We start from the raw sequence: 144,179 nt of genomic DNA, 5'->3' as shown, positions 1-144,179 counted from the left end.
ACAAAGAAGAAACACCTCCCATCAGGCATTCAGCATTTAGTCCCCTTTTCTATTGCATTTTCTCTGTGCACCATAATAAAGTGTAGAAGACACCTTCTAAAAGTAACTCAGTGTTTGGTCCTCTATGGATCTGCATATCATTTATTCACCAAAGGTGGAACAAAAAGGTTGGTGGCTATCATGAATTCTGCCTTTGGTCCCCTTATAGGACTGCACATTCTCTGTGAACCACAAGAAGGCTCATAAGAGTCAGGTTTGAGTAGGCACTCAGTGTTTGGACCCCGTAAGGAGCTGCATGACCTCTGTGCACTACCAGAGGTTCCAGAGGAGACACTTCCCCTCAAGAATTCAGGCTTTAGTCTGCTCATGAGTGTGCACATTCTCTGTGTACCACAAGAAGACCTAGAATAAAGAACTTTGATCAGGAATTCAACCTTTAGTCTACACAATGGGGTGCATTTCCTTCGTCCATCACAGGAGGATGAATAGAGACAACTCAGGTCAGAAATTCCACCTTAGGTCTGCACATGGGTCTGCATGTCCTTAGTTCAGCATAAGAAAAAGCAGAAAACAGCTCCCATTAGTAATTCAACCTTCGGTCCCCACATGGGGATGCATGTTCTTTTTTTCACTACAATAGGGCACAGAAAGGAAAGGTTCCCTGAGGAATTGGGCATTTGATCCCCACATGGGGTTGCATGAACTTTGTATACCACAAGAAGACACAGAAGACACACATTCCACACAGGTAGTCATTGGTCCATACATGGGTATGAAGGTTCTTTGCGCAACAAAAGAGGGCAGAGAAAAGAGAGAGGTCTCAGCAAGAATTCATCCTTTGGTCCTCATTTTGGACTGCATGTTATTAGCTCAACACAGGGTAAAGAATAGACAACTCCCATTAGGAATTTAGCCTTTGCACATCTCATAGGCCTGCATGTTCTTTTGTGTGTCAGAAGAGGACTAAGAAGAGTCAGCTTTGATCAGGACTTCAGCCTTTGGTCCACTCATGTGGGTTCAAATACTTCTTTCCACACAGCAGGTGCAGAAATGTCAGCTCTCATCATGAATTCAGTTTTTAGTCCCCACATGGGGTCACGTGGCCTTGTTTCAGCACAAGAGGGTGCAGATGACGCAGCTTCCATGAGAAATTCAGTCTTTAGTCCCCACATTGGGATACATGTCCTTCGTTTACCACAATAGGGTACAGAAGAGGCAGTTCCCATCAGGCATTCATTCCTTTGTCCCTTTGATGGTTATATGGTCTCTATGTACTACAAGAGAGCAGAGCTCCCAACATGAATTCAGTCTTTGGTCCTCAAATGGGCCTGCATGTTCCTGGTGGAGCACAAGATTGTCTGGAAGAGAGAGCTCCAGAGAAATTTAGGTTTTGGTTCCAATGTGATGCTGCATATTATCTGGCACACAAGAGTACACAGAGGAGATAGCTCCCATCTGGAAATGGGCCTTTCATCCTCACATGGCATTGCATGATCTCCAAGGACCACAAGAGGGTGCAAAGGAGACAGCTCTCATCATGAGTGCAGATTTGGTACCTACATGGGCTGTATGTCCTAGAGCACCACAAGTGGGCACAGAAGAGAAACCTCCCATCAGGAATTGAGCCTTTGATCCCCACACAGGTACCTACGAATCGTTCATTACCTCACAAGAGGGTAAAGAAAAGACAGTTCCCATCAGGAATTTAACCTTTGGTCCTCACATATGAATGCATGGACTTTGTTCACCACAAGAGGGCACAGAAGAGAGAGGTGTCGAGTAAGACTCCCTCCATGTTCTGCATGGAGTAGGGTTCCGTATCTGAAAGAGGAGCTGCACAGCAAATGAGAGAAAAAGATGCGAGATAATTTTGCAATATTGGGGGACCAGGCGGCAAGTCCCGAAGGACTTCCTCGGTGTTCAGGCCTCACCAAGCTTTTATTGATCTGGGATGCACCCATAGCATAGCCCTTAGGCAGGCGACCCCCTAGTAACAAGCAGACTAGCCCATCAGCAAGGATTTACATAATAATAAATGGGGGAGTAGTTTCAGCTACCACTGTCTGGACAAACAGAGGTGGCACCTAGCTCCGGGCTTTGCTAGGGCTTCAAAGGCACCCAGCCTTCGGGGGGTTTCGGGGAGTTCTCTGTCAATGCTTAGCAGATAGAGAAGGCAATATACAGTTTCCCACATCTCCCTCTTATTTTTTCTTTAAAAAATAATCAAGTCCCAATTTCAATGTCCAAAAGTTCTGAGTCCATGTTTCAGTGTCCAAAAGTTCATGTGTACATACCAGCAATGAAATGTTGATTCTGGATGGTGGAAAATGCAGGTCCGGTCCATTCTGGTCCGGTCCTGGACACCCTGCAGCGACGCACAGCTGCTGACTGCTGGCATGGCAAGGCGTCTTCACCATCTCCATCTCTGAACTGTCTCTTCTGTCTTTGTGGCTGGCTTTCTGTGATCCGTTGTTACAGGAATCCACATCGTCTTGTAGCTGTTCTCTGAAAGTATACAAACATATTCTCAACCAAAGGTTAAAGGAAAAAAAATCTTACTTGGGGTCTTTTCTTTAACATGATCTTTCCCTGGCTTACCCTGGCATCATGTGTGTTTTTCCTGGGTGTCTCACTATTAGCATTATAAACAAAAAAAATTTCTTTTTTCTAAATATAATATAGTTACAGGATATTTTTCCTTACATGGTATTCTTCCAAATATCCCCCTTTTTTGATTAATTAGGAGGCTTATAGAAAATTTTTTTAAAGCAGTCTAGATAATTTTAAATTTTAATTTTTTGCACAAAAAAAATTGAACCTGAACATGCTTTAGGTTCAAAGCATGTTTACCATGAAATGAAAATTTTTGTTAATACTTTTTGAATAATTACTTATTTCAAGTTTAGCCAAATTTAATTAATTTGAAAACTTGAATTTAATTAATTTGAAAACTATTTTGCTGTCAAATTTAATATTTTAACAATAATCTTAATTTACATTGTTAATATTAATGAAAAGGATCACTTTACATCCTTGTGAAGGCTCTGAGCATTCCTGTTGTTAGGCTAGATTTAGACATAAGGTCTGTTAGCCAAGCCTCCGTTTTTCTGAATTCTGATTTCAGCTGGACCAAGTCTCTTCTGTTATTTGGTTCCTGATCTGTGCTGGGCATGGGAAGCAAGAAGCAGCCATAGGGACAGGAGACCTTCCTCAGAAGGGCCGAGTGTTCAAGCCTGTGCACCATTGGGGGGGTTGAGGATCTGTGCCCCACCTTTTTTGCACCCCAAGTTTTCTCCTACTGGCCCCCAGCTGTGCCTGTCTTAGGTCGCCCCACCCTGTGAGGTCTTACCCGTCATTGACTACCAGCTATCTCTGGGCCAAGTAGGGTGATGTGAGGTTCAGTTCTGTCTCCTTCATAGCCTATATCCCGCTGGCCTCCATGCCCAGCAACTGCTTTTGGATCCCCTCACTTGCTGGCAGGGCTCCTGCATTGATCATAGGGATCCCAGGTTTCTTCTCCAGAGAGGGCCCAGCTTACACCATTGGGCAAGAGACAGATCCATGGTACCAGCTTTTCATGATCCCAGCTTGAACAGAGAGCTCAGGTAACAGCTGTAGGCAATTGGATTCCTCTTGGCAAAAAAAGTCAAGAGAGGTCAATACAGAATGCTTAAGTGCCTTCCCCAGGAGGGAATAAATCCCTTCATGTAAAGCATTAAAATTCAATTGTAAATTTGTTTGGGATAAATGTACAATATACTGTTGTAAAGCATCAAAAATTATTAATAAAACTTTGTAGAATAATACCATGTAGGAATATTCTTTGCTCTAGGTCATGACAACTTAATTTTAAACTCAAGGTTTGGAATGAGGGACCTAGTTTTCAAAAAAAAAAAAAAGAAAGAAATTTACCGAAGCAGAGACAGTATGCTATCTTAATTACAGCTCTGGGTCTCCAGAGCACTGAGTTGACACGCTAACTGGATCCTTATGACTTGGGAATAGCTATGCTGTCCTTCCCAGGTAAAGGATAAATGTGCCTTCTAAGACCAGTATGAAGCTATAGTTTTTACCTGAATTAATTGTTACCATACTTCACTTTACCATGACCCAGGTGGTCTCTGGGCTGTTGGTTGTCTGGTTTGTCTTCCTCCTGTTCCTCTCTGTGGCTGAGGAAGTTGATTGTTTACAGCTACGTGTTATGGCTCCAGGCACAAGATCTTCAGTCTGGTAGATTCCTGATGCAGTTTAATATTTCTAGCAGGAATCCATACGGGTTTGAAAAAATTCTCTGGGAATATACAAGAGTACCCTCTGCCAAAGGTTAATAATGGGTCAGGTGCCTTCCATAAACCAGATTCGGGATCCTTCCATTTAACTAGACCATTTTATGTTGTTTTATTCGGACACCAATGTAGCTCCATAGGTGTCTTTCCATCAGCATCACAAGTGAAAAAATTTAGAGTAATTAAGGCTTGATGCAGCCTACCCGAAGGTGATTTCTCCATCATCCCCCCTTTTTGTTTTTCTAATTGAGATTTCAGTCTTTGATGTTGACGTTCAATAATGGCCTGTCCTTGGGAATTATATGGTATTCCCGTAATGTGCTGAATTTTCCACTTTTTACAAAATTCCTGGAATTGACAGCTTGTATAAGCAGGTCCATTATCAGTTTTAGTAATCTTTGGAATTCCCATGACAGCAAAAGCAGCTAGGCAATGATTAATAACCTGTTTTGCTGTCTCTCCTGTAGATACAGTGGCCCATAGGACCTTTGAAAAAGTATCTACAGAGACATGTAACGCTCCAAGACGTCCAAAAGGAGTATAATGTGTTACATCCATTTGCCAGATATGGTCCCTTAGCAAACCTCTAGGGTTGACTCCTGTGTTAGGCCCTTGAAGTAGATGTTACATGCAACTGGGACATTCCTTGATAATCTGTTTTGCTGTCTGTCGAGAGATTGAGAATTGTTTGGACAACATTTTAGCAGGCTGATGTAAAAGCTGATGACACGCTGAAGCCTCTTTTAATAAAGCAACCAATTGATCAGCATGTGCATTTCCTTTAGTTAATGGGCCAGGTAATACACTGTGAGCCCTGATGTGAGTGATATAAAAAGGGTATTTTCTCTGCTGCACAATCTCCTGAACCTGCCTAAATAGTAAGAATAAATTTTGGTCACTAAGCCATTTCAATCGGGCAGTTTCAAGTCTACTTACTAGGCCTGAAGCATAAGAGGAATCAGAAATTACGTTATAAGGCTGTTGGAAATCTTGCAATGCAGCCTTAATAGCTTCTAATTCAATTCTTTGCACAGAAGCATGACTGGTCAGTATGACTCGGTCAGAATTTATAGTATGATAGGCAGCTTTCCCATTTGATGACCCATCAGGAAAAACAGTTAAAGTTCCAGGAATTGGTTCCTGCCTAGTATTTTTTGGTATAATGATGGAGGTCTTATTTAAAAATTGTAAAAGTTTATGTTTTAATAGGTGACAACTAAGTTCCCCTGAATATCCACTTAACCCAATTTGCCAATTTACATCAGTGTGAAACAACATTTCTAATTGCTTTCCAGTGAGGGGAAGATAGATGCATTTAGGTTCTTCTCCTCTAAGCTGCCTGCAATGCTTCCTAAGCTGATATATTAATTGAGCCATCAGTTCTATATAAGTAATAGCAGTTTTAGAGGACTGATGGCCTAGGTGGACCCATTTAATAATAGCGGGAGAGTCTTTATTTTGGAAGATGACTCCAGTGGGACTATTAGCAGTATGGTTAATCTGTCCCAATAAAGGCAATTCAGGCTGTACCCATGCTACTTGAGCTGAGGATATCGCCTGTTCAATTCTTAGCAACTCCTTTCTGGCATCATCTGTTAGTGTTCTAGGTGAGGAAAGGTCAGAGTCACCCCTAAGTATATCAAATAAATTTGTCATTTCTCCCGTAGAGATTTTTAGGTAGGGTCTCAGCCAGTTAATGTCCCCTAATAATTTCTGAAAAATAATTTAAAGTTTTAAGACAATCTTTTCTTAGTTCCACCTTTTGTGGCCTAATGCATTGGTTTTCAATTATGGTTCCCAGATATTTAAAAGGTGTTTGTTTTTGTACCTTTTCCGGAGCAATTTTTAAGCCCCATTTAGGGAGCTCCTTCTCTAACTGGAAAAAATTTCTCAAGTCTGCTCTTCCCGTGGACTTGCTAAGAGCAAGTCATCCATGTAATGGATAATGTAACATCGGGAATATCTGTTCCTTAAAGGTTGAACAGCTTGAGCCACATATTTTTGGCACAAGGTAGGGCTATTGGCCATTCCTTGAGGCAAAACTTTCCACTGATATCTCCTCATGGGTTCTATATTATTAATAGATGGCACTGAAAAGGCAAATCTTTCTTTATCTTGAGGTGCCAAGGGAATGGTGAAAAAACAATCCTTAAGATCTACTACTATGAGAGACCAATTTAAAGGGATTTGTGAAGGGTCTGGGAGTCCAGGTTGCAAAGCTCCCAAGTATGCATAGTAGCATTGATTGCTCTGAGATCATGTATCAATCGCCATTTCCCTGCCACCTTCTTAGGTATAATAAATATAGGCATATTCCAAGGGCTATTGGAAGGCTCTATATGACGAGCTTCTATTTGTTCCTGTTGTAATCCATGAATATTACCAAATTTCTCCTTGGTAAATGGCCACTGATCCACCCAGATAGGTTTATCATCTTTCCATTGTATAGGATCAGCATGTGGGTGAGGAGACTGAGCAGTGACCACTCCTAAAAAGGTTGATATCCCCGCCTTCCTGGATTTTTTACACCTTGATCACTCTGATGTCCCATCTGAGTTCCGAGCTGCTGACCTTTTTTTCAAGTTCTAACTAACTTTTTTGGCAACCATTTAAGATCTAATGTACCTTCTTCAAGAAAAGCAAAGTTTATGTTCTATAATAACATGCAAAAACTGTAAAAGATTACCTTCTAAAATTTTAACACTTTAAACATGCAAATCAAAAGCACATAATACAGTTTCTTAGTTTTTAAAAGCCAAATATACCTTTTTTAAAGCTGAATTTACTTTTTTTAAAGCCAAATTCTGCCCCCTTTCTTAGCCTCGTTGAGAAAATGTTCCCAGTGTACTTACAGACCCGGGCTTCTGTAGTTGATCCTGGGCATTGCATGCAGTAGACTTCCCCTCAACTTTTTTTGGTGAGTTTTCCACACCATTTCGGTGTAAACTTCCTTTTCTCGTTCCAGCAAGACCTGCACTTCCAGATTACCTGTCGGGTGCCAGATGTTGAGTGTTTCCTTCACGACCCGCGTGGAGTAGGGTTCAGTACCTGAAAGAGGAGCCGCACAACAAGTGAGAGAAAAAGACACGAGATAATTTTGCAATATTGGAGGTCCAGGCGGGCAAGTCCAACTCAAGGAGAGGGACTTCCACCCATGCTCAGGCTGCTCCAATCTTTTATGTATCTGGAGTAGCCCTTAGGCACGTGACCCCCTAGTAACAAACAGACTAGCCCATCAGCAAGGATTTACATAATAATAAATGGGGGAGTAGTTTCAGCTACCACTTTCTGGACAAACAGATGTGGCGCCTTGCTCCGAGCTTTGTTAGGGCTTCAAAGGCACCCAGCCTTCGTGGGGTTTCGGGGAGTTCTCTGTCTATGCTTATCAGATAGTGAAGGCAATAAACAGTTTCCCACACCCTACCTCAATTTTACCTCTTTGCTAAAACCCTCTTCCCCACTTTTTCCCTTTTGTTCTCCTCTTTCTCTTACCCTATTCCTGCTTTAGATTTTCCTGATTCCTTCTTTTTTCCCCCTGTCAAAATTTCACCCTAATTATATATCCTATTTCCAATGCTCTAAATCCTTATACACCTATTCCTTATCATTCTTCACTGTCCAATAATTTTTCCCCTTCTTTTATCTTTCTATTGTTTTGTTGCTGTTTGCTTGATTGTTGAATATATATTTGTTTGTTTGTTATTTTGTTTGTGTGTGTGTGAGTGTTTTAAGACTGGTTGTGAAGTTGTTTTGCTTTTTCTTTTTTTTTTCTCTGCTGGATTTTCCTCTCCCTCTACCCTCATCCCCGCCAGTTATTTTTTTGCTTCTGTTTTCCCTTGCCTCTCTTGATATTATTGATTATTTGTACTTTGCATTCATCTCCACGTATCTGTTGCTGGAATTTGTTGGCGGTTCTATCAGAGATTTCTCCTCATATTAATAGTCTCTTCCCCTCTTCTACTTCATTCTCTCTTTTCACTCTTTTTTTCTTTTTTCTCTGTCCTTTTTCCCAATTTCATTTTTGAACTCCTTTTTTTCTTACTTCTCTTTTCTTTTTTCTCTTTTATCTTTTCCTCTTCTTTCTTCCTTATCCCCTAATCCTCTTAATTTGGGCAATCACCTTTATTTGGGGTTATTAATATTGTGAATATATTTGTGTTCATTGCCTGGTACGTTGTGCCTTGATGCATTGTATTATGTTCCCTTAAATCAATGCAGCAGATGCAAGCAACAGCAGCCTCCTGATCACCATACCCTCTGATGATCAGCAGCGGTATGTGAAGCCTCTCCCCACCAGCCAGAAGGGCCACCAAAGCTGAGAACAGCACCCATTAGAGGAGCTGCACCCTGAGGAAAAGCTGCTGCCACAACTGCCCAAGGAGCAACCACAACCCAAAGAGCGACTGCCACACAGGGAGAGGCTCATGAATGACTCAACGTCTAGATATGTCAGTGAGATCAAACATGGTTAGACAAAGAAACCCCCAAAGAAAAGAAAAGGAGGATTCACCAGAAAAGCAGCTAAGTGATACAGAGGCATGCAACATGACAGAAAAAGAATTCAGAAAAAGGGTCCTAGAGTGCATAAACAAGATGGAGGAATAAATCAACAACATATAAAAGAAGCAAGAAGAAACAGATGAAAAAATCAACTACTTATGCAAGAAGCAAGAACAAACAGATGAAAAATCAACAACTTAAGTAAGACCCAAGAAGAAATGAAGAGCGATATAGCTGCAATAAAAAAACACCATTGAGAGTATCAACAGTAGACAAGGAGAAGTGGAGGACCGAATTAGTGAATTAGAAGATAAGGAAGCAAAAACACCCAAATTGTACTGCAATTGGAGAAAAAAAGTAAAAGACAGGAGGAGAGCCTAAGGGAGCTTTGGGACAACATGAAATGAAACAACATATGGATAATAGGGGTGCCATAACAACAGAAAGAGGAACAAGGATTAGAAAACCTATTCAAAGAAATAATATAAGAGAAGTTCCCTGAGGTGGGGAAGAAAAAAGTCACACAGCACAGAGAGTCCCAAACAAGGTGAACCCGAAAAGACCCACACCAAGGCACATCATAATTATCATGGCAAATGTTCAGGACAAAGAGAGAAACTTACAAGCTGGAAAAGAGAGACGGAAAGTTACATACAAGGGATCTCCCATTAGGTCATCCAGTGATTTCTCAACAGAAACACATCAGGCCAGAAAAGAATGGACGGGAATTTACAAAGTGATGCAAAGCAAAGGACTGAATTCAAAAATATTCTATCCAGCCAGGCTATCATGCAAAATTGAAGGGGAAATATGAAGCTTCACAGACAAAAAAAGTCTACAAGAGTTTATCACCAACAAGCCAGCTATGCAAGAAATTATAAAGGGACTGGTGTAAAAAAAAGAACAAAAAGCTCAGAAAGAAAACAGCCACACACAAAAAAGAAATGGTACAAACTAGTACCTGTTAATAATAACTTTAAACTTAAATGGAATAAATGCTCCAACCAAAAGACATCGAGTGACTGAATGGATTAAAAAAAACATGACCTATACATTTGCTGTCTACAGGAGACCCTCCTCAGAAGAAGGGACTAACACAGACTGAAAGTGAAGGGATGGAAAAATATCTTTCAGGCAAATAGAAAGGAAAAGAAAGCCTGGGTAGCAATACATATATCAGACAAAATAGACCTCAAGGGAAGACTATAACAAGATCTACGGAAGGACACTTCATAATACTAAACGGATCAATACATCAAGAAGATATAACCCTGCTAAACATATATGCACCCAATGCAGGAGCACCCAAATACATAAGAAAACTCCTGGAAGATATCAAAGGAGAGAACAACAACAATACAATCATAGAGGGGGCCTTTAATAATCCACTGACATCACTAGATACATCCTCTAGACAAACACTAAGCAAAGAAATAGCAATTCTAAATTACTCACTAGATCAGATGGACTTAATTGACATCTTTAGAAGGCTTTACCCCAAAGCCACGGAATATAAATTCTACTCAAGTGTTCTTAAGACACATTCAAAAATAGACCACATATTGGGTCACAAACAAAGTCTCGCCCAGTTCAAGAAGATTGAAATCATACCAAGCATCTTCTCAGACCACGATGGCATAGTATTAGAAAGAAATTACAGGAAAAACAACCCAAATACTCAAACACTTGGAAGCTGAAGAGCATGTTATTAAATATTGATTGAGTTACCAATGAGATCAAAGAAGAAATGAAAAACATCTGGAAACTAATGACAATGAAAACACAACAATCCAAAACCTATGGGACCCAATGAAAGCAGTCCTGAGTGGGAAGTTTATAGCTCTACAGGCCTATCTCAAAAAACAAGAAAAAATAGTAGTAAATCATCTAACCCTACAACTCAAAGAACTAGAAAGAGAGCAACAAGAAAAGCCCTGAGCGAGCAGAAGGAAGGAGATAATAAAGATTAGAGCAGAAATTAATGACATAGAGATCAAAAAAACAATACTTAAAATCATGAATCCAAGAGCTGGTTCTTCGAAAGGATAAACAAGATTGACAAATCTGTAGGCAGGCTCACCAAGAAGCAAAGAGAGAAGACTCAATAAACAAAATTAGAAACGATAGAGGCTAAATAACAACAGACCCCACAGTAATAAAAATGATTCTTAAAAAATACTATGGACAACTGTACTCCAACAAACTAGACAACCTGGAGGAATGGAGAAATACCTGGAAAAATACAACATTCCAAAACTCAATCAAGAAGAATATAACAATCTCAATAGGCCAATAACTAGGGAAGAAATTGAAGCAGTCATCAAAAAGCTTCCAGCAAACAAAAGCCCAGGACCAGATGGCTTCACAGGGGAGTTTTACCAAACATTCAAGGAAGAACTAAAACCTATTCTCCTCAGAATACTACAAAAAAATTGAAGAGGAAGGAACACTTCCAAGATCATTTTATTAAGCCAGCATAACGCCAATACCAAAACAGGGTAAAGATAACACAATGAAAGAGAAATACAGGCCAGTATCCCTCATGAACATAGATGCCAAAACCCCCAACAAAATCTTAGCAAATCGGATACAGCAGTACATCAGAAAGATCATACACCATCACCAAGTAGGACTTATCCCAGGGATGCAAGGATGGTACAATATCCACAAATCAATAAACGTGATAAATCACATAAACAAATTGAAAGGAAAAAAAAAAAAACACATGGTCATATCAATTGATGCAGAAAAAGCATTTGACAAATCCAATACCCATTTTTGATAAAAATTCTCGGGAAGGTGGGAGTAGAAGGATTGTATCTCAACATAATATAAGCCATATATGACAAACCCACAGCCAAGACCATCTCAATGGACAAAAACTAACACCATTTCCCCTAAGGACAGGAAAAAGACAGGGATGCCCACTCTCACTACTCCTGTTCAACATAGTACTGGAAGTACTAGCCATTGCAATTAGACAAGAAGAAGAAAAAAAAATGCATCCAAATTGGAAAAGAGGAAGTAAAACTATTCTTATTTGCAGATGACATGAAATTATACATACAAAACTCTAGAGACTGCATCAGAAAACTACTAGACTTAATACACAAATTTGGCAATATAGCAGGATAGAACATTAACCACAAGAAATTTGAGGCATTTCTATACACCAATAGTGACCTTTCAGAAAGAGAGACTAAAAAAACAATCCCATTTACCACGCACCAAAAAAATTTAGCTACCTAGATATAAACTTAAGTAAAGAGGTAAAAGGCCTCTACTCACAAAACTACAGGACGTTGAAAAAACGTTGAAAAAAGAGATAGAGGAAAACATAAACTGATGGAAGAACATACCTTGTTCATGGATTGGAAGAAGCAACATCATTAAAATGTCCATACAACCCAAAGCCATCTATAAATTCAATGCTCTTCCCATTAAAATACCAACAGCACACTTCACAGATCTAGAATGAACTCTCCAAAAATTCATCTGGAATAAAAAATGACCCTGAATATCTGCAGCAATCCTGAGAAATAACAAAGTAGGTGGGATCTCAATACCAGCTATTAAGCTGTATTGCAAAGCATCTGTTCTCAAAACTGCCTGGTATGGGCACAAGAACAGATATATAGATCAATGGAATAGAATAGCGAGCCCAGAATTCGACCCGAACAAATATGCTCAATTACTATTTGACAAAGGAGGCAAAGACTTACAATGGAGTCAAGATATTCTCTTCAATAAATAGTGCTGGGCAAATTGGACTGAAATATGCAAGAAAATTAAACTAGACCACCAACTTACACCATACCCAAATATAAACTCAAAATGGATAAAGGACTTAAATGTAGGACGGGAAACCATAAAAATTCTAGAAGAATGCAAAGGCAATAAAATCTCATATATGCCGAAGTAATTTCTTCACTGATACAGCTCCTAGGGCACTTGAAACTAAAGAGAAAATGAACAAATGGGACTACATCAAAATAAAAAGCTTCTTCACAACAAAAGAAACCATCAATGAAACAACAAGAAAGCCCACTGCATGGGAAATCATATTTGCCAATGTCATATCAGATAAGGGCCTAATCTCCAAACTTTATAGGGAACTCATACAACTTAACAAAAGGAAGATAAACAATCCAATCAAAAAATGGGCAAAGAATCTAAATAGACATCTTTCACAAGAGGACATTCAGAAAGCCTAGAGACATATGAAAACATGCTCAAAGTCACTAATCATCCGAGAGATGCAAATCAAAACAACAATGAGGTACCATCTCACACCTGTCAGACTGGATATCATCAACAAATCAACAAACGTCAAGTGCTGGAGAGGAGGTGGAGAAAAATGAACAGTTGTGCACTGCTGGTGGGTTGCAGACTGGTGCAACCACAATGGAAGACAGTATGCAGTTTCCTTAAAAAACTACAAATGGAACTCCCATTTGATTCTGTGATCCCACTTCTAGGAATATATCCCAAGAAACCAGAAACACCAATCAGAAAAGATTTATGCACCCATATGTTCACAGCAGCACAATTCCCATCGCGAAGATCTGGATACAGCTTAAGTGCCCATCAGTAGATGAATGTATTAGAAAACCGTGGTATATCTACACGATGGAATACTATGCTGCTGTAAAAAAGAAGGAACTCTTACCATTTGCAATGGCATGGATAGAAGTGGAGAGCATTATGCTAAGTGAAATAAGCCAGTCAACGAAGGAAAAATACCACATGATCTCACTCATTCATGGATAATAAAGACCATTATAAACTTATGAACAATAGTAGATACAGAGGCAGAGCTGCCTCAAACAGATTGTCAAACTGCAGCGGGAAGACTGGGGAGGGTTGGAGGGCAGAAGGGAAAGGGGTAAGAGATCAACCAAAGGACTGGTATACATACATATAAACATAACCAATGGACATAAGACACTGGGGGGGGGGGGGCGGGTAAGGGAGGCCAGGGGATTGTCAAGGACGGGGAAATAAAGGACACATATGTAATACCCTTTGTAACACTTTAAGCAATAAAATTTAAAAAAAAGACAGTCTCTTCAATAAATAATGAAAATCAGACAGAAACATGCAAGAAAATGAAACTAGACCACCACCTTACACCATATACAAAAATAAACACAAAGTGGATAAAGGACTTGAACGTTAGTTGGGAATCTATATAAAAAAAATCTTAGAAGACTGCATAGGCAGCAAAATATCAGACATATTTCTTAGCATATTTTTACTGACACAGCTCTGAAGGCAATGCACACAAAGGGGAAAATAAACAAATGGTTTACATCAAAATAAAAATCTTCTGTACGGCAAACTAAATCCTGAACAAAACAAAAAGAAAGCCCTTTGCATAGGAGAACATATTTGCCAATGGTATCTCTGATAAGTGTTGAATTCCAAAGTTTACAGGGAACTCACACAAATTAACAATAGGAAGATAAACAATCCAGTCAAAACATGGGCAAAGGACTTAAATGGACACTTTTTGAAAGGGGTCCTACATAAGGCTAAGAGACATAGGAAAAAATGCTCAAAGGCAATAACAGTCCAAGAGATGTGAATCAAAAAGAGAGAAGTACCAATCCACACCAGTGAGAATAGCTGTCAGAAAAAAATAAAAAAAATAAAAGACCACAAGTGCTGGAGAGGATGCAGAGAAAAAGCAGCCAGGCAGCTGAAGCGAACAGGAGGCTATCTTGCTCCAGTGAAAGAGGAATCCAAGGTTCCTTGCCTGCCACTGCTGGGCTGTGAGCTTCCACTCTAAGCAACTATGATGCAATTATAGACACTAAACAAACCCAGTGCTTTCAGCCAGCCAGCAGAGCTGGAGTTGCAACAGAGTTTCAATAATAGAACCCAAACCCAGATACTACCTGCTTTCAGCATCCGAGGCCTCAGAGCTGGAGCTGAGCCTCAGAGCTAAAGCCAGCCCTCAGTTCCAGTGACAGCCATAGAAGATAAATAAATCCCAGAATAAAAAAAAATTAAAAAAAGGAGAGGTTGGGAGCTTCAGTCACCCATCAGCCTGAAAAGAGCCTTCAGCCCCTCACCCAGATTGGTCACGCACCCAAGTGGGGACCATTACCATAAAGGCGGTGTGACCAGCTGCAAACAGCTATCATCCCCTCATTCAGGCAAGCCAGGCACCCAAGCGGGAACCCCACCCTGATCCAGGACACCCTTCAGGGCAACAAGCCGGCCCCTACCTGTGCACCAGGCCTATATCCTACAGAGTAAGAGGGTAATATGCCTCCCAGCACCAGGATCAGCGGAGCGACGAGGCCTCTGGAAGCCGGGATCAGCGGAGCCACGAGGCCTCCTGGCACCAGGATCAGCGGAGCCTGCCAGCACCAGGATCAGCAGAGCAGCAAATGCTCACTGCCCCTGTGTCAAGCCTCGGGATTAGTGGAGCAGGGAGGCCTCACTACCCCTTTGTCAAGGGGAGCCTCGAGTCCTCCCAGCACCTGGATCAGTGGAGCAGTGAGGCCTCACTGGCCCTGTGTCAAGTGAAGCTGCAAGGCCTCCCAGCACTAGGATCAGTGGAACCTCTAGGCCTCCTGGCCCCTGGAGCAGCATGATAGGGGGCAGCGCTCAAACCCACTGATCACCCTGCAGCTCTGTGTGTGACAGGGTGCTGCGCCCCCACCCCCCCATGGGCTCTGCACTTTGTGTGATGGGTGGAGCCACAACCTCCTCCTTGGCCCTGCCCTGAGTGTGACAGAGGGCGGAGCCCCAACTCCCAGATGTGCCCTGCTCTGTGTGTGACAGGAGGCAGTGCCCCAACTCCCCTATCTGCCCTACTCTGTGCATGACAGCAGGGAGCTCCCCTACATCCTGATCCTCCCTGCTCTGTGTGTGACAGGGTACTGAGCCCCAACCCCCCTGATGGGCCCTGCTCTGTGCATGACAGCAGGTAGTGCCGCAAACTCCCCATCAACCCTGCCTTGAGTGTGACAAGGGGTGGCGCCCCAACCCCCCAATCGACCCTACCCTGAGCCTGACTAGGGATGGCATCCCAACCTCCAGATCCACCCTGCTCTCTGCATGACAAGGGGTGGCACCCAACACCCTATCAGCCCTACTCTAAGCCCAACCAGGGGCTGAACCTAAGAATTGGGCCTGCCGTCTGCCAGGCAGGAGCAAACCTAAGCCAGCAGGTCCTAATTGCCCGAGGGATCCCAGACTGTGAGAGGGGACAAGTGGGGCTGCGGGACAGCCCCCCAACCAGTGCACAAATATATATATACACACACGTATGTACACACACACACACACACACATATATATATATTAGAGGCCCGGTTCACAACAATTTGTGCACTCGGGGGGTAGGGGGGGGGGGTCTCTCAGTCCGGCCTGTGCCCTCTCGCACCTCTCGCAGTCTAGGACCCCTCAGGAGAAAACGACCTGCTGGCTTAGGCCTGCTCCCGGGTGGTAGAGGGCAGGCCTAATCCCTAGGTGCAGCCCCTGGTTGGGCTCAGAGCAGGACTGATTGGGGAGTTGGGGCGCCGTCCCCTGTCATGCACAGAGCAGGACAGATCGGGAAGTTGCGATGCCATCCTCAGTCACGCTGAGGGTAAGGCTGGTTGGGGGGTTGGGGCACCACCCCCTGTCACACTCAAGGCATGATCGAAGGGGAGGTTGCGGCACCACCCCTTGTCACGCACAGAGCAGGGTCCATCAGGGGGTTTGGGAGCTCCCCCCTGTCACACACAGAGCAGGGCCGATCAGGGGGTTGGGGCACCACCACTGTCACACTCAGGGCAGGGCTGATGGGGAGGTTATGGCTCTACCCCATCACACACAGAGCAGGGCCGGTGGGGGTCGGGGGGTTGGGGCGCTGCCCTCTATCACCCACAGAGCAGGGCCAATCAGGGGGTTAGGGCGCCGCCATTCTCACACTGAGGGCAGCGCCGATGGGGAGGCTATGGCTCTAACCCATCACACACAGAACAGGGCCCGTGGGGTGGGGGTGTTGGGGTGCCACACCCTGTCACACACAGAGTCGCAGGGCAATCAGGGGGGTTGGGGAACTCCCCCCTTTCAGGCACAGAGCAGGGCCAATCAGGGGGGTTGGAGCTCCATACCCTGTCACTCACAGAGCAGGGCCCATCAGGGGGTTGAGGTGCTCCCCTTTTCACTCACAGAGTAGGGCCAATAGGGGAGTTGGGGTACTGCCCCCTGTCACACACAGAGCCGCAGGGCAATCAGGGGGTTGGGGAGCTCCCCCCTATCAGGCACAGAGCAGGGCCGGTCAGGGGATTGGGGCACCTTCCCCTGTCAGGAACAGATCAGGGTGCACAGGGAGGTTGAAGCTCCGGCCCCTGTCACACACAGAGCCTCAGGGCGATCAGGGGGTTTGGGCGCTGCCCCCTCTCACACTAATCCTTCTTTCGGGAGGCCTCTCGGCTCTGCTGATCCCGGTGCTGGCAGGCATATTACTCTTTTAATATATAGAATAGAGTCCTGGTGCACAGGTGGGGAGTGCCTGGATTTCCCCAAAGGGTGTCCTGGATCATGGTGGGGTTCCTCACTGGGGTTCCAGGCCAGCCTGGATGAGGGGATGATGGATGTTTGCAGCTGGTCACACACCCTTCATGGTGGGGGTCCCCACTAAGGTGCCTGGCCAGTCTGGGTGAGGAGCTGAGGGCTGTTTTCACACTGGCCCTGAAGCTCCCAACTGCTCCTTTTTTTCTTTCTTTTTTTTTTTTTTTATTCTGGGCCACCTTTAGCTCTGTGGCTCCAGCTCTTAGGTCTCTGCTCCTGAAAGCAGGTATCTGGTTTGTTTCGGTTCTATAATCGAAAATCTGTATCAACTTCACCTCTGAGATCCGAGCCAGCTGAAAACTGGTATCTGGGGTTTTGTTTAGCTTCTATATGTTAAAATGTTTCTAAAAAAGCAAGAGGCCGGCAAGGCAGGCGGGGAACATTGCAGTCCTCCGTCACTGAAGCAAGCAAGCCTCATGTTCACTTTAAGCTGACTGGCTGACAGCCGCCATCTTGGCTGGCAGTTAATTTGCATATCACCCTGATTAGCAAATGGGAGGGGTAGAGGTTGTATGCCAATTAAAATGTTTCTCTTCTATTAGATAGGTTATGCACAAACACATATACATATGTATATGTATATGTATATGTATATGTATATGTATATGTATATGTATATGTATATATATGCATATGTATATGTATCTCTCATGGAGGGCTAATGAACTTTGATATTCAGCAGGGCTGAAATATCAGCATTATATTACCCTGCTGTTGGCAAAATGGCTGAAGGTAATCTCCTAATCTGATAACCCTTTTAATGTTTAGCAAACTTGACTGCTGATATACCTGTTTGCTTTGCTAAAGGACATATATGAGAAACCTAAAGCCAAGTCAACAAAAGCTGATGGGTGCTGCGTTTCAGAGAGATTCTCACTAGAAAGAAAGGTCTCTGCCTGGCTCCGCCATGTATTCTAAATTTATATTGTTGTCTAGTGTATTCATTTGTGTGCAGCTCCTTTTCCAGATCCTGAATCCTTGCTGCAAAAGGTTGCAGCATTCTGGCGCCCAATGTAGGGCATCTGGAGAAAAAATTTCACCAGAGTGAAAAAGGAAGACATTTCACCAGAAAGCTGAGAAGTGCACTGAAAAGGTGGGGAAAATTCTCTGTGCACAAAGCCCATGCCAGCTTTGGAGATTGTGAAACATAAAGTGGGCGGAAAGACTTTCATTTCTGCCAGGCTACAATGAGGAAAGTTTGAATATAAAGCAAAAAAAAAAAAAAAAAAAAAAAAATCGTTGTAAACATTTACTTCTATGCTCAAGAATAAAGAAATTAAAATATCAAAAGGTACTCTCTGAAATCAGGCTCAAGGAAAAAAAGTAACATTGCCATCTTGAACTATGTGGGCTCTTGTTCGCACTGCTTTATGCCTATTCGTATTGGGGATCAAAAGTCTGTAATACCTAAGCCCTGGGTCCTCCACCTCTAGTGTGGAAAGGCTCAGCAGCTAGAGAAATGGGGTTAACAGTTATTTTACAAAAGGACTCTTTAATGCTTTGTCTGAAAATTACCATATGACACCTTGGGACAGGCAGATTTTAGGTAAAATAACTTTAGAGGACAGCCAATGCCATGAAGAGCACAATAGGATAAGATCCATGAAAACTACTCTGATTCATTAAGCCTTGTCTATATGTTATGGGCGCTTGTCTGTTGATTATTATTTATCTGCTTTGGCGGTTTATTGTTAGTCTATTAAGCATGCCTTCAATTTAATTTAATAAGAAAAGAAACAGTAGATGACCAGGCCATTACTAAATATCTAAAACACCTCCCAACCCATTAATTACTCATCTTTTGGTGATCCTGTAAAATGTATGCCCACTCTCGAGAGTGTTATTAAAAGTCTCCTTTTATTTCCCAGACCGTCATTTGAAATTTGGATTTATGAGACATTCCTCACAATTTAAGGGATATCTCTGGGATTTCTGTACCCGTGAAGAGAAAAACACTAGCTTAAGGGTAGTCGCACCCCACCCGATTTTGGGTGGACTCTTGGACTGACCCCCATCTCCTCACAGATGCTATAGTACAAACCCAAGACTGTTTTTCTTTATAAGATGGTGAACACGACAAAAGGAAAATATACAGGCTGTGTTTAGGCAATAAGATTAGCGTTTCCATAAGAAAGGGCAGTTCTTAAATAATAATGGACCATATTCCAAGGTTAACATTAAAGCCAATGAAAGCCAGTAAGTTTTCTCTGCTGCAAAATTTGCCAAAGTGAAACACCCTTAGATGGTGATAACTGGCTTTTGGAATCTCAAAATTGTTAAAAGTTAAATAGATAGATATAACTAAAAGGACGGCTTTGTGACAAAGCTTTTCAGTAATAATCTAATCTAATAAAAGTGAAACATGGTAATTGGCGTATGACTGCTACTCTTTTCATTGTCTAATCAGGGCGATATGCAAATTTACTGCCAACTAAGATGGCAGTGAACCGCCATCAAAGATGGCGGTTAATTTGCATATGTAGGCACAATGCAGGGAGGCGTAAGGGAAAGCAGGAAGAAGCTCCCTGTCACTGACAGTGATCGGAAACCCAGGGGGGAGATAAGAGGCCTGCCCACCAGCCATGGTCAGAGAATTTGGCGCCTTTGCCACCCTGGCCAGTGATAGCGGGAAGTAGGGTTGGAGCCAGCGAAGGGAGGTGGGCACGGGCAAAGCTGGCAGTCCCAGGAGCTGGGGTCCCTTGCCTGGGCTAAAGCAGAGCCCGCGATCACGGGGCCCCTGCCACTGCGCGTCCCCGCTGCCCAGGCCGGACGCCTCGGCCAGAGGCGTTAGGCCTGGGCAGGGGCAGAGCCTGCAATCTTGGGGAGCTGGGGATCCCCTGCTCAGGCCTAATGCCTCAACCAGAGGTGTTAGGCCTGGGCAGGGGCAGAGCGGGAGATCGTGGGGAGCTCGGGGTCCCCTGCCCAGGCCTAATGCCTTGGCCAGAGGCGTTAGGCCTCGGCCAGGGCGGAGCCTGCAACCCTGGGGAGCTGGGGGTCCCCTCCCCAGTCCTAACACCTCGGCCAGAGGCGATAGGCGTGGGCAGGGGCAAATGGGAGAATCGTGGGGAGCTCGGGGTCCCATGAGGCATTAGGCATGGACAGGGGCATAGCGGGAAATCGTGGGGAGCTGGAAGTCCCCTGCCCATGCCTACTTCCTTGGGCCAGAGGCGTTAGGACTGGGCAGGGGCAGAACCACCTGCTACTGCGGGGAGCTGGGGGTCCCCTGCCCAGGCCTGACACCTCTACCAGAAGCCTCAGGCCTGGGCAAGGGGCTGATCTGGTGATTGGTGATCAGAGGGTGATGAGGGTCAACTCTTCTGGCAGAGGCATCAGGCCTGGCGGGGGGCGGAGCCAGCAATTGGAGGGCGCTAGGGGTCCCCTGCCCAGGCCTGATGCCTATGCCAGAGGCATCAGGCCTGGGTCAGGGGTGGAGCCGGTGATTGGGGGGATATGAGGGTCCCCTTGCCTAGGCCTGAAGCCTGGGTCAGAGGCATCAGGCTTGGGTGGGAGGTGGAGCAAGCAATCAGAGGGAGATGGGGGTCCCCTGCACAGGCATGATTCCTAGGCCAGAGGCATCAGGCATGGGCGGAGGTCAGAGCCAGTGATGGGGGGAGATGTGGGTCCCCTGTCCAAGCCTGACACCTCTGGCGGAGGTGTCAGGCCTGGGTAAGAGGCCGATCCTGCGATTGGAGGGTGATGGGGTCAACATCTGAGTGCTCCCAGTATGTGAGAGGGGGCAGGCTGGGCTGAGAGACACTATCTCCCCTCCCCCCAGTGAATGAATTTTGTGCACCGGGCTCATAGTTATAAATAAATATATTGATGGTGAGGGTGCAGTCCCTGAGGAGAGGGCGGACTGCACTCTCTGTTGGAGGAAAAGGGCCAGTGGATCTTTTCCCTGTAAAAGCAGAGAACCTGGAAAAGCACTCTTAGCTGTTATCTCTGAAGGAAAAATGTGGTGGTTTTAAAATTCCAATGTCTACAGGCCTTCTTTGTTTCTCCCCCTACTTCTTTGGCAACCTCATATGTCTAAACATACTTTTCCAAAGTCTTTGGTAACTTAAAAAATTGGAGTTGCTTACATTAAGCAATAAAACTTATTAAAACTCTAAATGTTTTGAAATAACAAAATTTTGCAATATTTATTTGAGTTTGACTCGAATGAAAAAATAAAGGACAGATTTGAATCTATTATTTAAATAAGTCTTTGTTAATTTTATTGTTAATATATCCATAAAAATGTGAAGGTATTACTAAACTAAGAAATGCTAAGTATTTAACTTACCACCTAAAATTTAAGGCTTCCAAGAATTAAAAGTTCAAATTAAATTGGGAGAAATTATATGCTCGTAATGATACAATGCATAAAGTTTAGAAATTCATTATCAAGAAAACTAATTCATGTGATTTCTCTGGAAAAACTTAGTAGTACAAAATATATTGTAGTCCTTATGTGTACTATGTGTGGTAAAATTTCAACCTAGGATATAGTATTTTATTGGACTGATTAAAAAAGAGGATTAATTCTATGGTCTGTACCAAATTTTTAATATAAAAACCAGTTTAAATATTATTGATCTATTTTAGAATAATTACAACAAATGTATAATGTAATGTTTGGGATACACATATTTGTGATAGTCTTTCCATGTTAAATTTCAAGACTTTAACCAAGAGATAGCTTTGAAACTTTTCAAGTGCCCGGGAATAATTCAAGGGTTTACTCTCTTCTTAAAGAAATATTTTTGGAAAAGAAATATTTTCAAACCAAATTACCCCGATCTAATATACTTGAAATCACTTGAAGCTTCATCAAATAAAAATTAATAACTGTGTTCTCTTTACATGCACATATTTTAAATGTTATAAAAGTTTCACCCTCTAAGGGAGGGCAGGACAAAGTTGCTGAATACTTCTTAAGCAACATCAGATTATTCAGCAGCAGAATTTTAAGATGGGAGCCCTGACAGCCTGATCTTTAGATAGGCCAGGGGGTAGTGCAACATCTGGAGTTCATAGGTCAAATGTATAAGTTTACTTACTTTGCTTTCTCAATAAAGATGTGTACTTTAGTCACTAAATAAATTAGCTTTTTACAATATAATCATGGTCTCATATAAACTCAGTTATACGAGAAGCAGATATTTTATTAGCAATTGGTTCTAACACAGTCCAGAGTAAAATTTCTTTACCTATGCAAATGAGCAATAGCCAAAAGAATGCTGTTTAAAAGTAAATTTTAAGCTTAATAAAAAGGAGAAATTTTAAAATCTCTCCTGCTACTATTTACAAGGAAAACAAAAAGTTATTATTGGAGCATTAAATCTCACCATTAATAAGACACCATAGAAAAAAGGGAGTTACTTTTACTTAATCTGTATGCATTGCACAATTGGCCAGCATACCTCTTATTGGTATTTCTTAAAAGGAACCAAGTTTGTAGCTCTATTTAACAGAAAGAAAAATGTTTTTAAAAGAAACTCCCTAAATGTGGCCTAGAAATTACTCTGGGAGAAAAAACAGGAGCAGATTCCCTTCAAAGATTTAGAAAACTGTAATTAAAAATAAATGTATTAGGCCTCATAAAGAAAAGTAAACAATTTGCATTTTGCCTCCATAAACAACGCTTATGTCAATATACTCAAAGACTGAAAGCAAAAACCCTATTAGTGTCATTTACTGTCCCCACCCAATGACAAAGAAGGAAATAAGCCTTGTTTTAGACTGATTTAAAATAGCAAATGAAAATAAAAGAAAGTTAGAAACCAAGATGGCGGCATAGATAAACACCGGGAAATAGTCGCCCCACACAACAATTGAAAATTATCCCAAAGGACGGAGCAAACATCCTCCAAAACAACAGGAAGGCTTGCTGAGTGTAATTTCTACAACTAGAAGAAATGAAAAGCACGCTGAGAGCCAGAGGAGATGCAGCGGCTGAGTGCAGAGGTATGGAGGTGGCGGCGGCAGCAGTGGCAGCGGCGGCTTGCGCTCGTGGAAAGGGGGTGGCACCTGAGGACGCGGCTGTCTTTTTGAATCACAAGCTCCCGACTGCTCTGAACTCTGGTTCCCGGAAGTCCCTGGGGACCCAGGTCTCATACGGGGAGAGGCGACTCTGTCAGGTGGCAGCTGGCGAACTTGATTGCGGATTTCCCTCAGAGGTGCTTGCAGCCGTTACCGGGACACTGAGACGCACGACTCCGGGTGCGGAGAATCAGCCATAGCTTCTTTCTCCACCCCTTTGACTCCCTGAGACTCCGCCCCACCCAGGCTGCGGCAGAGGCTTTTGCATGTGAATGTACCTAACGATAGCCCAGCCAAGCAGACCCAGAACTTCCAAGAGAAGGCCCAAGGCCCCGCAGCGGCTTGCATTGCTTCACAGCTGAGCCTCTTCGTGGTTCCTGCTCTGTGACCTCAGGCAGGGGCTGAATTAGCACCTCCTTAGAACCAGGAGCCACTGTACCCAGTGGTCAGAGGGGGTCCATTCTCCCACTTCAGACACAGCTGCTTCCCACAGCCATTTGGAATGGAGGTCAATTCCTCCCAGTGATCCTACAACAACCAAGGCACCAAGAGTGCACCAAGAATGTCCACCCCGGGTAACTGGGGAGGCTGAGCCACTGGGCCCTATAGGACACCTGGCGCGCAGGCCACTCTATCAACACAGGGAAGCAGCCAAAATGCGGAGACAAAGAAACAGGTCACAATTAGCAGAAACGGAGGAGGCCAGACGACTGGATATAGAGTTCAAGGCCACGTTTATAAGGTTTTTCAAGAATTTTATGGAAACCGCCGATAAATTTAATGAATCCCTCAAGGAGTATAGTGAGACCATGGAGGTCATGAAAAAGGACCAACTAGAAAGTAAGCATACACTGACTGAAATAAAGAATAATTTAGAGAGATCCAACAGCAGACAAGAGGATCCCAAGAATCAAGTCAAAGATTTGAAATGCAAAGAAACAAAAAATACCCAACCGAAAAAGAAAAAAGAAAAGAGATTCAAAAAATATGAAGATAGTGTAAGGAACCTCTGGGACAAATTCAAGCGTACCAACATCAGAATTATAGGGGTACCAGAAGGAGGGAGAGGGCAAGATATAGAAAACCTTTTCGAAGAAATAATGACAGAAAACTTCCCTCACCTGGTGAAAGAAATGGACTTACAAGTCCAGGAAGCGCAGAGAACCCCAAACAAAAGGAATCCAAAGAGGACCACACCAAGACACATCATAATTAAAATGCCAAGAGCAAAAGATAAAGAGAGAATCTTAAAAGCAGCAAGAGAAAGACAGTCAGTTACCTACAAGGGAGTACCCATCCAGCTGATTTCTCAACAGAAACTATGCAGGCCAGAAGAGAGTGGCAAGAAATATTCAAAGAGATGAATAGCAAGAACCTGCAACCAAGATTACTTTATCCAGCAAAGCTATCATTCAGAATGGAAGGTCAGATAAAGAGCTTCACGGATAAGAAAAAGCTAAAGGAGTTCATCACCACCAAACCAGCATTATATGAAATGCTGAAAGGTATTCTTTAAGAAGAGGAAGAAGAAAAAGGAACTCTTACCATTTGCCACAGCATGGATGGAACTGGAGAGCGGATAAATACCACAAGATCTCACTTATTTGTGGAATATAATGAACAACATAAACTGATGAACAAGGACTGATCCAGAGACGGAGAGGCTTTGATTGGACTGTAGGGCCTTGGAGGGAAGGTAGGGGAGGGTGGGGACAAGGGGGAAAGATCAACCAAAGGACTTATATGCAAGCATATAGGCCTATCCAATGGACATGGACAACGGGGAGGTGAGGGGATGAGCGGGGGGAGGGGGGGTAGAGGGTACACATATGTAATATCTTAATCAATAAAAAAATATTTAAAAAAAAGAAAATAAAAGAATATTCAGGGGAACATAGTTGGAATATGCAGAAACCTATTCCTGGAGCAGTCACTGTTTTTACTGATAGTTCATCTCATGAAAAAGCTGCTTATAATGCAAAGAATTCAGACCAGGTCATTCAGACCAGTCATACTTCTGTGCAAAGAATCGAATAAGAAACGATCAAGGCTGACTTGCAGGATTTCCAAAAGCCTCTTCATATTATTACTGATCTGCCTATGCTGCTGGCTTGGTAAACAGAACTGCAACTACTCATTTTAAATGGCTGTGACCGACGCCTATCTATACTATTTGAACAAGTCCTGGTCCTTTAACAAAAGGAAATGCATAGGCCTATCAATTAGTTATTTTATTAAACAGGCCACAGAATCTCATCAACTTTTACATCAGCCTGCCAAAATATTGTACAGCAGGCAAAACAGATTATCAAGAAATGTCCCCCTTGCATGTTATATCTGCTACAAGGGCCTCTAAATCCCAACTTGAAAAACAAAAGTGGGGGAATAGTGAAGAAATCTCCTGTAAGTAGACTACACCAAGCCTTAATTACTTTAAAATTTTCCCTTGTAATGCTGATGGCAAGACACCCATAGAATTACACTGGTGTCAGAATAAGCCAAACCAAAATGGTCTGGTTAAATGGAAAGATACCGAGTCTGGTTTATAGAAGGGTCCCTTTATTAACCTTTGGTCGAGGATATACTTGTGTGTTTCCATAAAACTCCTCCAAGCCTGGGTGGTTCCTGCAACATGAATCTGAGGGGGGAACTGGCCAGACTACTGCAACCACAGATAGCAGATGCCCCAAGCAAAACGCTGAGGAGTCAGAGGAGAAACATCCAGAGATGGGGGATGGTGAAGACGCCTTGCCATGCTAGCACTCATCATTGGTGCATTGGTGCAGGTTGCCCATGACAAAGCCAAAAAAATTCAGACCTACATTGTCATTTCTCACCATTTGTCCACCATCCAGAACTCGAACATCATTGCTGTCATGTCACAAGCTAACAGTGACTGGGAAAGGGATCCATAAAAAACTAATGGCCCCAAAAGAAGCCTGCTATGAATGAATTCCTTAAATACCTGACAATAATATGTAGAAGGACATGAAAGGACTCAATCCTTTTCGACGAATCTCCCTACATTTCCTTTTTAGAGTAACCGCTATTGTCTTTCTTTCTTGTTCTTCTATGTTTGCTTCCAGTGTTAAGATGCAGAATGCAAAGTCTTAAAAGGATCTGAGCCCAGCTAATGGCAGACACCTTTCTAAACTAATTAAGAAAGCAAAAAGGGGGAAATGTCGGCCCAGCAAAGACCAACAGTAGTGAACATATCAAAGCGAGAATCCTAAAGCAGGCGAATGGAATTTGATATTCAGCATGGCGGAAAATCAGCATTTTGCTACCCTGCTGTTGGCAAAATGGCTGTAAGAAACCTCCTACCATGATAATACTTTTACTGTTTACCAAACTTTACCATTGATATGCCTGTATGCTTTGCTAAAGGGCAAATGTGTATTAAAGTAAATAAAAGCTGATGGGTCCTGGGTTTCAGAGACCCTCTTTACTAGAGAGAAATGTCTTCACCTGGCCCCCCCACGCCTTCTAAATATGTAATTGTTGTCTAGTGTATTCATTTCAGTTCATACACTTTTCCAGTTCCTGAATCTTGGCTGCAAAAGGTTGCTGCAGGGAAGGTAGGGGAAGGTGGGGTTAGAGAGATCAACTAAAGGACTTGAGGCATACATATGAGCCTGACTAATGGACACTGACACCAGTGGGGGTGATGACATGAGGAGGAGGTAGGAGGGACAAATGGGGGATAAGGACACATATGTAATACCTTAATCAATACAGAAAAAATAGCCCTAACTGGTTAGGCACTGTGGATAGATTATTGGCCTCCAGACTGAAGGGTCCCAGATTCGATTCCGGCCAAAGACGCATGCTTGGGTTGTGGGCTTGGTCCCCAGTGTGAGGCATGCAGGTGGAAGAGAATCAATGATTCTCACGCATGATTGATGTTGCTATCTCTCTCCCTCTCCCTTTCTCACTGAAATCAATAAAAAATATTTCAAAAAATAAAATAAACAGATGAATAAAATAGAGCCAGAGTAAAAAATATATGTTTTAGAATATAATAAAAGGAATCCTATTATTTTCAGATATTTAATAATTCCTACAACTTTTGTGATAAAATAGGTTTGCACTGTTTTGGTAATATTATATTTAATATTTTTCCTAAACATATTAATGTTTATTGCATGTAACACTATATAATAGCAGACTAATATGCAAATTGTCCCTTCAAACAGGAGTTTGACCAGGAGATCCACCATGGGGTGGGACAGTCTGGCTAGCATCCAGGGCTGCACCCTGCAGGCAGCCCCACACTGTTCTGTCCACGACCCCCTTCCACCCCTGCAATGATCGAGGACGCGCCAGCCAGTAATCTGCCCACAGACCCTTCCCCTGGCCTTCATCTTCCCCCATCTGATCCCCCACTCGATCGGGGTGGGAACAGCCAGCCAAACACCTGTATCGCCTCCCCCTGGCCAACCCAGCGATTGGGGTGTGCAGGCCAGACACCACCCATGCATGAATTGTACACTGGGTCTCCAGTATTATTATATTTAAAATTGTTTTTCTTGGAATATTAATGCTTATTGCATGTAAAATTATTACATTTAAAATAGTTTTTCTGGAAATATTAACATTTATTGAATGTAACATTATGACACTAAAACCATTTTTCTTAAAATATTAAAAAAGTAAATATAAAAAAGGGGGACTCTGTATCAACATGGATTAAAAGGAATGCATTCTTCACTCTGGTGTTATCTACTTATTACCTCACTAATCAGAAGATGAAGAATTATTTCCTAACAATGAAACAATAAGATAGTGTTGAGTACTGATGCCCATCCACTTCTCACTTTCCACATGGCTTCCAGAAATTAAAGTGTAGCATTCCTTTTAAAACAGCTCATTACTCTAATCCATGAGAGACTGTACCATTTACCTTGCCTTCCCATCCCAGTAATGCTTTGCCTTGGATCAGAATGGGCAGGTCTTGTAGGTGGAGGATCCCAACTTCTTGAAGATGGAGTTCTTTTCAGTGGAAGGGAATCCACCCTGCAGCCACTTCTGTGAAGATTAATTGTATGTCCGCCATCCTCTGTGTCATAAATAACATCATTCTACTTGAGTAGGGTCAACATTTGTTAAATGGTAAAGTCTGGTTATTGTATATAAATATTTACTAAACAGGATAATGGTCATAAGCATGCTGGTTAGCACAAAATGATAAAATTCTATCTTCACATGTCTTCACTACAGTGCTCAGAGTTATTGAAAATCAGTTTGGATAACTGAGAAAGAACTGAAGCAGAATTATATATATATACATGCCAATAAAACAAAACAAACACACACACACACACACACACACACACACACACACACACACACACACACCGGAATATGAATGCAGAGAATCCAGATATACTAAGTGAAAGAAGTTATTTAAAAGATACAAGAAAACAGTCTCAACTAGTCTTCAAACTAATTTCATCTCAATAAAAGCTTTTAAAACATGTAATGTCATAGTTAAAAATTAAAATATAAAAAGTCAAAACATGATGAATTACAAAAAAGTGTTATTTCACGAATATTATCATATAATTCCTACAGTTCATTTATAAAATAACTCTTTGATCAGAATACTACACTCTATTTTAATAGTATTTAAAGAAAACATGTTGAATAATACATAATTAACAATCACTGTTTTCATTTTCAAATAGAAAAGAGGCTTATCTTCCAATTCTGTAATTCGTCATGGGAAAGAAGAACTATGAGCATCCTCATATGTGGCCAAATATGAACTGGCAAACTCTTCTCAGTATCACCCAGATTGTAAAAACAGGAACATTCACCTTCATCTTGCACAAACCCTGCAATAACACTTTAGGAAATTTCCCGTGAAATGTCACACACCTAATTATCACAAATGGACACGAAATCTTTGAAATTAGGAAAACTGGTTAATATGAAACCAACTTCTCCTGCTACAGATATATTGAAATGAATATACTTTCCTTTCATAGTCAGTCAAATAAGTAAATAGATAAATTAATTAAAAGACAGTTCCCTGAAAATAGCTCGTCAACATTTTTATTCATGTTTCATATTCCTCATATACAAGAAAGAAAGAAGGAAAGAAAGACCAATAAACTTGGTGAATCATTGGTTTTTAGCCTTTTCCTGAGTCAGAGACCCCTTTGTGAATCTATTTAATACCATAGACATTTCTCTTATGTAGTTTCCAAATGGAAAGTTTTCTACATCAAACGTAAGTACAAGATCATCTTATCAAATTAATAATAGAGATTATTATTTTACACAGTACAGGGTTGCATATTCCTATACTCAAAACTAGTATTTCAAATCCAATTCTTAATCATGAAGTGTCTGTCCTTGACGTTTATATAGTTAGACCAACTTTTATTTCAGTGGGAATTTTCCAAGGTGAACTGATGTCCTTTTTTGAGACGAAAGAAGGGTACTTTCAGAACAAATTCTTAGTAGTTCAATAAGTATGAATCTTCACTTTAAACCTACATGACTTCCTGTTCCCAAAGTGTAACATTCTAACATAAGATCAATAGAATTGAGTTCTTCAGAGAACAGTTGAAGTGAATAGAGGCAAACAGTAATGCTAAAATAGACTGAATTTAGCTTGAGGTTTAAATCCTATCCCTGTAAGGTCATTAGGAGTGTTTCACACATTACATATTGCATTCATTATTAGAAGTGCTATACCTCTTTAGCAATTACAAATCATCTTGATCATCAGTATACATTCTCAATCTAATGAACGGTATCATTTCTTTTGATTTGAATGATATGAATGAAATTGAGGTGTATCTCTTCATTCAATGTTACTGTTTTCACATAAATAATGGTTTCGTGCTCATATCTTTTTTTATTTTTTTAAAAACATTTGAGTTACTGACAGTAACTTTATGAATTTAAAGTTATTGAATTTATGGAAGTTAATATGATCACATAGGCACTCTTTATTGAATTTATGGAGTTAATATGATCACATAGGCTTCAGGTACACAAGTCTATGATACCTCATTTGCATATTGTATTATGTGTTTACCTACCTCAGATCTCCTACCATCCCTAGATTTTGAAACATTACCCAAGTGTTTTCCAACTGAAGGTCCTTTTGCTTCTCTTACTTCCTCCTCTTCCACTTCTCAGACTTCTCACATCACCTCTATTTCTTGATGGAAGTGGTGCCCCCTGCCCACCCCCACTTTGAAAAGATGGTTTCTTGGTGTAGTCTACTTCAGTTGTTTTTCCACCCACAGACTAAAATGAGTACACATAATATCAACACTACATAACATTTAACCTGAACAAATGAGCAACTGTTTGAAACCTACTTATTATTGCAACTAAAATCAAGATCTACCTCAAATTCTTCTCCCAAACCAAGGGTTTCCTTCAAAAATGACAGAGTCCTTTTTCCTGGTAAGTTTATGAAACACTTCATTATTAACAATATTCCATTGAAGTATTCAACACAGAACCATATATGTTGGTTAATAAAATTCCTCCAAAGACCCCTAGTAATAAGGACTAAAATGTATGTTGGTTAATAAAAGTCCTCCAAAGACCCCTAGTAATAAGGACTAAAATGTCTCACATTCCAGGGGAAAGCACATAAATTCCATTCTTGTTTTTTAGTAGGCTTATTCTTGGTTATCTGGAGAGAGGGATAGAGAGATGGAAACATAGATGAAAGAGAAATATTTTGATCAGCGGCTTCCTTAAATGGCTCCTACTGGCAAACCAGCCAGCACCCTGGAGATGTGTCCTGACCCGCTATAGATGATGAGACATCTTGGTTCACAATTCTATCCTCAACCATTGAGCAATACTGACTGGGCAATGTGGATTACTTTTTAGAATGTGTCTGTTACTTCAATTATGTTTTGACACATCTATTTCATGTTTTTCAGTGCACCCAGCTTACATAAACTATTTATTTTTTAAAACAAACAATCATTCATTCAAAATGATTAGGTACTTTATTCCTCCTCTACCGCTTCTCAGGTTTCTTACGTTTACTATTTCTTCAGCTAAAATTACAGAAAACAATGCCCAGTATGAATGCAACTCTGTATACATAGTTCTGATTTGTTTCTCCATTCTATTTTTAATCGGCTCCTTGCACAATCTTTAGTATTTTTATGTTACTGCACTGTTTGATGTTAAATATGGTTCTAAGAAAACAAACCATCTTGAAGTGGAGAGCTGCTATGACTAGGAACCCAGCCTCACCTCCATCCAGATGGGCCTCACACATCACCTGAGAGCCACTCTGGCCAAAGACCTTTTTACGGCAGCAGCAGACCCACGGACACCGGGACTCCAGCCCCCCACCACTGCCACTGCCTCCTGTGAGTCTTGGAGTGTACAATAGAATTGCGGATCCACTCTGTGGCCATTGGCCCATCGCACCCTGGCACCTTGGTTCTGAAATGATAGCTAAAATGGGGAGACAAACAAACAACGCCCAAAGGATAGAAAAGGAGGAATTGCCAGAAGAGGAACTCAATTAAATGGAGACATACAATATGTTCAAAAAGGAATTCAGAATAAGGGTCATAAAGTTCATACACCAGATGCATGGGAAATCCACAACTTACATAAGAATCAAGGACAAATGAAAAAAATTGATAATAGCTACAATAAAAAATACAATGGAAGGTTTCAATAGTAGACTAGAAGTAGCAAAGCATTGAATCAGCGATTTAGGAGACAGGGCAGAGTAACACACCCTGAACAACACAATCTGAACAGCAACTTGAGAGAAAAAATAGAAAGCAGGTGGATATCCTAAGGGAGATTGGGGATAACATGAAACAAATAACATGTGTATAATAAGGGTGTCAGAAGGACAAGATGAGGATCAAGGATTAGGAAACCTATTAGAAGAAATAATCGCAAAACCTTCTTGATCTTGGGAAGAAAAAGTCACACAAGCACAGACAGTCCCAAACAAGATGGAACCAATAAGACCTATACCAAGACACATTGTAATTGTAATGGCAAACAATAATGACACAAACAGAACCTTAAAGGCTGCAAGAGAGAGACAGAGAGTCACCTACAAAGGCTCTCCTGTTAGATTATCAAATGATTTTTAACAGAAACAGATCAGGCCAGAAGGGAATGAAAGGAAATATACAAAGTGATGCAAAACAAGGGACCAAAACCAGGAATACTCATCCAGCAAGGCAATCATTCAAGACTATAGGGGAATTCAGTGTCTTTACAGAAAAAAAAATCTAAGGGAGTGTTTCACTACTATACCATCAATGCAAGAAATGCTGAAGGGACTGTTGTAAAAAGAAGGAATAGAAGAGACAGAAGAAAAACAGGCATAAAGAAAAAAGTGGCAACATATCAGTACCTATCAAAATAACCTTAAACCTAAATGGACTAAACACTCCATTCAAAAGATATATAATGGCCAAAATTATAATAAAACAAGACCCATATATATGCTGTCTATGAGAGACCCACCTCAGAATAAGGGACTCACATGGACTGAAAGTGGAAGGAGAGAAATACTTTTCAGGCAAAGAAGGGGAAAAAACTAGGGGATCAATAATTATATTTGAAGAAATAATTCTCAAGAAGCCAAGATGGCGATGGAATAGGCATACACGTCCCAGGGCACGTCCTGGAGCAAATGGAGTGAGCAGCTGAAACTAATAACACCCACCCGGAATTGGCAACGTACACTCAGGTGGTGAGACAGTTTGCAGCCAGGAAGGGCAGAGTTCCTCTGGTAAGGTAAAAACTAGGGATCTGGGCAGGAAAGTTTGCCACACCTCTGAGCCCAGAAAGGATATAAGCACCCCTATGTTCATAGCAGCACAATTCACCATAGCTAAGACCTGGAAACAGCCTAAGTGCCCATCAGCAGATGAATGGATTAGAAAATGGTGGTACATCTACATGATGGAATACTATGCTGTTGTAAAAAAGAAGGAATTCTTGCCATTTGCAGCAGCATGGATGGAACTGGAGAGCATTATGCTAAGTGAAATAAGCCAGTCAATGAAGGAAAAATACCACATGATCTCACTCATTTATGGATGATAAAGACCATTATAAACTTATGAACAAAAATAGATACAGAGGCAGAGCAGCTTCAAACAGACTGTCAAACTACAGCGGGAAGGCCAGGGAGGGTTGGCGGGCAGGCGGGGAGAGTAAGAGTTCACCCGAAAGACTTGTATGCATGCATATAAGCATAACCAATGGACATAAGACACTGGGAGTTAGGGGAGGCCAGGGGATTGTCAGGGCGGGGAAGAAAAAGGAGACATATGTAATACCCTTTGTAAAACTTTAAGAAATAAAACAATTTAGAAAAGAGAGATAAAAGAAATCTCAAAGTAAAGGTCATAAAAAAGAGATAAGACCGATTGCTATGATGTGCTCTGACACCCAGGGAGTAGACTCTCAATGCAAGAGCTGCCCTTGGTGATCAGTGAGCTCGAACACGGCAGCACCATTCAGCTGGATCCTGTGCTGAAGACTGGCAAGTGGAGCAGCAGTGGCAGGAATCTCTCCCATCTCCACAGAGGCGCTAAGCATGTTTGGCAACTGGGATTAAGCCTAAGCCATCATTCAGACATCCCCTGAGGTCTCCCAGGCTGCCAGAGTGTGAGGGACTCCGCCAAGTGTACAAAGATCGTTCACTGGGCCTCTTATATTGCTAATAAACTACAATAAGATATAACAAAATTCAAATACTTGGAGGCTAAATAGTCTTTTATTAAATAAATGGAGGCCCAGGGTATGAATTCCTGTATGGAAGCAGTCTGGTTGGCAACCCCAGATGGGGGCACATGGGGCCAGGCCTGCAGCGGTTAGTGGCCATTGGCGGTTAACCAGAAGGCCATGCCTCCAATCTGGGCGTTAGCTCATATAGGGGGTGGGGCTGACCAGGGGAAAGGCTGTGAGTGGTTTGCTTATCAGTCCTGCCCCGAATGGGGGATTGGGGGCAGATGGGAAGCAAGCCTGGTCAGGGATATGGCCGATTGGGGCCCAGATAAGGCTGGTTGGCTGCTGCAATGCAAGTCATAGCCACCAGCTATTCTGGTCATTCTGCCATTCCGGTCACAGGGCTTTTATGTACAAAGATAGATAACTGGGTTACCGAAGAGATTAAAGAAGAAATTAAAATCATCCTGGAAGTAAATGAAAATTAAAAATAAAAGTCCAAAATCTATGGGACACACTGAAAGTAGTCCTTAGAGGGAACTTCATAGCATTACAGGCCTAACTCAAAGAACAAGAAAAACAGTTAACAAATTATCTAACCCCCACAACTTAAAAAGTTAGAGAGAGCAACAAGCTAAGCCCAAACTGAGCAGCAGGAAGGAAATAATGAACATCACAGCAGAAATAAATGACATAGAGACCAAAAACCGCACAAAAGATTAATAAAGACATGAGCTATTTCTTTGAAAGGATAAACCAGATTGACTAAGCTCTAGCTAGGCTCACCAACAGGACCCCAGTAAACAAAATCAGAAATGAAAGAGGCAAAATAGCAAAAGACCCCACAGATATAAAAAGGATTGTAAATAAATACTATGGACAACTCTACTCCAACAAACTGATCAACCCTGAAGAAATGGACATATTCCTAGAAAAATACAATCTTCCTAAACTCAGTTAGGAAGAATAAAACATAGGACCACGCCAATAACTACTCAGGAAATTCAAGCAGTCACAAAAATAACTTGCAGCAAACAAAAGCCTGGGCAAGACAGCTTCACAGGGACTTTTACCAAGTGTTCAAAGAAAAACTAAAACCTTCTTCCTCAGACTATTCCATAAAATTCAAAGGAAGTACCATTTCCCAACACTTCCTATGAAGCCAGCATTACTCTAATCCCAAAGCCAGATAGAGAAAACACAAAGAAAGAAAAATGCAGGCCAATATATCTCTGATGACCATAGATGTTACAATCCTCAACAGAACTCTAACAAATGCGATGCAACATTACATTGAAATGAGCATACACCATGCCAAAGCGGATATATTCTGGGGAAGTAGGATGAGTCAACATCCAGAAATCAATAATGTGATGCATCACATAAACAAATTGAGAGAGATTCATATCCATTGGTGCAGGAAAAGCATTTGACAAAATCCAACACCCAATTTTGATAAAAACTCTAAGCAAACTGGGCATAGAGGGATCATACCTCAACATTAAAAAAGCCTTATGTGACAAAACTACAGACAACATCATACTCAATGGGCAAAAACAATTACTCTAAGAAGAGGAACAAGACAGGGATGCCCACTCTCACCACTTCTGTTCGACAGAATACTGGTAGTGCTAGGCAATGCAGTCAGACAAGAAGAAGTCAAACAAGGCATGCTAAGTGGAAAAGAGGAAGTAAAACTGTCATAATTCGCAGATGGCATGGTATTGTCCATAGAAATACCTAAAGACTCCACCAAAAAAACTAGGAGATTTAATAAATGAATTTGGCAATGTAGCAGGGTACAAAATTAACACCCAGAATTCTATGGCTTTTTGATACACGGATAATGAGCTCAGAAATAGAAACAAACAAACAAAAATGCCATTTAGCAGTGCAACAAAAATTTAAGAAACCTAGGAATAAACTTATCTAAGGGGGTAAAAAGCTGTTCTTGGAAAACTACAGGAAATTGAAAAAAAGTGATAGAGGAAGACTAAAGCAAATAGAAGAACATACCATATTCATGGTTTGGTACAATCAACATCATTAAAATGTTCATAGTACCCAAAGCAATGTACAGTTTTAATGTATTAACCATTAAAATGTCAATGGCGTATCTCACAGACCTAGAAGAAAGTTTCCAAAAATTCCTATGAATTTAAGAAAAGACCCCAAATAGTTACAGCAATCTGGACAAAGAAGAACAAATTTGGAGGGATCACAATACCAGATATCAAGCTATACTACAAGCCACCATTCTCAGAACTGCCTCTTACTGGAACTAAAACAGACATAAAGACCAATGGGACAGAACAGAGAACATAGAAGTCGACCCTAACCATTATGCTCAATTAATATTTGACAAAGGGAGGCAAAAGCATAGAATGGAGTCATACAGTCTCTTCAATAATTGGTGTTGGAAATTGGATGGCAGTCAGGCCTAGGCAGGGCTGGGTAGGTGGGGCGGCGCGGGGCGGGGCGGGGCCCGGTGGGGCGGGGCGCGTCAGGGCGGCTGTGCACTGGGCTAGGACTCTGCACTGGAGACTCTTGCCCTTCCCGCGGGGTCTGGGGCCTCCCAGCAGGGCCCCATGGAGGACCTTAGCCTGGATAGCTGCAGAGAGGAGGACGCGGCGCCAGGCGCCAAGGGGTGGCCGGAACCCCAGGCGAGGGTGCACTTCCGCGTGAGAAGGTTCATCATGGAGGCAGGTGTCAAGCTAGGGATGCAGTCCATTCCCCTCGCCACCGCCTGTGCCATTTACCATAAGTTCTTCTGCGAGATCAACCTGGACGCCTATGACCCCTACTTGGTCGCCATGTCTGCCCTTTACTTGGCTGGCAAAGTGGAAGAACAGCCCCTGCGAACCCGTGACATCATCAACGTGTCCAACAGGTACTTCCACCCGGGCAGCGAGCCCTTGGAAATGGACTCCCTAGTCTGGGTGATCCGGGACAGCATTGTGCAGTGCGAGCTCCTTGTGCTGCGTGTACTGTGCTTCCAAGTCTCCTTTCAGCACCCACACAGGTACCTGCTCCACTACCTGATTTCTCTCAAGAACTGGCTGAATCCTTACAGCTGGCAACGGACCCCCATCTCCGTCACTGCCTGGGCCCTGCTGCGGGACAGCTACCGCGGGGGGCTGTGCTTCCGGTTCCAGGCTCAGCACATAGCGGTGGCGGTGCTCCACCTGGCCCTGCAGGTCTATGGGGTCCAGGTGCCCGCTGAGGCCATGGCCGAGAAGCCATGGTGGCAGGTGTTTAGTGCGACCTTACCAAGCCAATCATTGATAACATTGTGTCTGATCTCACTCGCATTTATACCATGGACTCAGAGATCCCCAAAGACAAGCCTGGGACACTCGGCTGCCAGGGGACAGCGCCACCACATCGCCCTGAGGGCCGGTCCCAAGAGCACTGGCAGGGAGGACTGGTTTTGTGCTGCTGGAGACAGGCCGGTGAAGGCGATGACATGCTGCCACTTTGATTCTCAGTCTTTGACTCTCCCTGGCAGCCAAGGTCCAGATGGGGATGGGCACCTCCCGCGGGCAGGAGGGTGCCGCGGGCATGAGGGTGCTGCGGGCAGCTCTGAGGCCTCCGGGTCTGCTTTTGTCCTTTGAAAGGACGCAGACTACAGCCGAGGTTTGGGATCAGTGGAAGGAAAATCAAAGAACGCATGGGACTCTGCCCCAGGGGATTTTTTTAAAGGCCAGATTTAGAGAAAGTATGACTCAATTAACATAGAGGAAATTTTATTTTGTTTCATTGAAGATATTACAAAGCCAAAATAAAAACATAATAATAATTGGTGTTGGACTTTTAGCACAGATACATGCAAAAAAAATTAGTCTAGACCACCAACTTACACCATACGCAAGTATAAATTGGGAATGAATAAAGGACTTAAAAGTAAGTGGGTAACCATGAAAATCTTAGAAGAAGCAAAATATCAGGCATCTGTCTCAGCAATACCTTTACTGATACAGCTCCTAGGGCAATGGAAACTGAGGAGAAAAGAAACAAATGGGACGACGTCAAATCAAAACACTTCTGCAGAGAAGAAGCGGCCAACAAATACAACAACAACAACAACAACAACAACAACAAAACAAGGAAGTCCACTGCCTGGGAGAAGATATTTGCCAATGTTATATCAGATAAGGACCTATTCTCCAAAATTCATACTGAACTCATCCACTAAACAAAAGGAAGATCAACATTCCAATAAAAAAGTGGGCACCCCCACCATGAAGACCCCTTCTGACTTATGGTGGCCCAGTTCCTGTGATGATTATTACAGCCACACAGGAGATGGGTATGATGGGGGCACTGCATTTACTGCAACAGCCGATGGGACACCCCTGTAAGAGGTCCTGAGTGTGGTGCTGGCGGCGATCATAGGATACACCATGTATGCAAGAGAGAGTGAATCATGCAGTACAGTAGCTCACCTGATTGGGCATTCGGGGAGTCAGAGGGGAAGCGCCTGTGACAGAAGAATTAGACACTGAAAATAAAAATGATAAGGTACAGACAATATTTTATTGTAAGGAATTTGGCTTCTGTTATTTAAAAATGAATAAAAGCAAATGGTAGGTTTGGGGGAAGCATCAAGAATTGTAGGTACCATTATGAAGTTTCAGGATTGGAGGCAAGGTTTGAATTGTACAAGGTTGCTTCCTAAGTGCTGATTTAAATTACAATATACTTAAATGTTTAAATTTTACATATTGTATTGTTAACATATTCAGAATATAAGCACAACCAAAGGACCAACAGAGGCAAGACACTGGGAGTGGGTGACAAGAACAAGAGACTAGAGATAGAGGAAGCCGGAGGGAAGGTCAGTAGAAAAAAAGAAAGAGACATATATATTACTTTTTGTAAAACCTTAAACACTAACATTACAAAAAATTTTCAGAAGAAAGTGTTCTGCAACATGGGATTTCTTGTCTGATTTTACTACAAACACAGAAAAGCAGTCTGTTTGGATGGTGAGTTATATTCATGGCCCTAAATTTCCCAGGGTGTCTATGACCATATGTGCATGAAGTCTTTGAAGTGAACTGCATACAAAATGAAGCAGTGTGTTATTTCATCATGGCATGCTGCCCTGTTTTCCAGTTAGGGAGGGTAAACAAATGAGGTATTCTCCTTGGAAAACCTAAATGGATAAAAGGATTGAAGAACCTCTGACAAGGCTGCAAAACAAGGATTCCTCCAGCTCTGTGGCCCACACTTTGCCCCCTAAGATACTGATAAGGAGCAGGCCGATCCCACTGGCCCCAGGAGGAAGAGGAGACCCTGGGGAAATAGGAGATGGTGGTGAGCAGCAACAGGGCAATGTGGCTTGGCAGCGCAGCAGCCTAGGCCTCAGCATGAGGAAGATTCACAGACACCTGTGGAAAGGAGTATAGGAAGAACATGTCATGGCAGCCCCTGTTGAGGGGCAGGTGGAAAGGCCTGAAGGTGCTGTGGGCGGCCTAGAGGGAGAGTTCAGAGGAGGGGCTGAGGTAATCTGCTTTGACTCTGAATGACAGTGGACATGCACACTCCCTCCTCCTGCCTAAGCCCCCCTGCCTGAGCTGGAATTGCACTGCCCTTGTTGTACTGGTAGTTCCTGTCTCAGGCACACACCCTGCGGCCCTGGTGTTACAGGCTGTTTCCCTCCCAGCATCCAGGTGTCCCTGTGAGAGAAAAATAATGGCCCAGGAACCTGGCAGCACACCAGGGGAGAGCCCAGGCAGCCCCTCCTCACCTGTCCTGTCCGCTCAATAGGGGCCATCATCCTCTCATAGTACTTCAGGGGATTGAGCCACAGGTCCTTGCTGATGATCTGGTAGGGCAAACAGACCTGGGTTAGGAGAGCACAGGGACCCGAATAGAATCCCAAGCAGCAGGCGGACACAGGAAGCTGTATGCTGGCATGGCCAGCGACATCCCACCTCAGCAATCCTGCCAGATGCTGTCACACTGTGGTCAGAGAACCAGTGGAAGAAGCTGGCGCTGCTGTCCTGGAGCCTGTGTCTGTAGATTTCTCCTTCACAATGCTGGTACCACTGAATGGGAGTGGCACGGGACAACCTGTATCCTGCAGGAGAGGGGTTTGTGAAGCTGGGTACATCGCCTTCCATCCCTGCCCACCACCAGCTGCAGCCCATGCAGGGAGCCTCCTCTTACCTGTGAGGGTGATGAGATACTCCTTCACAATCATGGTTGCGGAAGTAGGGGTTCCTGCGGAAGTACAGGCTAATGGTGCAGCAACCCCAGGGATGCCTGACTTCCCTCACCTGCAGAAGGAAAGTGGATCCAGGGAGTAAAATCGCAGCCCAGTGCTGCCGCCTGTAGCTGTTTTCAGGGACAGGCCATTTCCTCACCTGGCTCCACTACTCCTTGGAGCAGGTGCACTTACCTTCAAATCAATCACATGGCCGAGCATATTTTCATCTTGGACGCTGATCATGGCCGACAACTCTGGGTGGTTGACAAACTGCTTTGGGTCAAGGAGCCTGCAACCTGGGAGCTGGGCATGGACCAGCTAGAAAGAGCAGCCTGGCCTGGCCTCTCCTTCACTTAAGGCCACTCCTTCCACATAAATGGCAGAAAGGGGCACAGCACCACTCTGTTTCCTGACAGACCCTGATGCCCACCGGACTGTTTTGTGCTGAGGGCTTGACAGGCTGCACATCACACATTCCTGCTTCTGACTGAGGAATTGGACATAGAGACGGCCTGTAAGGCAGCGTTAGATAGTTCCAGAACAGCCCGTGCAACACAGCCCTGTCTGTGGGCATCAGCCCCTGGTGTATGCGTGCCTCTGCCTTGGAGCTCTGCCCCTGGACCCCCTGGTAATGCTTCTATGGTGCCTGTACAAGACAGAGGGTGTCTCCAGGGTCCTGGGCCAGACCGGGGCACACTGCCCCTAGCTTGTCCTCAATGTTCTTTTCTAGGGGAACCATCCCCGCTTACACCGTTCTCCTGCACTTTCCCATGCTCCTTGTGATCCTGCTCCTCCACCCTCAAGGATACAGCTGTGAGCCAGAACCAAGGGATGCGCCGGATATTGAGGCTTCTCCGTTTGAAATAGGGCTTGAGCCTCTGCCGAGTCCTGCACCTGAGCCGAGAGAAGGCCTGCTGACTTGCTCGTTCATGGGCTCCATCTCCAATTGAAGGGCCTGGAGCACCTCCAGAGGTGACCAGGTTAACTTGGCGCCGGGCCCTGACTGGGCCTGCTCCTGCTGCACTGGCTCCTCTTCTTCTGGCTTTGCTTTGGCCTTGGACTGAGGCTCCACCTCTCCCACCTGTTCCACTGCCTCCATGGTGCATCCCCACCCCCCCCTGCAGGACAAACTGCTCCCCTGCAATTAATTGCTCCTCCATCCACCCCTCCTCCTGGTGGTCACTCCCTTGCGGGTCACCTGGATCCTGTGCCTCCAGCCTCAGCTCTTCACTCACCACCTCCTCCTTCCTCCCCACCTGCAGATCTGGGAAAACCTCCTCACCTGCCCACTTGGCCTGCCATGGCACCACCTGCAGAAGGCCCTCTGTCCACAGGATAAACTGAGCCTGTTCCTGCAACTCCTCCCACAGGCCCTCCTTGCCTTCCCCTTGCTCCTCATTCTGGGTTCCCTGCTGCACCTCACTCTCCTCTCCCTGCACACACTGCTCTGCAGCCACCCAGTCCTCCCCTCTCCTGCACTCAAGATCAAGCCCAACATCCTGGCCTGTGTCCAACCTCAGCTCCAGGGTCTCAGTCTCCCCCACCTGCATGAAGTCCTCCCACTCCAGCCCCAAAGCTGCCCTCTGAACTTCCTTTGCCCTTGTGTCCTGGGTATCACCACTTCCCTGCACTGAGGTGAAGCTAAAAGCCTCCTGGATCATCCTGCTTGCCCTGTCCTTCCTGGTGCAATGGCCCTGGGGCCCCTGTGAATCCTCAGGCGCCCTGCAGCTGAAGGCCCCCTAGTGGAACTGAGAGGAAGCGCACTGCCCCCAAGAGCCCCTCAGTCTCCCAACACAGCCTGACTCTGGATGCCCCCTGGCTCTGAGACTGGTGCTGTGATGGAGCAGGTGGTGCAGAGCCTGCTGAGTCCAGGCAAGGTGCTTGCTCACTGGTGCATGCAACCAGGCCCTGGTGTGCTGACTGGGTGCACACTGGGCTCATGCCCAGGCGCTGGTCATGTGAACATGTGGTACAGAAGGCACCTGGCCAGGCCCAGCCTGCTGTTTCTGGTTGGGCTCCTCAAAAGCCTCCTCCAATCACGGACGCGGCAGTGGGTGTCACCCTGCGCAACCCCGCCCCTCACTCAAAGCTCTGGTGTAGGTAGATGGTAACTCGGAGGTATCCTCTTATCTCTTCATTAGCCAGAAAAAGGAGATTTTGAAAGCTTAGAATCTTGACCTGACTGAAAAGAAGGAAGAAATGGTGGAACTTGAAAATGACTTCAGGTTTTCTCACTGTGCTGAATGAAGTCAAACACTGCTGCAGTGAAATATTTTACCCGTTGTTCTCCCCGCATGAACTACAATAATAATGTGCTTTGTGTTGACATTTACTGCTGTGTTGCTGACAATTACCTGGAAGAGAAATTAAGGTGATTCAATGGGTTGGAAAAAGTTGAGCTAAATCAGAAAGCAGGTCTAATTAAGCAAGTTTATTCTCTATCTATCTAAAGACACACACACACACACACACACACACACACACACACACACATTTATATGGCTAAGGTGACTCGTGCATGTGCCATACGTTTGAAGCTCTTGCTGGCGCCAATTGCATGCATGTGTTTCAAATCGTCATTGTCAATCTGAATTTGGTTGACACTGCTATTATAGAGAAAGGGCAAATAGCAGTACTAAAATATTTCTTCTAATTAATCTCCTTTCAATGTGCCCAAATCCATGCACCTGGCCACTGGTATTCTAATAGTGGCAAGATATCATCCGTGAATACTAATATTCTATTGGGCCAGGACATGCCAAATTGGTCACACATATCTATATATATAAAAGCGTAAGCGACATTATGAGTGGTTGGTACGATGCACACCGACCACCAGGACTCAGACGCTCAACACAGGAGCTTCCCCCAGGTGGTCAAGGCTCTCCCACAGCGAGAGCATCACTCAGCCAGAAGGCGGGCTAATGGCTGGAAAGTGCAGCTGTGACAGCCTGAGCCTCTGCTGCCTATGTGACAAGGCTACGAAGCAGTGGTGGCAGGTGGAGTGGGGCTTGGATGAGTGGGAACAGAGCACCTGGCTCCAGCTTGGGCTCCTGCCCACCTGCCTGCCGTTTCGTGCACTGCTACATCCCTCAGGAGGTGTCAGACCTAACCTGGCAGTCCCACATCTCCCAAGGGGTCCCAGATTGCGTGAGGGCACAGACCAGGCTGTGGGATGACACCGGTGCTTGAATTTCATTCACCGGGCTTCTAGTCATTTTATTATTTATCACCGATTTAGCATGGTTCTCTTCTAATGATGAATAATTTAAAGGTATAAGCTGAATTTTGGTAATGATGGCCATTGAAATTTTACTGCTCTTTAGCGGTATTATTTAATGGCTTATATGAAGGGCACTAATCTCCCTCAAAATATGAGAACTATTACATGTCCCACAAACAGTACTATGCTTCAGTGCTAATTCTTTCCACTAATGCCCCTAAGTGAGCCTTTCACTAATTTTCTTTGCTCACTAGCTCATCCAAAATTGAAATGGGAAGGCTTCTTGTCTATATTCAAGTGCAGAGGCATATTCTTCTTAACTACACTGATGCTATCAATACTTTCAATTTTACAACATAATTTATAGTGAGGGTCTCTATGTTAGACTTTAAAACATCTCTTTACTAATATGAATAAGTCACTTTTACCTTATTTCTTCACAACTATGTGCACGCTCTGATTTAGCAACTTTCAGTGTCTGACTCTTTCAAGTGTCCCTTTCCACCCTTCTTTTCATTAAAAACAGGACATCTGAATCCACACTGATCACTTTTCAGCCTGCTGTGATAATGCAGACATTCCTTTGGTTACATTGGACTCGAAGTACATAAGTTTTGTGGTTACGTTGCCATTCCCCATGTATTTATTAAAAAAAAAAAAAGGTTGAACATTTCTACGTATGTACATATGTGCTTTATGTTTTCTTATTATTCATTTACCACAAGAAAGGTCAGCAATTGTTATCTTTCTTTTAATTTTTTTTAACTGTTGCACGCCATTACTGCTGTGTATGTGCGCTCCCTGTGTGTGACATACGTGCTTATGTAGGTGGGTTCTGACTTACGTGAATATTGCATTACATCACACTGCAGGAACGTGTCAACAATGTAACGCGAGGAACTACTGTACTTGTATCCTATTGATTAAGATGTAGTTATTTGGTCTCCATATTTCTTCAATACATATATGGTTGTTGGAAGTACAAATTATATCTTTATATATTAATGTGTTAATTAGAATTTTCACTCAATAAAAATAAATGCCTTGTCCTTACAAAAAGATCTGGCCTTATAATTTAATGGCCTAATACATATTAGAGTAGGGCACGACTACCAAAGTTTCTCAGAATAACATGGGTTGAAATGAAGAGTATATCCTGCCTACCCCTACTTGAAACAAGAGCCTTAGTTGAGCTCCATCATGATCCAAACAGAAACAGAAACAGTAAGATACATGGCAGGTTTCTGTTACTATATGCCTACTGAGCATGCCTCAGTGCACATTTCCTGACGGTGCTATTGATCAGAATGTGCACTCACAGGACATTAGAGCCTTCATGCACAACTCCATCCTGAAAAGGAGCTCCACATAAAAAGGAGCGTATTGGACAAGAATGTTAGCAGGGACTTTAAAATGCAGAGGGATTCTGAAGAAGATTGAAAAAGGGGGCAGAACCCTAGCCAGTTTGGAACAGTGGACAGATCACCGACCTTCAGACTGAAGGACCCCAGTTTTGATTCAGGTCAAGGGCACTTGCCTGAGTGTGGGCTCAATCTCCAGTCTGGGGCTTGCAGGAAAAGCTGATCAAAGAATCACTCTCATCACTGATGTTTCTAACTCTCACTTGCTCTCTGTATCTCTCTCTGAGATAAATAAAAATATATTTAAAAGAATGGTGGCAGAATCATGGATGCTGCAGGGACATGCTCCCAGGAACAAACTGATATTCCAACTAAAATACAGAACAACTTCCTGAATAATCAATGGAAAACTCACAGGAGAGAACCCTGACACCCGAGGACCGAAGGTGGAGGCCACTTAGACACTGGTAGGAGGAGAGGAGGCTTGAAGGGGCGGGCCTGACACCCACAGACAGCAACTGAAGTCTCGGAGAGATATCTCAGCTGTGGAGAACTGCCACTGAGAACTCTGGGTCTAATCCCCAAGCTGGGCCTCCTAGCAGAGAGCACCAGAACTGAGGAGGGTACCCATATACCCTGTGGATGTGAAAAGCACCAGGGCACTGTCTGCCAGGGAGAGACAGCTAGAAATTCAGGTATCCTCTTAAACGGTCAGCACACAAATTTCCCTGTGGAGCCACACACCTTGTGCCCTGGCAAAGGGAGGGTGAAGGGGACTGGAGCTGTGAGGGTAAAAGCCAGAACTGGGGAGTCAAGGATTCCAGCACAGAAGACAGACACTTCAGGTTTCCTGGGAGGAGTCATTTCCTCATGCAGCAGAGAAAATCTTTCCCATGCAGACATTTGCCTTTCCTGGAGGGGAGACAATTAACACACACTACTGGGAAACACCTTCCCCTGAGTACACTTAAGAGATCATAAATAATATTTAACCTCCACACAGAGGCAACTGCCCCACCCTGTTGAAACAAACTTTTGCTATAACCTGAGGACCATTGCCTTGGAAGCAAGTTAAGTTGGAATCCTATCAGTCTATAGACAGAGGAGGTCTCTGGAGGCTTTGAGTCTTTGTCTGACCTAATTAGTCAGAAACATCCTTTAACAATGTTCTGCACTAGAGACTGAGAGGATCTACCTAACTCGTCACCACAAACCCACACAGAAAGCCAGAAAGAGGAAATAAAGAAACAACCCCCAAATGAGAGAACTAGAGAATTCTCCAGATATAGAGGGAGATGAAGCACAGAGAAGACATTTATCTGAATCTGACTTCAGAGTTATAAAGGTAAAAGAGCTCAACAGCATGAAAAAAGATATAGTGACTATGAAAAGAAGAACAGTCCTAGATATAAAATGACATAATACAAACAGGAGGACCACTTACATAACAGTATTAGAATAGCGAGTGTGCCAAAAGAGGCAGGAGGGGAGAAAAGCGTAGAGACGGTCTTTGAAGAAACAATGGCAGAACACTTTCCTAACGTGGTAAAGAAAAATCCCACACAAGGTCAAGAGCCAAAGAGAACCCCAAAGAAGAAGTACCCAAACAAACCCGTGCCCAGACACATCATAATTAAAATGCCAAAAATTAAAGACAAGGAGAGAATCTTCAAGGCAGCAAGTAAAAAGAAAACTGTTAGCTACAAAGTCGTCCCCATAAGGATGAGTCCTGATATCTCATCTGAAACTCTACAGGCCAGAGGGATTGGCATGAAGTACTCAAGTTAATGGAAAGTAAGGATCTGAGACCAAGATTACTATATTCGGCAATTCTTTCCTTCAAAATAGACAGTCAAATACAGAGCTCCATAGACAGAAAAAGGCTAAAAGAGTAAATTGTCACCAAGCCAGCATTACAAGAAATGCAAAGGGATTGCTGTAATGAGAAGGAGAAACAGAGACAGAAACTTAGCCATACAGAAAGAAAATGGAAAGAAATAAATACCTATCAATAATAACTCTAAATATAAATAGGTAAATGCTCCAATCAAAAGGCATAGGGTATCAAAATGGATACAAAAATATGATCCAAGTATATGCTTTCTAAAGGAGTGTGATCTGAAAACAAAAGACACACAAAGGATTGGAGTGAAGGAATGGGAAAATATCCATGCAAGTGAAAAGAAAAAAAGGCTGGAGTACCAATATTCATATCAGAAAAAATAGACATTTTAATAAAGGCCATCACAAGAGACAGAAAGGTCACTGCATGATACCAAAGGAATCAACCAGCAGAAAATATTACTATAGGAAACAAATATTCATCCAACACAGGAATATATATATATGTCTCCTATCTAATAAAAGAGAAACATGGTAATTAGCATACGACCGGTACTCTTCCCTTTGGCTATCAGCGAGATATGCAAATTAGCTGCCTGCCAAGATGGCGGCCGGCAGCCAGGCAGCTTGAAACTAACCTGAGGCTTGCTTGCTTCAGTGACAGAGGACTCCAACATTCCCAGCCTGCCTTGCCGGCCTCTGAGCTTGCAGTTTAAGAAATTGTAACAAATATAGAAGCTAAACAAAGCCCCAGAAACGTGCTTTCATTGAGCCCGGGATCTCAGAGCTGGAGTTATATATTGTTTCGATTATAGAACCCAAACATCCAGATACCTTTTTTCAGCAGCAGAGGCCTCAGAGCTGTAGCCAGAGCTAAAGCTGGCCCAGAAAAAAAAAAAAAAAAAACAGAAAAAAAAAAGCAGTTGGGAGCTTCAGTCGGCCAGAAAACAGCCCTCAGCCCCTCACCCAGGCTGGCCAGGCACCACAGTGGGACCCCCACCCTGATCCAGGACACCATTCAGGGCAAACCAGCCAGCCCCACCCATGCATCAGGCCTCTATCCTATACAGTAAAAGGGTAATATGCCTCCCAGCACCGGGATCAGCGGAGCTGAGAGTGCTCCCAGCACACACGGGGATCAGCGTGACAGGGGGCAGCACCCAAACCCCCTGATCGCCCTGAGGCTCCGTGTGTAACAAGGGGTGGGACCTCAACCTCCCTATCCACTGTGCTCTTTTCATGACAGGGGAAGGCGCCCCAACCCCCTGGTCAACCCTGCTCCATGCCTGATGGGGGAGCTCCCCAACCCCTGATCGCCCTGCGGCTCTGTGTGTGAGAGGGTGCGGCGCCTCAAACCCCTGATAAGCCCTGCTCTGTGTTTGACAGGGTGCTGGGCTCCAACCCTCTCCTCCCCCTCGGGCCCTGCTCTGTGTGGTACGGGGTAGAGCCATAACCTCCCCACCAGCCCTGCCCTGAGTGTGACTGGGGGCGGTGTCCCAACCCCCCAATAGACCCTACCCTGAGCATAAGTGAGGGTGGCATCGCAACCTCCCAATCTGCCCTGCTTTGTGCATGACAGGGGAAGGCGCCCCAACTCCCCAATCAGCCCTGCTCTGAGCCCGACCAGGGGCTGCACCTAGGCATTGGACCTGCCCTCTGCCACCCAGGAGTAGGCCTAAGCCAGCAGGTCATTTTCTCCTAAGGGGTCCCAGACTGCGTGAGGGCACAGGCCGGGCTGATGGACCCCCCTTTCCCCCCCGAGTGCACAATTTTTGTGCACCGGGCCTCTAGTATATACATGCCAATTCAAAGCTATATGCCAAAATGTTGGACAATGTGGATGAAATAGATGAAGTCAGTAAAAAATGCCAACTACCAAAATTGATTCAGAAAGAATTACTTATACATCTGAAACAAACAAACAAAAATCAAACAAAGAGACTTCCAGGGAACTTTAATGGAGAGCCTGAAAACAGGACAGTCATAGTAGCAGACTTTTATCACTCCTATCACTTCACTGGATAGATCTTCCATGTGACAAGATAATGATTCAGAGACTCTAAAGGACACACTGCATCAGATGGATTTAATTGACATTTTAGAACGTTCACCCCAACAGAGCAGAATATACTTTCTTCTCAAGTGCACAGGGGTCATTCCCAAAGATAGACCACATGGTAGGACACATAACAAGTCCCTACAAGTTCAAGAAGATTTAAATCATATAAGGCATCTTCTTGGATCATAGTGGAATGAAATGACAAATCAACTAGCGTAAAAACACCCAAAAACATTTAACACTTAGAGGCTAAATGGCATGCTATTAAACAATGAATTTGTTACAATGAGATCAAGAAAATATCAAAGACTTTTTGGAAAAAAAGGACAATGAACAAATAACAACACAATATCTCTGGGAAACAGCAAAAGCAGTCCTGAGAGGGAAGTTCATAGCACTATAGACCTACCTCAGAAAATAACAAAAATCAGCAATAACCTATTTGTCCCTACAACTGAAGAATTAGAAAGAAACCAACAAGAAGAGCCTAGAGTAAGTAGAGGAAGGAAAAAATAAAGATTACAGCGGAAAAAATAACAGAGACAAAAAATTCAATGAAAACAAAAGCTGGTTCCATGAAAGGATAAGCAAATTTGATAAACCATTAGCAAGACTCATTAAGAAACAAACACACATGATTCCAATAAGTAAAATCAGAAACAAGAGTGGAGGAGTAAGCACTGGCACCACAGAAATTCAAAGGATTGTAAGAAAATACTGTGAACAACTATATGCCAAAATGCTGGACAATGTGGATGTAATAGATGAAGTCAGTAAAAAATGCAAACTACCAAAAGTGATTCAGAAAGAATTAAGAAACCTGAATAGGCTCATAACAACTGATGAAATAGAAGCAGTAATCAAAACACTTCCAACCAACAAAAGCTCAGGTCTGGACAGCTTCACATGGGAGTTCTACCAAACAGTCGGAAAACTACAGTCTATACTCCTCAAACTGTTTCAGAATATCAAAGAGGAAAGAATACTTCCAAACTCTTTGTATGAGGCCAGCATTATTCTAATTCCAAAAGAAGGTAAAGACACTACAAAGAAAGAGAATTCCTGGCCAATATAGCTGATGATGACAGACACTAAAATCCTCAAACAAGTATTAACAAATCGCATCCAGCATTATATTAAAGGACCAAATGACATGATCAAGTGGGATATAATCCAGGGATGCAAGGCTGGTATGATATTCACAAATCAATAAATGTGATACAACTCATAAACAAACTGAAGGTTAAAAATCACGTGATCATATCTATAGACACAGAAAAAGAATTGGAAAAAACCCAACCCCCAATTTTGATAAAAAGTCTCAGCAATGTGGTAATAGAGGGAGCATACTCAACATGATAAAGGCCATATATGAGAATCCCACAGGCAACATCATACTCAATAGGCAAAAACTAAAACCATTTCCCATGAAAGAACGGAACATGACAGTGATGCCAATTTTCACCATTCCTGTTGAATATAGCACAAGAAGTGCTACGATAGTGCTCAGACATGAAGAAATAAAAGTCATCCCAACCGGAAAAGCACATAATAAATCAATTTGGTCATGAATCAGGATACAAAATTAACACCCAAAAATATTTGTCTTTTTATACACCAAGAATGAACTCACAAAAAGATAAACTAAGAATCCCACTTACCATTGCAATAAAAGAATTAAGGAAAAAACTCAATTAAGGAAGTAAAAGAACTGCACTTGGAAAATGACAGAACATTGAAACGGAGATAAAGATATCAACCAGTGGACTAATATACTGTGTTGATGGGTTGGTAGAACTAACATCATTAACATGCCCATACTCCCCAAAGCAATTTATAGATTCAATGTAATCTCCATTAATATACCAACAGAATATTTCACAGACTAAGAACAAACTCTCCAAAAATTCATATGGAGTAAAAATAGCCTCAGCAATCCAGGGAACAAGAAAAAAATATGGAAGGCTCACAATACCAGATATTAAGCTATATTATAAAGCCACCATTCTCAAAACGGCCTGCTACTGGCACTAGAAAAGACATATACACCACTGAAACAGAACAGAGAACCCGGAAGTGGACCCAAGTCAATACACTGTATTATTAATTTACAAAGGAGGGGAGAGCATTCAATGGAGTCAAGACAGTCTCTTTGATTTCGACAAGATGGCGGCGATATAGGCAGACGCGTCCCAGGTCTTGTGCCAGAGCAGATGGAGTAAGCAGCTGAAACTAATAACACCGACCGCGAATTGGTGAAATTACTCAGCTGGTGAGACGGTTTGCAGTAGGGAAGGGCAGAGGTCCCCTGGAAAGGTAAAAGAACCACGGATCTGGGCAGGAAAGTTTGCCAGACCTCTGAACCCAGAGGGTCAGAGGGAGACCGCATGGCAGACAGCCATGTCTCCTGGGACAGGCACAGCCCCTGACTGGGGAAAAGAGATCCGCGGGATTCCTGGCACAGGGGGATTTGAGATCTGGGTTCTGTGATTACGGAGGACTGAGCCTAGAGGGGGCTGCCTCAACAGCTGAACAGACCATGCAGTGCTGGTAAGAGAGGAGCTTACAGAAATTCAGACTTCCCCATTTCTGTGGCCAGCGTTTGTTTATTTTCACTGAACCCTGTTCATAGGACATTTCAGATACAGACACTATCCTGTGCTGAAAAGAGGGAGAAGGTGCAGACGAGTGGAATCTGGGGAGAGGCTGGGGAGAAAGGGGGCGCCGGGAGAGGTGCCAGCAAATTTAGTGCTGAGACACCCCTGGGCCCAGGACTTGGGCAGCCATTCTTTCCAGAGTGTGGGACTCCTCCACCTAGCCCCCAGGCAAGGAGTACAGCCACACCCAGATTAGACCCCGAAGGAGATGAAGGATTAAAATAATCTGATCAGTCCCTGGGCGTTAAGAGAGTCTGGCCTATAGAGGAACTTTCAGTCCCAGCAATAACATAGAGCAGGGCAACGATTAAAGAACCAGTTCTGGGGAGTTGACCTCCCCAAACCAGTTTTAAGTGCAATAGAGAAAATAAACCCTTGCTACTGGATAGAGAAGCTGTATAGCCTCAGAGGCCAACCCAAAAATACTGCCACCCAGAGGCTGAGCCACAAACTTAATCTCAGCTAAATACAAATTATGGCAGCCTGGGACACAAATACGGCCTGCTTTAAAATCAGGACTATGGTTTACAACACTGAGGAATAGTGTATCCCAGGGAAATTCAACACTCTCCTGAATAACTGACAAGACCAAGGCGAGCCAGACTGAAGAGTGGAAGAACCGAATTACCTTCACTACTGGAAATTTTTTTTTCTTTTTTCACCTTTTAACTAAGAAAGCAAATTTTTCTTCTTTTTCCATCAGCTAATTTTATCCTTTTAATTACCACATTTTTATGTTTAACCAGTATTATTACTACTACCATTTTACCATTTTTATAAAGTGATGTTTTATTGTCTCTCTATTTTATTTTGGGATTAGTGTTCTCCATTCTATTTTCATCGTTCCTATAGCATCAATTTTCCCTACCTCAATTTTACCTCTATGCTAAAACCCTCTTCCCCACTTTCCCCTTTTTGTTGTCCTGTTTCTCTTACCCTATTCCTGCTTTAGATTTTCCTGATTCCTTCATATTTCCCCCTGTCAAAATTTCACCCTAATTATATATCCTATTTCCACTACACTGCTCTAAATCCTTATACACCTATCCCTTATCTTTCTTCACTATCCAAAATTTTTTCCCTTCTTTTATCTTTCTATGTTTTGTTGCTGTTTGCTTGATTGTTGAGTATTTTGTTTGTTTTTGTTTGTTTGTGTGTGTGTGTGTGTGTGTGTGTGTGTGTGTTTGTGTGGGTGTGGTTTAGGTTGTTTTGCTTTTTCCTTTTATTTTTCTTTTGCTGGCTTTTTCACTCTCTCCACCCCCGCTCCACGACAGTTATTTTTGTGCTTCTGTTTTCCCTTGCCTCTCTTGATATTATTGATTATTTGTTGATTGCATTCATCTCCAGCGATCTGTTGCTGGAATCTGTTGGGATTAGTGGTGGTTATATCAGAGTTTTCTCCTCAAATAAATAGTCTCTTTCCCTCTTCTGCTTCATTCTCTCTTTTCACTCTTTTTTTCTATTTTCCTCGTCCTTTTTCCCAATTTCATTTTTGAACTACTTCTTTTCTTACTTTTCTTTTCTTTTTTCTCTTTTATCTTTTTCTCTTCTTTGTTCCTTATCCCCTAATCCTTTTAATTTGGGCAGTCTCCTTTATTTGGGGTTACTAATATTGTGAATATATTTGTGTTCAGTGCCTGGTATGTTGTGCCTTGATTTGTTGCATTATGTGCCCTTAAATCAACGCAGCAGATCCAAGCCACAGCAGCCTCCTGATCACCATACCCTCTGAGGATCAGCAGCTGTATGTGAAGCCTCCCCCCACCAGCAAGAAGAGCCACCAAAGCTGTGAACAGCACACATAAGAGGAGCTACCAACTGAGGAAAAGCTGCTACCGAAACCGCCCGAGGAGAAACCGCAGCCCAAGGAGCCACTGCCACCCAGGGAGTAGCTCATGAATGACTCAACGTCTAGATATGTCAGTGAGATCAAACATGGGTAGACAAAGAAACCGCCAAAGGAAAGAGAAGGAGGATTCGCCAGAAAAGCAGCTAAGTGATACAGAGGCATGCAACATGACAGGAAAAGAATTAAGAATAAGGGTCCTAGAGTGCATAAACCAGATGGAGGAAAAAATGAAAAACATATAGAAGAACCAAGAAAACACAGATGAAAAAATCAACTACTTAAGCAAGAATCAAGAAGAAAGAGATGAAAAAATCAACAACTTAGTAAGACCCAAGAAGAAATGAAGAGTGATATAGCTGCAATAAAAAACACCATTGAAAGTATCAACAGTAGACTAGGAGAAGCGGAGGACCGAATTAGTGAATTAGAAGACAAGGAAGCAAACACACCCAAACTGTACTGGAATTGGAGAAAAAAATTAAAAGACAGGAGGAGAGCGTAAGTGAGCTTTGGGACAACATGAAACGAAACAACATGTAGATAATAGGGGTGCCAGAACAACAGAAAGAGGAACAAGGATTAGAAAACCTATTGGAAGAAATAATATCAGAAAACTTCCCTGTGGTGGAGAAGAAAAAAGTCACACAAGCCCAGAGAGTCCCAAACAAGGTGAACCCAAAAAGACCCACACAAGACACATCATAATTATCATGGCAACTGTTCAGGACAAAGAGAGAATCTTACAGACTGCAAGAGAGAGATGGAAAGTTACATACAAGGGATCTCCCATTAGATTATCCAATGATTTCTCAACAGAAACACATCAGGCCAGAAAAGAATGGACAGAAATTTACAAAGTGATGCAAAGCAAAGGACTGAATCCAAAAATACTCTATCCAGCCAGGCTATCATGCAAAATTGAAGGGGAAATAGGAAGCTTCACAGACAAAAAAAGGCTATAAGAGTTTCTCACCACAAAGCCGGCAATGCAAGAAATTCTAAAGGGACTGGTGTAAAAAAAGGAACAAAAAGCTCAGAAAGAAAACAGCCACACACAAAAAAAGAAATGGCTGCAAACAAGTACCTTTCAATAATAACTTTAAACTTAAATGGAATAAATGCTCCAACCAAAAGACATCGAGTGGCTGAATGGATAAAAAAAAAAACATGATGCATACATTTGTTGTCTACAAGAGACCCTCCTCAGAAGAAGGGACTCACACTGACTGAAAGTGAAGGGATGGAAAAATATCTTTCAGGCAAATGGAAAGGAAAAGAAAGCTGAGGTAGCAATGCTTATATCGTACAAAATAGACCTCAAAGTGACGGCCATAACAAGAGATAAGGAAGGCCACTTCGTAATACTAAACGGATCAATACATCAAGAAGATATAACCCTGGTAAACATATATGCACCCAATGCAGGAGCACCCAAATACATTAAAAAAAAAAAAAAAAAAAAACTCCTGGAAGATATCAAAGGAGAGATAGACAACAATACAATCATAGAGGGGGACTTTAATACACCACTGACATCACTGGATAAATCCTCTAGACAAACAATCAGCAAAGAATCAGCAATCCTAAATGACTCACTAAATCAGATGGACTTAATTGACATCTTCAGAACGTTTCACCCCACAGCCAAGGAATATACATTCTACTCAAGTGCTCTTAAGACACATTCAAAAATAGACCACATATTGGGTCACAAACAAAGTCTCCCCAATTTCAAGAAGATTGAAATCATACCAAGCATCTTCTCAGACCACGATGGCATAATATTAGAAATAAACGACAATGAAAACAACCCAAAATACTCAAACACTTGGAAGCTGAAGAGCATGTTATTAAATATTGATTGGGTTACCAATGAGATCAAAGAAGAAATTAAAAACATCCTGGAAACTAATGCCAAGAAAACACAACAATCCAAAACCTATGGGACACAATAAAAGCAATCCTGAGAGGGAAGTTTATAGCTCTACAGGCCTATCTCAAAAAACAAGAAAAAATGGTAGTAAATCATCTAACTCTACAACTCAAAGAATTAGAAATAGAGCAACAACAACAACAACAACAAAAAACCAGAGTGAGGAGAAGAAAGGAGATAATTAAGATTAGAGCAGAGAGAGATCTCAAAGATGGCGGCGATATAGGCAGACGCGTCCCAGGTCCTGTCCCGGAGCAAATGGAGAGAGCAGCTGAAACTAATAGCATCCACCCCGAATTGGCGAAATTGCTCAGCTGGTGAGACGGTTTGCAGCCGGGAAGAGAAGAACTCCCCTGGAAAGGTAAAAAAACCAGGGTTTTGGGCAGGAAAGTTTGCCAGACCTCTGAGCCCAGAGAGTCGGAGTGAGACCGCGTGGCAGACAGCCGCGTCCCTTGGGACAGGCACAGCCCCTGACAGGGGAAAGGAGATCCTCGGGATTCCCGGCGCCGCCGGGGGAATTGAGAGCTGGGTTCTGTGATCACGGAGGACTGAGCCTAAAGGGGGCAGCCTGAAGAGCTGACCAGACCATGCAGTCCCGGTAAGAGAAGAAGCTTACAGAAACCAAGCCTTCCCCGTTTCCGCGGCCGGCGTTTGTTTGATTGTTTTCACTGAATCCTGTTCATGGGACATTTCGGATACAGGCACTCACCTGTGCTGAAGAGAGGGAGAGTGTGCGGAGGAGTGGAATCTGGGGAGAGACTGAGGAGAGAGGGGGGCCGGGAGAGGTGGCAGCGAATTGAGTGCTGAGACACTCCAGAACCCAGGTCTGGGGCAGACATTCTCTCTGGAGGGTGAGACTCCTCCCCCCAGCCCCCAGGTAAGGAGCACAGCCACACCCAGATTCCACCCTGTAGGAGATCAAGGATTAAAATAATCTGATCAATCCCTGGGAGTTAACAGGGTCTGGCCTATAGAGGGATTTTCAATCCCAGCAACAACACAGCGCTGGTAACTAACTATTACGCAGCCAGCTCTGGGCAGTGAACTTCCACTGGACAGAGAGGCCCTATAGCCTCAGAGGCCAACCCCAGAACACTGCCACCCAGAGGCTGACCCACAAACTGACTCTTTGCTAAACACAAAATAAGGCAGTCTGGGATACAAATGCGGCTTGCTTTAAAATAAGGACTGTGGTTTACAACACAGAGGAACAGTGTATCGGAGGGAAACCCAACATTCTCCTGAATACCTGGCAGGTCTAAGGCGAGCCACACTGAAGAATAGAAGAACCAAAGGACCTTCACTACTGCAATTCTTTTTTTTTCTTTTTTCACCTTTTAACTAAGAAACCAATTTTTTTCTTCTTCTTTTTTTTTCTTCTTTTTCCATCACCTCATTTTACCCTTTTAACTACTACCTTCTTATTTTTAACCAGTATTATTACTGCTACCATTTTACCATTTTTTAAAGTGCCATTTTATTTTCTCTTTATTTTATTTTGGGATTAGTGTTCTCCATTCTATTTTCATTGTCATATTACTGGTTGTTTCTAGTTTGCATTCATCTCCAGGGAGCTGTTGCTGGAATCTGTTGGGATTAATGGCGGTTCTATAGGAGTATTCTCCTCATATTAAAAGTCTCTTCCCCTCTTCCACTTCATTCTCTCTTTTCGCTCTTTTATTTTCTTTTTTTTTTCTTTTTTCTCCTTTTTTTTTCTTGTCTTTTCTTTTCTCGCTTTTTTTCCCCCCTCCTTTTCCCCAATTTCATTTTTGCCCTCCTTTTTTTGGTCCCTACTTTTCTTTTCTTTTTTCTCTTTTATCTTTTTCCCTTCCATCCTCCTTATCCCCTAATTCTCTTAATTCGGGTGGTCACCTTTATTTGGGGTTATTAATATCGTGAATATATTTGTGTATACTGCCGGGTACGTGGTGCCTTGTTGTGTTGTATTTTGTGCCTTTAAATCAACGCAGCAGATCGAAGCTACAGCAACCTCCAGAGCTCCACACCCTCTGCTGAGGAACAGCAGCTGTATGTGAAGCCTTGCCCCACCAGCCAGAAGAGCCACCTCAGCTGTGAACAGCACACACCAGAGGAGCTGCTGCCAACTGAAGAGCAGCTGCTACCGCAACCGCCCGAAGAGCAACCACAGACCAAGGAGTCACTGCCACCAAGGGAGCAACCACTGAACGACTCAACGTCTAGATATGTCAGTGAGATCAAACATGGGTAGACAAAGAAACCCCCAAAGGAAAGAGAAGGAGGACTCTCCAGAAAAGCAGCTAAGTAATACAGAGGCATGCAACATGACAGACAAAGAATTCAGAATAAGGGTCCTAGAGTGCATAAACCGGATGGAGGAAAAAATCGACATCCTCTGCAAGAAGCAAGAAGAAACAGATGAAAAAATCGATAACATATGGAAGAAGCTAGAAGAAACAGATGAAAAAATCAACAACTTAAGTAAGACCCAAGAAGAAATGAAGAGTGATATAGCTGCAATGAAAAACTCCATTGAAAGTATCAACAGTAGACTAGGAGAAGCGGAGGACCGAATTAGTGAATTAGAAGACAAGGAAGCAAAACACACCCAAAATGTACTGCAATTGGAGAAAAAAATTAAAAGACAGGAGGAGAGCCTAAGGGAGCTTTGGGACAACATGAAACGAAACAACATACGAATAATAGGGGTACCAGAACAACAGAAGGATGAACAAGGATTAGAAAACCTATTAGAAGAAATAATATCAGAAAACTTCCCTGAGGTGGGGAAGAAAAAAGTCACACAAGCCCAGAGAGTCCCAAACAAGGTGAACCCGAAAAGACCCACACCAAGACACATCATAATTACCATGGCAAATGTTCAGGACAAAGAGAGAATCTTACAGGCTGCAAGAGAGAGACGGAAAGTTACATACAAGGGATCTCCCATTAGATTGTCAAATGATTTCTCAACAGAAACACATCAGGCCAGAAAAGAATGGACAGAAATTTACAAAGTGATGCAAAGCAAAGGACTGAATCCAAGAATACTCTATCCAGCAAGGCTATCATTCAAACTTGAAGGGGAAATAAGAAGCTTCACAGACAAAAAAAGGCTAAGGGAGTTTATCACCACCAAGCCAGCAATGCAAGGAATGCTAAAGGGACTGGTATAAAAATAATAAAAAGCTCAGAAAGAAAGCAGCCACACACACACAAAAAAGAAATGGCTACAAATAAGTACCTTTCAATAATAACTTTAAACGTAAACGGACTAAATGCTCCAAACAAAAGACATCGAGTGGCTGAATGGATAAAAAAACATGACCCATACATCTGCTGTCTACAAGAAACCCACCTCATTAGAAGGGACTCACACAGACTGAAAGTGAAAGGATGGAAAAATATCTTTCAGGCAAATGGAAAGGAAAAGAAAGCTGGGGTAGCAATACTTATATCGGACAAAATAGACCTCAAAGTGAAGGCCATAACAAGAGATAAGGAAGGCCACTTCATAATACTAAAGGGATCAATTCAACAAGAAGATATAACCCTGGTAAACATATATGCACCCAATGCAGGAGCATCCAAATTCATAAAAAAACTCCTGGAAGATATCAAAGGAGAGATCAACAACAATACAATCATAGTAGGGGACTTTAATACACCACTGACAGCACTGGATAAGTCCTCTAGACAAACAATCAGCAAAGATACAGCAATACTAAATGACTCACTAGATCAGATGGACTTAATAGACATCTTCAGAACACTTCACCCCAGTGCCACGGAATATACATTCTACTCAAGTGCTCATGACACATATTCAAAAATAGACCATATATTGGGTCACAAGCAAAGTATCCCCAAATTCAAGAAGATTGAAATCATAAAAAGCATCTTCTCAGACCACGATGGCATAATATTAGAAATAAACTACAATAAAAACAACCCAAAATACTCAAACACCTGGAAGCTGAATAGCATGCTATTAAATATTGATTGGATTACCAATGAAATCAAAGAAGAAATTCAAAACATCCTGGAAACTAATGACAATGAAAACACAACAATCCAAAACCTATGGGACACAATGAAAGCAGTCCTGAGAGGGAAGTTTATAGCTCTACAGGCCTATCTCAAAAAACAAGAAAAAATGGTAGTAAATCAGCTAACTCTACAACTCAAAGAATTAGAAAGAGAGCAACAAGAAAACCCCAGAGTGAGCAGAAGGAAGGAGATAATAAAGATTAAAGCAGAAATAAATGACATAGAGACCAAAAAAACAATACAGAAAATCAATGAAACCAAGAGCTGGTTCTTTGAAAGGATAAACAAGATTGACAAACCTCTAGCCAGACTCACCAAGAAGCAAAGAGAGAGGACCCAAATAAACAAAATCAGAAACGATAGAGGCGAAATAACAACAGACCCCACAGAAATACAAATGATTGTTAAAAAATACTATGGTCAGCTCTACTCCAACAAACTAGACAACCTGGAGGAAATGGACAAATTCCTAGAAAAATACAACATTCCAAAACTCAATCAGGAAGAATCTAAAAATCTCAACAGGCCAATAACTATGGTAGAAATTGAAGCAGTCATCAAAAAGCTTCCAGCAAACAAAAGCCCAGGACCAGACGGCTTCACAGGGGAGTTTTACCAAACATTCAAGGAAGAACTAAAACCTATCCTCCTCAGACTACTAAAGAAAATTCAAGAGGAAGGAACACTTCCAAGCTCATTCTATGAAGCCAGCATCACCCTAATACCAAAACCAGGTAAAGACAACACAATGAAAGAGAATTAAAGGCCAATATCCCTCATGAACATAGATGCCAAAATCCTCAACAAAATCTTAGCAAATCGGATCCAGCAGTACATCAGAAAGATCATACACCATGACCAAGTAGGATTTATTCCAGGGATGCAAGGATGGTACAATATCCGCAAATCAATAAACGTGATACATCACATAAACAAATTGAAAGAAAAAAACCACATGGTCATATCAATTGATGCAGAAAAAGCATTTGACAAAATTCAACACCCATTTTTGATAAAAACTCTCAGCAAGGTGGGAGTAGATGGATCATACCTCAACATAATAAAAGCCATATATGACAGGCCCACAGCCAACATCATACTCAATGGACAAAAACTAACACCATTTCCCCTAAGAACAGGAACAAGACAGGGATGCCCCCTCTCACCACTCCTGTTCAACATAGTACTGGAAGTGTTAGCCATTGCAATTCGGCAAGAAGAAGAAATAAAAGGCATCCAAATTGGGAAAGAGGAAGTAAAACTGTCCTTATTTGCAGATGACATGATATTATACATACAAAACCCTAGAGACTCCATCAAAAAGCTACTAGACTTAATACATGAATTTGGCAATGTAGCAGGATACAAAATTAACCCCAAGAAAACTGAGGCATTTCTATACACCAATAGTGAACTTTCAGAAAGAGAGATTATAAAAACAATCCCGTTTACCATCGCACCAAAAAAATTAAGCTACCTAGGAATAAACTTAACTAAAGAGGTAAAAGACCTCTACTCAGAAAACTACAGGACGTTGAAAAAAGATATAGAGGAAGACATAAACAGATGGAAGAACATACCGTCTTCGTGGATTGGTAGAATCAACATCATTAAAATGTCCATACTACCCAAAGCAATCTATAAATTCAACGCACTTCCCATTAAAATACCAACGGCATACTTCAGAGATCTAGAACGAACTCTCCAAAAATTCATCTGGAATAAAAAAAGACCCCGAATAGCTGCAGCAATCCTGAAAAAGAACAAAGTAGGTGGGATCTCAATACCAGATATCAAGTTGTATTACAAAGCCACTGTTCTCAAAACTGCCTGGTACTGGCACAAGAATAGGCATATAGATCAATGGAATAGAATAGAGAGCCCAGAAATCGGCCCGAACCAGTATGCTCAATTAATATTTGACAAAGGAGGCAAGAACATTCAATGGAGCCAAGATAGTCTCTTCAATAAATGGTGTTGGGAAAATTGGACAGATATATGCAAGAAAATGAAACTAGACCACCAACTTACACCATACACAAAAATAAACTCAAAATGGATAAAGGACTTAAATGTACGACAGGAAACCATAAAAATTCTAGAAGAATCCAAAGGCAACAAAATCTCAGACATATGCCGAAGCAATTTCTTCACTGATACAGCTCCTAGGGCACTTGAAACTAAAGAGAAAATGAACAAATGGGACTACATCAAAATAAAAAGCTTCTGCACAGCAAAAGAAACCATCAACAAAACAATGAGAAAACCCACTGTGTGGGAAAACATATTTGCCAATGTCATATCTGATAAGGGCCTAATCTCCAAAATTTATAGGGAACTCATACAACTTAACAAAAGGAAGATAAACAATCCAATCAAAAAATGGGCAAAGGACCTAAATAGACACCTTTCAAAAGAGGACATTCAGAAAGCCAAGAGACATATGAAAACATGCTCAAAGTCACTAATCATCCGAGAGATGCAAATCAAAACAACAATGAGGTACCATCTCACACCTGTCAGACTGGCTATCATCAACAAATCAACAAACGACAAGTGCTGGAGAGGATGTGGAGAAAAAGGAACACTTGTGCACTGCTGGTGGGAATGCAGACTGGTGCAGCCACTATGGAAGACAGTATGGCGTTTCCTTAAAAAACTGAAAATGGAACTCCCATTTGACCCTGTGATCCCACTTCTAGGAATATATCCCAAGAAACCAGAAACACCAATCAGAAAGGATATATGCACCCCTATGTTCATAGCAGCACAATTCACCATAGCTAAGATCTGGAAACAGCCTAAGTGCCCATCAGTAGATGAATGGATTAGAAAACTGTGGTACATCTACACGATGGAATACTATGCTTCTCTAAAAAGGAAGGAACTCTTACCATTTGCAACGTCATGGATGGAACTGGAGACCATTATGCTAAGTGAAATAAGCCAGTCAATGAAGGAAACATACCACATGATCTCACTCATTCATGGATAATAGAGACCATTATAAACTTTTGAACAATAATAGATACAGAGGCAGAGCTGCCTCAAACAGATTGTCAAACTGCAGCGGGAAGGCCGGGGAGGGTTGGGGGGCAGGAGGTAGGGGGGTAAGAGATCAACTAAAGGACTTGTATGCATGCATATAAGCATAACCAATGGACATAAGACACTGGGGCATAGGGGAGGCTGGGGGACTGTCTAGGGCGGGGTGATAAAATGGACACATATGTAATACCCTTTGTAATACTTTAAGCAATTAAAAAAAAAAATAAAAAAAAAAGATTAGAGCAGAAATTAATGACATAGAGACCAAAAGAATAATACAGAAAATCAATGAAACCAGGAGCTGGTTATTCGAAAGGATAAACAAGATTGACAAACCCCTAGCCAGGCTCACCAAGAAGCAAAGAGAGAGGACCCAAATAAACAAAATCAGAAACAATAGGGGCAAAATAACCACAAACCCCACAGAAATACAAATGATTGTTAAAAAATTCTGTGGACAGCTCTACTCCAAAAAACTGGACAACCTGGAGGAAATGGATAAATTCCTAGAAAAATACAACATTCCAAAACTCAATCAGGAAGAATCTAAATATCTCAACAGGCCAATAACTATGGAAGAAATAGAAGCAGTCATCAAAAAGCTACCAGCAAACAAAAGCCCAGGACCAGATAGCCTCACAGGGGAATTTTACCAAACATTCAAGGAAGAACTAAAACCTATCCTCCTCAGACTACTACAAAAAATTCAGGAGGAAGGAACACTTCCAAGCTCATTCTATGAAGCCAGCATCACCCTAATACCAAAACCAGGTAAAGACAACACAATGAAAGAGCATTAAAGGCCAATATCCGTCATGAACATAGACGCGAAAATCCTCAACACAATCTTAGCAAATCAGATCCAGCAGTACATCAGAAAGATCATACACCATGACCAAGTAAAATTTATCCCAGGGATGCAAGGATGGTACAATATCTGCAAGTCAATAAACGTGATACATCACATAAACAAATTGAAAGGAAAAAAAAAACACATGGTCCAATCAATTGATGCAGAAAAAGCATTTGACAAAACCCAAAACCCATTTTTGATAAAAACTCTCAGCAAGGTGGGAGTAGAAGGATCATACCTCAACATAATAAAAGCCATATATGACAGGCCCACAGCCAACATCATGCTCAATGGACAAAAACTAACACCATTTCCCCTTAGAACAGGAACAAGACAGGGATGCCCGCTCTCACCACTCCTGTTCAACATAGTACTGGAAGTATTAGCCATTGCAATTAGATAGGAAGAAGAAATAAAAGGCAACCAAATAGGAAAAGAGGAAGTAAAACTGTCCTTATTTGTAGGCGACATGATATTATACATAGAAAACCCTAGAGACTCCATCAAAAAACTTCTAGACTTAATACATGAATTTGGCAATGTAGCAGGATACAAAATTAACCCCAAGAAATCTGACGCATTTCTATATATCAATAGTAAACTTTCAGAAAGAGAGATTACAAAAACAATCCCATTTACCATCGCACCAAAAAAAATAAGCTACCTAGGAATAAACTTAAGTCAAGAGGTAAAAGGCCTCTACTCACAAAACTACAGGACATTGAAAAAAGAGATAGAGAAAGACATAAACTGATGGAAGAACATACCTTGTTCATGGACTGGTAGAAGCAACATCATTAAAATGTCCACACAACCCAAAGCAATCTATAAATTCAATGCACTTCCCATTATAATACCAACGGCATACGTCACAGATTTAGAACGAACTCTCCAAAAATTCATCCATAATAAAAAAAGACCCCGAATAACTGCAGTGATCCTAAGAAAGAACAAACTAGTTAAGATCTCAATACCAGATATGAAGCTGTATTCCAAAGCCGCTGTTCTCAAAACTGCCTGGTATGGGCACATGAACAGACATATAGATCAATGGAATAGAATAGAGACCCCAGAATTCGACCTGAACAAATATGCTCAATTAATATTTGACAAAGTAGGCAGGAACATACAATGGAGTCAAGATAGTCTCTTCAATAAATGGTGCTGGGAAAATTGGACTGATATATGCAGGAAAATGAAACTAGACCACCAACTTACACCATACACAAAAATAAACTCAAAATGGATAAAGGACTTAAATGTATGGCGGGAAACCATAAAAATTCTACAAGAATCCAAAGGCAACAAAATCTCAGACATATGCCGAAGCAATTTCTTCACTGATACAGCACCTAGGGCACTTGAAACTAAAGAGAAAATGAACAAATGGGACTCCATCAAAATAAAAAGCTTCTGCACAGCAAAAGAAACCATCAATGAAACAACAAGAAAGCCCACTGCATGGGAAATCATATTTGCCAATGTCATATCAGATAAGGGCCTAATCTCCAAACTTTATAGGGAACTCATACAACTTAACAAAAGGAAGATAAACAATCCAATCAAAAAATGCACAAAGGATATAAATAGACACCTTTCAAAAGAGGACATTCAGAAAGCCAAGAGACATATAAAAACATGCTCAAAGTCACTAATCATCTGATAAATGCAAATCAAAACAACAATGAGGTACCATCTCACACCTGTCAGATTGGCTATCATCAACAAATCAACAAACGACAAGTGCTGGAGAGGAGGTGGAGAAAAATGAACAGTCGTGCACTGCTGGTGGGTTGCAGACTGGTGCAACCACTACGGAAGGCAGTATGGAGCTTCCTCAAAAAACTACAAATGGAACTGCCATTTGACCCTGTGATCCCACTTCTAGGAATATATCCCAAAAAGCAGAAACACCAATCAGAAAGGATATATGCACCCATATGTTCATAGAAGCACAATTCACCATAGCTAAGATCTGGATACAGCCTAAGTGCCCATCAGTAGATGAATAGATTAGAAAACTGTGATACATCTACACAATGGAATACTATGCTGCTGTAAACAAGAAGGAACTCTCACCATTTGCAACAGAATGGATGGAAGTGGAAAGCATTATGCTAAGTGAAATAAGCCAGTCAATGAAAGAAAAATACCACATGATCTCACTGATTCATGGAAAAGAAAGACCATTATAAACTTATGAACAACAATAGATACAGAGGCAGAGCTGCCTCAAACTGATTGTCAAACTGCAGCGGGAAGGCCGGGAAGGGTTGGGGGGCAGAAGGGAAAGGGGTAAGAGATCAACCAAAGGACTGGTATGCATGCATATAAACATAACCAATGGACATAAGACACAGGGGGGTAGGGGAGGCCAGCGGATTGTCAAGGATCGGGAAACAAAAAGGACACATATGTAATACCCTTTGTAATACTTTAAGCAATAAAATTTTAAAAAAAGACAGTCTCTTCAATAAATGATGAAAATCAGACAGACACATGCAAGAAAATGAAACTAGACCACCACCTTACACCATACACAAAAATAAACTCAAAGTGGATAAAGGACTTGAACTTTAGTTGGGAATCTATATGAAGAAATCTCAGAAGACTGCACAGGCAGCAAATTATCAGACATATGTCTTGCCATTTCTTTACTGACATAGCTCTGAGGGCAATGAACACAAAGGAGAAATTAAACAAATGGTCCACATCAAAATAAAAATCTGCACGGCAAACTAAATCCTGAACAAAACAACAAGAAAGCCCACTGCATAGGAGAACATACTTGCCAATGGTATCTCTGATAAGTGTTGAATTCCAAAGTTGACAGGGAACTCACACAAATTAACAACAGGAAGATAAACAATCCAATCAAAATATGGGCAAAGGACTTAAATGGACATTTTTTGAAAGAGGTCCTACATAAGGCCAAGCGACATAGGAAAAAATGCTCAAAGGCAATAACAGTGCAAGAGATGTGAATCAAAATGAGAGAAGTACCAATCCATCACGGTCAGAATAGCTGTCAGAAAAAAATAAAAAATAAAAAACCACAAGTGCTGGAAAGGATGTAGAGAAAAAGCACCAAGGCAGCTGCAGCGAACAGGAGGCTATCTTTCTCCAGTGAAGGAGGAAGCCATGGTTCCCTGCCTGCCACTGCTGGAAAGTGAGCTTGCGCTCTAAGCAACTATGTTGCAATTATAGACACTAAACAAACCCCATGCTTTCAGCCAGCCAGCAGAGCTGGAGTTGCAACAGAGTTTCGATAACAGAACTCAAACAAACACAGATACCTGCTTTCAGCAGCCGAGGCCTCAGAGCTGGAGCTGAACCTCAGAGCTAAAGCCAGCTCTCAGTTCCAGTGACAGCCATAGAAGATAAATAAATCCCAGAATAAAAAAATTAAAAAAAGGAGAGGTTGGGAGCTTCAGTCACCCACCTGCCTGAAAAGAGCCCTCAGCCCCTCACTCAGACTGGCCAGGCACATGAGTGGGGACCCTGACCATAAAGGCAGTGTGACCAGCTGCAAACAGCTATCATCCCCTCATCCAGGCTGGCCAGGCACCCAAGCTGGACCCCCAACCTGATCCAGGACACCCTTCAGTGCAATCCAGCCTGCCCCCACCTGTGAACCAGGCCTATATCCTATATAGTAAGAGGGTAATATGCCTCCCAGCACCAGGATCAGCAGAGCCACGAGGCCTCCTGGCTCCGGGATCAGCGGAGCCTGCCAGCACCAGGATCAGCAGAGCAGCAAATGCTCACTGCCCCTGTGTCAAGCACAGCTGCGAGGCCTCCCAGCACCGGGATCAGTGGAGCAGCGAGACCTCAATACCCCTTTGTCAAGCGGAGCCTCAAGGCCTCCCAGCACTAGGATCAGTGGAACCTCCAGGCCTCCTGGCCCCTGGAGCAGCATGACAGGGGGCAGCGCCCAAACCCACTGATCACCCTGCGGCTCTGTGTAGGACAGGGTGCTGCGCCCCAACCACCCCATGGGCCCTGCTCTGTTTGTGATGGGGTGGAGCCACAACCACCTCCTTGGCCCTGCCCTGAGTGTGACAGGGGGCGGTGCCCCAACTACCTGATCCGCCCTGCTCTGTGTGTGACAGGGACAGTGCCCCAACTCCCCTATCTGCCCTACTCTATGCATGACAGCGGGGAGCACCCCAACACCCTGATCGGCCGTGCTCTGTGTGTGACGGGGTACGGAGCCCCAACCCCCCTGATGGGCCCTGCTCTGTGCGTGACAGCAGGTGTTGCTGCAACGTTCCCATCAACCCTGCCTTGAGTGTGACAGGGGGTGGTGCCCCAACCTTCCAATCAGCACTACCCTGAGCCTGACTGGGGATGGCATCCCAACCTCCCAATCCGCCCTGCTCTGTGCATGACAGGGGCAGCACCCAACACCCAATCAGCCCTGCTCTAATCACAACCAGTGGCTGCACATAGGAATTGGGCCTGCCCTCTGCCAGGCAGGAGCAAGCCAAAGCGAGCATGTCATTATCTCCTGAGGGATCCCAGACTGTGAGAGGGGACAAGTGGGGCTGAGGGACACCCCCCCAACCAGTGCACAAATTTTTGTGCACTGGGCTATATATATATATATATATATATATATATATATATATATAGACACACACACACACATAGGCAGATACACACACACACACACACACACACACACACACACACACACACACACATACTAGAGGCCCGGTGCACAAAAAATTGTGCACTCAGGGAGGAGAGGGGTTCTCTCATGCCAGCCTGTGCCCTCTCGCAGTCTGGGACCCCTCGGGAAATAACGACCTGCTGGCTTAGGCCTGCTCCCAGGTGGCAGAGGGCAGGCCTAAACCCTAGGTGCAGCCCTTGGTCTTGTTCAGAGCAGGGCTGATTAGGGAGTTGGGGCGCCTCCCGCTGTCATGCACAGAGCAGGGTGGATCAGGAAGTTGCAATGCCACCCTCAGGCACACTCAAGGCATGGTCGATGGGGAGGTTGCAGCGCCACCCCCTGTCATGCACAGAGCAGGGTGAACAGGGGATTGGGGTGCTGCCCCTTGTCTAGCACAGAGCAGGGTCCATCAGGTGGGTTGGGGCTCCCCCCTGTCACTCACAGAGTAGGGCCGATATGGCGGTTGAGGCCCCACCCCCTGTCCACACAGAGCCTCTGGGCGATCAGGGGGTTTGGGCGCTGCCACCTGTCACACTGATCCCGGTGCCGGGAGGCCTCGAGGCTCTGCTGATCCCAGTGCTGGGAGGCATATTACCCTTTTACTATATAGAATAGAGGCCTGGTGCACTGGTGGGGGCTGGCTGGTTTGCCCTGAAGGGTGTCCTGGATCAGGGTGGCGGTCCCCACTGGGGTGCCAGGCCAGTCTGGATGAGGGGATGATGGCTGTTTGCAGCTGGTCACACACCCTTCAGGGTGCGGGTCCCCACTGGGGTGCCTGGCCAGTCTGGGTGAGGGGCTGAGGGCTGTTTTCAGGCTGGGACTGAAGCTCCCAACTGCTCCTTCTTTTTTTTTTTTTTTTTTTTTTTTTTTTTTATTCTGAGCCACTTTTAGCTCTGAGCCTCCAGCTCTTAGGCCTCCACTCTTGAAAGCAGGTGTCTGGTTTGTTTGGGTTCTATAAATGAAACTCTGCATCAACTCCAGCTCTGAGATCCCAGCCGGCTGAAAGCTGGTTTCTGGGGTTTTGTTTAGCTTCTATATGTAACAATGTTTCTTAACCTGCAAGCTCAGAGGCGGCAAGTCAGGCGGGGAATGTTGCAGTCCTCTGGCACGGAAGCAAGCAAGCCTCATGTTCAGTTTAAGCTGCCTGGCTGCTGGCAGCCATCTTGGCTGGAAGTTAATTTGCATATCACCCTGATTAGCTAATGGGAAGGGTAGCAGTCGTACGCCAATTACCATGTTTCTCTTTTATTAGATAGGATATGCACACACACACATATACATACATACGTATATATATGTATATGTACATGTGTGTGTGTATATATATATAGATATAGATATAGATATATAGATATAGATATACATATCTATATGTATCTCTCAGAGAGGGCTAATGAACTTTGATATTCAGCAAGGCTGAAAATCAGCATTATATTACCCTGCAGTTGGCAAAATGGCTGAAGGAAATCTCCTAACCTGATAACCCTTTTAATGTTTAGCATACTTGACTGCTGACATGCCTGTTTGCTTTGCTAAAGGGCATATATGAGAAACCTAAAGCCAAGTCAATAAAAGCTGGTGGGTGCAGGGTTTGAGAGAGCTTCTCCGCTAGAAAGAAAGGTCTCACCTGGCTCCCCCATGTCTTCTAAATTTCTATTTGTTGTCTAGTGTATTCATTTGTGTTCAGCTCCTTTTCCAGATCCTGAATCCTTGCAGCAATCTGGCGCCCAATGTGGGGCATCTGGAGAAGAAATTTCACCAGAGTGAAAAATGAAGACATTTCACCAGAAAGCTGAGAAGTGCACTGAAAAGGTGGGGAAAATTCTCTGTGCACAAAGCCCATGCCAGCTTTGGAAATTGTGAAACATAAAGTGGGCGGAAAATCGTTCATTTCTGCAAGGCTATAATGAGGGAAAGTTTGATTATAAAGCAAAATAAATAAATAAATAAATAAATAATTGTAAACATTTACTTGTATGCTCAAGGATAAAGAAATTAAAATATCAAAAGGTACTCTCTGAAATCAGGCTCAAGGAAAAATGTAACCTTGCCATCTTGAACTATGTGGGCTCTTGTTCGCACTGCATTATGCCTAATTCGTATTGGGGATCAAAAGTCTGTAATACCTAAGCCCTGGGTCCTCCACCTCTAGTGTGGAAAGGCACAGCAGCTACAGAAAACGGGGTTAACAGTCATTTTACAAAAGGACTCTTTAATGCTTTGTCTGAAAATTACCATATGACACCTTGGGACAGGCAGATTTTAGCTAAAATAACTTTAGAGGACAGCCAATGCCATGAAGAGCAGAATAAGATCCATGAAAACTACTCTAATTCATTAAGCCTTGTCTATATGTTATGGGCGCATGTCAGTTGATTATTATTAATCTGTTTTGGTTGTTTATTGTTAGTCTATTAAGCATGCCTTCAATTTAATTTAATAAGAAAAGAAACAGTAGATGACCAGGCCATTACTAAATATCTAAAACACCTCCCAACCCATTAATTACTAGTCTTTTGGTGATCCTGTAAAATGTATGCCCACTCTCGAGAGTGTTATTAAAAGTCTCATTTTATTTCCCAGACCGTCATTTCAAATTTGGATTTATGAGACATTCCTCACAATTTAAGGGATATCTCTGGGATTTCTGCATCCATGAAGAGAAAAACACTAGCTTAAGAGAAGTCACACCCCACCCGATTTTGGGTGGCATCTTGGACTGACTCCCATCTCTTCACAGATGCTGTAGTACAAACCCAAGACTGTTTTTCTTTATATGATTGTGAAAATGACACAAGGAAAATATACAGGCTGTGTTTAAGCAATAAGATTAGTGTTTCCATAAGAAGGGGCAGTTCTTAAATAATAATGGACCATATTCCAAGGTTAACATTAAAGCCAATGAAAGCCAGTAAGTTTTCTCTGCTGCAAAATTTGCCAAAGTGAAACGCCCTTAGATGGTGATAACTGGCTTTTGGAATCTCAAAATTGTTAAAAGTTAAATAGATAGATATAACTAAAATGAATTCTTTGTGACAAAGCTTTTCAGTAATAATCTAATCTAATAAAAGAGAAACATGGTAATTGGCATCCGACCGCTACAGTTTTCCTTGTCTAATCAGGGCGATATGCAAATTAACTGCCAACTAAGATGGCAGTGAACCGCCATCAAAGATGGCGGTAAATTTGCATATGTAGGCACAATGCAGGGAGGCGAAAGGGAAAGCAGGAAGAAGCCCCCTGTCACTGACAGTGATCAGAAACCCAGGGGGAGCTAAGAGCCCTGCACCCAATCCATGGTCGGAGAATTGGGCACCTTTGCCACCCTGGCCAGTGATAGCGGGAAGTAGGGTTGGAGCCAGCGATGGGAGCTAGGCACGGGCAAAGCTGGCAGTCCCAGCAGCTAGGGGTCCCTTGCCTGGGCCTAAAGCAGAGTCCCTGCAATCGTGGGGAGCTGGGGATCCCCTGCCCAGACATACTGCCTTGGCCAGAGGCATTAGGCCTGGGAAGGGATGGAGCCTGCAAACCTGGGGAGCTGGGGGTCCTCTCTTTGGCCTAACGCCTTGGCCAGGGGTGTTAGGCCTGGGCAGGGGCAAAGCGGGAGACTGTGGGGAGCTGGGGGTCCCATGAGGCATTAGGCATGGGCAGGGGCAGAGCGGGAGATTGTGGGGAGCTGGGGGTTCCCTGCCCAGGCCTACTGCCTTGGGCCAGAGGCGTTAGGCCTGGGCAGGGGCAGAGCCACCTGCAACTGCGGGGAGCTGGGGGTCCCCTGCCCAGGCCTGAAACCTCTGCCAGAGGCCTCAGGCCTGGGCAAGGGGCCGATCTGGTGATTGGTGATCAGAGGGTGATGAGGGTCAACTCCTCTGGCCGAGGCATCAGGCCTGGGTGGGAGGTGGAGCCAGCAATTGTAGGGGGCTGGGGGTCCTCTGCCCAGGCCTGATGCCTGGGCCAGAGGCATCAGGCCTGGGTGGGGGGTTGAGCCGGTGATTGGGGAAATATGAGGGTCCCCTTGCCTAGGCCTGATGCCTGTGTCAGAGGCGTCAGGCTTGGGCGGGGGGTGGAGCAAGCGATCAGAGGGAGATGGGGGTCCCCTGTCGAAGCCTGACACCTCTGGCGGAGGTGTCAGGCCTGGGCAAGGGGCCGATCCTGCGATTGGAGGGTGATGGGGGTCAACGTCTGAGGGCTCCCAGTATGTGAGAGGGGGCAGGATGGGCTGAGAGACACTATCCCCCTCGCCCCAGTGCATGAATTTAGTGCACCGGGCCCATAGTTATAAATAAATATATTGATGGTGAGGGTGCAGTCCCTGAGGAGAGGGCGGACTGCACTCTCTGTTGGAGGAAAGGGCCAGTGGATCTTCTCCCTGTAAAAGCAGAGAACCTGGAAAAGCACTCTTAGCTGTTATCTCTGAAGGAAAAATGTGGTGGTTTTAAAATTCCAATGGCTACAGGCCTTCTTCCTTTCTCCCCCTACTTCTTTGGCAACCTCATACGTCTAAACATACTTTTCCAAAGTCTTTGGTAACTTAAAAAATTGGAGTTGCTTACATTAAGTAATAAAACTTATTAAAACTCTAAATGTTTTGAAATTACAAAATTTTGAAATATTTATTTGAGTTTGACTCGAATGAAAAAATAAAGGACATATTTGAATCTATTAATTAAATAAGTCTTTGTTAATTTTATTGGAAATATATCCATAAAAATGTGAAGGTATTACTAAACTAAGAAATGCTAAGTTTTTAACTTACCACCTAAAATTTAAGGCTTCCAAGAGTTAAAAGTTCAAATTAAATTGGGAGAAATTATATGCTCGTAATGATACAATGCATAAAGTTTAGAAATTCATTATCAAGAAAAATAATTCATGTGATTTCTCTGGAATAACTTAGTAGTAAAAAATATATTGTAGTCCTCATGTGTAGTATGTGTGGTAAAATTTCAACCTAGGATATAATATTTTATTGGACTGATTAAAAAAGAGGATTAATTCTATGGTCTGAACCAAATTTTTAATATAAAAACCAGTTTAAATTTTATTGATCTATTTTAGAGTAATTACAACAAATGTATAATGTAATGTTTGGGTTACACATATTTGTGATAGTCTTTCCATGTTAAATTTCAAGACTTTAACCAAGAGATGGCTTTGAAACTTTTCAAGTGCCCTGGAATAATTCAAGGGTTTACTCTCTTCTTAAAAGAAATATTTTAGGAAAAGAAATATTTTCAAACCAAATTACCCCGATCTAATATACTTGAAATCACTTGAAGCTTCATCAAATAAAAATTAATAACTGTGTTCTCTTTACATGCACGTATTTTAAATGTTATAAAAGTTTCACCCTCTAAGGGAGGGCAGGACAAAGTTGCTGAATACTTCTTAAGCAACCTCAGATTATTCAGTAGCAGAATTTTAAGATGGGGGACCTGACAGCCAGATCTTTCGATAGGCCCGGGGGTAGTGCAACATCTGGACTTCATAGGTCAAATGTATAAGTTTACTTACTTTGCTTTCTCAATAAAGATGCACACTTTAGTCACTAAATAAATTAGCTTTTTACAATATAATCATGGTCTCATATAAACTCAGTTATATGAGAAGCAGATATTTTATTAGCAATTGGTTCTAACACAGTCCAGAGTAAAATTTCTGTACCTATGCAAATGAGCAATAGCCAAAAGAATGCTGTTTAAAAGTAAATTTTAAGCTTAATAAAAAGGAGAAATTTTAAAATCTCTTCTGCTACTATTTACAAGGAAAACAAAAAGTTATTATTGGAGCATTAAATCTCACCATTAATAAGACACCATAGAAAAAAAGGAGTTACTTTTACTTAATCTGTATGCATTGCACAATTGGCCAGCATACCTCTTATTGGTATTTCTTAAAAGGAACACAAGTTTGTAGCTCTATTTAAAAGAAAAAAAAATGTTTTTAAAAGAAACTCCCTAAATGTGGCCTAGAAATTACTCTGGGAGAAGAAACAGGAGCAGATTCCCTTCAAAGATCTAGAAAACTGTAATTAAAATAAATGTATTAGGCCTCATAAAGAAAAGTAAACCATTTGCATTTTGCCTCCGTAAACAACGCTTATGTCAATATACTCAAAGACTGATAGCAAAAACCCTATTAGTGTCATTTACTGTCCCCACCCAATGACAAAGTTAGGAAATAAGCCTTATTTTTGACTGATTTAAATTAGCAAATGAAAATAAAAGAATATTCAGGGGAACTTAGTTGAATAGGCAGAAACCTATTCCTGGAGCGGTCACTGTTTTTACTGATAGTTCATCTCATGGTAAAGCTGCTTATAATGCAAAGAATTCAGACCAAGTCATTCAGACCAGTCATACTTCTGTGCAAAGAATCGAATTAGAAATGGTCAAGGCTGACTTGAAGGATTTCCAAAAGCCTCTTCATATTATCTCTGATCTGCCTATGCTGCTGGCCTGGTAAACAGAACTGCAACTACTCAATTTAAATGGCTGTGACCGATGCCTATCTATACTATTTGAACAAGTCCTGGTCCTTTAACAAAAGGAAATGCATAGGCCTATCAATTAGTTATTTTATTAAACAGGCCACAGAATCTCATCAACTTTTACATCAGCCTGCCAAAATATTGTACAGCAGACAAAACAGATTATCAAGAAATGTCCCTCTTGCATGTTATATCTGCTACAAGGGCCTCTAAATCCCAACTTGAAAAACAAAAGTGGGGGAATAGTGAAGAAATCTCCTGTAAGTAGACTACACCAAGCCTTAATTACTTTAAAATTTTCCCTTGTAATGCTGATGGCAAGACACCCATAGAATTACACTGGTGTCAGAATAAGCCAAACCAAAATGGTCTGGTTAAATGGAAAGATACCGAGTCTGGTTTATAGAAGGGTCCCTTTATTAACCTTTGGTCAAGGATATACTTGTGTATTTCCATAAAACTCCTCCAAGCCTGGGTGGTTCCTGCAACATGAATCTTAGGGAGGAACTGACCAGACTACTGCAACCACAGATAGCAGAGGCCTCAAGCAAAACGCTGAGGAGTCAGAGGAGAAACATCCAGAGATGGGGGATGGTGAAGACGCCTTGCCATGCTAGCACTCATCATTGGTGCATTGGTGCAGGTTGCCCATGACAAAGCCAAAAAAATTCAGACCTACATTGTCATTTCTCACCATTTGTCCACCATCCAGAACTCGAATATCATTGCTGTCATGTCACAAGCTAACAGTGACTGGGAAAGGGATCCATAAAAAACTAATGGCCCCAAAAGAAGCCTGCTTTGAATGAATTCCTTAAATACCTGACAATAATATTTAGAAGGCCATGAAAGAACTCAATCCTTGTCGTCGAATCTCCCTACATTTCCGTTTTGAGTAACCGCTATTGTCTTTCTTTTTTGTTCTTCTATGTTTGCTTCCAGTGTTAAGATGCAGAATGAAAAGTCTTAAAAGGATCTGAGCCCAGCTAATTGCAGACACCTTTCTAAACTAATTATAAGAAAGCAAAAAGGGGGAAATGTCGGCCCAGCAAAGACCAACAGTAGTGAACATACCAATGCGAGAATCCTACAGCAGGCGAATGGACTTTGATATTCAGCATGGCGGAAAATCAGCATTTTGCTACCCTGCTGTTGGCAAAATGGCTGTAAGCAACCTCCTACCATGATAATACTTTTATTGTTTACCACACTTTATCATTGATATGACTGCATGCTTTGCTAAAGGGCAAATGTGTATTAAAGTAAATAAAAGCTGATGGGTCCTGGGTTTCAGAGAGCCTCTTTACTAGAGAGAAATGTCTTCACCTGGCTCCCCCATGCCTTCTAAATATGTAATTGTTGTCTAGTGTATTCATTTCAGTTCATACACTTTTCCAGATCCTGAATCTTTGCTGCAAAAGGTTGCTGCAGGGAAGGTAGGGGAAGGTGGGGTTAGAGAGATCAAATAAAGGACTTGAGGCATGCATATGAGCCTGACTAATGGACACTGACACCAGTGGGGGTGATGACATGAGGAGGAGGTAGGAGGGACAAATGGGGGATAAGGACACATATGTAATACCTTAATCAATACAGAAAAAATAGCCCTAGCTGGTTAGGAACTGTGGATAGATTATTGGCCTCCAGACTGAAGGGTCCCAGTTTCGATTCCGGCCAAAGACACATGCCTGGGTTGTGGGCTTTGTCCCCAGTGTGAGGCATGCAGGTGGCAGAGAATCAATGATTCTCACGCATCATTGATGTTGCTATCTCTCTCCCTCTCCCTTTCTCACTGAAATCAATAAAAAATATTTCAAAAAATAAAAGAATAAATGGATGAATAAAATAGAGCCAGAGTAAAAAATATATGTTATAGAATATAATAAAAAGAATCCTATTATTTTCAGATATTTAATAATTCCTACAACTTTTGTGATAAAATAGGTTTGCACTGTTTTGGTAATATTATATTTAATATTTTTTCCTTAACATATTAATGTTTATTGCATGTAACACTATATAATAGCAGACTAATATGCAAATTGTCCCTTCAAACAGGAGTTTGACCAGGAGATCCACCATGGGGTGGGACAGTCTGGCTAGCATCCAGGGCTGCACCCTGCAGGCAACCCCACACTGTTCTGTTCACGGCCCCCCTCCATCCCCTCAATGATTGAGGACCCGCCAGCCAGTAATCTGCCCACAGCCCCTTCCCCTGGCCTTCATCTTCCCCCATCTGATCCCCCACTTGATCTGGGTGGAGTCAGCCGGCCAATCACCTGTATCCCCTACCCTGGCTAACCGGGCGATTGGGGTGTGTAGGCCAGACACCACTCATGCATGAATTGTACACTGGGTCTCCAGTATTATTATATTTAAAATTGTTTTTCTTGGAATATTATTGCTTATTGCATGTAAAATTATTACATTTAAAATAGTTTTTCTGGAAATATTAACATTTATTGAATGTAACATTATGACACTAAAACCATTTTTCTTAAAATATTAAAAAAGTAAACATAAAAAAGAGAGACACTGTATCAACATGGCTTAAAAGGAATGCATTCTTCACTCTGCTGTTATCTACTTATTACCTCACTAATCAGAAGATGAAGAATTATTCCTAACAATGAAACAATAAGATAGTGTTGAGTACTGATGCCCATCCACTACTCACTTTCCACATGGCTTCCAGAAATTAAAGTGTAGCATTCCTTTTAAAACAGCTCATTACTCTAATCCATGAGAGACTGTTCCATTTACCTTGCCTTCCCATCCCAGTAATGCTTTGCCTTGGATCAGAATGGGCAGGTCTTGTAGGTGGAGGATCCCAACTTCTTGAAGATGGAGTTCTTTTCAGTGGAAGGGAATCCACCCTGCAGCCACTTCTGTGAAGATTAATTGTATGTCCGCCATCCTCTGTGTCATAAATAACATCATTCTACTTGAGTACGGTCAACATTTGTTAAATGGTCAAGTCTGGTTATTGTGTATAAATATTTACTAAAGAGGATCATGGTCATAAGCATGCTGGTTAGAACTAAATGATAAAATTCTATCTTCACATGTCTTCAGTACAGTGCTCAGAGTTATTGAAAATCAGTTTGGATAACTGAGAAAGAACTGAAGCAGAATTATATATATACATGCCAATAAAACAAAACAAAACACACACACACACACACACACACACACACACACACACACACACACACACCGGAATTTGAATGCAGAGAATCCAGATATACTAAGTGAAAGAAGTTATTTAAAAGATACAAAAAAACAGTCTCAACTAGTCTTCAAACTAATTTCATCTCAATAAAAGCTTTTAAAACATGTAATGTCATAGTTAAAAATTAAAATATAAAAAGTCAACACATGATGCATTACAAAAAAGTGTTATTTCACGAATGTTATCATATAATTCCTACAGTTCATTTATAAAATAACTCTTTGATCAGAATACTACACTCTATTTTAATAGTATTTAAAGAAAACATGTTGAATAATACATAATTAACAATCACTGTTTTCATTTTCAAATAGGAAAGAGGCTTATCTTCCAATTCTGTAATTCGTCATGGGAAAGAAGAACTATGAGCATCCTCATATGTGGCCAAATATAAACTGGCAAACTCTTCTCAGTATCACCCAGATTGTAAAAACAGGAACATTCACCTTCATCTTGCACAAACCCTGCAATAACACTTTAGGAAATTTCCCGTGAAATGTCACACACCTAATTATCACAAATGGACATGAAATCTTTGAAATTAGGAAAACTGGTTAATATGAAACCAACTTTTCCTGCTACAGACATATTGAAATAAATATACTTTCCTTTCATAGTCAGTCAAATAAGTAAATAGATAAATTAATTAAAAGACAGCTCCCTGAAAATAGCTCGTCAACATTTTTATTCATGTTTCATATTCCTCATATACAAGAAAGAAAGAAGGAAAGAAAGACCAATAAACTTGGTGAATCATTGGTTTTTAGCCTTTTCCTGAGTCAGAGATCCCTTTGTGAATCTATTTAATACCATAGACATTTCTCTTATGTAGTTTCCAAATGGAAAGTTTTCTACATCAAACGTAAGTACAAGATCATCTTATCAAATTAATAATAGAGATTATTATTTTACACAGTACAGGGTTGCATATTCCTATACTCAAAACTAGTATTTCAAATCCAATTCTAAATAATGAAGTGTGTGTCCTTGACGTTTATATAGTTAGACCAACTTTTATTTCAGTGGGAATTTTCCAAGGTGAACTGATGTCCTTTTTTGAGACGAAAGAAGGGTACTTTCAGAACAAATTCTTAGTAGTTCAATAAGTATGAATCTTCACTTTAAACCTACATGACTTCCTGTTCCCAAAGTGTAACATTCTAACATAAGATCAATAGAATTGAGTTCTTCAGAGAACAGTTGAAGTGACTAGAGGCAAACAGTAAGGCTAAAATAGACTGAATTTAGCTTGAGGTTTAAATCCTATCCCTGTAAGGTCATTAGGAGTGTTTCACACATTACATATTGCATTCATTATTAGAAGTGCTATACCTCTTTAGCAATTACAAATCATCTTGATCATCAGTATACATTCTCAATCTAATGAACGGTATCCTTTCTTTTGCTTTGAATGATATGAATGAAATTGAGGTGTATCTCTTCATTCAATGTTACTGTTTTCACATAAATAATGGTTTCATGCCCATATCTTTTTTTTAATTTTTTAAAAACATTTGAGTTACTGACAGTAACTTTATGAATTTAAAGTTATTGAATTTATGGAAGTTAATATGATCTCATAGGCTTCAGGTACACAAGCCTATGAAACATCATTTGCATATTGTATTATGTGTTTACCTAAGTCAGATCTCCTACCATCCCTAGATTTTGAAACATTACCTAAGTGTTTTACACCTGAGGGTCCTTTTGCTTCTCTTACTTCCTCCTCTTCCACTTCTCAGACTTCTCACATCACCTCTATTTCTTGATGGAACTGGTGCCCTCTGCCCACCCCCACTTTGAAAAGATGGTTTCTTGGTGTAGTCTACTTTCGTTGTTTTTCCACCCACAGACTAAAATGAGTACACATAATATCAACACTACATAACATTTAACCTGAACAAATGAGCAACTGTTTGAAACCTACTTATTATTGCAACTAAAATCAAGATCTACCTCAAATTCTTCTCCCAAACCAAGTGTTTCCTTCAAAAATGACAGAGTCCTTTTTCCTGGTAAGTTTATGAAACACTTCATTATTAACAATATTCCATTGAAGTATTCAACACAGAACCATATATGTTGGTTAATAAAATTCCTCTAAAGACCCCTAGTAATAAGGACTAAAATGTATGTTGGTTAATAAAAGTCCTCCAAAGACCCCTAGTAATAAGGACGAAAATGTTCCACATTCCAGGGGAAAGCACATAAATTCCATTCTTGTTTTTAGTAGGCTTATTCTTGGTTATCTGGAGAGAGGGATAGAGAGATGGAAACATAGATGAAAGAGAAATATTTTGATCAGCGGCTTCCTTAAATGGCTCCTACTGGCAAACCAGCCAGCACATTGGGCATGTGTCCTGACCCGGTATAGATGATAGGCCATCTTGGTTCACAATTCTATCCTCAACCATTGAGCAATACTGACTGGGCAATGTGGATTACTTTTTAGAATGTGTCTGTTACTTCATTTATGTTTTGACACATCTATTTCATGTTTTCCAGTGCACCCGGCTTACATAAACTATTTATTTTTTAAAACAAACAATCACTCATTCAAAATGATTAGGTACTTTATTCCTCCTCTACCGCTTCTCAGGTTTCTTACTTTTACTATTTCTTCAGTTAAAATGACAGAAAACTATGTCCAGTATGAATGCAACTCTGTATACATAGTTCTGATTTGTTTCTCCATTCTATTTTTAATCCGCTCTTTGCACAATCTTTAGTATTTTTATGTTACTGCACTGTTTGATGTTAAATATGGTTCTAAGAAAATAAACCATCTTGAAGGGGAGAGCTGCTATGACTAGGAAACCAGCCTCACCTCTACCCAGATGGGCCTCACACATCACCTGAGAGCCACTCTGGCCAAAGACCTTTTTATGGCAGCAGCAGACCCACAGACACCGGGACTCCAGCCCCCCACCACTGCCACTGCCTCCTGTGAGTCTTGGAGTGTACAATAGAATTTCGGATCCACTCTGTGGCCATTGGCCCATCACACCCTGGCACCTGGGTTCTGACATGATAGCTAAAATGGGGAGACAAACAAACAACACCCAAAGGACAGAAAAGGAGGAATTGCCAGAAGATGAACTCAATTAAATGGAGACATACAATATGTTCAAAAAGGAATTCAGAATAAGGGTCATAAAGTTCATACACCAGATGCATGGGAAATCCACAACTTACATAAGAATCAAGGACAAATGAAAAAAATTGATAATAGCTACATTAAAAAATACGATGGAAGGTTTCAATAATAGACTAGAAGTAGCAAAGCATTGAATCAGCGATTTAGGAGACAGGGCAGAGTAACACACCCTGAACAACACAATCTGAACAGCAACTTGAGAGAAAAAATAGAAAGCAGGTGGATATCCTAAGGGAGATTGGGGATAACATGAAACAAATAACATGTGTATAATAAGGGTGTCAGAAGGACAAGATGAGGAACAAGGATTAGGAAACCTATTAGAAGAAATAATCGCAAAACCTTCTTGATCTTGGGAAGAAAAAGTCACACAAGCACAGACAGTCCCAAACAAGATGAAACCAATAAGACCTATACCAAGACACATTGTAATTGTAATGGCAAACAATAATGACACAAACAGAACCTTAAAGGCTGCAAGAGAGAGACAGAGAGTCACCTACAAAGGCTCTCCTGTTAGATTATCAAATGATTTTTAACAGAAACAGATCAGGCCAGAAGGGAATGAAAGGAAATATACAAAGTGATGCAAAACAAGGGACCAAATCCAGGAATACTTATCCAGCAAGGCAATCATTCAAGACTATAGGGGAATTCAGTGTCTTTACAGAAAAAAAAAATCTAAGGGAGTGTTTCACTACTAAACCATCAATGCAAGAAATGCTGAAGGGACTGTTGTAAAAAGAAGGAATAGAAGAGACAGAAGAAACACAGGCATAAAGAAAAAAGTGGCAACATATCAGTACCTATCAAAATAACCTTAAACCTAAATGGACTAAGCACTCCATTCAAAAGATATATAATGGCCAAAATTATAATAAAACAAGACCCATATATATGCTGTCTATGAGAGACCCACCTCAGAATAAGGACTCACATGGACTGAAAGTGGAAGGAGAGAAATACTTTTCAGGCAAAGAAGGGGAAAAAACTAGGGGATCAATAATTATATTTGAAGAAATAAATCTCAAGAAGCCAAGATGGCGATGGAATAGGCATACACGTCCCAGGGCACATCCTGGAGCAAATGGAGTGAGCAGCTGAAACTAATAACACCCACCAGGAATTGGCAAAGTACACTCAGGTGGTCAGACAGTTTACAGCCAGGAAGGGCAGAGTTCCTCTGGTAAGGTAAAAACCAGGGATCGGGGCAGGAAAGTTTGCCACACCTCTGAGCCCAGAAAGGGTATAGGCACCTCTATGTTCATAGCAGCACAATTCACCAGAGCTAAGACCTGGAAACAGTCTAAGTGCCCATCAGCAGATGAATGGATTAGAAAACGGTGGTATATCTACATGATGGAATACTATGCTGTTGTAAAAAAGAAGGAATTCTTGCCATTTGCAGCAGCATGGATGGAACTGGAGAGCATTATGCTAAGTTAAATAAGCCAGTCAATGAAGGAAAAATACCGCATGGTCTCACTCATTTATGGATAATAAAGACCATTATAAACTTATGAACAAAAATAGATACAGAGGCAGAGCAGCTTCGAACAGACTGTCAAACTACAGCGGGAAGGCCGTGGAGGGTTGGGGGCAGGCGGGGAGAGTAAGAGATCACCCGAAAGACTTGTATGCATGCATATAAGCATAACCAATGGACATAAGACACTGGGAGTTAGGGGAGGCCAGGGGATAGTCAGGGCGGGGAAGAAAGAGGAGACATATGTAATACCCTTTGTAATACTTTAAGAAATAAAACAATTTAAAAAAGAGAGAAAAAAGAAATCTCAAAGTAAAGGTCATAAAAAAGAGATAAGACCGATTGCTATGATGTGTTCTGACACCCAGGGAGTAGACTCTCAATGCAAGAGCTGCCCTTGGGGATCAGTGAGCTCCCACAGGGCAGGGCCATTCAGCTGGATCCTGTGCTGACGACTGGCAAGTGGAGCAGCAGTGGCAGGAATCTCTCCCACCTCCACAGAGGCGCTAAGCATGTTTGGCAACTGGGATTAAGCCTAAGCCATCATTCGGACATCCCCTGAGGTCTCCCAGGCTGCCAGAGTGTGAGGGACTCCGCCAAGTGTACAAAGATCGTTCACTGGGCCTCTTATATTGCTAATAATCTACAATAAGATATAACAAAATTCAAATACTTGGAGGCTAAATAGCCTTTTATTAAATAAATGGATGCCCAGGGTATGAATTCCTGTATGGAAGCAGTCTGGTTGGCCTCCCCAGATGGGGGCACATGGGGCCAGGCCTGCAGGGGTTAGTGGCCATTGGCAGTTAACCAGAAGGCCATGCCTCCAATCTGGGCGTTAGCGCATATAGGGGGTGTGGCTGACCAGGGGAAAGGCTGTGAGTGGTTTGCTTATCAGTCCTGCCCCGAATGGGGGATTGGGGGCCGATGGGAAGCAAGCCTGGTCAGGGATATGGCCGATTGGGGCCCAGATAAGGCTGGTTGGCTGCCGCAATGCAAGTCATAGCCACCAGCTATTCTGGTCATTCTGCCATTCCGGTCACAGGGCTTTTATGTACAAAGATAGATAACTGGGTTACCGAAGAGATTAAAGAAGAAATTAAAATCATCCTGGAAATAAATGAAAATTAAAAATAAAAGTCCAAAATCTATGGGACACACTGAAAGTAGTCTTTAGAGGGAATTTCATAGCATTACAGGCCTAACTCAAAGAACAAGAAAAACAGTTAACAAATTATCTAACCCCCACAACTTAAAAAGTTAGAGAGAGCAACAAGCTAAGCCCAAACTGAGCAGCAGGAAGGAAATAATGAACATCACAGCAGAAATAAATGACATAGAGACCAAAAACCGCACAAAAGATTAATAAAGACATGAGCTATTTCTTTGAAAGGATAAACCAGATTGACTAAGCTCTAGCTAGGCTCACCAACAGGACCCCAGTAAACAAAATCAGAAATGAAAGAGGCAAAATAGCAAAAGACCCCACAGATATAAAAAGGATTGTAAATAAATACTATGGACAACTCTACTCCAACAAACTGATCAACCCTGAAGAAATGGACATATTCCTAGAAAAATACAATCTTCCTAAACTCAGTTAGGAAGAATAAAACATAGGACCCTGCCAATAACTACTCAGGAAATTCAAGCAGTCACAAAAATAACTTGCAGCAAACAAAAGCCTGGGCGAGACGGCTTCACAGGGAGTTTTACTAAGTGTTCAAAGAAAAACTAAAACCTTCTTCCTCAGACTATTCCATAAAATTCAAAGGAAGTACCATTTCCCAACATTTCCTATGAAGCCAGCATTACTCTAATCCCAAAGCCAGATAGAGAAAACACAAAGAAAGAAAAATGCAGGCCAATATATCTCTGATGACCATAGATGTTACAATCCTCAACAGAACTCTAACAAATGCGATGCAACATTACATTGAAATGAGCATACACCATGCCAAAGCGGATATATTCTGGGGAAGTAGGATGAGTCAACATCCAGAAATCAATAAGTGTGATGCATCACATAAACAAATTGAGAGAGATTCATATCCATTGGTGCAGGAAAAGCATTTGACAAAATCCAACACCCAATTTTGATAAAAACTCTAAGCAAACTGGGCATAGAGGGATCATACCTCAACATTAAAAAAGCCTTATGTGACAAAACTACAGACAACATCATACTCAATGGGCAAAAACAATTACTCTAAGAAGAGGAACAAGACAGGGATGCCCACTCTCACCATTTCTGTTCGACAGAGTACTGGTAGTGCTAGTCAATGCAGTCAGACAAGAAGAAGTCAAACAAGGCATGCTAAGTGGAAAAGAGGAAGTAAAACTGTCATAATTCGCAGATGGCATGGTATTGTCCATAGAAATACCTAAAGACTCCACCAAAAAAAACTAGGAGATTTAATAAATGAATTTGGCAATGTAGCAGGGTACAAAATTAACACCCAGAATTCTATGGCTTTTTGATACACGGATAATGAGCTCAGAAATAGAAACAAACAAACAAAAATGCCATTTAGCAGTGCAACAAAAATTTAAGAAACCTAGGAATAAACTTAACTAAGGAGGTAAAAACCTGTTCTTGGAAAACTACAGGAAATTGAAAAAAAGTGATAGAGGAAGACTAAAGCAAATAGAAGAACATACCATATTCATGGTTTGGTACAATCAACATCATTAAAATGTTCATAGTACCCAAAGCAATGTACAGTTTTAATGTATTAACCATTAAAATGTCAATGGCGTATCCCACAGACCTAGAAGAAAGTTTCCTAAAACTCTTATGAATTTAAGAAAAGACCCCAAATAGTTACAGCAATCTGGACAAAGAAGAACAAATTTGGAGGGATCACAATACCAGATAGCAAGCTATATTACAAGCCACCATTCTCAGAACTGCCTCTTACTGGAACTAAAACAGACATAAAGACCAATGGGACAGAACAGAGAACATAGAAGTCGACCCTAACCATTATGCTCAATTAATATTTGACAAAGGAGGCAAAAGCATAGAATGGAGTCATACAGTCTCTTCAATAATTGGTGATGGAACCTGGATGGCAGTCAGGCCTAGGCAGGGCTGGGTAGGTGGGTCAGCGCGGGGCGGGGCGGGGCGGGGCGCGGCGGGGCGGCTGCACACTGGGCTAGGACTCTGCTGGCACAGGCACTGCACTGGAGACTCTTGCCCTTCCCGCGGGGTCTGGGACCACCCAGCAGGGCCCCATGGAAGACCTTAGCCTGGACAGCTGCAGAGAGGAGGACACGGCGCCAGGCGCCAAGGGGTGGTCCGAACCCCAGGCGAGGGTGCACTTCCGCGTGACAAGGTTCATCATGGAGGCAGGTGTCAAGCTAGGGATGCAGTCCATTCCCCTCGCCACTGCCTGTGCCATTTACCATAAGTTCTTCTGCGAGATCAACCTGGACGCCTATGACCCCTACTTGGTCGCCATGTCTGCCCTTTACTTGGCTGACAAAATGGAAGAACAGCCCCTGCGAACCCGTGACATCATCAACGTGTCCAACAGGTACTTCCACCCAGGCAGCGAGCCCTTGGAGATGGACTCCCTAGTCTGGGTGATCCGGGACAGCATTGTGCAGTGCGAGCTCCTTGTGCTGCGGGTACTGCGCTTCCAAGTCTCCTTTCAGCACCCACACAGGTACCTGCTCCACTACCTGATTTCTCTCAAGAACTGGCTGAATCCTTACAGCTGGCATAGGACCCCCATCTCCGTCACTGCCTGGGCCCTGCTGCAGGACAGCTACCGCAGGGGGCTGTGCTTCCGGTTCCAGGCTCAGCACATAGCGGTGGCGGTGCTCCACCTGGCCCTGCAGGTCTATGGGGTCCAGGTGCCCGCCGAGGCCATGGCCGAGAAGCCATGGTGGCAAGTGTTTAGTGCCGACCTTACCAAGCCAATCATTGATAACATTGTGTCTGATCTCACTCGCATTTATACCATGGACTCAGAGATCCCCAAAGACAAGCCTGGGACACTCGGCTGCCAGGGGACAGCGCCACCACATCGCCCTGAGGGTCGGTCCCCAGAGCACTGGCAGGGAGGACTGGTTTTGTGCTGCTGGAGACAGGCCAGTGAATGCCGGGCTCCAACCCCAGCAGGTCCAGGGGTTCCCAAAGGCGTTACACGGAGTCAGCAAAGAAGGAATGACACGGAGACAGTGTTCAGTTGATCAGCAGCCTAGCCAGGATCTCCAGGCAAGTTCTGGTCTCGATCTCCAGAGAGGTTCTGCTGTTTATTGTCTTGTTACATCTGTATTTATACCAGTTGATTTTAATCCTATCAATTTCTATTACAAAGGTTAGGGTGTTTCTTATCTCCATTCCAGGGAGTAAAGATTATGTAGCTTAAGCATGATTGTTTGTAGTGATTAACTACCCGCCTGGCACTTAGTTAAGGAGTTTCATCCCCTCCCTAACTTCAGGGAAAAATTCCTACCTGGGGAAGCAACCTTTCTAGGAGAGGCATCCCCTCCCTGACTTCAGGGAAAAGTTCCTACCTGGGGAAACAACCTTTCTAGGAGAGGTGACCTTGGTTAAAACACACAGCGCTAAGGGGAGCAAACATATTAAGAACAGTATGCTATAAACGCCAGGTCCCTTGAAACATATGCTGTGCAGATGTTTCTTTCCTGCAGCGACTGTGTCAAGCAGCAAGGATGGACCGCCTTCAAGCAGGTGAAGGCAATGACATGCTGCCACTTTGATTCTTAGGCTTTGACTCTCCCTGGAAGCCAAGCTCCAGATGGGGATGGGCGCTGCACCTCCCGCGGGCAGGAGGGTGCCGCGGGCAGGAGGGTCCTGCGGGCAGCTCTGAGGCCTCCGGGTCTGCTTTTGTCCTTTGAAAGGACACAGACTACAGCCGAGGTTTGGGATCAGTGGAAGGAAAATCAAAGAACGGATGGGACTGTGCCCCAGGGGATTTTTTTAAAGGCCAGATTTAGAGAAAGTATGACTCAATTGACATAGAGGAAATTTTATTTTGTTTCATTGAAGATATTACAAAGCCAAAATAAAAACATAATAATAATTGGTGTTGGACTTATAGCACAGATACATGCAAAAAAATTAGTCTAGACCACCAACTTACACCATACACAAGTATAAATTGGGAATGAATAAAGGACTTAAACGTAAGTGGGTAACCATGAAAATCTTAGAAGAAGCAAAATATCAGACATCTGTCTCAGCAATACCTTTACTGATACAGCTCCTAGGGCAATGGAAACTGAGGAGAAAAGAAACAAATGGGACGACGTCAAATTAAAACACTTCTGCAGAGAAGAAGCGGCCAACAAATACAACAACAACAAAACAAGGAAGTCCACTGCCTGGGAGAAGATATTTGCCAATGTTATATCAGATAAGGACCTATTCTCCAAAATTCATACTGAACTCATCCACTAAACAAAAGGAAGATCAACATTCCAATAAAAAACTGGGCACCACCACCACGAAGGCCCCTTCTGACTTATGGTGGCCCAGTTCCTGTGATGATTATTACAGCCACACAGGAGATGGGTATGATGGGGGCACGGCAATTACTGCAACAGCCGATGGGACACCCCTGTAGGAGGTCCTGAGTGTGGTGCTGGCGGCGATCACAGGATACACCATGTACGCAAGAGAGAGTGAATCATGCAGTACAGTAGCTCACCTGATTGGGCACTCAGGGAGTCAGAGGGGAAGCCCCTGTGACAGAGGAATTAGACACTGAAAATAAAAATGATGCGGTACAGACAATATTTTATTGTAAGCAATTTGGCTTCTGTTATTTAAGAATGACAAAAAGCAAATGGTAGGTTTGGGGGAAGCATCAAGAATTGTAGGTACCATTATGAAGTTTCAGGATTGGAGGCAAGGTTTGAATTGTACAAGGTTGCTTCCTAAGTGCTGATTTAAATTACAATATACTTAAATGTTTAAATTTTACATATTGTATTGTTAACATATTCAGAATATTAGCACAACCAACAGACCAACAGAGGCAAGACACTGGGAGTGGGTGACAAGAACAAGAGACTAGAGATAGAGGAAGCCGGAGGGAAGGTCAGTAGAAAAAAAGAAAGAGACATATATATTACTTTTTGTAAAACCTTAAACACTAACATTACAAAAAATTTTCAAAAGAAAGTGTTCTGCAACATGGGATTTCTTGTCTGATTTTACTACAAACACAGAAAAGCAGTCTGTTTGGATGGTGAGTTATATTCATGGCCCTAAATTTCCCAGGGTGTCTATGACCATATGTGCATGAAGTCTTTGAAGTGAACTGCATACAAAATGAAGCAGTGTGTTATTTCGTCATGGCATGCTGCCCTGTTTTCCAGTTAGGGAGGGTAAACAAATGAGGTATTCTCCTTGGAAAACCTAAATGGATAAAAGGATTGAAGAACCTCTGACAAGGCTGCAAAACAAGGATTCCTCCAGCTCTGTGGCCCACACTTTGCACCCTAAGATACTGATAAGGAGCAGGCCGATCCCACTGGCCCCAGGAGGAAGAGGAGACCTTGGGGAAATGGGAGATGGTGGTGAGCAGCAACAGGGCAATGTGGCGTGGCAGCACAGCAGCCTAGGCCTCAGCATGAGGAAGATTCAAAGACACCTGTGGAAAGGAGTATAGGAAGAAGATGTCATGGCAGCCCCTGTTGAGGGGCAGGTGGAAAGGCCTGAAGGTGCTGTGGGTGGCCTAGAGGGAGAGTTCAGAGGAGGGGCTGAGGTAATCTGCTTTAACTCTGAGTGACAGTGGACATGCACACTCCCTCCTCCTGCCTAAGCCCCCCTGCCTGAGCTGGAATTGCACTGCCCTTGTTGTACTGGTAGTTCCTGTCTCAGCCACACACCCTGCGGCCCTGGTGTTACAGGCTGTTTCCCTCCCAGCATCCAGGTGTCCCTGTGAGAGAAAAATAATGGCCCAGGAACCTGGCAGCACACCAGGGGAGAGCCCAGGCAGCCCCTCCTCACCTGTCCTGTCCGCTCACTAGGGGCCATCATCCTCTCATAGTACTTCAGGGGATTGAGCCACAGGTCCTTGCTGATGATCTGGTAGGGCAAACAGACCTGGGTTAAGAGAGCACAGGGACCCGAATAGAATCCCAAGCAGCAGGCGGACACAGGAAGCTGTATGCTGGCATGGCCAGCGACATCCCACCTCAGCAATCCTGCCAGATGCTGTCACACTGTGGTCAGAGAACCAGTGGAAGATGCTGGCGCTGCTGTCCTGGAGCCTGTGGCTATAGACTTCTCATTCACAATGCTGGTACCACTGAATGGGAGTGGCACAGGACAACCTGTATCCTGCAGGAGAGGGGTATGTGAAGCTGGGTACATCGCCTTCCATCCCTGCCCACCACCAGCTGCAGCCCATGCAGGGAGCCTCCTCTTACCTGTGAGGGTGATGAGATACTCCTTCACAATCACATCGTTGCGGAAGTAGGGGTTGCTGCGGAAGTACAGGCTAATGGTGCAGCAACCCCAGGGATGCCTGACTTCCCTCACCTGCAGAAGGAAAGTGGATACAGGGAGTGAAATCGCAGCCCAGTGCTGCCGCCTGTAGCTGTTTTCAGGGACAGGCCATTTCCCCACCTGCCCTCCACTACTCCTTGGAGCAGGTGCACTTACCTTCAAATCAATCACATGGCCGAGCATATTTTCATCTTGGACGCTGATCATGGCCGACAACTCTGGGTGGTTGACAAACTGCTTTGGGTCAAGGAGCCTGCAACCTGGGAGCTGGGCATGGACCAGCTAGAAAGAGCAGCCTGGCCTGGCCTCTCCTTCCCTTAAGGCCACTCCTTCCACATAAACGGCAGAAAGGGGCACAGGACCACTCTGTTTCCTGACAGACCCTGATGCCCACCAGATTGTTTTGTGCTGAGGGCTTGACAGGCTACACATCACATATTCCTGCTTCTGACTGAGGAACTGGACATAGAGACGGCCTGTAAGGCAGCATTAGTTAGTCCCAGAACAGCCCGTGCAACACAGCCCTGTCTGTTGGCATCAGCCCCTGGTGTATGCGTGCCTCTGCCTTGGAGCTCTGCCCCTGGACCCTCAGGTACCGCTTCTATGGTGCCTGTACAAGACAGAGGGTGTCTCCAGGATCCTGGGCCAGACCGGGGTGCACTGCCCCTAGCTTTTCCTCAATGTTCTTTTCAATGGGAACCATCCCCGCTTACACCGTTCTTCTGCACTGTCCCATGCTCCTTGTGATCCTGCTCCTCCACCCTCAAGGATACAGCTGTGAGCCAGAACCCAGGGATGCGCCGGATATTGAGGCTTCTCTGTTTGAAATAGGGCTTGAGCCTCTGCCAAGTCCTGCACCTGAGCCGAGAGAAGGCACTGCTGGCTTGCTCGTTCATGGGCTCCATCTCCAATTGAAGGGCCTGGAGCACCTCCAGAGGGGACCAGGTTAACTTGGCCCCGGGCCCTGACTGGGCCTGCTCCTGCTGCACTGGCTCCTCTTCTTCTGGCTTTGCTTTGGCCTTGGACTGAGGCTCCACCTCTCCCACCTGTTCCACTGCCTCCATGGTGCACTTCCCCTCCCCCTGCAGGACAAACTGCTCCCCTGCAATTAATTGCTCCTCCATCCAACCCTCCTCCTGGTGGTCACTCCCTTGTGGGTCACCTGGATCCTGTGCCTCCAGCCTCAGCTCTTCACTCACCACCTCCTCCTCCCTCCCCACCTGCAGATCTGGGAAAACCTCCTCTCCTGCCCACTTGGCCTGCCATGGCACCACCTGCAGAAGGCCCTCTGTCCACAGGATAAACTGAGCCTGTGCCTGGAACTCCTCCCCCAGGCCCTCCTTGTCTTCCCCTTGCTCCTCACTCTGGGTTCCCTGCTGCACCTCACTCTCCTCTCCCTGCACACACTGCTCTGCAGCCACCCAGTCCTCCCCTCTCCCGCACTCAAGATCAAGCCCAACATCCTGGCCTGTGTCCAACCTCAGCTCCAGGGTCTCAGTCTCCCCCACCTGCATGAAGTCCTCCCACTCCAGCCCCAAAGCTGCCCTCTGAACTTCCTGTGCCCTTGTGTCCTGGGTATCACCACTTCCCTGCACCGAGGTGAAGCTAAAAGCCTCCTGGATCATCCTGCTTGCCCTGTCCTTCCTGGTGCAATGGCCCTGGGGAGCCCTGTGAATCCTCAGGCGCCCTGCAGCTGAAGGCCCCCTAGTGGAACTGAGAGGAAGCGCGCTGCCCCCAGGAGCCCCTCAGTCTCCCAACACAGCCTGACTCTGGATGCCCCCTGGCTCTGAGACTGGTGCTATGAAGGAGCAGGTGGTGCAGAGCCTGCTGAGTCCAGGCAAGGTGCTTGCTCACTGGTGTATGCAACCAGGCCCTGGTGTGCTGACTGGGTGCACACTGGGCTCATGCCCAGGCGCTGGTCATGTGAACATGTGGTACAGAAGGCACCTGGCCAGGCCCAGCCTGCTGTTTCTGGTTGGGCTCCTCAGAAGCCTCCTCCAATCACGGATGGGGCAGTGGGTGTCACCCTGCGCAACCCCGCCCCTCACTCAAAGCTCTGGTGTAGGTAGATGGTAACTCGGAGGTATCCTCTTATCTCTTCATTAGCCAGAAAACGGAGATTTTGCAAGCTTAGAATCTTGATCTGACTGAAAAGAAGGAAGAAATGGTGGAAGTTGAAAATGACTTCAGGTTTTCTCACTGTGCTGAATGAAGTCAAACACTGCTGCAGTGAAATATTTTACCCGTTGTTCTCCCCGCATGAACTACAATAATAATGTGCTTTGTGTTGACATTTACTGCTGTGTTGCTGACAATTACCTGGAAGAGAAGTTAAGGTATTTCAATGGGTTGGAAAAAGTTGAGCTAAATCAGAAAGCAGGTCTAATTAAGCAAGTTTATTCTCTATCTATCTAAAGACACACACACACACACACACACACACACACACACACATATTTATATGGCTAAGGTGACTCGTGCATGTGCCATACGTTTGAAGCTCTTGCTGGCACCAATTGCATGCATGTGTTTCAAATCATCCTTGTCAATCTGAATTTGGTTGACACTGCTATTATAGAGAAAGGGCAAATAGCAGTACTAAAATATTTCTTCTAATTAATCTCCTTTCAATGTGCCCAAATCCATGCACCTGGCCACTGGTATTCTAATAGTGGCAAGATATCATCCGTGAATACTAATATTCTATTGGGCCAGGACATGCCAAATTGGTCACACATATCTATATATATAAAAGCGTAAGCGACATTATGAGTGGTTGGTACGATGCACACCGACCACCAGGACTCAGACGCTCAACACAGGAGCTTCCCCCAGGTGGTCAAGGCTCTCCCACAGCGAGAGCATCACTCAGCCAGAAGGCGGGCTAATGGCTGGAAAGTGCAGCTGTGACAGCCTGAGCCTCTGCTGCCTATGTGACAAGGCTACGAAGCAGTGGTGGCAGGTGAAGTGGGGCTTGGATGAGCGGGAACAGAGCACCTGGCTCCAGCTTGGGCTCCTGCCCACCTGCCTGCCATTTCGTGCACTGCTACAATCCTCAGGAGGTGTCAGACCTAACCTGGCAGTCCCACATCTCCCAAGGGGTCCCAGATTGCGTGAGGGCGCAGACCAGGCTGTGGGACGCCACCGGTGCTTGAATTTCATTCACCGGGCTTCTAGTCATTTTATTATTTATCACCGATTTAGCATGGTTCTCTTCTAATGATGAATAATTTAAAGGAATAAGCTGAATTTTGGTAATGATGGCCATTGAAATTTTACTGCTCTTTAGCGGTATTATTTAATGGCTTATATGAAGGGCACTAATCTCCCTCAAAATATGAGAACTATTACATGTCCCACAAACAGTACTATGCTTCAGTGCTAATTCTTTCCACTAATGCCCCTAAGTGAGCCTTTCACTAATTTTCTTTGCTCACTAGCTCATCCAAAATTGAAATGGGAAGGCTTCTTGTCTATATTCAAGTGCAGAGGCATATTCTTCTTAACTACACTGATGCTATCAATACTTTCAATTTTACAACATAATTTATAGTGAGGGTCTCTATGTTAGACTTTAAAACATCTCTTTACTAATATGAATAAGTCACTTTTACCTTATTTCTTCACAACTATGTGCACGCTCTGATTTAGCAACTTTCAGTGTCTGACTCTTTCAAGTGTCCCTTTCCACCCTTCTTTTCATTAAAAACAGGTCATCTGAATCCACACTGATCACTTTTCAGCCTGCTGTGATAATTCAGACATTCCTTGGTTTACGTTGGACTCGAAGTACATAAGTTTTGTGGTTACGTTGCCATTCCCCATTTATTTATTAAAAAAAAAAAGTTTGAGCATTTCTACGTATGTACATACGTGCTTTATGTTTTCTTATTATTCATTAACCACAAGAAAGGTCAGCAATTGTTATCTTTCTTCTAATTTTTTTTAACTGTTGCACGCCATTACTGCTGTGTATGTGTGCTCCCTGTGTGTGACATACGTGCTTATGTAGGTGGGTTCTGACTTACGTGAATATTGCATTACATCACACTGCAGGAACGTGTCAACAATGTAACGCGAGGAACTACTGTACTTGTATCCTATTGATTAAGATGTAGTTATTTGGTCTCCATATTTCTTCAATACATATATGGTTGTTGGAAGTACAAATTATATCTTTATATATTAATGTGTTAATTAGAATTTTCACTCAATAAAAATAAATGCCTTGTCCTTACAAAAAGATCTGGCCTCATAATTGAATGGCCTAATACATATTAGAGTAGGGCACGACTACCAAAGTTTCTCAGAATAACATGGGTTGAAATGAAGAGTATATCCTGCCTACCCCTACTTGAAACAAGAGCCTTAGTTGAGCTCCATCATGATCCAAACAGAAACAGAAACAGTAAGATACATGGCAGGTTTCTGTTACTATATGCCTACTGAGCATGCCTCAGTGCACATTTCCTAATGGTGCTATTGATCAGAATGTGCACTCACAGGACATTAGGGCCTTCATGCACAACTCCATCCTGAAACCACATGAAAAGGAGCATATTGGACAAGAATGTTAGCAGGGACTTTACAATGCAGAGGGATTCTGAAGAAGATTGAAAAAGGTGGCAGAACCCTAGCCAGTTTGGAACAGTGGACAGATCACCGACCTTCAGACTGAAGGGCCCCAGGTTCGATTCAGGTCAAGGGCACTTGCCTGAGTGGGGGCTCAATCTCCAGTCTGGGGCTTGCAGGAGGGAGCTGATCAATGAATCGCTCTCATCACTGATGTTTCTAACTCTCACTTGCTCTCTGTATCTCTCTCTGAGATAAATAAAAATATATTTAAAAGAATGGTGGCAGAATCATGGATGCTGCAGGGACATGCTCCCAGGAACAAACTGATATTCCAACTAAAATACAGAACAACTTCCTGAATAATCAATGGAAAACTCACAGGAGAGAACCCTGACACCCGAGGACCGAAGGTGGAGGCCACTTAGACACTGGTAGGAGGAGAGGAGTCTTGAAGGGGCGGGCCTGACACCCACAGACAGCAACTGAAGTCTCGGAGAGATATCTCAGCTGTGGAGGACTGCCACTGAGAACTCTGGGTCTAATCCCCAAGCTGGGCCTCCTAGCAGAGAGCACCAGAACTGAGGAGGGTACCCATATAACCTGTGGATGTGAAAAGCACCAGGGCACTGTCTGTCAGGGGGAGACAGCTACAAATTCAGGTATCCTCTTAAAGGGCCACCGCACAAATTTCCCTGTGGAGCCACACACCTTGTGCCCTGGCAAAGGGAGGGTGAAGTGGACTGGAGCTGTGAGGGTAAAAGCCAGAACTGGGGAGTCAAGGGTTCCAGCACAGAAGACAGACACTTCAAGTTTCCTGGGAGGAGTCATTTCCTCATGCAGCAGAGAAAATCTTTCCCGTGCAGACATTTGCCTTTCCTGGATGGGAGACAATTAACACACACTACTGGGAAACACCTTCCCCTGAGGACACTTAAGAGATTATAAATAATAATTAACCTCCACACAGAGGCAACTGCCCCACCCTGTTGAAACAAACTCTTGCTATAACCTGAGGACCATTGCCTTGGAGGCAAGTTAAGTTGGAATCCTATCAGTCTATAGACAGAGGAGGTCTCTGGAGGCTTTGAGTCTTTGTCCGACCTAATTAGTCAGAAACATCCTTTAACAATGTTCTGCACTAGAGACTGATAGGAAGACAGGTCTACCTAACTTGTCACCACAAACCCACACAGAAAGCCAGAAAGAGGAAATAAATAAACAATCCTCAAATGAGAGAACTGGAGAATTCTCCAGATAGAGAGAGAGATGAAGCACAGAGAAGACATTTATCTGAATCTGACTTTAGAGTTATGAAGGAAAAAGAGCTCAACAGCATGAAAAAAGATATAGTGACTATGAAAAGAAGAACAGTCCTAGATATAAAATGACATAATACAAATAAAGAACATATTAGAAGGAATAGGCAGATATTAGGGAAAGCTGAGGATCCAATCAGTGATTTAGAACAGAGTTAAAAATATCATCCAATAAAAAAAGACAGAAAAATTAAGATTTAAAACAAACAAACAGGAGGACCACTTTCATAACAGTATTAGAATAGCCAGTGTGCCAAAAGAGGCAGGAGCGGAGAAAGGCATAGAGAAGGTCTTTGAAGAAACAATGGCAGAACACTTACCTAACCTGGTAAAGGAAAATCCCACACAAGATCAAGAGCCAAAGAGAACCCCAAAGAAGAAGTACCCAAAAAAACCCGTGACCAGACACATCATAATTTAAATGCCAAAAATTAAAGACAAAGAGAGAATCTTCAAGGCAGCAAGACAAAAGAAAACTGTTAGCTATGAAGGAGTTCCCATAAGGCTGACTCCTGATCTCTCATCAGAAACTCTACAGGCCAGAAGAAGATGGCATGAAGTACTCAAATTAATGGAAAGCAAGGATCTGAGACCAAGATTACTATATCTGGCAATTCTTTCATTCAAAATAGACGGTCAAATACAGAGCTTCCTAGACAGAAAAAGGCTGAAGGAGTACATCATCCCCAAGCCAGCTTTACAAGAAATGCTTCAGAAATTGCTGTAATGAGAAGGAGAAACAGAGACAGAAACTTAGCCACACAGAAAAAAAAAAGGAAAGAAATAAATACCTATGAATAATAACCCTAAATGTAAATAGGTCAATGCTCCAATCTAAAGGTGTAGTGGAGCCAAATGGATACAGAAACATGATGCAAGTATATGCTGTCTACAGGAGCACCATCTCAAAACAAAAGACACACACAGGATGAGAGTGAAGGAATGGGAAAAATTTCCATGCAAATGGAAAAAAAAAAAGGCCGAAGTAACAATACGCATATCAGAAAAAATAGACTGTAAAATAAAGGCCATCACAAGAGACATAAAGGTCACTGCATGATACTAAATGGACCAACCAACAAGACGATATAATCCTAGTAATCATATATTCAGCCAACATAGGAGCACCTCAATATATATATATCTCAAACAAACAAACAAAAAGCAAAACAAACAAAAATTCTAGAAGACTTTAACAGAGAGTGTGACAAAAGGACAGTCACAGTAAGGGACATTTATCACCCCTCTGACATCACTGGATAGATCTTCCATATGAAAAAATAACAAGGATGCAGAGCCTCTAAAGGACACACTGGATCCATTAGATTTAAGTGACATTTTAGAATAGCGGTTCTCAACCTGTGGGTTGCGACCCCTTTGTGGGTCGAATGGCCCTTTCACAGGAGTCGCCTAAGTAAAGGGTGTCCCACAATTCACGCAAGAAGTAATTTTGATAGAAAACAAGGTTTATAATTAAAAACTGTACATTTTTATTGATTCATAAAGAAAGTAAAAGAACTGCACTTGGAAAACTACAGGACATTGAAATGGAGATAAAGATATCAACCAATGGATTAATATACCATGTTGATGGGTTGGTAGACTTAACTTCATTAACATGTCCATACTACCCTAAGCAATCTATAGATTCATTGTAATCTCCATTAATATACCAACAGAATATTTCACAGACACAAAAAAATCCTCGAAAAAATTCAAATGGAGTAAAAATAGTCTGAGCAATCCTGAGGAAGAAGAAAAAAGTTGGCGGGCTCACAATACCAGATATTAAGCTATATTATAAAGCCACCATTCTCAAAACTGCCTGCTACTGGCACTAGAAAAGACATATGCTCCACTGAAACAGAACAGAGAACCCAGAAGTGGACCCAAGTCATTACACTCTATTATTAATTTACAAAGGAGGCAAGAGCATACAATGGAGTCAAGACAGTCTCTTCAATAAATGTTAGGAAAATTAGAAAGATACATGCAAAATAATGAAACTAGACCACCAACTTACACCATTCACAAAAATAAACTCAGAATGGATGGACTTAAACATCAGATGAGAATCTATAAAAAAAAAAAAAAAAAAAAAAAAAAAACTTATAAGATTGCCTATGTAGCAATATATCAGATATGTCTTCGCAGTATCTTTATTGATACAGCTCCAAAGGCAATGCACACAAAGGGGAAAATAAACAAATGGACTACGTCAAAATAAAAACCTTCTGCGCAGCAAACAAAATCCTGAAGAAAACAACCAGAAAGCCCACTGCATAGGGAGAACATATTTGCCAATGGTATCTCGGATAAGTGTTGAATCTCCAAAGTTTTCAGGGAACTCACACAAATTAACAATAGGAAGATAAACAATCCAATCAAAACATGGGCAAAGGACCTAAATTAACACTTTTTAAAAGGAGACCTATAAAAGGGCAAGAGACATACGAAAAATGCTCAAAGGCACGAACAGTCCAAGAGATGCAAATCAAAACGACAATGAGGTACCATCCACACCTGTCAGAATTGCTGTCAGAAAAAAATCGACAAACCACAAGTGCTGGTGAGGATGCAGAGAAAAAGCAACCCTTGTGCACTGCTGGTGGGAATGCAGACTGCTGCAACCACTGTGGAAAACCATATAGAGTTTGCTTAAAAAATTAGAAATGGAGCTCCCCTTTGACCCAGTGTTCTCTCTTCTAGGTATATATCCCAAGAAATGAGAAAGGCCAATCAGGAAAGATATATGCAACTGTATGTTCATACCAGCCCAATTTACAATAGCTAAGATTTGGAAACAGTCTAAATGCCCATTAGCAGATGCACGGATGAATAAACTGTGATACATCTATACAATGGAATACTCTACTGCTGTAACAAAGAATGAACTCTTATAATTTGAAACAGCATGGATGGACTTGGAGAGCATTACGCTAAGCAAATTAAGCCAGTCAGAGAACGATAAATATCACATTATCTCACTCATTTGTGGAATATAATGAACAACATTAGCTGATGAACAACAAGACATCCAGACACAAAGAAGCATTGATCACACTGTCAAACCTCAGAGTAAAGTGCTGGAGGCAAAGACCAACAGTAGTATGTGTGTGTGTATGTATACGTGTGTGTGTGTGTGTGTGTGTGTGTGTGTGTGTGTGTGTGTATGTATGGAGGGCTAATGAACTTTGACATGAACTTTGATATTCAGCAGCGCTGAAAATCAGCATTATATTACACGGCTGTTGGCAAAATGGCTGAACGCAATCTTGCTAACCTGATAATTAAACTTTACTACTGATATGCCTGTTTGCTTTGCTAAAGGGCATATATGAGAAACCAACAGCCAAGTAAATGAAAGCTGAGGGGTGCTGCATTTCAGAGAGCCTCTCTCCAAGAGAAAACGGTCTCCGCCTGGCTCCCCAATGCCTTCTAAATTTATAGTTGTTGTCTAGTATATTCATTTGTGTGCCGCTCCTTTCCCAGATCCTGAATCATTGCAGCAAATGGTTGCAACATTCTGGCGCCCAATGTGGGACATCTGGAGAAGAAGTCTCACCAGAGCAAAAAAAGAAGACTGTCAAGGGCATGTATCTTGGTTGCGGGGACATACCCAGTGGGGACTGTGCAGGAGGCAGCTGATTGATGTTTCTCTCTCATTGATGTTTCTAACACTCTATCGCTCTCCCTTCCTCTCTGTTAAAAATCAATAAAAATATCTTTAAAAAAAAACCCACAAAAAAACTCATTCAAGCATTAAATCTCACCATTAATAAGACACGATAAGTAAAAAGATAGTTTTACTTAATCTGTATGCATTACAGCATTGGCCAGCATATCTCTCTCCTATTGGTATTTCCGAAAAGAAACCAAGTTTGTAGCACTATTTAAAAGAAAGAAAAAGGCTTTTAAAAGAAACTCCATAACTGTGGCCTAGGAATTTCTCTGGAAGAAGAAACGGAAGGAGATTCCCTTCAAATATCTAGAAAACTGCATATAAAAATAAATGTATCAGGCCTCAAAAAGAAAACAATTTGCATTATGCTTTCCTAAAAAAAAATTATGTCAATATACTCAAAGACTGATAGCAGAAATCCAATTAGTGTCATTTACTGTCCCCACCCAATGAGAAAGGAAGATAGGAAATAAGCCTTGTTTTAGACTGATTTAAATTAGCAAATGAAAATAAAAGAATATTCAGGGGAACATAGTTGGAATAGGCAGAAACCTATTCCTGGAGAAGTCACTGTTTTTACTGATAGTTCATCTCATGGTAAAGCTGCTTATACTGCAATGAATTCAGACCAAGTCATGCAGACCAGTCATACTTCTGTGCAAAGAATCGAATTAGAAACGGTCAAGGCTGACTTGCAGGATTTCCAAAAGCCTCTTCATATTCTCTCTTTATCTGCTTATGCTGCTGGTTTGGTAAACAGAACTGCAACTACTCAATTTCAATGGCTCAATGACCGAAGCCTTTCTATACTATTTGAACAAGTCCTGGTCCTTTAACAAAAGGAAATGAATATGCCTGTCAGTAAGTTATTTTATTAAACAAGTCACAGAATTTCACAAGCTTTTACATCAGCCTGCCAAAATATTGTACAGCCGGCAAAACAGATTATCAAGAAATGCCCTCCTTGCATGTTACATCTACTACAAGCGCTCTAAAATCCCAACTTGGAAAACAAAAGTGGCGGAATAGTGAAGACATCTCTTGTAAGTAGACCACACCAAGCCTTAATTACTTTAAATTTTACCCTTGTAATGCTGATGGCAAGACACCCATAGAATTACACTGGTGTCAGAATAAGCCAAAGCAAAATGGTGTGGTTAAATGGAAAGGTACCAAGTCTGGTTTAAGGAAGGGTCCCTTTATTAATCTTTGGTCAAGGATATGCTTGTGTATTTCCAGAAAACTCCTCCAAGCCTGTGTGGATTCCTGCAACATGAATCTGAGAGAGGAACTGACCAGACTACTCCAACTACAGATAGCAGTGCCCCAAGCAACATGCTGAGGAGACAGAGGAGAAACATCTAGAGATGGGGGATGGTGACCATGCCTTGCCACGCTAGCAGTCATCAGCTGTGCCTAGGTGCTGGTGGCTCTTGACAAAGCCCAAAGAGGTCAGACCTGCATTGTCATTTCTCACCGTTTGCCCATCATCCAGAACTCGAACATCATTGCTGTCATGTCACAAGGGAACAGTGACTGGAAAGGGACCCATAAAGAACTGATAGCCCAAAAAGAAGCCTACTATGGACAAATTCCTTAAATACCTGAAAACGATATTTAAAAGGACATGAAAGAACTCAATCCTTTTCATTGAATCTCCTTACATTTGCTTTTTAGAATAACCAATATTGTCTCTCTTTCTTGTTCTTCTATGTTTTCTTCCAGTCTGATGAAGCAGAATCACAAGTCTTAAAAGAATCTGAGCCCAGAAGATGGCATACACCTTTCTAAATTACTTAAGAAAACAAAAAGGGGGAAATGAGGGGTAAAGACCAAAAGTAGTTAACATATCAATGGGAGAAGTCCCACAGAAGGCGAATGGACTTTGATGTTCAGCATGGCAGAAAATCAGCATTTTGTTATCCTGTTGTGAGAAAAATGGCTGAAGGCAACCTCCTAACATGAAAATTCTTCTATTGTTTACCAAACTTTACCATTGATATGCCTGTTTGCTTTGCTAAAGGACAAATGTGTATTCAAGTAAATAAAAGCTGTTTTGTCCTGGGCTTCAGAGTGCCTCTCCATTAGAGAAAAAAGCCCACAGTACACAAAAAGAAAGAGATAATAAAGGTCAGAACAGAAATAAATGACGTAGGGACAAAAAAAATAATACAAAAGATCAATGAAACCAAGAGCTGATTCTTGGAAAGAATAAACAACATTGATGAACCTCTAGTCAGGCTCAGCAAGAAACTAAGGGAGAGCACCCAAATAAACAAAAGCAGAAATGAGAGAGGTGAAGTAACAAACGACCCCACAGATATACAAAGGATTATAAAAAATTACAATGAACAACTCTACTACAACAAACTGGACGAGCTCAATAAAATGGACACATTCCTACAAAAAGACAAGCTTTCAAAACTCAATCAGGAAGAAGCAAAAATCCTGAACAGACCGATAAATACTGATAAAATTGACACAGTAATCAAAAAGCTTCCAAAAAACAAAAGCTCTGGACCAGATGGCTTCACAGGGGAGTTTTACCAAACATTCAAAGAAGAAGTAAAACCAAACTTTCTCACACTATTTCAAATATTTCAAGAGGATGGCATACTGCCAAGCTCTTTTTAAGAAGCCAGCATTACCATAATCGCAAAGCCAGAAAAAGACACTACAAAGAAAGTGACTTACAGGCCAATATTCCAGATGAACATTAATGCTGCAATCCTCAACTAAATTCAGCAAACTGGATTCAGCATTGCATTAGAAAGATCATACACCATGACCAAGTGGGATTTATTCCAGGGATGCAAGGATGGTACAAAATCTGCAAATCAATGAACGAGAAACATCACATAAACTATTTGAGGGAGAAAAACCACACAATCATATCAATTGGTGCAGAAAAGGCATGTGACCTAGTGCAACAGCCTTTTCTGATAAAAACACTCAGCAAAGTAGGAATAGCAGAATCATCCTTCCACATAATAAAAGCCTTATATGACAAACATACAGTCAACAACATACTCAAAGTGCAAAACAAAAACCATTTCCCTCTAGGACAGGAACAAGACAGGGACGCCCACTTTCATCACGCATGTTCAACACAGTACTGGAAGTCCTAGTCAGTGCGATCACACAAGAAAAAGAAATAAATGGTTCCCAAATTGGAAAAGAAGAAGTAAATTGTCATTATTTGCAGATGACATGATACTGTACATAGAAAACCACAAACACTCCTTCAAAAATTTAATAAACTTAGTAAATGAATTTGGCAATGTAGCAGACTACAAAATTAACGCCAAGAAATATATGGCATTTTTACACACCGATAGTGAACTTACAGAAAAGGAGATTGAAAAAAGGATCCTATGTATCATCCCACCAAAAAAAATTAAGACACCTAGGAATAAGTTTAGCTAAGGACGTAAAAGACCTACACTCAGAAAACTAGAAGATGTTGAAAAAAGAGATAGAGGAAGACATAAACAGATGGAAGGACATACCTTGTTCATGGATTGGTAGAAACAACCTCATTAAAATGGCTATACTACCCAAAGCAATCTATACGTTCAATGCACTCCGCATTAAAACACCAACAGCATATTTCACAGACCTAGAATGAACTCTCCAAAAATCCATCTGTAATTAAAAAAAAGACCCTGAGCCCAAACAGGTTTGGATCAGTGGATAGAGCGTCGGCCTCCGGACTGAAAGGTGCCTGGTTCAATTCCGATCAAGGGCATGTACCTTGGTTGGGGGCACATATCAAGTAGGGGGTGTGCAGGAGGAGGCTGATCTATGTTTCTCTCTCATCGATGTTTCTAACTCTCTATCCCTCTCCTTTACTCTCTGTAAAAAATCAATAAAATATATTTAAAAAACAAACAAACCCCAAAGATCTGCAGCGATCCTGAGAAAGAAGAACAAAGTAGGAGGGATCTCAGTACCAGATATCAAGCTGTTTTACAAAGCCACTGTTCTCAAAACTGCCTGACACTGGCACAAGAATAGACATATAGGCCAATGCAATAAAACAGAGAACCCAGAAACCAATCCAAACCAATAAGCTCAATTAATATTTGACAAAGGAGGCCAAAACATACAATGGAGTTAAGACAGTCTCTTCAATAAATGGTGCTGGGAAATTTGGTCAGACACATGCAGAAAATGAAACTAGGCCACCAACTTACACCATGCACAATAATAAGGTCAAAATGGATAATGACTTAAACAGAAAGCTGGAAACCAGAAAAATATATAGAGGAATCCATAGGCAGCAGAGTCTCAGATATATGCTGAAGCAATCTCTTCACCAACGCAGCTCCTGGGGCAATGGAAAATAAAGTTAAAGCAAACAAATGGGACGACATCAAAATAAAAGGCTTCTTCATAGCAAAAGAAACCATCAACAAGACAACAACAAAGCCCACTGCATGGGAGAACATATTTGCCAATGTTCTCTCTGATAAGGGTTTCATCTCCAACATTTACAGGGAACTCATACAACTTAACAAAAGGAAGATAAACAACCCAATCACAAAAATGGGCAACAGACCTAAATAGATATTTTTCCAGAGAGGACAAAAGGAAGGCCAAGGGACACATTAAAACATGCTCAGAGTCACTGATCACCCAAGAGATGCAAATCAAAAGGACAAGGAGGTACTACCTCACAGCTGTCAGAATGGCTATCACCAACAAATCAACAAAGGGCGAGTGCTGGTGAGGATGGGGAGAAAAAGGAACCCTCCTTCACTGCTGGTGTGAATGCAGACTGGTGCAGCCACTATGGAGAAGAGTATGGAGTTTCCTCAAAAAACTAAAAACGGAACTCCCATTTGACCCAGTGATCCCACTTCTAGGAATATATCCCAGGAACCTAGAATTACCAATCTGAAAGGATACATGTACCTCTATGTTCACTGCAGCACAATTTACAATAGCTAAGATTTGGAAACAGCCTAAGTGCTGGTCAGCAGATGAGTGGGTTAAAAAGCCGTGGTACATCTACACACTGGCATAGTATGCTGCCACAAAAAAGGAAGGGGCACTGACCATGTGCAACAGCATGGATGGAGCTGGACAGCATTATGCTAAGCAAAGCTAGTCAGTCAGTGAGTCCGAGAAAGAGAAATATCACATGACCTCACTCATCTGTGGATTATAATGAACAACATAAACCAATGAACAAAAACAGATCCAGAGACAGAGAAGCATGGATCAGACCATCACCCTCAGAGGGAAGGTAGGGGAGGGTGGGGCTAAGGGGGAGAGATCAACCAAAGGACATGTATCCATGCCTATAAGCCTAGCCAATGGACGCAGACAGCAGGGGGTGAGCGTGAGGGCATGCTTGCGGGGTGGGGTGGGGGTGTGGGGGTAGTGGGGGATAAGAACACATATGTAATACCTTAATCAGTAATAGGAATGAAAAGGAACCCAGGAACATATCATCAGGTGAGAATTCACACACTCACACTCACGCACACTCAGGCACCCTCACACTCACACCAGGAGAGGGCTCTGCCGCTCTCAGTGGAAGTCACCTCTTATCTCCAAGCCTGACCACCGCTTTCTCACCAGCTGAACCAGAGGACAATGATGAGTGACGGGCCTGGTGCTCTGCGGAAAGCGACCTCTCCCTCCCGGACACTTCCCACCGTCCAGCAGCCACTTTTGTGCGCCCTCTCTTTCCCCCACGCCCTGAGCAGGGCTGGGCTGGCCTGAGAGCCCACAGACTTGAGGACCCAGATCCCGGGGGAGTTGGGGCCGGGGGCTCTGGGGGCCCCCTTGGTCAACTGCAAACTCGGCCCGCTGAGGTCACACAATAAAGGCCGACGCCAGAGTTCCATGAATTGTTGCGTGTAAGTCCCCTCAGCGAGCTCCCACTCTGGCGCAGCAAGCGGAAGGCCTCACGCCAGCGAGCCAGGTTTGGACCTCAGGCCTTCACTCCATCCAGGTGGGAACTCATTTCCAGATGGAAAAAGCTGACTGGGGAGGGGCTGCGGGTTGCCAGTGACTACAGCAAGTTCACCCCTGGAGACAGCATGTTCACCCCCGGAGACAGCAAGAACCCAGAATGTGCTCTTACCTTTTCCACAGGCCGTGCTCCTCACCACCTGGACTCCTGCACAGCAGGGAGGCTGGCGGGAAGGAAGAGATGAGGGGGAGGCTCCTGGCAAGCTTCCTGGGACTGCGCCCTGGTTCCTGCCAGGGCTAAATATCCCGGGATCACGAGATCAGGAACAAACCAAGATCAGGGGGCAGGAGGGGGGGGCGTGTTTTAACAGGCCCAGAGAAGGTGGGGACAGGGCCGCCTGTGCCACACCCACCAGGATGCAAGGGGTGGCAGAGGGTGGGGGACTGTCAGGGGGACCCTGTGCTTCCAGGAATGAGGGTGGGGGCGGTCGCGGAATTGGAGGGAGAAACAGGAGGCCGCGACCCCCAGCTAACCTCCCACTCGCCACCCCTGGTCTGTGTTTCTGGGGACCCCTTTCCCTCTGTAGTTGTGGCTGCCACTTACCTACCTTGTTCCCGGGGCCAGGCTTGGTGCCTCACTCCCACCCCACCGCAGCCATCTGTCTAGAAAAGAGCGCACTGCCCTGGGCTAGCCCACTGTCCCTACTGTCTGGATGGGGACATTTTAGTAACCCCCGGGGCAGAGGAGAGCTGGCCACATGCAATTACATTGTCTCTCTCCACAGGTGCCCTCCTCAGTCTACCCCTGAGGTTTGGGTCATCAGAGCTCTTTGACAAGACCCGAATCCAGCCTTTGCTCTGCTCACCTCCCCTAAGCCTTCAGGTGATGGCAGCCTCCATGCCTTCCTCCCCCCTCAGGAAGGGGTTCTCCTCTCACCAACAAATCCCTTTGGCAAAGTCACACCTGGGCCTGAAAGCAGAGGAGTGGGCAGGAGGCTCCTGAGGAGGAGCAGGCCAACAAAGCTGAGGGGAGGTGGGGAGGCACCAGCCACAGCCTGGTGCTCAGGCTCTGGCAGAGCTGCCCCTTAGCTGAACCTTAACCCAGGGCTCTCCTCTCAGGTGGCGCCTCCAGGGCGCACAGGGGGTCTGGCATGCTCAGTCTGACAGGTTTTGCTGCCTGCTTTTCCATAGTCTCTTTAGGAGACAAAAGTCAGGCTTGTGAGGAGAGAGGGAGAGGGGAAGAGCAAAGCTGAGGCCCAGCCCTGTCATCCAAGCTGGCCTGAGGCATCTCCTGGGCGTCCTTGGAAATCAGCTTCTCTTAGTGAGGAAGGGCTTGTAATAAGAATAGAGCCGCAGTTGTTTAATCATTACTTACAAACTATAAATACGAGGCCCTGGGACACTGGAGGATGAAACAGGCTCTACTGAAAACATAGGCTGCCTCCATGGCCCATTACTCAGAAAAGAACTGCATTTTGCGAAGAGACCAGGCACAGGACAGGCTTTGATTTGGCAGCTTTGCCGCACCCTGACCCCCTCCTGTGGTCTTCCTCAGGAAGCCTGACCATTCCAATCTCATCCCAGGAAGGGGCTGAGCTGTTCCTAAAGTCTTGGAAGATTAGACACCTTGTCATCAGCCTTTGAGCTCCTGAAGGGCAGATAGTAAGCTCTCCCCTCCCCTTTGCATGTGACACTTGCAGCTGGCAGCTACAGGTAGCTATCTTCTCCCCAAGAGGCTGAGAGCTGAATTTCCAGGGTGAGCAACTGCTCTCCCCATACTGACCGCATCCTTGGATAAACATTGTGTGGTTCAACCCTCTCTCTGCTTAACTTGGCTCAAGGAGTGACAGGCAGCCTCAGACACATTGTGCTGCCTTTCTCTTCCTCACTCAGACTTAGGGAATATTCAGACTCTGCAAACTGTGAGACCTTATCTGAGAGAGAGAGTGGGCAGAGGACACTGTGTCCCTCTCATGCAGGTGACCCTGCATCTCTTCACCATAGGCTATGGGCAGGTCGTGGGGGCGGGGCGTAACAGCAGGGTGGTGAGGCTGGCTCCTTGTGTGTCCCTACCCTGCCATTCCTCCAGACGTTCCCCATGCCTATGAAATAGCAGAGTTTAAGGTTTCCAGCTACATAGATGGAGGAATGAGGACAAATGAGGCGACTGCTCTCAGCCCCAGTGGATCTGGGATTGTCACCTAGAGCAGAGCAGATAAAAAGCAGAAACAAACAAACAAACAAACAATAACCAACTCTATTATTTTATACTAGAGGCCCGGTGCACAAAACTTGGTGCACTTGGGGGGGAGGGTGATCCCTCAGTCCGGCCTGTGCCCTCCTGCAGTCGGGGACCCCTCGGGAGATAATGACCTGCTGGCTTAGGCCTGCTCCCGGGTGGCAGAGGGCAGGCCCAATCCCTAGGTTCAGCCCCTGGTCGGGCTCAGAGCAGGGCCGACTGGGGAGTTGGGGTGCTGCCTCCTGTCATGCACAGAGCAGGGCCTATTGGGCAGTTGGGGCCCCGCCCCCTGTCATGCACAGAGCTGCAGGGCGATCAGGGGTTTGGTCGCTCCACCTGTCACGCTGATCCCTGTGCTGGGAGGTCTCCTTGCTCCGCTGACCCTGGGGCCAGGACCCCTCTCGCTCCGCTGATCCCGGGGTCCTGAGGCCTCGTGGCTCCGCTGATCCCAGGGGCCGGGAGGCCTCTCAGCTCTGCTGATAACCTGGACAGGGAGGCCTCTCGGCTACGCTGATCCCGGGGTCCTGAGGCCTCGTGGCTCCGCTGATCCCGGGGTCCTGAAGCATCATGCTCCTCTGATCCCGGGGTCCTGAGGCCTCTTGCTCTGCTGATCCCGGGGTCCTGAGACCTCTCAGCTCCGCTGATTCCTGGGCCGGGAGGCCTCGCGGCTCCGCTGATCCCAGGGTCCTGAGGCCTCTTGCTCTGCTGATCCAGGGGTCCTGAGGACTCGCGGCTCCCCTGATCCCCGGCCAGGAGGCCTGTCTGCTCCACTGTTCCCAGGGCCCTGTGGCCTCTCTGCCCTGCTGCTTCAGGGCTGTATGGCTTCGCTCAGCTTGCATCCTGAGTATGCAAATTAACCGCCATCCTTTAGCCTCTATAATTAAAACATTGTATCATTTGGAGTTGTTGCTTCAGGAGCTCAGAGCCCCCAAGCTGCAGATGGGGAACCTTCGCATCCTCATGCTGGGGCAAGCAAGCCTCCCTGTTCGCATCAAATGCCTGGCTGCTGGCGGCCATGTTGGCTGCCAGTTAATTTGCATACCTCGCTGATTAGCAAATGGGAAGGGTAGCGGTCGTATGCCAATTACCATGTTTCTCTTTTATTAGTGTAGATTGGAACTACATATTCAGCCTAGCTCTCCCACCTCTTTCCTAGATGCATTTGGCAATTATTTGTCCTGGCAGGGTCTCCCCCATGGCCTGGGCTCTACTCCCTTCTTTCTCCTCAGGACACATGTGACCATTCCCAAGGCAAGTTCATGTGGGTGCCTGCACTGATGCCTCTCCCTCCCCTCCAGGTTCACCTGAGTAATCCCCCTCTTCTCCTCTGCATTTCCCCCTCTTCTCCAGGCCCTGGGCCCAGCCATCCTGGACCCAGCCTCTGCCCTGTCCAGCTGTGGGCCTAGGAGGTGTGCTGGGTGAGCTGAACTGCCACCAATTCCAGCACTGGACACAGCAGACACTGGAATTTATAACCCTGCCTCCTGGGACCAACAATGTCTGGGAACCGCTCCCACACTCCTGATTGATGGTGACAGGGGAGGAGGGGTATCTAGCTAATAGACATCTGCTGAAGCCCTGTTGTTTACCATGTTTCACTCCAATCAGGCAAAGGCAACAACCTTCTGAAGAAGGTCTCTCCCTCTCTCTCTTTTGGCCAGGAGGGTGCTGGGGTGCCCAAAGGTGCTCTCTGACACTTTGGCTACTTAATAAAAAGCTGAAAATCAATATCCCCAAAAGAATCTTCAGGGTGGCAGAAACTTGGTTTCCTTTATTTCTTAACCGTTGGCTAAGAGGGTTCAGACTGGTGTCAGTTGGCTAGAAAACCCGTATCTCATGGTTTCTTAAATTTCCTGGCATGTGTGTTCTGTTCTTCCTCAACTACCTGCAAATTGCCCATTTTCACTTCTGGAAAATAATGTCCCCCCTTTCTCCTTTGTTCAAAATATATAGTACATAGTCCAATCGACCTGGCTCAGTGGTTGATCATGGACCTATGAGCCAGGCTTCAGGATTCATTTTACTGTCAGGGCACATGACAGGTTTCAGGCTGGATTCCCAGGGTGGTGCCCACGGAGGGCTGAGGATCAATGATTCTCTCTCATTGTTAATGTTCCTACCTCTCTTTCCCACTCCTTCCTCTCTGATATCAATAAAAACTTGCTTTAAAAACTTTAAAAATGTCATATACCCAATGTTGCTTCAATATACTTGTAATTTTATGGCTACGTCAATTCTATGTGAAATTTTCTTGCACATGTACTAACCCCTGATGTTCTCCTGTTAATCTCTGTCTGTTAATTTGTCTATTCGCCTGGCCTAGAAGAACCAAGCAGCCACAAAAAAAGGACTTGTATGCATGCATACAAGCATAACCAATGGACATAAGACACTGGGGGGTAGGGGAGGCCAGAGGATTGTCAAGGGTCAGGGGAGAAAAGGAGACATATGTAATACTCTTGGTAATACTTTAAGCAACAAAAAAAAAAAAAGGAAAAAAATGTTAATGAGGTATTTTACCTTCAATTTTGCAGAAAGTCTTCTTAGTTTGATGTCTCTCACATCCATCTCACTAAGGATTGAGTGATAAATTGTATCTTTTTAAATCAGGAATGCTGAGTCTGTATTTGCATTCCCTAGCATTTGATAAAATAGATTCATTGACACACTCAAGGTGTTCTAAAAAATAACCAAAGTATATGTTACCTTGATAGATTAAAATAAAAACTCAGCTCCTCAAGTGCACTGCATATATTTCAAGGGCTTAATCATCACATGGGGTTGGTGGCTACCGTACTGGACAGGGAGTCCCTACCATCTGCTATGTGCAGCACAGCAGGTACTACAAGGCTGGGTACCTTGGTTCCAGGGGTGGGGAGGGACTGCTGTTGGTGAAACTGGTCCCAGGGGAGATGTTGCAAGCACTGGTCAAGGGAAGACACTGCAAGGGTAGATGCTGCAGCTCTGTTTGGCTGTGTGGCAGCTGCAGCCACAATTAGGGACACAGCAGGGAACCTTTGTTTGGGCCGCAGCGTCCCCAACCTCAGTCCAGGGCTCACTAAGGTTTGTGCTGAGCAGAGGTCTCTGGGCTCTGCAAACCTCCAAGTGGGGTGTGTGTGGGGGGTGTGGGGTGAGGCTCCGGGCTCCCTAAACTGCTCCTAATATTTGATTTGCACCCATAGATGAGAAAGTGAATCATGCGCAGGTATCATGAATGTTTGTTTACCAGCTGTTGTCAACCTCTCGGTCAGGAACAATGGAACTACATCCTGTATATCAGATATGTACATTATGATTCATAACAGTAGCAAACTTACAGTTATGAAGTAGCAACGAAAATAATCTTATGGTGGGGGGTCACCACAACATGAGGAAATTTATTAAAGGGTCGCAGCATTAGGAATGTTGAGAACACTGGTTTAGACAGTTGTAGAACTTTGGAACAAACCTTGGCTCACACTTATTGGGTCCTGTGGTCTCAGATCTTCGCCCTGAATAACTCTGCTCAGGGGCCCTTTCTCCACGGGTAGCCCCTCCCAGATTTATTTTTAAACATATATACCAGACACACCCTCTTGGCCAGGTCCCAAGGAGGCAGGTCACTGTTTGAGGTCCTACCTTTAGGGGTCTGAAGTGAGGGGGGACAGTGAAGACAGTCCAGGCTCAGAGAAGGCCTCTGAATGAATAGGCATGAACACCTTCCCACCTCCACCGCCAACACAGGACAGCTTGCTGAGACCAATAACCCCAGGGGTAGGCTACCCTGTCCAGCTCTGGGCTCAGGAGGCATTCTGAGAGCCTCTAGCATGTCTGGGTTCCTGTGCTCCTCACCACCCTTGATCACTGCACAGGCATAGTTTGTTTCTTGGGTGACCAGTTATTTCATTGAGGCTCAACTGGAGCCATGATCCTGTACTTGCAATCTGTCTGTGCTTTGTCTTCATTTTCAAGTTCATGAACTCTCTCTTCATGACTCAACCTCCCTCAGCATTCAGGTCTCTGAAGCAGAAGCTCTAGAAGAGCCAGTGACACTGGGTGGGGAGGAGTGTGGGTTATAATGAGGTGGCCTAGCCCCAATAAGGCAGGGCCACTGCCTCTCAACTTCTGATGGATCCTGTCAGTTTGTAGCCTTCAGGGATCTCAGACCATTCCTCTAGCTACCGGTTCAGCACTCCAGCCTCTGTGATCATCTCTAGGCTCCAGCCTGAAAGGGGGCTGATGTCATTGTTTCATATCCCATCTGTGGCACTTACCACAGTGCCTCAAGCAACTGGGGGAAATGAGAGCAAACCTGCCTGAGCTCCCAGGATCCCTGCTCACTGAATTCCTACTTCCCTGTGTCCAGGGACATTTATGTCTCCATGGCTGGAGTTCTCTCTGAACTCCTCTCACCTCTCCTCATGGACACGAGGAACCTACTCCAGTTTGGTGGCCCCTTGAAAAAGAAGCGTACCACAAGAGACACCACAGATGAGAACTTCCTTTAGGCTCTCTGTCTCCTTTGACACAACAATCAGTCAATATTTCATGAGGACTGAGCTGGGGGAGAGTTGGAGGGACAAATCCTGTGAACTGTACAGAACTGACTTCCCCAAGGCCCTACCCGCTGCCCTCGTACCAAGCTTGGCACAGTGTCCTTTCCACCTTGATGAAATATTTCCCAATTGGCTTCTTTGCACCATCAATCAAAAGATAGCATGGGGCTTTGTCTGGTGAGCAACTTCCTCCTAACTGCATTCACCTAACATGCCTAGACGAAAGCATGAAGAAATTCATCCACCCACAGGTGTCATGAATGTTGAGTCTAGTGCAGAACTTCTGAACAAACTTGGGCTGTGCTTCTGGAGCCTTGTGTCCCGGTTTTTCTCCCGTCAGTATTTTCCCAAACTCAGAGTATAGCCATCAGTCCCAGCTTGAGGAATCTCCTTGCCCCTCCTGGAACAGAGCCTCACAGGGACCAGGGGGAGCCTCTCCTCTCTCAGGTGGAGTCACACCCTGATCACCTGTCCTTCAATTCTGTAATGCCAGGTAGGGGCTGGGCCCAGTGCCTCCTTAGACATCAAGGAAGGAAAGGGCAGAAAGTTGAGAGGTGCCAATTGATGTCACGCAGGCTCCACACGGAAAGCATCTTCCTGCCCGTGATGGGAGGGAAGGAATTCCTTAAACAAAGAACCACATGGGAACCAGTGTGGGAATTCATAAGTGATGTATTAAAATGTCTTTGATTGTAGGAGGAAAATGTCCTCTTTGGTTTATGGTAAGGCATATTTAAATGGGAAGCACTAGTGAAGGCTACAGAAGCTAGACTGTGAGCAAGGTTATACTGATGGATATTTCTACGTCTTTCCCTTACTTTATGTGCAGTCCTAAGCAGTGGGAACAAACTCTCAGGTTTCCATTAATATTAAAAGTATTTCCAGAAAAGGACAGCCAGGTCAATTTAAACGCTGTTTAAAAGTTGGTTTGGGGTAGCTCCTGTGTCTGGAACACCTCCATGTGCCACTGTGCAAAACATCCTGAGAACAGCCTCTCAGAGCCGTGTGTGTGTGTGTGTGTGTGTGTGTGTGTGTGTGTGTGTGTGTATGTCACTGTGCAGGATTTGAAGGCTGGTTCCAGAGCCTAGGTAATGAGGCCACAAAGATATCCTGGTGTTAATCCCTGGGATCTGGGAATGTTACCTAATAAGGCAAAAGGGAGTTTGCAGATGAGATGAAGGCTTTGAGATGGGGACTGGGATTGTTAATTGTATGCCTTGGTTTCACAGCCCACAGGACAGGACTGCAGCCCAACCTAAACATGATTACTGGGTGTGTCTCTGAACGAGTTTCAAGAGAAGATTAGCATTTGAAGTGGTGGACCCTAAAAGGATATCACCCTCCCTATGTGCACAGCATCAATGCACTGAGAACCTGACTAGAACAAAAGGAGGAACTCACCCCTATATTCATGAATCACTGTAGGGTTGGGACATCACATCCCATCTCACAGGACTCTGTCATCACACTGGATCTTAAACCATCAGCTCCTCTAGTTCTCAGGTCCTCAGTCTCAGGCCAAATTAGACCAACAGCTTTCCTGGGCCCCCCAGCTTACAGATCTTGGGGTTTCTCAGTCTTTGTCATCACACCAGCCAAGTCCTCATATCCTCCTGCTGCTCTGAAGAACCCTGAATAATACAGTGGATTACCAATGTGTGCATGCAGAGTTGGGGACAGAAGATGAGCAGGAGATGGGACCACAGAGCAGAGATTGAAGTCATGTTGCTATAGCCATGGGATGCTGGCGACCAAGCAACTGGAGGAGCCAGGAAACAGACTCTCCGTGAAATCTCCACAAGGAACCAGCGCATCTCTCACCTTTACTTCTACTATTCTAAGCCCCTGGGTCTTCTCAATCCCATAGAGCCTTTGCTTCTTTGTGCAATATTTTTCTCCTCACAATTTGAGAAGTCAGTGTGTCTTCACCTGGCACCATGTTTCTCATACAACCTTGCTATTCGGTGTTTTTAGGTAATGTGTCCTCAGCCTTGAGCCAAGAGCTGCCTCACAAGCAGCACCATGGTGCCTAGTCTATGGTGGGGCATACTAATAAGCCCTGATAATAGCATCTGGGCCACCTGGTGTGGCAGGCAACACCTTCCAGTCTAGAGGAAGTTGATGGACAAAGGGCAATGGGCTCACCGGGAAATAGAAGGGGTCAAGGAACCTGGTACTGAGCTGGAAGGGACAGAAGATGGGAAGGAAGTAATCTGAGAATCACCCCTTTCCCCTCAGCTGCCTTCCCTGAGGAATGCAGTCTTGGGACCCCAGGGGGATGTATAGTCTTAGGACCCTAGAGGCACAATAGCCTGGATGTGGGGAAGGTACTTGCTGGGCTTTATGCTGTCCTGGGATGAAGTTTGAAGTGCTGCTTCCCTGCGAGCCCATGAGGTCCCCAAACTGTTGTGCCCGATACATCATCTCTTAAAAGAGCTAATACATTCAAGGGCTCTGCTTCAGAATAAAACCACTGCAAAGACAGAGGATGGAGCCATGCAGAGGAGCCATCCTCACGAAGGGGAATAAGAAGGAGTGGATGGCAATACGCAGTCCCCAGCTCTGCCATTGACACCCAGGAAATGGAGTGCCCGAACCTGCCTCAGTCAAGCTGTATTTACCTTTGCCCACACCACACAAAGGGAAGTCCTGGGATAGCTCATCGAGGAGACACCAGGACTCCCCGAAGAGAAAAGGTTGGTATCGCTTAACTGGCTCCATTACTGCATGCAGTCCTGGGCTCTGTCTGACCTTACTTAGAGTATATGAAAGAGTTTGACTGTTTTGAAAGCATTTACTGATCGAATTTAGGGAGAGAGGGGAGGAGAGAGAAGGACGTGGAGTGTTGTTCTGATTTCCTAAGCACTCATTATGAATTCCTGTATGTGCACTGGCCAGGCATCAAATACCCAACCTTTCCATACCAGGATGATGCTGTGACCCACTAAGCCACCCAGCCAGGGCAAGAGCTTCATTCTTGGGAAAGCTCTTCTTTCCAGGGTTGCAGGTGTATGTAGACTCCAGGTCAGTATGGAGTGGAATGTGTTGAGGCAGGAGAAGGAAGCAGATTTGCATGGAGGCCCCTCCCTCCTCTGAGGCAGGGGAGAGGATCAGAGAAGTGTGTGGAGTCAGGCTCAGGCTTGGGGTGTCAGAAGGCAGCATTGTTGGTGTAGCTCCACCATGACCTGGCCTCTGCTCTGGCTCACCCTCCTCACTCAGGGCCCAGGTGAGGCCTCTGTGGAAGGGACCATGGGTTCACCTTGGCCTGATTCTTTGCCTCCTCTTCAGGCTCACCAGGTTCCCAGCACTGCACCCACCAGTGAGTACTTTTGCTGTTTTCAGGGTCCTGGGCCCAGTCTGCCCTGACTCAGCCTCACTCAGTGTCCAGGGCTCTGGGACTGGCAGTCTCCTCCACCTGTGCCAGACACAGCGATGATTTTAGTTTTTATGATCATGTCTCCTGCTAAAAAGAATGACCAGGCATGGCCCTAAACTGCTGGTTTATAAAATCCAAAAATGGCCATCAGTGATCCCTTATTTATTCTCTTGCTAAAAATGTGGAAAAAGAGCTACACTGCCCAGGCCTGGGCTGCCATTGCAGGATGGGGCTGATTAGTACTGTTGTTCATCACATGAGCCATGGCACATTCCGCTGCCGGAGTCCATTCATTGTCTTCACTAGCTGAGTTTAGACAGAGACCCCCCAAAAGCTAGTAGCCCTTGAAAGTCCTAGCAAAGGTCAGGGCTGTGCACCACCCAGTTAATCTAGGAACCACTCAGTTAATTTAGGTAATAATAGTTGAAGCATCCCCACCTTCGTTCCTTTAATTCCTTAGATATTTATGTAGATCCTTGTTGATTATTCTTAATCAGATACTCCCGGAAATCTATTGATGGGCTAATCAGATACTTTGTCTATTCCGGCAAATTTTCTGCTGATCTGTGTGTCATTGAAACCTCCTTACCCTAAGGGCTACTCCAGATCAATAAAAGATTGGAGCGGCCTGACCAAGGAGGAAGTCCTTCGGGACTTGCCGCCTGGCCCCCAATATTGCAAAATTATCTCCTGTCTTTTTCTCTCATTTGCTGTGTGGCTCCTCTTTCAGATACCGAACCCTACTCCACGCAGAACGTGGAGGGAGTCTCACTTGACAATCCACAGTGGTGCTTGTTAGTGGTAATGTGAGACCAACACCTACCCTGGGCTCACAGGCTCCCTCCTTGCTCTGAAGATGCTTCCCCACCCCGAGCAGGGGTCATGCAACATGGCCCTGAGGAAAATTCATCCTCTCTCTGTCCTTCCTCCTCTCACAAAGCATTGAGAGCACAGCTTGTTTTCTTCAGATAGTGTCTTCTCTCACACACAATCCCAAAGGAAACTCTCCGTTACTGGCTTGTTGTCTTTACTTGTGTTTTGTGCATCTAGATGACCACTTATTCAAACCTTCCATTGTAACAGCCACAAGGAGGCCCCTCGTGTGCTTATTGGGTAGGTTTCCCACAATCCTCTGGGAAATCCCCACTTTAAATCCCTTAGCCTCTCATACCTGTGCAGACCAACTGGATTCAGTTCTCCTCAAATGAAGTGGGAATGAGAATAAAGGAAAAAATTTATTTCCTTCTCTTCCTTTCTCCCCTCCTTCCAATTTGATTTTCTGTCTTTTTATGCTCCCAATACTTCCCAGAACCTAGGAAGGTTTGAGGCTGGGTTTTGAGTGAAAGGTTCTGTGTCCTCTCAGAATCACCTCTGCACTCAGGTATCTAAAGGATGCTTCTATAAGCAGACCATGGCTGCTTGGATCTTGCAGAATCTGTGGGAGGTGGCCCCATTCCTCAGGGGTCCCCAAAGATTTCCGTGATGCTGCCACACTTTTTCAGTGATAATCCCAGTTAAAGTGCAGCAAACAGTACAAGTACACATAACTATCAGGCCAAGAAGTTCAGGACTGTTGAAGGAAGCTGGGCCAAGGTGCCACAAGCCCTGGTGTGTGACCTCATGATCCAAAGGCTGTAAGCCATCTCTGACTTCCAGCCCTGCAGATGTCAGCTCTTAGAAATGACATGGATGATCACCCTACCTGGAAGTTAAGTCTTTGTTATAATTTTCTCCATTTAAGTCACTTGGTGACATTTTCCCAAGTACTGCTTTGTTTACCATCATGCTTTAATCGTCCAAGCTGCAACAGTGACCCATGTGGACCCTCTCCAGTTGTGTCACAGCGCAGTGGGAATGGGTCCCTGCTAATGAAGACGTGGAGAAGATCCTGAGTCCCAGCCCCACATCTGTGTAAAGCTGGTCAGAGGGGTGAGCCTGCCTGTAGGTGTGTGTGTGTGTGTGTGTGTGTGTGTGTGTGTGTGTGTGTGTGTGAGGGGGCGGGGGGCGAGCAATGTCGCTATGCTGGACACCAGTATGAACCAGAGAGTAATGGCTCTGCTGACCCTCGACCGTGGCATCTGAGATTGGTTGTGGCTCCTGACTATAACAGCAGGGCCCATAGGTGGCATGTTATTTCGATGTTCATAGGACTGTGGGAGCCCCCACTGGCCCTTCTAGTGTTTCTCCTCAAAGGTGGACCACCATTTCCTTTTAAGAAGGTAGTCACTATTTCATAAGAGGGACTATTACCAGGAGAATCAGGACAAGCTGTTGGGTGATCAGGGTCTCTCTAATGAGACCTTGCTGGACTAAGAAGCACACTGTTCCCTAGGTATTTGGGGTCTCAGATGGTAGACATGGTCCCTGCATTTCTCAAGTAACACCATTGGACACCTGTTTAATTTTTATTGGATGTGGAAGAAGGGTCATTTTTGATGGAAGGGATTAGAAGTGCTTTAGGTGTCACTATGGCCCATGTACCCATCACTCTTCTCCCATAAAATTCAGTCAGAGACTCAGCACCACAGAGCATGACCTTTCATGTGTCACAGAACCTCCGTGTCAGGTGCCTCTCTCTTTATCATGTACTATTTCTGGATGTTTCATCTTTCTCCCTAATTGGCATTCTGAAAGGAAATTATTATATTTCTTTGACCTGAAATTATGGGTTTGGGAATAAATATTAGTGTGTTTAAATGTATTTGTTTAGCTCTATTGGTTATTAACTATTTTTGCAAGTGGTCCTTTTGCCTGCTCTGGGAGCCATCATGCTTAGCATGTCTACATCACGTGTTATCATGTGGGCACACGGGTAGAGGATGGTGTTAAATGAGAGTGGTTACTCCTGAAGCACTGGCCCTGGGTCCCTGTGGTCCTGACAGAACAAGGCGCAATGAACGAGGACAAGGTGCAACTCCATGAAGATCAGAGGTCTGCTTCCTGCAGGAAGGATGAGGATAACTGGAATGTGCCTAGGGCTTCCCACACTTTTCCCAGGAGATGAGGATTCAGTCTACGTGGTCCACAGGTCCAGCTGATGGACTTAAGAACAGGTCAGGGATTAGTACAATTTCACTGTTATCTCACACCAAAGACATTACTGTGGAAACTGACTTAATGGAGCACATACAGGTTTAGGCACTGACACTGAATGCATGGTATCACATAGAATATTGTCACTGCCTAACATATCCAATTTACACGGCTCTCCTCCATCACAGATGTCTGACCTCCCTTAGCCAAGGTGTCACCACCCTTTGCTCTTCAGAATGTCTGTGCTGTGGTATGAACAATAATACAAACTTTGTGCCCTAGCTTTGTGGGAGCATCTTGATCCATAGGACTTCCAGTCATTACCTGAGTACAGTGCCATGTCAATCTGGCAAGGACCACTCGGTTCTGACTTGTCTGTTCTCCAAATCCAACTCTTTCCAGAAGAATACACCCCGCCAACCATCTCTCTGTGCATGAGGCAGATTTTGCCACCAGAAGTCACATGGCTCAGAGGTGAGGATTCCCAGTGGATCATGTAGGGGGTACTGTGAAGAACATGGTGTGCCCCATTTGAGATCCTGCCACACTCTTAGGAGAAGACCTGGGGTTAGGTTTCTTGCCAAGTCACCTCCCTGAATCTCAAACTCAGGATCCCACTTCCTGTTTTCCTCTCAGTGGCAATCAATCCTACTGAGCTCTCTCCATCATGGGTATTGTGACCTTCAACTTTGTGGGAAGTCATTCTGTCTTCCCTTGATCCCATTTTCTTTTCACCCACTTGCCCTCCTGCAATTGATTTTACTCCACGTCTAATGTCTCCTCAGGCAAGGCAAAGAGCTACCTCAGGAGCACTAACCCTCTGCCAAAACCATTTAGAAACCAGCAAAATGGTCACAAGGGCAGGGTCTGGTCCACCTCCTGTGGCCGGTGACATCCCATGCGAAAGGAAGTGGGATACAAAGGTAACTGGGCTCAGATGAATGTAGGAGTTATCGAGGGGCCAGGTACTGAGCTGGATTGGACTTGAAAGAGTAAGAGAAGCAGACAGAGCAGAGTCTGCCACCTCCCTCTCAGCTGCCTTCTCTGACTCTCAGGTTGTATCATCTTAGGCCATCAGGGGGCACTGCTGTCCTCATATGGGGAGGAAGTTTGCTGTGCTTTACCCCTGACCGGTATGAAGTCCTCACTGGTGTTTAACAGGAGATTCTCTTGAGTCTGTGTCTGCCACAGAGGTGTATGCCCTGTGTCTGCTGTGTCCCAACATTTCAACTTCCCAATATTTCTACTTCTGGAAGTGTCAATAAAGGGGCCTGAGCATCAGACACTATGCAGATTGGGACAAGGGGGGCATGAGGACTCATTGCAACTGAGAGTGTCAAGGAAATGGCTGAGAAAGAATAATAGAGTCCAGATTTGTCCATGGTTCTGGAGTAACCAAGCGATTGGATGTTTTCCTAGACAACCTCAGTCACTGTCTGCACTTTCCTCCCAATGTCACATGAGGGAAGTCCTCAATTCCTCAGTCAAGTACCATGTTGATGCCCACAGGAGGAAAGACAGGGGCATCCGAGGTTGGATCCAGTCACCAGGTCTCAGTGTGTCCTGAGTAAGAAGAAACACTCAAACTATTCCCATTCTCTCAGGTTGGCTCGCCAGATTGTGTTCTTGGTCTTTTCAGGGTCCTTTGTCCTTGTCTGCCCTCAGGGTCCTGTGCCTTGTCTGGCACACCTGGAAAGTAGGTCACCATCTGCTTGCTGGAAGAAGTGATGGCACTGGGTGTTACATTTATGTCTCCTGGTACCGTTTATGTCTCTGACATGGCACCTAACCTCCTGATTTATGGGGTCACACTGGCCCTCAGGAATCCCTGAGCACTTTTCTGGCCCCAAGTCTGGCAACACAGCCATGCTGACCATGCCTGGGCTGCAGTTGGAGGACGAGGCTGATCATTACTGTTGCTCACACACAAGGAGTGATACTCTTTACACAGTGGAGCCAGCTCATGGGACAGTGGGAACTCAACTGGCCCTAATGCTCACAGGCTCCCTTCGTGCCCTGAAGATGCTTCCACAGCCTTCATTCACAATGGGCTGGAGAAACATTGCAGGAGCCTCTCTCACCATGGCACGCAAACCGTCTCTCTAGCTTATTCTTTTGGGACAGTGACGGTTTCCTCTTTACCTGTGTGTCAGAGTCCCAGAACATGCAACTCTTTCCACCTCTTCAACTGCAGTCATGGGGAGAAGAGGGCGAGCATGCATGGGGCCATTTTACCGCTCTCAGGAGAATCTCCACTTTAAGTGCTTTCATCTCTACCGCAGAGCAGAGTGCCAGAGATGGATTTTCTTCTACTGTTGCCCACTTCAATTCTGAGTGCCCAGGCTCTCTTGGCAGGATGGCCCTCCTCAGTGGGTGGTCCCTCTCTGGGCCCGTTGCTGAAAGAAGAGCAACTGAGAAAAGGGGACTGTGTTGCTGAGGGACTGAGGAGAGTCAGGTGCTCTCAGTCTTTTGGGATACCTCATTGTGACACCATATCCAAGGAGGCTGAGCAGTAAAGGTCTGGAGATGCAACTCTGTTTTACGGAGAATGTCCTCTCCCTTAGAGCAATGGACTCCTAATCTGGAGGCGGTTCTCACAATGCCTCTCTCCCTATCACCTGGCCTCTTTCCAAAATGGCTCCTTTTTCCCCACAAGGGAAGAGATACCGGGTGTGTGTGTGCCCTCTTTGCAAGGACCCTCAAGGGGTCTGCGATACGTCGATGAGTTTCTACCTGGCAAATATGTATTTCTGCTGTGTATCTACAATGCCAAGAACTGTTTGGACGTCTCCATCAGCCTGGCAGAAGCACTGAAAAGACTGCACTGTGACCGACTCTTGCCATTTTTCCAGAATTTTCCCTGTTTTAGCAATGAAAGCGTATATCTTAGCAAGGTCCTCATTCTCAGGGCAATTAGGATAGGTGTTCATGGTGAAGATTAATTTCATGGTGATCTCGAGTGGGCTACGGGGTTCTGGGATTACACATTATTTCTGGGTGTATCTGTGAGGGTGTTCCTGGCTGTGACCGACATGTCACTGGCTGACTCAGTTTACCAGGCACATTGCCCTCCCGTGAGATTGAGCTCAAACAACCCGCTGAGGATCTGAGAAGAACAAAAGGCCAGGTAAGAAGGATCTGACCCCCCCTCCCCCCCCCCCCCTGTGTCTCATGGATTGAATGGGGACATCTCATCTCACCTTCTCCTGCCCTCAGACTGAAATTTACATAATCTTCTCCCCTGGTTCTCAGGCCTTTGTAGTGAAATTGAGTGGCAACACCAGCTTTCCTGTCTCTGTAGCTTAGTGGGCAGCTCCTGGGACTTTCCTGCCTCAGTAATCAATAACCATGTGAGAGCCTATTTTATATATCCAGGGTGGAGCAAAAGTAGCTTAACAGTTGTTCATGTGGAAAAGAATACCATGATTAATAAATAATAATACAGGCATAAAGTCTGTGTTTCCCATACTCATAGCTGTAAACCTGCCTGTGCCCCATCCGTGTGTTTCTGAGTCAGGACAGACGGAGCCCAATGACAGAGCCGAGGGAATCAAGCCCGCCTTAGGGTGTCCTTACTTTCCTACTGCAGGAGTTACAGTGCTGAAGGCAGAGGAATCCTAGGACATCCCCCATTGCTGTGTGGGACAAAGGTAACAAGAACATCACAGGATGGCTGGGGTTAGGGCGATCCAAATCCTGCCCTTCTCGGGGACCACGGGCAGAGCTGGAGATTGGTAATTCTCCCTCAACCCCTTCTTAATCCCGCTCTGTTGGGAGATGCTTACTGGCACTTCCAGAAAAGGAATTATCCTGACACAATCAACATTGATATAAACAGTAAACATTCTTTGTGTCCCACTTAGGAATGGCTCAGCATGCAGCTAATGAGACTCTACACAGCAAAGGATAACAACGAAAGTACCTTTCCCAACTATAAGCCCTTGCTGACCCCTTGTGGCCTTACATATTGAATACCGAGCACCATGCTCTGCTCCTACTCCTGTCCTCCCTCCCCAGCTCATGACCAGGGCCCGGGCCCATCTGATCCAATTCATGATCCTTTAAAGTCCGCCAGAAAGGCTTTTGTTGGGCAAAGATGTGTCGCCCATGGTAAAGCCTTTCTTCTTTGAAAGCAAGGATATACCTTCGCACAGACCCCAGTCCATTTTGAGATGTGTCAACAGCACCCTCTCCTTAATGGTTTCCCCACCTTGGTAGGAACACCTTGGAACTTAGAGGGGATGGAAGCCACCTCTGATGCCCAGAGAAGACCTCTGACAGAACATGGAACTATCGACTCCCCACAGGTCTCTGGGTAATGAGAATCCCATGGAGCTTGGCCTAGAGGTTAGCTCATGTCAGCTATCCACAAGCCAGTGAACCATGACGATCAGGGATGCTACCTTCTGGGTCTAGTTCCACAGCTTCTGGTTTAGCAGTGATGGCAACTTGAAAACGTCACCTGTCTTCTGTGCTGACAAGGGTAGGTGTCTGAGAAAATTGCAATGTCAGTGACTACCCAAGTCAAAGGTATTGAGAAGCTATGGACTGGGAGCTAACATCAGGCCCCTGTCCTCCTGAAGTGTACACAGCCCCTGTCCCCTAAAAACGTATAACATATCCATTTTCTTTCCATTTTTTTTCATGGCAGTTATTTTTAAAAAATCCTTATTGTTGAAAGTATTACATATGTCTGTTTCCTTCCCCCCAGCGACCCTTCCAGGCCACTCCAGCTCCCTTCCCCAGGCCCTGACCACCCCCATTGTCTGCTTCTGTGGGTTGTGCATACATTCACCCAAGGTCCTTGGTTGGTTATCTCTCAGCCATCACCCATTCACACTCCCCTGCCTTCCCTGTGAGTTTCCAGTCTGTCCATGCTTCCAAGTCTCTGCCCCCATTTTTTAAAATGAATGTATTTTGTTCAAGAGATTCCAAATAAGAGTGAGATCACGTGATCCTTGTCTACCTCTGGCTGGCTTATTCCCTTAGCATCATGATCTATAGGTCCACCCATGCTTAGCAAATGAAAGAGTTCTTACTTTTTTTCTGCTGAGTAGTATTCCATTGTGTCAATGTACAGCAGTTTCTTTGTCTTATCCACTCACCTGCTGATAGGCACTTAGGTGCATTCCAAATCTTTGCAATTGTAAATTGTAGTGATATGAATATAGGGGAACATATATTCTTTCTGATGTGTGTTTTGGGTTTCCTAAAATTTATTCCTAGAAGTGAGATGGCACGGTCATATGGGAGTTCTGTTTTCAGTTTTTTTATGGACATCCCATTTTGTTTTTCGTTATGGCTGCACCAGTGTGCTTTCCCATCATCAGTGTGCTAGGGTTCCCTTTCCTCCACAACCTTGCCAGCACTTGTCATTTGTCAATGGTACCCATTCTGACAGGAGTGAGGTGATTCCTCATTGTCCTTTTAATTTGCTCAATGTCCTTTTGGTTTCTGGTATGTTGAAGGCGCTCTTTACATATTGACCTTTATACTCTACCTTCATATTTAGGGTTTTGTAGTAGCTAATAATTAGATTTGCCTCATAATTTTTGTTGAGTTCAAAGATCCATTTATTTGACTTATGAAGAATAATTGATGGTCATTCCCTTTTTGCTACTTTCTAAGCACAACAAAATGTAGTTTGTGTAGACGTTATTCCTCAATTTCTTCTTTCAACAGATATTTACACGTGTGCCTTCTGAGTGCTAATGGTGAGAAACACCATATTTTATTCAGCAATGAGTTTTGTGGTAAAGACAACAGATATTCAAGGAAAAGAAAGTAAGTACTATTATGCACAAGAATGTTGAGAAGGAAAATAAGGGTGGTAATTTAGGCGGAATCAGTGGGGGCACTTGTAAACGCTTTTATTCATAAAAAATCAAGGGAACCAAGGGGTATTAGCTAATACTTGAATGTGGGGGATGTGGCAGAGGTGCGTAGATCTCGAGGGAATATTTTAGACCCAGAATATGTGAATGGCTCTTATGGCTGTCACTTTGTATCAGGGCCCCTGTGTGGCAGAAATTTTATTGAGATTTGTTTACAAAAGTAATACCAAATTTTCTTACTGAAGTTGTTTATGTGCATCAGTTACTATCCCATCAGTTATGTTTACACAGCCAATTTGACTTTGGGACATCAGCGAATTTAAGCACTTATGATAATGAAAATGCTACATTTTAAAATGTTATATTCATAGGCCCAGTAAAAATAGCTGAGTGATGTAAACATACTATAGATTATGTAATGATTCTATTTCATAATAGAAGAGATTAAATCGTTTAAACTGCAAACAAAGAATGCAATTAAAATGGAGAATTTTTACTTCTGGCATTTTAACTGGAGAAGTAATAAAAATAATACAGACTATAAGTAAAATAACAAATCACTCTGAACGAAAGATTCAATACTTTATTTCCCAGCTAGTACACACTTGTAGACCACCTGGGAACACTTTAAAATGAATAAAAGCTGACAATGCAAAAATGAAGAGAGGGCAATGCATGCAATCTCTCATCATATGGGAGACATGTAAAACTTTGCTTATTTCTAGGGGGCATTTGCATAACTTTTAATAATCACTATATATGGCCCACACTTTTTCCTCCACCTTAGTGGTTTCCTGAGTCCCCACCCCATCTAATTAGCAGCTCCAGCCAAGCTGTTTGTAGCAGGTTTTCCATATGCATGGCCTGGCCTGGCTCAGGCTTCTGACTCTCTAACACCTATAAAACAAGCAACAGCTGGCATCAGAAAAAAATGTTAAAAACAACCCAATATCCAGCACCAGCAGAAATCTGCATTGCTTCATGCTGGGTCTCTCCAGGGCATTTCCAAGCCCAATGAAAATAGCAGCTGGTGGTGGGCACGGTTGGAAGGTGCTGTGCCCAGCTTCACAGACACCTCTCTTGCAGGATACAGGGTGTCCCGTGCCTCTCCCATTCAGTGGTACCAGCATTGTGAATGAGAAGCCTCCATGCACAGGCACCAGGACAGGAGCCCCAGCTTCTTCTACTGGTTCTCTGACCACAGTGTGACAGCATCTGGCAGGATTGCTGAGGTGGGGTGTTGCTGGCCATGCCAGCATACAGCTTCCTGTGTCCGCCTGCTGCTTGGGATTCTATTCGGGTCCCTGTGCTCTCCTAACCCAGGTCTGTTTGCCCTACCAGATCATCAGCAAGGACCTGTGGCTCAATGCCCTGAAGTACTATGAGTGGGCGATGGCCCCTAGTGAGCAGACAGGACGGGTGAGGAGGGGCTGCCTGGGTCTCCCCCGGTGTGCTGCCAGGTTCCTGGGCCATTGCTTTTCTCTCACAGGGACATCTGGATGCTGGGAGGGATACAGCCTGTAACACCAGGGCCGCAGGGTGTGTGCCTGAGACAGGAACTACCAGTACAACAAGTGCAGTGCAATTCCAGCTCAGCCAGGGGGGGCTTAGGCAGGAGGAGGGAGTGTGCATGTCCACTGTCACTCAGAGTCAAAGCAGATTCCTTGAGCCACTCCTCTGAACCCTCCCTCTAGGCCGCCCACAGCACCTTCAGGCCTTTCCACCAGCCCCTCAACAGGTGCTGGCATGACATGTTCTTCCTATACTCCTTTCCACAGGTGTCTGCAAATCCTCCTCATGCTGAGGCCTAGGCTGCTGTGCTGCCACGCCACATTGCTCTGTTGCTGCTCACCACCATCTCCTATTTCCCCAAGGTCTCCTCTTCTTCCTGGGGCCAGTGGGATCAGCCTGTTCCTTATCAGTATCTGAGGGGGCAAAGTGTGGGCCACAGAGCTGGAGGAATCCTTGTTTTGCAGCCTTGTCAGAGGTTCTTCAATCCTTTTATCCATTTAAGTTTTCCAAGGAGAATACCTCATTTGTTTACCCTCCCTAACTGGAAAACAGGGCAGCATGCCCTGAATCAGAAACACAGTGCTTCATTTTGTATGCAGTTCACTTCAAAGACTTTATGTACGTATGGTCATAGACACCCTGGGAAATCTGGGCCATGAATATAACTCACCATCCAAACACATTGCTTTGTATGTTTGTAGTAAAGTCAGACAAATTCAATTTTGTGGGAAACTTTATTCTGAAAATTTTAACACAACAAGTATTCAAATTAAACATTTAAGTATATTGTAATTAAATTAACACTTATGAAAAAACCTTGAATAATTCAAATTTTGCATTGTCTGCAGAAATTTCATAAAGGGTCGACAATTCTTCCTTCTTCCCCATCCCACCGTTTGCTTTTAGTCATTCTTAAATAACAGAAGACAATGTCTTTACAAATTAAATGTCAACCAAACCTTAGCATTATTTTTTATTTCAGTGTCTCCTTCCTTTGTCACAGGGGCTTCCCCTATGACTCCTCCAGAGGAGCCCAATAGTTTAGATACTGCACTGTATGATTCACTCTCTCCTGCATAGATGGTGAATCCTATGATCCCCGCCAGCACCACGCTCAGGACCTCTTACAGGGGTGTCCCATTGGCTGTTGCAGTAATTGTTATTCCCCCTCCATCATATCCATCTCATCTGCGGCTGTAATAATCATCCCAGCGACTCCTTCCACCATAAGTCAGAGGGGCCCTCATGTTGGTGGTGCTCCACCTGAGCTTCCTGGAAAGTCAGTGACCAGATAACAATACTTTCACATCTTAATGAATAAGTTTAAGTCAGTATGACATGACCCTAGTAAAGCCTTAAATAGTTGGAAAACCTATGCTTTTATACATACACCTGTGCTAAAAATATGTCAGTATTGCTGAGGCAGGCAAGGGAGCTTACATTTATCTAAAATACAGCTGAAGAATAATGTTTTAACTGAAATAATTGTTTATCAATATATGTGAAGGCACATTTTCTGGAAACAGGCTGAAATCCTGACCTTCGTATTATTTCTATGATTCACACTGTCAAATTCTCCTTCTGAAAAAGAAAAAGTGAAAAGAACCCCCTGGATGTTGTGCCTAAGTGTGTCGAGCACCAGCCTTTGCACTGCAGGATACGGGGTTTGATTCCAGGTCAAGGTCATGACCCTGGTTTTCAGGGTCCATTCCTGTCCCTGGATGGGGATTGTACATGAAGAAACGAAACAAAGTATCTCTCTCACATTGATGTAGAGTTCTCTCAGCCCCACTCCCTCCGTACCACTCTCCCGAGGTCAATGATATATATCCTCAGGTGAGAAAAAAATAAAAAGAAAAAGAAAAAGTTGTACTTTGTTTCATTTATAAAGACAATAAATGAGTGTGATCCTTCACCCCTGAAAGAATTGCACTGTTCCAAATGAGCTGCTAACAAAAGAAAACAAGACCTCTCAGATAATACAAAACCCATACTGCATATAGTCCTCCCTGTGGCAAATGGAAGTAAAATTAGAGTAAATCACAAGGCGGCCTGTTAAATCCAATCCTGTCACTTACACAGAGTCTGTCTGGACACTTACCATAGCTCTCATATGAACCTCTGTAAGAGCCTCCAGTTCGATATTCAGAATAATATCTACCAGGACTGCTGCCACAGCCATCACGATCACTATGTTAAAAAAACACGGTATTAATTTTGTCCAAGTTAACAACTGCAGTGTGCTACTAGATAAAAAGAGAGAAGGCTTTTAAACACCTGTGTCTCCTACAGGAGTGCTCATCTCCAGAACCTGAAAGGCCATGGTCACAGTGTGCATCCTCCCTAGATGGTGGGCCATAATGCTTCCTGACTCAGGAACCTAGATCACCTCTGCCGGAATAACTGAAGGAAATAAGGCAGAAGTATTTTGAAATCACCTTCTAAGATACAGAACAGGGACACACTCTGACTACACAGATAGGAAAATGCCAATGGGCAGAAGGCTTCAAGAGACATTTCTCCAAAGAAGATACACAAACAGCTAACAAGCTCATGAAAGGATGGGTCATTAGGGAAGTGCCAATCAACTAAAATGAGATACTTTATTCCTAAGTAGGTTCCAATGTTTGAAGAGGAAAACATCAGGAAATGTTGGGGATTTAGAACAACTGGAATCCTGTGCACAAGGAACAGAAAGGTGACAAGGTCTGGCTGCTGTTGGAAATAATGGAAATTAGGACTCTGAATATACTACATGCTACTTAGTTGGTCAATGGTAAATATTTAGTGTTATGATAGATGAATTTCACCTCACCAACAACAGCCCCTAGCATACATTACGTGTCCTTATGTTTTGTTGCCGGTTACCTATAACTAGTAGTGCCATCATCATTTCTTGGAGACAAATGGTAATTTCTCCTGGAAGGGGTTTTCTCTTTGCAAGGAACGCTTGCATAATTCTCTCTCACACATGACAGCGGTCCTGTAAATGACAAATACTTACGTGAGGGTATCACAATGGAGATCAATGTTTTAAGGAAAAAGCAACTATTCAAAGCACCACTTTATTTCCTCTTTCAATGAAAATGTTTACATTTCCTCTAAGACTCCAATAAGCTCATGGTTAAATGCACTATAGAATGTTATTCTGGAATGTATTATCTTTTGACATCGTGTCCTCCCTCTATATCTTCCGTAATTTCTTAAATTACCATCGGTGGGAAAAACCTGTCCACTCCTGAACAAAGTTCAAGCAATTTCCATGATGTCCACATACATATTTATCAGTGCCTTCCTATATCTTGACACGCATTTGTCAATTTTTCTCCCTCTCTACTTTGCACTGTCTTTCTCACAATCTCTTGTCAACGTTCCTAAAAGATTCTTAATCGTCCTGCTACACTCACTCACCATGCACTTTCACTTATGAACTAATAATTCCTTCATTATGCAAGTATTGAATTATTAGCATCTCGGTTAAAACACTTTCCATTGCTCCCGGAAGTCCATAATATGCCAAGTAATGCACATTCAATTTCAAAATCAACTTCCTCACTTATCTAAGAACATTTCATGGTGTACTTTCAAAAACATTTTGGACAGAGGACAAGCCTTGTGCTCTTGTTGTGCACTTGGGTATATCTATGTATCCTATCTAATAAAAAAACAATATGCAAATTAACCATCACTCTGTCACAAAGATGACAGCAGCCACAGAGCTGGAGCAAGGAGGAGGCTTGGGTTTCCCCATAGAGGAAGCCACGCTTCCCATCTGCCCTGGCTGGCCGTGGGCTCTGCTCAAGGCTACAAAGTTTCACTAATAGAAGATAAATAAATCCCCAATATCTGCTTCCAGCCAGCGCTGGTTTCCACTAAAGAAGAGTCTGGGAGCTTGGGAAGCCAGGGGGCGTGGCCAGCCTGAACATGGCTTTCAGCCCCTCACCCAGGCTGGCCAGGCATGCCAGCGGGACCCCAAGCTTGATTCGGGACAACCTTCAGGGCATACCAGACAGCACCCACCCATGCACCAGGCCTCTATCCTATATACTAAAAGAGTAATATGCAAATTGACCCTAACAGCAGAACAACTGGGAATGACTGGTCCCTATGACACATTCTGACCACCAGAGGGCAGACGCTAAATGCAGGAGCTGCCCCCAGTGGTCACTGTGCTCCCACAGGGGGAGTGCTGCTCAGCCACAAGCCTGGCTGATGGCTGCCAGCACAGCGGTGGTAGTTGGAGCCTCTCCTGCCTCCTCAGCAGCACTAAGGATGTCCGACTGCGGCTTAGGCCTACTCCACACTGGCAAGTGCACATTCCTGAGGGCTCTCGGGCTGCCAGAAGTATGTCTGACTGCTAGCTTAGGCCCAGTCTCCTGGGGAGTGAGCCTAAGCCAGCAGGTGGACATTCCTCGAGGTGTCCCAGACCACAAGAAAGCACAGGCCAGGCTGAGCAACCCCCTCAGAGTGCAAAAATATTGTGCACCAGGCCTCTAGTCTACACTAAGAAAACAGGAAGATGCAAATCAACCATCATTCCATCACTCTGCTACACCCACAAGCCATGCCCACCAGCCAATCGGGAGGAACTATACAAATGAATCCAACTAAGATGGCGGTGGCCACAGAGCTGGAGCAAATAGGAGGCTTGGGTTTCCCCTGGCGATGAGGAAAGCAAAGCTTCCCACCAGCCCTGACTGGCCCTGGGCTCCGATAAAGGCTACAATGTTTCAATTATAAACTACCCACCAAAAAACAATAAATCCCCCAAAAACTAAAAAAAGGAGAGTCTGGGAGCTTGGGTCACCAGGGGGCTAAAAACAGCCTCAGCCTTTCACCCCAGCTGGCCAGGCATAGCAGCAGGATCCTCACCCTGATCCGGGACACTCTTCAGGGCAAACTAGCCAGCCCCTACTGGTGCACCAGGCCTCTGTCCTATATAACAAAAGGGTAATAGGCAAATTAACTCTATCAGCAGAACAACTGGAAATGACTGATCACTATTACACACGCTGACCACCAGGGAGAAGATGTTCAATGCAGGAGCTGCCCCCCTGGTTGTCAGTGCACTCCCACAGGGGGAGCTCTACTCAGTCACAAGCCAGGCTGATGGGGGCCAGCGCAGTGGTGGTGTTGGGAGCCTCTCCAGCCTTCTCAGCAGTGCTAAGGTCGTCCTACTGCAGCTTATGCCTTCTCCCTGCTGGCAAGTGGACATTCCTGAGGGCTCTCGGGTGGCCAGAAGGATATCTGACTTCCAGCTGAGGTGGACATGCTAAGCCAGCAGGTGGACAACCCTCGAGGGAGTCCCAAACGGCAAGAGGGTAAAAGCTGGGCTGACGGACCTCCCCGAGTGAACAAATTTTTGTGCACCAGGCCTCTAGGCTACACTAGTAAAGGACAAACTTGCAAATTGACCGTACCTTCATTACACCTAAGCCATGCCCACCTGCCAATCAGAGTGACTATATGCAAATTAAACCAACCAATAAGGCTGCTGGTAGCCACAGAGCTGGAGAGAGCAGGAGGCTTGGTTGCCCCAGTGATGGAGGAAGCCAAGCTTCCTGCTTGCCATGACCGGATCTGAGCTCCACTCAAGGCAACAAATTTTCAATTATAGAAGATAAATAAATCCCAGATTCCTGCTTTAAGCTGGCCGTGGCCTCGGAGCTGGAGCGAGCAGGAGGCTTGGGCTGCCCCTGGTATGGAGGAAGCCAAGCCTCCCGCCCGCCCTGGCTGGCTCTGAGCTACACTCAAGGCTACAAATTTTCAATTATACTAGGTAAATAAATCCCAGAATATAAAAAAAAAAGACAAAAACAAAAAAGAGGAGAGGCTGGGAGCTTCCATCGCCAGGGTCTTGGCCAATCTAAAAGCAGCCTTCAGCTCCTCACCAAGGCTGGCCAAACCTTCATGGGGTTAGGGTATCCACTGGGGTGGGGCTTGACCAGCCTGAAAGAGCCATCAGCCCCTCATCCAGGATGGCCAGGCACTCCAGTGGGCACCTCCACCCTGACGAGAGTGTGACGAGCCTTCAAACACCCATCAGCCCCTCACCCAAGCTGGCCAGGGGAACCAGAAGGACCCCCACCGTGATCTAGGACACCCTTCAGGGCAAACCAGCAGGCCCACACCTGTGCACCAGGCCTCGATCCCATAAAATAAAAGGTTACTATGCCAATTGAACCTAACAGCAGAATGACTGGGAATGAGTGGTAACTATGACACACACTGACCACCAGGGGGCAGATCCTCAATGCAGGAGCTGTCCCCTGGTGGTCAGTGCACTCCTACAGGGGGGGCTGTGCTCAGCCACAAGCCTGGCTAATGACTGCCAGCACCGCGGTGGTGGTAGGAGCCCCTCCCACCTCCTCAGCAGCACTAAGGATGTCCAACTGGAGCAAAGATCTGCTCCCCGATGGTAAGTTGACATCCCCCGAGGGCTGCTGAGCAGCCAGAGGGATGTATGACTGCCAGTTTGAGCCTGATTGCCCAGGGAGTGGGCCTACGCCAGCAGGTGGACTTCCTTTGAGGGGTCCCAGATGCAAGAGGGCATAGGACGAGCGGAGGGAACCCTCAGAGTGCACAAATTTTTGTAAGCTGGGACTCTAGTCTATATATATAAAAAGCCAGTGACTGTGATGACCGAAACCACTTGTCCACCAAACAGCAGCTGCGTGGGGTGACCAGGCAGACAAGGGGAGCAGTGAGGGATGGCCAAATGACTGAACAGCAGTCTGTGTGGGGAGATAAGGCCAGCCGGAGGGCTGGTGAGGGACAACAAAAAAACTGAACAGCAGGCTGCGTGGGGCAACCAGGCCAGCAGGGTGGCCGGAGAGGGGCAACCAGGCCAGTGGAGGGGGCAGTTGGAGGTTATAAGGCTGGCAGGGGAGGCAATTAGGCCTGACCAGGCCAGCAGGCAGACATGGTTAGGAATGATCAGGCTGGCAGGGTGGGACAGTTAGGGGCAATCAGGCAGGAGACAGTTGAGCAGTTATGAGCCAAAAGTCCCAAATTGTGAGAGGGATGTCAGACTGCCAGTTTAGGCATGATCCTTGACATCCCCCAAGGGGTTCTGGATTGGAGAGGGTACAGGCTAAACCGAGGGGACACCCCCCACATGAATTTCATGGACCGGGCCTCTAGTCTTATCTAATAAAAGAGAATCATGGTAATTAGCCGTAACTCCACTACCCTTCCAATTAGCTAATCAGGGCGATATGCAAATTAACTGACAGGCAAGATGGCGGCAGGCAGCCAAGCAGGTTGAAGCGAACATGAGGCTTGCTTGCTTCAGTGACGGGGGACTCCAACATTCTCTGCCTTCCGCTGCCGGCCTCTGAGCTTGCAGTTTGAAACATTGTTACGAATATAGAAGCTAAAGAAAACCCCAGAAACCTGCTTTCAGCCAGCCAGGATCTCAGAGCTAGAGTTGAAACAGTGTTTCGATTATAGAACCCAAACCAACCAGATACCTGCAGTCAGCAACAGAGGCCTAAGAGCTGGAGCCAAGCCTCAGAGCTAAAGCTGGGCCAGAATGAAAAAAAAGAAAAGAAATAAAAAAGGAACAATTGGGATCTTCAGGACCTGCCAGCCTGAAAAGAGCCCTCAGCCCCTCATCCAGACTGGCCATGAACCCCAGTGGGGACCCCCACCCTGAAGGGTGTGTGACCAGCTGCAAACAGCAATCATCCCCTCATACAGTCTGGCCAAGCACCCCAGTGGGGACCCCCACCCTGATCCAGGACACCGTTCAGGGCAAACCAGCCAGCCCCCACCTGTGCACCAGACCTCTATCCTATATAGTAAAAGGGTAATATGCCTCTCAGCACCGGGATCAGCCGAGCCTTGAGGCCTCCCGGCACCGGGATCAGCGTGACAGGGGGCAGCGCCCAAACCCCCTGATCGCCCTGCGGCTCTGTGTGTGACAGGGGGCAGGGCCATAACCTGCCTATCCGCCCTCTCTGTTCATGACAGGGGAAGGTGCCCCAACTCCCCAATCAGCCCTGCTCTGAGCCCGACCAGGGGCTGCACCTAGGGATTGGGCCTGCCCTCTGCCACCTGGGAGCAGGCCTAAGCCAGCAGGTCGTTATCTCCCGAGGGGTCCCAGACTGCGAGAGCACACAGGACGGGCTGAGGGGACCCACCCTCCCCCTGGAGTGCACAAATTTTTGTACACCGGGCCTCTAGACTATATATAAAAGACTAAGTGACCGACTGTATGTCTTTGTGACCATCAGACCCACAGCCAGTATACATGATGTGCACTGGCAATCTACATTTATAAAAGGCAAATATGCTAAGTGTCCATCTGGGTAATGACATCATGTAGCAATGCCCGGCTTCCTCTCCCCAGCGACTCACCTCTTTGCAGTTTCTTCAGTCATGGAACACGACTTGGTTTAGAGCCAGGTGGGAATATTTTACACTAACCAAATGTCTGTGAAGCACTTTACCGTGTGTCATTTGATCCTCACAGAAGTCGTGGAATAGGTAGATGGTAGACTCGGTGGTATCCTATTTTCTCTTCATTAGCCAGAAAACAGAGATTTAGAAAGCTGAGAAACTTGACCTGACTGAAAATAAGGAAGAAATGATGGAACTTGTAAATGACTTCAGGTTTTCTCACTGTGAAGAATATAGTCAAACACTGCTGCAGTTAAATGGTTTACTCTTTGTTCTCCCTGGGTGAGCTACAATAATAACCTGCTTTGTGTTGAAATTTACTGCTGTGTTGCTCACAATTACCTGAAAGAGAAGTTGCGCTGCTTCACTGGGTTGGAAAAAATTTAGCTAACTTAGACAGCAGGTCTAATTAAGCAAGTTTACACCCTCTCGCTCTCTCTCTGTCACTCTAGGTTTACCTGCCCATGTGCGAAACATATGCAGCTCTTGCTGGCGCCAATTGTATGCATGTGTTTCAATTTGTCATGGTCAATCCTGAATTTGGTTGACACTTCTATTATAGAGAAAGGGCAAATAGCGGCATTACAATATTTCTTCTAATTAATACCTTAGTATTAATTAGTATTTCCTTAGTATTAATTAATTAATTAATTAATTAGGGCCACTAGTATTCTAATAGTGGCAAGATGTTATCTGTGAATAGTAAGGTTTTATTGGGCCAAAAGCCTAAGGGACCATTATGAGTCGTTGCTATGATGCACACTGACCAGCAGGTGGCAGATGCTCAACACAGGAGCTTCCCCCTGCTGGTCAGGGAGCTCCCAGAGTGGGACCCTTGCTCAGGCAGAAGCCAGGCTGATACCTGGAGAGTGCAGCTGTGGCAGTAGGAGCCTTCCCTGCCTATGCCACAGTGCTACCAATTGGTGGTGGTAGGTGGAGTGGGGCTTGGATGAGCGGGAACACAGCACCTGGCTCCAGCTTTGGCTCCTGCCCACCTGCCTGCCATTTCCTGCACTGCTACATCCCTCAGGAGATGTCAGACCTAACCTGGCAGTCCCACATCTCCCAAGGGGTCCCAGATAGCGTGAGGCCGCAGGCCAAGCTGTGGGATGACACCGGTGCTTGAATTTCATTCACCGGGCCTCTAATCATTTCAAAATTTATCACCCATTTAGCATGGTTCTCTTCTAATGCTGAATAATTGAAAGTAGAAACTGAATTTTGGTAATGATGGCCATTGAGATTTTACTGCTCTTTAACTGTATTTAACGGCTCATATGAAGGGCACTGAATCACCTTCAAATATGAGAAATATTACATTCCCATAGATATTACTGTGTTCCAGTACTAATTCTTTCCACTAATGCCACTAAGTGAGCCTTTCACTAATTTTCTTTGCTCACTAGCTCATCCAAAATTGAAATGGGCAGGCTGCTTGTCTATATTCAAGTGCAGAGGCATATTCTTCTTAACTACACTGATGCTATCAATATTTTCAATTTTCCAACATAATTTATAGTGAGGGTCTCTATGCTAGATTTTAAAACATCTCTTTACTAATATGAATAAGTCACTTTTACCTGATTTCTTCACAACTATGTGCATGCAATGATTTGGAACTGGCAATGCCTGACTCTTTCAAGTGTGCCTTCCCACCCTTGTTTTCATTAAAACACCATCAGAACCACCCTAACCGGTTTGGCTCAGTGGATAGAGCGTCAGCCTCCGGACTCAAGGGTCCCAGGTTCAATTCCGGTCAAGGGCATGTACCCTGGTTGCGGGCACATCCCCAGTAGAGAGTGTGCAGGAGGCAGCTGATTGATGTTTCTCTCTCATGGATGTTTCTAACTCTCTATCCCTCTCCCTTCCTCTCTGTAAAAAAATCAATAAAATGTATTAAAAAAAAAAGAAATGTAGGAAGAAAAAAAAAAAAAAAAAAAAAAACACCATCAGAACCCACATTAATCACTTTTAGTCTGTTGAGAAAATGCAGACCGTCAGCGGGTTACATTGGACTCGAAGTACATCATTTTGTGGTTACAGTGCCATCCTCTGAGTATTTATTTTAAAAAAACTTCCATCATTTATATGTATTTACATATGTGCTTTATGTTTTTCATTATTTACTAGAGGCAAGGTGCACAAAAATTTGTGCACTGGAGTGGGGCCCCTGAGCCCAGCTTGGCCCCTATCACATACTGGGAGCCCTCACGGGATGCCCTACTCCCTGCTCCATGCTCCCTTTGGGGAGTGGGCCTAAGCCACAGCCTGGCCGCGCTTTGTGGGCGCCGACCGGGCTGATCAGGCGAAGGCATCAGCTCAATCACCCCGCTGTTCCAGCCACTGCCAGTCAACCTCAGCCAACAAGGTGTTTTCATCAACACGGACTCCAGTCCCTTTACTATGAAACAAATGACAACTTTTTTTAGGCATTTTCAAGATGTGTCTTTCATAGGATATGACATTTCTTTCTTTCTTCCTTTTCTTCCTTCCTTCCTTCCTTCCTTCCTTCCTTCCTTCCTTCCTCCCTTCTCACCTGAGGCTATGTTTCCATTGATTTTTAAAGAATGTGGAAGAGAAAGGGAAGGACAGAGAGAAACATCAAAGTGAGAGGAATACTTTGATTGGTTGCCGCCTGCATGAGCCCTGACCTGGGCCCAGGCCAGGGAGGAGCCTGCAACCTATGTACATGCCCTTAGCCAGAATTGAACCAAGACTCAGCAGTGGGCAGGCCAAGGCATTATCCACTCAGCAAAACCAGCAAGGATAGGATATGACATTTCTTACCCCTCCAGCAGTGGACCTTCCTTTTTTCTCCAGGAGTGCGGTAAAAAACCCTACATCACCTATTTTGATTCTTATTACCCAATTTACTAAGAATATTACCAGCGGCATAGAGGGAGCTTAACCAATGAGCAGTCAGAAAAGGTGTTTCCTCTGGAGTTCACACCAATTGCCGGCTTGGTCCCTGCCCAGGCCTAATGCCTGTGGTCCAGTCATTAGTTCTGGGCAGGGTACCACCAAGTCCCTCAATCGTCTGCTCAGACTCTGCTCCCCATGATCACTGGCTCTGCCCCTGCTCCCGGCCATGGCCAGCTGCCTCCCTGCTCCCCGAAATTGCTGGCTCTGCACCTGCACAGGGCTAATGCCTCTGGCCGGGGCATTAGGCCTGGGCAGGGGACCCCCAACTCCCCAGGATTGCCAGCTCCACCTCTACCAAGGCCTAATGCCTTGGGCAGGAGACCCCATGCTCCCCTCAATCACAGGCTCCTCCCCTGCTCAAAACTAACGCCTCTAGCAAAGGCATTAGACCTGGGAAGGGACCAATAGTACCCCTGCAATTACCGGCTCCAGCCCTGCCCAGGCCTAATGCCTCTGGCAAAGGCATTAAGCCTGGGCAGAGGACCCCCAGCTGCCACCAACGCCAACTACTCTGCTGCTCTCCACCATCAATGGCTTAGCCCCTGCTACCCACCATCCCAGCTCTGCCCTTGCCCAGGACTAACACTTCTGATGAAGGCATCAGGCCTTGACAGGGGACCTCTCAGCTCTGATGTCAGGCTCCAGTAGCCTATAGCCATTGGGCACCAACTTATGCAAATTAACCGCCATCTTTGTTGGTGGTTAATTTGCATATCGTGCTGATTAGCCAATGGGAGGTTAAGGGAAGATACTGTCAGTTACCCTGTCTGTCTATTATTAGATAGGATTTAGCACAAGTAAAGGTCAGGAATCATTATTTTACTTTTAATTTTTTACTTTTATATTTTATTTTTTTTTTATTGTTTCACCTCATTACTGCTGTGTATGTGTGCTCCATGTGAGTGATGTAGATGCTTATCTAGGTGGGTTCTGACTTACGGCAAAAATCATTATGACGTGCTGCAGGAATAGATCTTAAATGTAACATGAGGACCTATTGTACTTATATTCTCTGGATTAAGATGTAGTTATTTGGCCTCCATATTTCCTCATTAAGTACATGATTGTTGGAAGCACAAACTATATCTTTATATATTTATGTGATACTTAGACTATTCATTCAATAAGAAATAAAAACTGGGGTGGGGGGGAAGCTGGGGAGGTCAAGGGGAGAAAAAAAAGGAGACATCTCTAATACGCTTTGAAATACTTTAAGCAATAAAAAAAAATTAAAAAATGAAAGCCTTATCCTTATAAAAAGATCTGGCCTTATAATTAAATGGCCTAATACATTTTGGAGTAGGGCACCTTTCCAAAGTATTCTCCGAAGAACATGGCTTGAAATCCAGGGTGTATCCTTTAACACCCTATTGGAAACAAGATCCTTAGTTGTGCTCCATCATGATCCAAACAGAGACAGAAACAGTAAGAGACTTAGCAGGTTTCTGTTACTATATGCCTACTGAGCATCCCTCAATGCACATTTCCTGACGGTGCTATTGATCAGAATGTGCCTCACAGGACATTAGGACCTTCATGCACAACTCCATCCTGAAACCACATGAAAGAGAAGCCTATTGGACAAGAATGTTAGCAGGGACTTTACAATACAGAGGGATTTTGAAGAAGATTGAAAAAGGGGGTAGAACCCTAGCCAGTTTGGAACAGTGGACAGATCACTGGCCTTCAGACTGAAGGGCTCAGATTTGATTCAGGTCAAGGGCACTTGCCTGGGTGTGGGCTCAATCTCCAGTCTGGGCCATGCAGGAGGGACTGATCAATGATTCACTCTCATCACTGATGTTTCTAACTCTCACTTGCTCTCTGTATCTCTCTCTGAGATAAATAAAAATATATTTAAAAGAATGGTGGCAGAATCATGGATGCTGCAGGGACATGCTCCCAGGAACAAACTGATATTCCAACTAAAATACAGAACAACTTCCTGAATAATCAATGGAAAACTCACAGGAGAGGACCCTGACACCCGAGGACCGAAGGTGGAGGCCACTTAGACACTGGTAGGAGGAGAGGAGGCTTGAAGGGGCGGGCCTGACACCCACAGAAAGCAACTGAAGGCTTGGAGAGATATCTCAGCTGTGGAGAACTGCCACTGAGAACTCTGGACCTAATCCCCAAGCTGGGCCTCCTAGCAGAGACCACCAGAACTGAGGAGGATACCCATATAACCTGTGGATGTGAATAGCAGCAGGGCACTGTCTGCCAGGGAGAGACAGCTAGAAATTCAGGTATCCTCTTAAAGAGCGAGCACACAAATTTCCCTGTGGAGCCACACACATTGTGCCCTGGCAAAGGGAGGGGGAAGTGGACTGGAGCTGTGAGGGAAAAAGCCAGAACTGGGGAGTCAAGGGTTCCAGCACAGAAGACAGACACTTCAAGCTTCCTGGGAGGAGTCATTTCCTCATGCAGCAGAGAAAATCTTTCCCATGCAGACATTTGCCTTTCCTGGAGGGGAGAAAATTAACACACACTACTGGGAAACACCTTGCCCTGAGGACACTTAAATGATTATAAATAACAACCTCCATGCAGAGGCAACTGCCCCACCCTGTTGAAACAAACTCTTGCTATAACCTGAGGACCATTGCCTTGGAGGCAAGTTAAGTTGGAATCCTATCAGTCTATAGACAGAGGAGGTCTCTGGAGGCTTTGAGTCTTTGCCTGACCTAATTAGTCAGAAACATCCTTAAACAATGTTCTGCACTAGAGACTGAGAGGCACAGAGGATCTACCTAACTTGTCACCACAAACCCACACAGAAAGCCAGAAAGAGGAAATAAAGAAACAACCCCCAAATGAGAGAACTAGAGAATTCTCCAGATATAGAGGGAGATGAAGCACAGAGAAGACATTTATCTGAATCTGACTTCAGAGTTATGAAGGTAAAAGAGCTCAACAGCATGAAAAAAGATATAGTGACTATGAAAAGAAGAACAGTCCTAGATATAAAATGACATAATACAAACAGGAGGACCACTTACATAACAGTATTAGAATAGAGAGTGTGCCAAAAGAGGCAGGAGGGGAGAAAAGCGTAGAGACGGTCTTTGAAGAAACAATGGCAGAATACTTTCCTAACGTGGTAAAGAAAAATCCCACACAAGGTCAAGAGCCAAAGAGAACCCAAAAGAAGAAGTACTCAAACAAACCCGTGTCCAGACACATCATAATTAAAATGTCAAAATTTAAAGACAAGGAGAGAATCTTCAAGGCAGCAATTAAAAAAAAAAACTGTTAGCTACGAAGTCGTCCCCATAAGGATGAGTCCTGATATCTCATCTGAAACTCTACAGGCCAGAGGGATTGGCATGAAGTACTCAAGTTAATGGAATGTAAGGATCTGAGACCAAGATTACTATATTCGGCAATTCTTTCCTTCAAAATAGACAGTCAAATACAGAGCTTCATAGACAGAAAAAGGCTAAAAGAATAAATTGTCACCAAGCCAGCATTACAAGAAATGCAAAGGGATTGCTGTAATGAGAAGGAGAAACAGAGACAGAAACTTAGCCATACAGAAAGAAAATGGAAAGAAATAAATACCTATCAATAATATCTCTAATTATAAATAGGTAAATGCTCCAATCAAAAGGCATAAGGTACCAAAATGGATACAAAAATATGATGCAAGTATATGCTGTCTACAGGAGTGCCATCTGAAAACAAAAGACACACAAAGGATTGGAGTGAAGGAATGGGAAAATTTCCATGCAAATGGAAAGAAAAAAAGGCTGGAGTACCAATATTCATATCAGACAAAATAGACTTTTTAATAAAGGCCATCACAAGAGACAGAAAGGTCGCTGCATGATACCAAAGGGATCAACCAGCAGAAAATATTACCCTAGTAAACATATATTCACCCAAGATAGGAATATATATATATCTCCTATCTAATAAAAGAGAATCATGGTAATTAGCATACAACTGGTACCCTTCCCTTTGGCTATCAGCAAGATATGCAAATTAGCTGCCTGCCAAGATGGCGGCCGGCAGCCAGGCAGCTTGAAACTAACATGAGGCTTGCTTGCTTCAGTGACAGTGGACTCCTACATTCCCAGCCTGCCTTGCCGGCCTCTGAGCTTGCAGTTTAAGAAACATTGTAACAAATATAGAAGCTAAACAAAGCCCCAGAAATGTGCTTTCAGTGAGCCCGGGATCTCAGAGCTGGAGTTATATATTGTTTCGATTATAGAACCCAAACAAACCAGACACCTTCTTTCAGCAGCAGAGGCCTCAGAGCTGGAGCCAGAGCTAAATCTGGCCCAGAATAAAAAAAAGAAAAAAAAAAAAAGCAGTTGGGAGCTTCAGTCGGTCAGAAAACAGCCCTCAGCCCCTCACCCAGGCTGGCCAGGCACCCCAGTGGGGACCCCCACCCTGATCCAGGACACCCTTCAGGGCAAACCAGCCAGCAACACCCATGCATCAGGCCTCTATCCTATACAGTAAAAGGGTAATATGCCTCCCAGCACCGGGATCAGCGGAGCTGAGAGTGCTCCCGGAACGCACGGCGATCAGTGTGACAGGGGGCAGCACTCAAACCCCCTGATCGCCCTGAGGATCTGTGTGTAACAGGGGATGGGACATCAACCTCCCTATCCGCGGTGCTCTGTTCATGACAGGGGAAGGCGCCCCAACCCCCTGGTCAGCCCTGCTCGGTGCCTGATAGGGGGGAGCTCCCCAACCCCCTGATCGCCCTACGACTCTATGTGTGACAGGGTGCAGTGCCTCAAAACCCTGATCGGCCATGCTCTGTGTTTGACAGGGTGCTGGGCCTCAAACCTCTCCTCCCCTGACGGGCCCTGCTCTGTGTGTGACGGGGTAGAGCCATAACCTCCCCATCAGCCCTGCCCTGAGTGTGACAGTGGCGGTGCCCAAACCCCCTGAGCCTCCCTGTCCTGAGTGTGACTGGGTGTGGTGTCCCAACCCCCAAATCGGCCCTAAACTGAGCATGAGTGAGGGTGGCATCCCAACCTCCCAATCTGCCCTGCTTTGTGCATGACAGGGGAAGGCGGCTCAAATCCCCAATCAGCCCTGCTCTGAGCCCAACCAGGGGCTGCACCTAGGGATTGGGCCTGCCCTCTGCCACCCAGGAGTTGGCCTAAGCCAGCAGGTCGTTTTCTCCTGAAGGGTCCCAGACTGCGAGAGGGCACAGGCCCGGCTGATGGACACCCCTTTCCCTCCCGAGTGCACAAATTTTTGTGCACCAGGCCTCTAGTATATACATGCCAATTCAAAGCTATATGCCAAAATGCTGGACAATGTGGATGAAATAGATGAAGTCAGTAAAAAATGCCAACTACCAAAATTGATTCAGAAAGAATTACTTATACATCTGAAACAAAAAAAACAAAAATCAAACAAAGAGATTTCTAGGGGACTTTAATGGAGAGCCTGAAAACAGGACAGTCATAGTAGCAGACTTTTATCACTCCTATCACTTCACTGGATAGATCTTCCATGTGACAAGATAATGATTCAGAGACTCTAAAGGACACACTGCATCAGATGGATTTAATTGACATTTTAGAACGTTCACCCCAACAGAGCAGAATATACTTTCTTCTCAAGTGCACAGGGGTCATTCCCAAAGATAGACCACATGGTAGGACACATAACAAGTCCCTACAAGTTCAAGAAGATTTAAATCATATCAAGCATCTTCTTGGATCACAGTGGAATGAAATGAGAAATCAACTAGCGTAAAAACGCCCAAAAACATTTAAACACTTAGAGGCTAAATAGCATGCTATTAAACAATGAATTTGTTACAATGAGATCAAGAAAATATCAAAGACTTTTTGGAAAAAAAGGAAAATGAACAAATAACAACACAATATCTCTGGGAAACAGCAAAAGCAGTCCTGAGAGGGAAGTTCATAGCACTATAGACCTATCTCAGAAAATAACAAAAATCAGCAATAAACTATTTATCTCTACAACTGAAGAATTAGAAAGAAACCAACAAGAAGAGCCCAGAGTAAGTAGAGGAAGGAAAAAATAAAGATTAAAGTAGAAAAAATAACAGAGAAAAAAAATTCAATGAAACCAAAAGCTGGTTCCATGAAAGGAGAAACAAAATTGATAAACCATTAGCAAGACTCATTAGGAAACACACACACATGATTCCAATAAGTAAAATCAGAAACAAGAGTAGAGGAGTAAGCACTGGCACCACAGAAATTCAAAGGATTGTAAGAAAATACTATGAACAACTATATACCAAAATGCTGGACAATGTGGATGAAATAGATGAAGTCAGTAAAAAATGCAAACTACCAAAACTGATTCAGAAAGAATTAAGAAACCTGAATAGGCTCATAACAACTGATGAAATAGAAGCAGTAATCAAAACACTTCCAACCAACAAAAGCTCAGGTCTGGACAGCTTCACAGGGGAGTTCTACCAACCATTCAGAAAACTACAATCTATACTCCTCAAACTGTTTCAGAAAATCAAAGAGGAAAGAATACTTCCAAACTCTTTGTATGAGGCCAGCATTATTCTAATTCCAAAACAAGGTAAAGACACTACAAAGAAATACAATTGCAGGCCAATATAGCTGATGATGACAGATACTAACATCCCCAACCAAGTATTAGCAAATCGCATCCAGCGTTATATTAAAGGACCAAATGACATGATCAAGTGGGATATATTCCAGGGATGCAAGGCTGGTATGATATTCACAAATCAATAAATGTGATACAACTCATAAACAAACTGAAGGTTAAAAATCACGTGATCATATCGATAGCCACAGAAAAAGAATTGGAAAAAACCCAACCCCCAATTTTGATAAAAAGTCTCAGCAATGTGGTAATAGAGGGAGCATACTCAACATGATAAAGGCTATATATGAGAAACCCACAGCCAACATCATACTCAATAGGCAAAAACTAAAACCATTTCCCATGAAAGAACAGGAACATGACAGTGATGCCAATTTTCACCATTCCTGCTCAACGTAGTACAGGAAGTGCTACCATAGTGCTCGGACATGAAGAAATAAAAGTCATCCCAACCGGAAAAGCACATAATAAATCAATTTGGTCATTAATCAGGATACAAAATTAACACCCAAAAATATATGTCTTTTTATACACCAAGAATGAACTCACAAAAA

The 144,179-nt window shown here is 44.1% G+C and overlaps 1 protein-coding gene across 1 annotated transcript; it reads left to right on the top strand.

Moving 5' to 3' along the window:
• Nucleotides 1-36,673: 36,673 nt before the first annotated feature.
• Nucleotides 36,674-108,656, top strand: LOC308512309 (uncharacterized protein; the record flags this gene model as incomplete). Its single annotated transcript, XM_081082093.1, is given in 4 exon segments — nucleotides 36,674-37,343; nucleotides 37,346-37,458; nucleotides 85,500-86,232; nucleotides 108,646-108,656. Coding segments are annotated over 4 exon segments (1,527 nt in total).
• Between the last annotated feature and the right edge of the window lie 35,523 nt (nucleotides 108,657-144,179).

Source organism: Myotis nattereri (assembly GCF_964212035.1).
Source record: "Myotis nattereri genome assembly, chromosome: Y".
NCBI classification, from domain to species: Eukaryota; Metazoa; Chordata; class Mammalia; order Chiroptera; family Vespertilionidae; genus Myotis; species Myotis nattereri.
The sequence above is the reverse complement of the archived record's forward strand: the minus strand, read 5'-3'. Positions and strand labels throughout refer to the sequence as shown.